The following is a 115,272-nucleotide window of genomic DNA, read 5'->3' as shown; positions in this document are numbered from 1 at the left end:
TAATTCAAGGACGATTAGTTGTAAGTGTATGCATTAATATATGGATTCAATTGAAAGTTATCTTGACACTCTAATAATCATTCAATTCTCAAGTAGAGAAGGATGGGGTATATGATGAGAGGAACATGAGGTCCTAGTCTACAAACTTTACTTTGACCAAAGACGTTTATAGACCAACGGTTCAAATACAAATATAATCGGATCCTTTTACCGGCCAATTGGCGGTAACGGATTTTCAAACGACCTTCAAGCGGGAGAAATGTACTCAGCTTTCTGCGTTTTGCATACGCTATGCTTAGCTGTGTACACTTAATTAAATTAAATGTAATTAAATATTTATATAGTACACAAGATAAATGTAATTGATAATTGAGAAGATGGATTTTTGTTCTGACATAACACTGGTCAGGAAAAAATATCCAAATAACATATTGTTCTTATAGTTATCTGCATAACAGTTTTTTATTCATATAAGAATTAATTTTCGAAAACCGAATTCTTATATTTGTTTTGTCATGTCCTTATCTGAAAATAGTTAAAATTCGATTTTTAGAATCCGAATTCTAACCGAGCGGAATAAAACGATTTATATAAGCCAATAATTTTAATTGAATAATCTTTAACAACAAATTTTTCACTTAATTATTTATTTCTTTATTTTTAAACTATAATACGTCAGATGTAATTTTGCTAATTCTAAATAACACTATAAATCATCAATTGTTAATTTATAACTTTAACAACACAATAATATAAATTAATTTATTTAACCAAATAACTATACATTTTTCAATATTATTATCTCAAAGATTACAACCACTACTATAATTTATTGTAGTTTTTACGTATAATACCTTTGTTCCTTCTCTTTTACACTAGTTTTATTTGATTTTCAAAATCGAATTTTCACTGATTTTTCAAACAAGTGTTGGAAAAAATTGCATTTTACCAAATAATCATCTAATAACATAACAAATTTGGAGAAAAAATCATGATTGTTGACAACTAGAAAGAATCACTATGTGCAAATTTTGATAATACGTATAAAATGTTCTCAACCCTTTGACTTTAAGTACACACACTATCCACATCAAGAATTTAACTATGTTTCACAACACTTTACTTAAAAATATAAGAAAAGTTAAACACTAACTCAAAGTAAAGTATCTTTGACTTTCGACAACTAAAACCATGAATATAGAACCCAATATATAACCATAACATCCCACTCCCTTACCTATCTTTGGAGCGGGATTTTTACAAGATGCATATTTTCATTACTTAACAAACTCCACCACGGTATAAATAGACGCATCTCCATTGCCTATATCAGCAATCATACCCACAATAAAGAGTATATTCACTTGAATTAAATCATCCAAAATTTCATACCCTACACGTTAACCAAAGCCTGGGCATAACATCATACACCCGCATCAATGTTAACCAATGTCCGTGTAAAGTTAACCCTTGAAAATAGGCATCTGGCGCTTAGTGCCATTTGCCTCATAAAACTAGCGTTCAACACTAGATGGCACTGCTCAACGTCTTTGAGCTAAATGCCCTAGACCTGCAGGGCCCCCTAGCACTTAGCGTCAATTGGGTAGCGCTCAGCACCATCGATCCACATTTTTATGCTCAGCTATGAAAGCTACAACTCAACGTCATATAGATATCAACACTTTCAATTTTAGATTTTTGAGCAATTTAGACTTGTTTCATAGTTCAAATTGGTACTTCTACTTTAGCATATCACAAGCATACATAACAACAAAATCTATCATAACAACACAATTTACTCATCAAATTCAAATCAACCACACATGCAACATCAAACCCACTCACACTAAAATTACTAACTTCCCTTACTTGGACAGCTCAAACCCAAAATATTAAAACAACAACCACTTTTCAACTCACATGATGTTTTATCTACACATAAAACATCACAAGAACCACCATAACGTACCATTATAATCACTAATCAATAGAGACTCATTGATGACTAAAATGAGGCATGTAAATGAAAAAAAGCTCACATGCAATAATAAACATAAAGAGACAAAAAAGGGTTGAAACTCAACTTATGTGAATGGAAAAATTGATAAAGGTTCAAATTGAAAAGCTCACCGCGATGATCACTCTTTATAGTCTCAAATCTTTAATTGGACAAACAGAGAGAAAGAATCCTTAAATAGAAGTTAGAGAACTTCTATAAAAGTGATTTATAGAGAAATAATGTGTTTTAGAATAATGAATGTTTTAGAGATTGATATGAAGATTTTAAACTAGTAGTGCTATTAATAACCAAAGATTTTGAAGAATAACATAACATATTTTCATTTTTGTTGTAGGTTAAAGCCAAATCAGATAGATAAAGAGTAAAATAACTTTCTCTTTAAAGATACATAAAAATAAATATGGATAAAAAAATTGAAATAGTAAAAACTAAATTAAGTTGAAAAATATTTTTGCTTTGGGACAAATCAATTTAAAAAAATTTGAATAAAATAGTAAAATAACTCTTTTTATATACATGTGATACCAAAATAAATATAAATAAAAAATAAATTAACAATATAAAAAACTAAAAACCTAACTTTTGGTAAACTTGTTAATAAAATAAATATGAATAATATAGTAACTTTCAAAATATGTTATTTTCTTATATTGTAATATATAATAGTTACTTAAAAGGTCAAATACGAGTGTACATTAAAAATAATATTTTATTTTTCAATAACTAAATTTTAGGTTTAATAATTCTCGGGGTCTTTACTTTTGTCCAAAATTATCAAATTAGTAATCTATATTTTTTTAGTTTTAATTTTTAAATTTTGAAAAATTAATGTAATTCAATATTTTTTGATAAATTTATTGAAATTGATTAAAGATTGAGGAAGGTCACAAAATGCACATTGGCCATATGTCTTACAAAGTTTGGTATTTTTCAGTTTATTTTCAATAATTTTTTTCTCTTTTTTGTTTTTGATTTGTTTATATTATTTTCTGTCAGTGCGTTAGTTCGTTTGGTATGTTTCATCAAACAGGTTAAGAGTGGGACGGATCAGTCCATTGGTCAATTTAAAAAAAATAAAGAATAACTTAAAACATTAAAATTTATATATTATATTATTTAAAACATTAATTCTTACCGTGGACTATGTCAAATATTTAATTTTTTTTTGTTAATTGTATCATACACATGTAAAATGTCGTATTTTAGTTGATGTAAATTTTTTAACACATTTCTTCAATTTTTTATCATAATATATAGTCGGTAGTATGTGTCATATACTAAAAATAATTATGCAAACGTATATAAACCACAACTCTCTAAACCATACTTTAATATAATTTAAGTAGATTATATTATATTTTACTCAACCTTGTAAAATTATTTTAAAAAATAGATTTGTACATCACTTATCATTTTAATCAAGGCAGAATTTAAAACTTTGTAAACATTTTTTATCATGTTTTATCTAAACCTTAGTTTGTCTTTATCATCAAGTAACTTTTTATTTTCTATTTTATTAATGTTTTTATTTTATCTAAAATTCATCTGGATCAATATTAATGTTAAAACAAATACATTAGCATAAAAATTCACATTTGGAATATTTAATATTCTGCCCAAAATATATGTTTAAAATTTAACATGTGTGCGTGCGTGTAAAATTTAGTTTACGCATCTCTCCTAATCGAATAAGACGAGAGAAAACATTTTTGTATAACGGTAAAAGATAACTTAAAAAAATAAAAAATAATATTTTCAAACAATAAATAATTAAAAAAACATCTTATTTATAATCTATAATAATTGATAAACCAATATATTCTTTATTATTTAATGTATGATAATTGATTTTTATTATAATAAATATTATCTATATATAATATTGTATTTTTAGTTGTTTAACCGGTACTCGTGGTATTCTTTGTCCCATCTATCTTTTTAAAACCATTTATTAGTAATCATGGAAAATAGTTTTTTCATGTAATTATAAAATTAATAAAATATTACATTTTAAAACGACTTTTTATTTATTTTGTTATGATTTTTAATGTTTATGAGAATTATTTTTAATTGTAAGAAAAAAATTACTTTCATTTTTTAATGTTTATTATCATAAAAAAATATAAAAAAACATTGTTTTTTATAACTACTTTTTATATATTTAGTTACAATTTTTAAGTTAATGTTTGATAATTATTTTTAATCGTAAGAAAAGGTTTACTTTGTTGTAATGTAAATAGTTGAAAATTTTCTAATATGTTATATATGAGATTATATAAGATATTCTCATTATCAATTATTTTTATTTTTATTGATGTAGTACACTTGTCAAACAATTTTATGATTGTTGCAATAATGTAATGTCATCTAATTATCAATAATTTATTATGACAATTACTCTGAGATGAACAATGAACTCTATAAATTTCACATGTGTTATGCGCTTTGGATCATCAAATATTCTTTCTTTTACTGTATATTATGTATATTAGTTTAGAGAGTAAGTGTATGAAACGAAAAAACACATTAAAGGATTCTCATGACAATGACGATTAGTCCTTAATCATTTGTTCGCATTAGTTTTACATTTGGTATCAGAAAGTTGCCTTGTTTTTGGAATCTGTCGGTTATCCTTTTGGATTCTTTATTTGTGTTTTTCCTATGATTGATATCGAACATAATATTATTGGCGTTAGATGCGTCGCTATTGATGAGATGACGCTAACCCAAGTTGGACTTTGCAGTTATGGATACAAAAGATATCGAAACATCCACATTGCAGCCCTTTGAGATTTTGTCGAAATTGCTCTAGGAATTTGATATTTGTTTTGTGTTCTCATGTAATGCAAAACATTGTCACTTATTTATGGTAATCGACATATTTTTTGGACGATGGGTGTGCGAATTATTTTGAGGTTGAAGATGAATTAAAAATGCACTTTTTATTTTCTTAAAATATATGAGAGTATATAACTTTATTTTATATCTATATTTTAACGTGAAATATTTTATGTTGTGATGTTAAGTAATGTCTTCGATTCGAATTATTGTATAAGTTCATCAAGGATTGACATATGATTGTTCCTTCTAAATATTTGATAAAAGAACTCCTTCATATAAATATGAAGAAATATGAAGAAAATTGTACTATAAGTTGTTGCACGTACCATAAGGTTTTCTACGTACTATAAATTTTTGTACGTAATATATGTTTTTGTACGTACCGTAAGGTTTTCTACGTATTATAATCACTGAAATGTGGAAGGTGTGACTATTGCCACATGACACTTGATCCACCAAATAAGGATATATATATATATATATATATATATATATATATATATATATATATATATATATATATATATATATATATATATATATATATATATATATATATATATATATATATATATATATATATATATATATATATAGAAAGAATTCAGCACATGTCATAAACTTAGTCTAACTGAATTATTCCTTTTCCTTATGCTATATAAGAGAGCTCTTATACATTGTGTAAATGTTACTCTTAATTTGAATGGTAAAAGCCTTGATGTTGAGGCATTCCACACATTTGCCTTATTGAGAGTCATGAGAGCTAGGAATCTCCTTAGATCTCCTATAGCGTCCTTCCTCTAGGATAGCTTCTCATTCCTAGAACTTCATCTTCACCACACCATTCCAGTGCTCAAAGGCCTTGCTACGATTCCATTTCCACTGCATCAAGGAGTTTCTCCCCTCCAAAAACTGTGCAAGGAGCTCCATCAAGTGGTATTATAGTCAGGTTTTCTACGTATTATATGTTTTTGTAACTACTGTAAGGTTTTCTACGTGATATGAGTACATAATATGATATTGATTTTCCATGTACTATACAATTTTGTATGTAAAATATGTTTTTGTATGTACTATAAAGTTTCCTGTGTAATATATATTTTTGTTCGTATTATATAAAGTGTTTTCTACGTATTGTAAGTTTTTATACGTAATATAAGTTTTTGTACGTAATATATGTTTTTGTACTATAAGGTTTTCTACTTATATTATACACTACAAAAAAAAAGTGAATTACCTACAAATAATTACACAAGGATTTTGGTCCATAGGTAAATTAATTGGTACATATAGATTTTACATACGAATTTGGGAAATCGGTTTCCAATAAACTTTTCTGTACGTAACGCAACAAATATTTCCTACCAATTTTTTGCATGTAAAATTCTCATGTAATTTTGACGCGTTAGAGTGAGAATTTTTGCGAAAGATATTATTCGTAGGCAATGATATAATATTTGTAAGTAAATGAAAAACCTTTTACCTACTAATTTTACACACGGATCTAAAATAATTAATTATTAAAATTAAAACCCAATTACCCTTACTCACTCGCGCTCACCATTGTTCATCTTTGTTCTTCGTTCATTTGTTATTTAAACAGGAAGATTTTCAAATCATATTTTCTCAAGCATTATTTGAGATTGCTTCTGTTGGTGTCTCACAGTGCAGCCCCTGGACTCTGCTGAGGAGGAGAGACTAAGGAACAAACGTTGGTTAGATGCGGCAAGTGGAAGGTACAAATGATGAGTATATGGGATTGGACATGTTGATACCTGTGAGGATTGTGTTGATAGTTACTTACAACAAACACAAGCATTTTGTAGTTAGCAAGTAAATCTAGAGGAGTTTATTCAGCTTCAGACGTGACCAACAAATAGTGAGGAGTGAATTCGACAAATGAATTCCCAATTTCAAAGTAAATTTGACACATTACAAATTTGATTGGTGCGATCATCTTGTACCTTCCGCCTTCAATGATAGTGACTGCACAAAAATATTTGTCAACAACCAAATATTGAACAAGGAAATCAGGTGCAAAATAATCAAGTGGAACAAGAAGATGAAGAACCCCAAATTCGTGTCATCCTTATCGTGATTAATAGTATTAGACAGCTCTAGACTTTATTATTATGCTTGGATTTTTTGGGTTGCACATGACTTGATGTGTATTTAGATCATCTTGTTAGTCACATGACTTGATATGTATTTAAATAATTGTATTTTTATAATGTTTGGACTTTTGAACTTGTAAAACTTATATAATAATATTGCATGTTCACATTATTTGCTTAATGACTATCAAAGTCTGATGTAGTATCTATTTTCCAAGTTTGATAATTGTTAAACAATACAAATAAAAATTCTATATTGTAATATGTACGAAAATGTCCAAAATTGCTTTCACGTGTATGCAGTTACATGCAGATTCTTTAGTAGGTAATTAACATACGAATTCATTTGTAGGTAATCTTACATATTAATTTGTTTGTAATGTTTATTACAACTACTTTACCTACGAATTTTTGTCGGTAAATAATCTGTAAATAAAACTGCATTTCTTACGATTTTTTTGGGTTACATACAGATTTTTGTTGTTGGTAATGAACATTTGTTTTGTAGTGATACATTTTGGTACATAATATTTATGTTTGGGTATGAAACCAAAAATAGATATAAAACCATATGATTTGATACAATTATTTTGTGAAACTTTAGGCTTGTTTAATTACTGCACCATAAGAGGAGGATAATATAAATTATATGTTGTATGATAAATCTCTTATCAGCACTATTATCATGTATTTTTCATCCTTAAAGCTCATTGGGATTAAGGAAGCGCATGATCAATCATGTGTATAAGGGACATTGTGACTCAACTAAAGGCCTTAGAGGTTACCATGTATGATTTCCTTCTAGTACATTATATTTTGTATATTTTTCCTCATCAATATGCTCCTTTTAAAATTTCTTATAACACACGTAAGCATAAGTGGTATATTAATGAATTAGTGACCATATGTGTTAAAAAATAGGAAAGGTTACTAATGGAGGAAGGTCAAACGGTGAACTTGACTACTTCTCTTAAGAATAAGAAAAATCAAGTTAATCATAACGGAAAAATTTCTACTAAGCTAAATATAAATAAAAAGTCCAAGTGTTTATTTTGTAAAAGAAGTGACACATGAAGAAGAATTGCAAGCAAAGTTTAAGAATGGACCAGTGAAGAAAGCTAATTATTTTGCTTTTGTTTTTTATGAATCTAATATGACTAGTATTAATCATCACACATGATGAATTGAAATTGGAACTACAATTCATGTTTGTAATACCATATAGGGTATGTAAAGCCTAACGAGACCAATGGGAAGTAAACATTGAACTATTCAAGAAGCAAGATGAGTTCACATGTAGAGGCCATTGTGGCATGCAATTTGTTTTAAGTAGGGATGTCAACAGAGCGGGTAGGGTACGAGTAGTAGCTCCCCTGTAGCCTACTCGCTGGATAAATATTTGTTTTGTACTCGTACCCGCATAATACCCATATTCGTGCGAGTATCCGTTATGCGGGTACCTGCATATTTTTTTAATATTCACGGATATCCACGAGTAGCCACGGGTATTTACAAAAGAAAAATTTAATATTTAATAATATATTTTAACAATAAATTCAAATAAAAATACAATGCATAACATTTATGAATTTCAAGCAAAGTGCAAATAACCCATTTAAATAGTATTGAATGACAATTTACAAAGAAATGGAGATTTTTTAAAACCAATTGATAAAAAACAACTTATTCAATTTTAATGTGTTAATGTTTTAATCATGTTTTTTTAAATTTTTTTTAATTTAAATTAAAATATAACGAGTAAGGATATCCATGGGACGGATAATATGATCTCGTACCCATCCCGTTAACATGCAGGTATAAAAAATATGTGTACGGGTATCCATTTACAATATTCATTTCTTACCCATTACGGGTTTTATCTGCAGATACCCATTGGTACGATTTTTTTTGACATCCCTAGTTTTGAGTAGTTTAATTTTTGTTTAGAAAAGGTCTTTTGTGTTCATAGTTTTGATAAAAACTTAATTTCTATTTTGCAATTTGCACCTTTGGATGTTTCTTTTAATTTTATTGAATATGGTTTTACTTTGTTGAATAAATCAGAAGTTGTTGGTTTTTGTGAACTATGTTATGATTTTACTCCATTAAATTACAAATTACATTGCTTATAGTTCAATGCATGTTTCTGCTGGGTTAAACAATATGTTGCCAATGAGAATTCCTCTATGTTATGGCACTGAAGATTGAAATATATCTCAATTAAGAGAATCAAGCAATTAATAAATGATGAAGTACTTAGTACTTTATATTTTGCTGATTTTGAAACTTGGGTAGATTGCATCAAGGGTAAGCAAACTAACAAGTCCAAAAGAGGTGCTAAAAGGAGTTCAAGCTTACGAGAAATTATTCATACAAATATTTGTTGTCCAAATATGGATGCAAGTAGTCTGATATATTTCATCACCTTTATAGACTATTACTCACAATACATGTATCTTTACTTACTTCATTCTAAGGATGAAGCTTTAAATGTCTTTAATGTTTTTAAGGCGAAAGTAGAGTTACAATGTAGAAAGCAAATTAAGGTTGTGAGATCAGATAGATGTGGAGAATATTATGGTAGATACACTATGAGTGGACAAACACCTAGTTCATTTGTGAAATTTCTTTGAGAACATGGGATTGTTGCCTAATACATTATGTTTGGTTCTTCGGATCAGAATGGTATGACAAAAGGAAGAAATCAAACTTTAATAGATACAGTGAGAAGCATGAGGAGTCATGTAAAACTTCCTAAATTCTTGTGGATTGAAGCACTTAAGACGACTATGTATATAATGAATCAAGTTCTAACCAAGGTTGTTTTAAGAACACCTTTTGAGTTATTCAAAGGTTGGAAACTCAATTTACGACACATGTGCCTTTGGAAATGGCCATCTAATGTGACATTTTATAACCCACAATAGAAGAAACTAGAACCTAAGACTATTAGTTGGTATTTCATTGGATATGTTGAAAAAGTACAAAGGTTGTAGTATTTTATTGTCCATCTCATAACACTAGAATTGTGGAATTAAAGAATGTAAAGTTTATTGTAAATGACTTGATTAGTGGGAGTGATTTAATTCAAAATAATCATAATGAAGTACAACTCTTTAAATCAAATGACAGACTAGTAGTCATTCGTGCCCATTTGGTTCAAAAGCGTATTATACAACTAGTTATTCGAGTTCCACAAATTGTTGGGGGTAGATCAAGTTGTTGAGGAACCAATTGAACAACAAGTTTATCATCAAGGTAGTAAAGTAACATTAAGAAGACCTACAAAGATCAAAGGGTCAATCAACAATTTATAGTGATTATGAAGTGTATTTACAATAATTAGATTACAATATTGGAGCCAAAAATGATATTGAATGGGAACATATGAAGAATGTTTCATATGCCTCAACAATTGGAAATCTAATGTATGCTCAAGTTTGCCCTATATCTGACATTTCACAGTTGAAATTTTGGAAAGATATCAGAATAATCCAGGTATTGACTACTAGAAAGCTACAAAGAAGGTAATCAAATATCTTTAAGGGTTAAAGGATTTCATGCTCATATATAGACAAACTGATAGTTTGGAGGTGATATGCTACTTTTATTTAGATTTTGTTGGTTGCATTAATACCAAAAAAATCACCATTTGGTTATGTTTTTATGCTAACTAGCAGAGCTATATTTTGAAGCAACAAAAAGTAGACCTTGAATGCTACTTTTAGTATGAAGGTTGAGTTTATTTCTTATTTTAAGGCTACCTCAATGTTATATAGTTGAAGATTTTTATATTTGGGTTTAAAGTTGTGAATTCAATTGTTAGGCCATTTAAGTTATATTGTGATAACTCTGTTGCATTATTTATGGCTAAGAATAATAGAAGTGGAAGTCAAATTAAGCACATTGACACTAAATATAATCTAACCATAAGAAAACGTGTTCAGTGGTCATTGAGCACGTTAGCACTGAGTTGATGTTTGTCGATGATCCTTTGAATAAAGACATGCCATCAAAGAATTTTAAAGATCATTTAGCGCAAATGAGAATTGATTCCATGTTGCGGCAATCATTATTTTTACTTTGATAAAACACTTATTCAGTTTTTCTCATTTTGTTGTGCACATATTTATTTATTTTGAGAAATTTCGTTTGACCTAGGATAAACATATGGTTTATTCATTATAGTCAGGAGTTATTGATGAGAGACTTATATATCGTGATACGTGGATAATACTCACTTTTGGAGGACCTGTCGCCATGATCCTTGTATTTAGTTTCTTGTATCGATTGATAATGGAATAAATGGACCAAATGGGTGAATGTTAAAAATCTCTTAAATATGTGATATGTGGATCATATGATAGTTAATTATTTATATTGATGTGTTCCATTTGTTAATCAATTCTATAATTGTTGCATGTATTTTGATAATATAATCTCATATAACAACAATTTATTATGGCAAGTTTTGTGATGCAAAAACACATTTTTAATGACAATGATTAAATGTAGTCTTAATTCTTTTTCGCATTAGTTTTACGTAAATATGAAAATAATATCTTCTATTTATAATTATTATTTTTAAATTTGTTAGTCTTTTTGAATGATTGAAAAAAATGGAAAATGACAAAATACGTGTTTTCACCTGATAATAATGTTCCCAATTTAAGTTAAACGATTTTTTTAAAAAGATTTATTATAAGAATCCAATAAGATAAAAGGTAGATTTTGCGTTGAAAGGAAACCTAAAAGACCAGAAAACTAAAAACGTGGGCGTTTAAAGAGTCTAGTAGTTGCAGTTTGATGAAGCGGTCCACGTCAGCATTCTGAGATGGAGGTGGTGGAGCAGAGTAGGGGCCCACTGTGGAAATATATAACGGGAGAGGGGAAGAGATTAACGGGTCCCGCTCCCGTGTTACGGTTTCTGATTGCGACGTGGTAAGTGTAATGTTATTACGCGGAGGACAATCTTGTCATTTCCTCTCTCACTTCCTAACAGACACACAGCTCCTACTGTGAAGAGGGGAAGAAAGAAAAACAGAAACAAACTCCCATCCCATCATCATTCACTTCTTTCGGTTGTTGTTGTTCTTCGGTTTGGTCTCAACTCAACCGAATCACCTAACACCCACTCCTGGATGCATTAGACAACAATGGAGGATTCCGAGGTAGACCTTTCCCTTCCGTTGCTCCGCTCCACTCTTTTCAACTGCTTCTCCCGCCGCCTACCGCGGTTTTGTCTTCTTCTGTTTTTTATTTTGTTTCATACGAGGAAAATCGGTTCGGTTTTATTGTTCTCTGGGTTCATGGGAATGGGGACGGTCGTTTGTGATTTATGGTGCGTTTGGTGTTTTGGGTTTTCATTGGGTGTTTTGTGTTTTTGATCAGAAATTGACGGCGTTGAAGAAGGCTTACGCCGATATCATCCTCAACACGGCGAAGGAGGCCGCGGCGCGTATCATGGTGTCGGAGCGGAAAGCCTCGCGCTTTCAGCAGGAACTTGTTTCTACCAAGGAAGAAGCACTTCAAATGCTGCTTAGGCTCAAACAAATGTTCGATTCTAAGGTCTGACAATCACGCTCTTGCAAAGGGGTCTCCTTTTATAAAAAGATTCTTTCTTTGCCCTTTTACGCTTCGCTTTTGCTTTTATTGAAATTGGTGTGTTTGATTTGGAGTTTGTTACCCTACTCATGCTTCGTGATTCTGGTTTTGTGTGTATTGCTTTGTTCTCGATTAGTAATGTTTCGAGATTCTCGTTTCACTGTGTTTGCTTGCGTCGGTTTGATGAGTTTAATTTAAAATTTCTTAGCATGTGGGTGGGAGAAGAAAGGAAATTCTTGATAATGGAAACGCGTTACTTCTTCGTGAGGTTCTTGAAAAATCTTCAAGTGCTTAAATGTGGGTTGCTTTGAAATGGTTATGCTTGAATGACTGTATTGTTTCAGTTCATCATGTGATATCATTGATATGGTCAGTGTTAGGCATTTTAAATCTGGGGTAAGAGTTCTTCAGAATTTTCACATCACATTGTTGTTGTTTTTTAAGATTCAGATCATTGAATCTTGCTCTATTTTCATCTTTGAAACACAGGGTTGTTTGTTGGAAAATTCTTGCTAAAAATAAAAGGGGTTCACTATTTTTTTTGTTATGTGGCATCTTTTCCTGGTCATTAAAGGAATGCAATCAATAAACATTTTATAAAGTATGTGATATAATCGTGACTTGGTGTCAGAGGGATCCACTGGTACTTCTGTAATTGCCTAACTCTCCATCAATTTACTACATCATGTTAGAGGATGAAGCGGACTTGATTGTGAATGTAGGGACAAGACTATTACTGGATACTTTTGAATGCTAAACTTGTTCTATTACTGGGGAATCATATAAAGAAATATACATTGTATTATTGTTTCAAATTTTGAAAGTAAATTTAACTCATAGCAAATGCAGTGATTTTTCAACAGTGAGAGATTACTACCATCATAATATAACTCATGCTAAATGCTAACCTAAGAGATTCATGGGGCTCACAATTGGTGCCATGCTGGAAGAGATTCAGAGTCTATACAGGCAGCACCACCAACCATGCTTTCTTTATCTCTCCAGTGAAGTTATAAAGGTATTCATATGTTTCTATGCCACTGGCCGCACCTAATAACCAAGTATTGCCAAAAGTAATATGGTTTAGCTCAATTGTCGTGCGTGTTAGTATTTTGTTGCGTTATATATGAACGAGTCTGCATACAAAAAATGCTATTAGAAATATATTTTGACTTTAAACGAAGATTCATGGGTGATTATCTGTTGCTGACCTGGGTGTGGTGTGGCCAAGCTGGAAAATACCAAAGAAGGATAGGTGATGTTGGTATTAGAAATACATCTCGACTTTACAGAAAGATCTTTTTTATCCTGGGTGAATGAGTGCATGGTTATCAGTCCCTGACCAGGGTGTGGTGTGGCGAAGCTGGAAAATACCATGGCAGGATAGTGAATGTTGGTATGGTCGCAACACTGATGTTTTCTAATAGATGATCAATACTTTATTCTATGGACATTGATACTCAAATAAAAACAAATTGAAATAGTAGTGTAAAGACAGAGCAAAGAAGCTGGGGCAAAACCAGACCTATTAAGAAAAAATATAGACTGAGTGTGAAGGAAGAACATGGTACGTAGACAACATAACAGTCCAAACAGCTGTACTATGATACGTGTGAACATATGGGTGATCAGAAGTGCTTTTAACTTATTCCCCCAGTTTCTTTTTCTACTTATATATTATGAAGAAAAACGAACTTTACCTATTTCGATGTGCCCTTCTACGTTTATATTCTTTCTTATTTGTGGTCCTTGCTTCCTCAACTAATTTACTCCCCTGGATTTTTCCTGATAAAATGACTTATTCTATGAAAAGATTGGTAGATATAACCTAATTATCCCATCATCAACTATAGGTTGTACAAAATCCTTCCTCTTCATGGTGTGGTCAATGAACTAGTTTGCCATAACTTTGGTGGTTGGTGTCTTGCATTTCAGATATTTGGTTCTGATCCATCTTGTGCTGACTACCTGAAAAGTTTGATTGAGGCGCTTTTTCAACATACAACACGTCTTCTCACAAATATTCAGGTGATTTAAGCGACTTTTCTGTATAACTTTATTTCAAATCTCTTGATAGTTTTATAATGTCTGATTTGTATTTTTTGCTGCAGGAATTCACAGCCCGTCCTGATATAGCCGATGATTGTTTCTTGTTGGCATCAAGGTGTATTCGCTACTGTCCTCAACTGTTTATTCCCTCATCTGTTTTTCCTTCTTTAGTTGATTGCTCTATGATTGGCATCACAGTACAGCATAGGTACAGTCTCTCTCTCACTAAAAAAACTTGAAAGCATCATCCATTCTTGGGAAAGTGTGTTGTGTGTATTCATGATCCTTTTGTATATAATTTAATGTTGAGAGGCAAAAAAATCCTGTTGTAGCTAATTTTCACTCTGCTCAATGGCTCCCTTTTATTTACTGTGATTGTTTACCCTCTTTTGCTGTTTCCCTCTGTAGGGAGGCTTCTAATTCCATATTGCATTTCTTGGCTGATATTTTTGATCTTGCAAATTCCTCTGTGGGGGAGCAATTTATTCCAATAAGAGACGGTGTAATTATTCCTCGAGGTGCCAGCATCACCAGAATTTTGGTTGCTTCATTAACGGGAGCACTTCCAAAATCTCGAGTGGACGTGGTAATTTCTCTTTTTCTCATGCAACGTCGACCGTCTATATTTGCATATGTTAACTTTTGACGGGATTTAGTTTCGATATTTTTTTTAACTTTTGTACACCTGCTCCTTCCCCAGGTATCTTATACGCTACTGGCCTTAACTCGATCATATGGGATGCAAGCGCTGGAATGGGCTAAAAAGAGTGTTTTATTAATTCCGTCGACAGCTGTTACAGACGTGGAGCGATCAAGATTCCTAAAAGCTCTTTCTGATGCAGCATCCGGAGGTGATACTAATGGGCTTACCGTTCCTGTTGAAGAGCTCTCAGATGTTTGCCGACGTAACAGATCAGTTCAGGAAATAGTTCAAGAAGCTTTGAGACCGCTTGAGTTGAACATGGTGAATGTATCATAGACGATTGGTAATGCCTGTGATAGGGAGGGCCATTTTGTTTAGGTCCTGTCTGTTAGCTAGGCTAGTTGGTTGTGTATTATCTATCTGTTATATTCTTTTCTTTTTTTATCTATTATCATTCTCCAATTTTTCAGGAGAATTTGCCCCTGCATGATCTGTTGTGTTGGCCGGAAGAAATTAAAATGGGTGTTGTATCTTTTATTTGTCTTGAGATGTGGGATTGGTGAGTGATGTTTGTCCCGGTTGTCATTTTTGGGGGGAGGGAGGTTACATGGTATACAATTGTAATTTAATGGAAACAGAAAAAGTGGGGGGAAATAGAGAACATTGATAAGTTGTTTCAATTTTTTAAGTTTGGAATGAATATGGAATTTGGAATCTGTGCACTGGTTGTGTTAGGTTCGTCTCACTCATCTGTTAAAATGAACGAAGAGGGATGTCAGGATCCAGATATGTCACACATTGGATCATAGAATGAATGACTTTGACCAACTTGATAGCGATGTCAAGAAAGTGTAAATCAGCTCTTCTGGATGCATGTGGCGCTCACCTGACAAAATTTTAGATTGGATAAACTCCTGATAGGATTTGTTTATACAAGTTCTTATTAATGAAAATTACATTTAATATTGATTTCATAGTTCAAAGGTTCTTAAAATTGTAGTAATTATTTATATAAATACTATTTTTCAACTTTTGAATAAATATATTTTAACCGGATTTTGTTTTACAGGGAAAACTTGAATACATTGTTAAAGCAAGGATGGCATAGTGCGTGGGGGGCACTTGGCTATATAACATGTTTTGATGCAAGGCTCCAATCTCATCTATTTGAGCGACACTTTCCTTGTTTGAGCGTTTTATCAGCAACCATATTTTGTCATCGCGTATAATGGTGTAATCATGTGTTTAAATTGGGAGAATTTTTGTCACCTTCTCCTTCGGATTAAGAGAAGCCAAACGCAGGTTTGTTATTGCGGAATTGACGAGGAACACTTGTCTCCAATCTCGAACGACAACAGTGACTGATACAATGCAGATTGTTTGACTCGTGCAAATGTTGTCAACAGAACAGAAGCGGCAAAGACCTTAGTTTTTATATCAGTTGAGCATAAATAAGTCCAGAAAATGGATATTCAGTTATGGATTATTATAGATAAAATCAAAACCAACTGAACCTCAAATGGAAATTCATCAAATAAAATTTTAATATCAGTCTCAAAATATTTTATTAATGTTTTTTTTCTCTTATTTGTTAATCTTTTTAGATTTAGTTCTTTTTTATTAAAATTATTCCCTCATGTTCCTAGTCGGCACCCTCACTCATTGTCAACTACCTTTCTCCCGGCACAAGAAAGAACTGGATGCAAGTCGTTGAAACAGAATTCAAACATGCGTTGACTTGAATCTATGGATTGAATCTAAAATTTCAATCACTTAATTCAAGTCTTGATTCAATTGCATAAAGTGGAAATCGAAAAAAGAAGGGGAGAAATTTGTAGTTAGCTGTATATTATAATTTAGTTATATTCCTAATTAATACAGATTCTTCAACAATTTTTTTAGCTGCTTTTCTTTTATCCAAACCTGCAAGTGAAGTCCATTCATTGAATTTTGATTGAAGTAGTGAATGAATAGCTTGATTTTGCAGTTGAATTATTGTATGGTGCTTTAGGATAATAAAATAAGCGAAACAACTTCTCAGAATCTAAAGAAAAATATTTTTATATTTTTACCAATAAAAATTCAATTAGGAAACTATCAAAATTTACTTTAAATCTTAAAATAAGATCTATCATCAAAAAAACAATTAGATAAGATATTATATTTTATCGATAAGAATAATGGTAAGAAAATTAATATATAGAATGAATCAATAAAAGAAGATTTAGATAAGTTTTGAACTTTTTTTGTAAATTTAAATATTTTTTATTAAATCTTTATTAAATTTTTCTGTAATCAAAGTTTTTTACATATTTCAATTTAATTCTTAAGTAATGTAAAAAAATAATTTTTATTAAAAACATTTTAAGTAATAAGAAATAACATAAAATCATCGATTGCATAATGATTACAGTCTTTTCGTCGATGTAAATAATAATATAAAAATTATCATTCAAAAAATAAACTTATTACCTTACATTAACTATAATACTATATTATATTAAATACAAAAATTTTATTTTTTTTTAATTTTTAGCATACTAAATTAATAAATAAATAAAATAGTAGTTTTGAAAATACAAACTTAATCAAACCTAAAAAAATTGACAACAAGAACATCCTTAGTTTAGATTTATTTATTTGAAAACCATTTATTATTGAAGCATGATGGGAGGAGCATGAACAGCGCGTGGACCCATCCTCTGAAGTCCCTGTTCCTAGTTCCACTTTAGCTGGACTAATCGAATCAATCTCATTCACATTCACCAATTGGATTCAGTGAATGCAAAGTGCAATGTAATCTCTTCTCTTTCTCTCCCTCCAACAAAAAATGGTGTCAACAAATGAGAAGAAGACCAACCTCGCCAAACTCATCATCCCTTCTTCTTCATCTTCTCCCTCCCCATCCCCATCCATCACAAGCCCACACGTCATTCACAGTAGGTCCCACTCCTTTGTGGGTCCCTCCCCCCGCATCGATCCCTCCTCAACCCCTCTCTTCTTCCTCCAAGAGGTCGACGACGACGACGACGAAGACGAAGACGAAGAAAAGGAACCTCTTTCTTCTGACCCTGTTAAGATTGGACCTTCCGATTTTCATATTCTTCGTGTTGTAGGGCAGGGTGCCTTTGGCAAGGTCTTTCTCGTCAGAAAAAAAGGAAATGGCTTCGATGGTGATGCTGATGCTGATGGCGATGGGGTCTTCGCCATGAAGGTCATGAGAAAGGACATCATCATAAAGAAAAACCACGTTGATTACATGAAAGCGGAGAGGGATATTCTCACTAAAGTCCTTCACCCTTTCATTGTTCAGCTACGTTACTCTTTTCAGGTCTCTCTCTCTCTCTCTCTCTCTCTCTCTCTCTCACTCTCTCACTTCCTATTTCACTTCAATTCATTCACACAATCATTTACTCAGCATGTGTTATGTGCAGACCAAATCTAAGTTATATTTGGTGTTGGATTTTGTAAACGGAGGGCATCTCTTCTTTCATCTGTATCGCCAGGGTATCTTCAGGTTTTTTTCTTCTTCTTCATCTTATGTGTTGCAATACACTTTTGGAAGTTCATTGAATTTTAATTATCCGTTTGTTTTGGTGTATGTGGTGAGTAGTGAGGATCAGGCAAGGCTTTACACTGCTGAGATAGTGTCTGCAGTTTCACATCTTCACAGCAAAGGCATCGTGCATCGGGATCTTAAGCCTGAAAACATTCTAATGGACTCTCATGGGCATGTAATAATAATGCCAATGCTACTCACCTCCTATGCCTTGTTTTCTTGCATCAACTTTGCTTTTTCTACTTTGACTTTTGATAGTCTATTGTTTTCTGTTTTCTGTTTTCTGTCTCACCTTGTGGGGTTGTGCTCCTTATTCTGATGTATTAAGTTTGCTAAGTTCACTGTACAATATCTTAGATGGCTGAGTTGTATAGTTCTTCTTTGCTGTTTTTGCTCTGCCCGTGTGTAGGTCATGCTCACTGATTTTGGAATGTCAAAAGAGATTGATGAATTGGGAAGATCCAACTCTCTTTGTGGGACCGTGGAATATATGGCTCCTGAAATTCTTCAGGCTAAAGGCCATAACAAGGATGCGGATTGGTGGAGTGTTGGTATCCTGTTGTATGAAATGCTAACAGGGAAGGTAATGCCCATCTGCACCAAAAATGCTAACAACACATTTTCTAACACTTATCATTATCTTAAAACCTAAAATTTACTTGAAATTACAATTTTTTGTGGGTCTCATATCTCATTTAGATCACAAAAGTTTGTGGGTATCAAGACTTTGTTGGTTTCAGTGAATTTTAATCAGTAATAAAGAGCATGTTGGGGGTATTTTCTTGTATGTATCTATGAGTAGGTTGTGGGTGAAGGTACCTAAAGTTGAATACTTGGAATTATATGTGGACCATAGCAATTTGCACGGTTAGAAATTACAATTCATGAAGTATTTGGCCTTGAATAGAGAACGTTATTAATCAAGATGTGTATGTCTTGGATTAGGCTTAGTGTACATCAAAATTGATGTCTGAATGAAATTGTTTATTTGCTGTTTATGATAGGAACCTTTTCTATTTCATTTATTTTCCATGTAAGAACACAAGGGGAAGCATTAACTTGTCATGGTTTATGATTCGATTTGGCAGGCACCGTTCACACACACTAACAGAAAGAAACTTCAGGAGAAAATTATTAAAGAGAAAGTTAAACTTCCACCATTCCTTACCAGTGAAGCTCACTCATTACTCAAAGGAGTAAGTAGACGACAGTATATATGGTTTTCTTCCATTTTGTTTCTCTATCGTCTTCTTTCACAGTGCACCTACAAGTATAATATGCCTGTTACCTGAACGTAAAATGTTTATGTTGTAGATTTCTGAACCCACTGCATTAATATTTCGCTGGTTTCCTTTTCTCATGCCTATTTCCTATTTTTGTGTGTGTGAAATCAAATGTCAGGAGGTTCTACTTCCAAAAGTGATCCTTACCTAACGTATTTTTTATAAATTTTCCTTACCTAATGGCAATTTCTGGAGAAATAAAAACTTTGACGACCACATTTATGTACATGCTATTTTGCTACTAAGCATGAATATTCAAAGGATAGCTTAGAGAGATAATAGGAGAACGCAGGGATACAAGAAAAGTTCTTACTCTGGGACGTGATGTTTCAAAATATTGTGTTTTGAGATTAAAAGATTAAACTTTGTATGGAAAGAGATAGAGGGATCCAGTTCCAAAATCCGTTCATTCTGTTTACTTGTTACAGTTGCTGCAAAAGGATCCAACAACAAGGTTAGGACACGGGCCAAATGGAGATGAGCAGATCAAAAGTCATAAATGGTTTAGGTCAATCAATTGGAAAAAATTGGAGGCAAGAGAAGTGGAACCAAAGTTTAAACCAGATGTGTCTGGGAAAGATTGTACAGCTAATTTTGACAAATGTTGGACAGCAATGCCCCCTAATGACTCACCAGCAACCACACCTACAGCAGGTGACCATTTCCAGGGCTATACTTATGTGGCACCCAACCCTTGGCTTTCTTCTCGTTCACTACAATGAACAAGGAAATCTGTACATGGATCAATGTTTCAAAATAAGACCTCAATAAGACATGTAACCAAAGTCTTCTCTCACCATGTAACCCATTTGTAATGGCCCATTGCAGAGAGTACAGAATGTTTAGGGGCTCTGATATGACCCGTTATGTTTGTGCAGCTTGGTTTAGTTCTTGTTTTAAATTAAGGTCAACATTAACATTAACATATTTGTACAGCCAGGTCCCTAAAGAGGGTGAGGGTGTATAACATATTTGACTTATTCATCAGAAGAATTTGCATGTATGAAATTGTATTGTCTTATCTTTTGCAGCAACACAACTTTAAGGTTGATGCATTTCATCATTGCTCATTCTTATGCATATGTCACAACGAGCTATTGAACACGTAGCTATCAACTGTTCTGCTTATAAGATCTAGAAAGTTTGATACTTGTTGCCACCAATGTCTTTGGTTCCATTTCCTTCCCCTTCAAACGCGCACGTTTTTTATTTTGGTTAGGAATAATAAAAACTTTTGTCTAATCTATCAAGGTCAAATCTTTGGGCGTTTCCATCACTGCATGCTGGAGTAGTAGAGTTAGATACACTGGATGAGACGATTCCAAGCGTCATTTGTAAGGTGAGAGCTAAGATATGATAATCGTTATTTAAAATGTAAAGACAACCATTAAGAAACAGTAACATTCTGAAAAACACAAATAAGAGATTAGCAGTATGAAAGAATCTTATACCTTCACGACTTTTAAGACTTTGCGTAACCCAAACATAATTAAATATCAAGCCTCCGTAACATGTGAACTACGTGAATGATATAAGATCAGTGTAAATTCTTCGCCACATCTCCCCAATCTCTGGCCATACGCACCAGTCACTAAAATCTACTTTTTTCCCCGTTTATAGTTTTATAAAGCCTAGAATCTTAATGGTTTCAACAAATGGATCAAACCAATTATTAATGTTATGTGTCCTTACTACATGTTTTCATTCGACATACAAGACAACAAAAGCAACAAGATTCCATCTATATTACGTGGGCTCTACTCTTTGCAGAAGAACCTTCATATAACTGAATGAGCAAGGGATCCACCCACTAAAGAAACTGAGATTAGGAGAAAGAACCCAAAAAGACCAATTCACCCACCCCCATCTACACCCTATGCTTATAAATAGACCTTGCTTAAAAATGTTGCAATAACCACCATCTCTTGAAACACCAAGTTCTGGTTAAGCCAAAAAATCATGGATAGAATCAAATCCAAGAATGAGAAGTCTCTTTGTGAGAAGTCGATGAAGGTGGTAGTAAATATCATTAAGCTGTCTTCTTTCTCTATTGCACAGAAGAGTCTTGGTGGCACGAGTAAAAAGAGTGGTCCAGAGTCTGATATGGACTCTGATGAGGAAGCACCGGTTCCTGATCAATTTCCTACAACAAGAAGATCGCAACAGCCACAGAGCCGTGCAAACCCCACTTACGTGATCAAGTCATGTGGGAGCAACGGATCAACAGAACATTTGATTTATCAAGAAAGAGTCCCCACTGATGTTAACCCAAATAAAGAACAGTGTGTTGATGGATTGGCTTCTGACTATATCAGTAAGATACGCAACAAGCTTGGGCGTGGTGTATAATATTGCCTTCACAGCTTTTTGTGTGCTCCATGTATCATATACTACTTAGATATTCATCCCTTTTGGTTCAAATTAACATGATGTAATAAACTTAGTTGTTGGGGTTTCTAGCTACAACAGAAGTAGTTGTTTTGTTTCTGATGAAACCCGATTCAACTTTTTCCTTGATGCTTTATTTAATATTCTTTGCTGGATGGACAAGTATTACATGTAGACTAGTTTATATAGATGATGTTCTGAACACACGAGTTTGCATGAATTATGTTATTAATGATTTCATTTGGTTTTAAGTTGATATTTTGGATCCAAATAATGTGTTTAGTAAATCTCTCTTCAGGGCAAAAGATACTAATAATTCCAAGTATTTGAGTGTTGCAGTCATAGTGGTGGTTCAAGATATATGTGAGGATAAAAAATAAAGTACACGAAATCGTGAACAAGTGGCTCAAGAATATGATTGCTAAACATCCTGATGATGGAAGGTACCCCAACATTTTAGCTTCTAATTTTTTATTAATTCCAATTTTAAGCTCCAAATGTGTGTGTATATATATAGAGAGAGAGAAACAGAAAGCCTGAGATGGAATATCTTTTAATGACCTTATTTGTGCTTATAAAAATACCTTGATAAATTCTTTATCTTAACTGAGTTCTTATTTTGAACTTGCTAAAACAAATTCTATTTAACTTATTTCAATAATCTTTAAAAGTTAACATATGCAGTATTTATGAGTAAAACTGGGTGAGCATAACCCAAATAGCAGCAAAGAGATGTCCACTTTATGTGTCTTATACTTCACCAGCCAACCAATATGCTTTTTACCCAGTAGCTTTCAGCATCTTTTCTTGTTCTTTTGGCATTCTCATTATGTTATAAAAATAATTTTACTTCTCTTGCGTATTAAGCCATCCATGTGCCCTCAAATTCTACACAAACAATTGTCTCATGTTAAAACTATACAAATATATTTTTGAGAAACATTGGTTGATACAAGTAGCACCATCTTACATTTCTTGACCAAGTATTAAAGATTTGAATTTTAAGGATGTCTGAAATAAACCATATTATTACTCACATTGTGTGTACTTTAATTTTGGTATCAATACTATAGTTACAAAAAGGAGTTATAAGGTGGTGTTGGGTTTATGTATATATTTCATATGTTTTGGTAAATTGTGATTATATATGAAATTGGTCTTACACATATAAGATATTTGACACCACTTTTATATTAAAATCTTAAAATAATGGTGTTATGGACCTTTATTCTTATATAGTGTTTAATTTTGTTTATTCTATCCAATATAGAACTTTGACTCATACTTAGACTATTCCCAACAAGTGAATTGGTGTTAAAAGTTAGAAAGGAGGATAAGAGAGTTTTTGAGTTCAACTCCCCTATTAACACTTGAAATGTATAAAATTGATCAGGAGAAATTGTGGATTTAACTTCTCCATTAATAAAATACTAATAATTAACATTTATCGATATTATAAGAGAAAAATATACAAATAGTTTCATGACAGTATAGACCAGCAAATAGCATGTACAAGTTAAGTCTTGAATTAAAATTGTGTATTGATGGTAGGGACAAACATTTGTACAGAAGGAACTTATGCCTTTGAAGGGAATGGCTGTAGCTAATTGGGAATCGAAGTGAACCAAATGTTCAAGAATGTTGGACCAGCAGTGTGAACAAAACATTACATCAGCATATGATGATTATGATGATCATGTCAATTCCTCTTCAACTATGTGCTCTGGTCGTTTGCTTCTTCTATCTAATCACTTCAGGCTTCATTTTCTTCTTTCATAATTCGTGTTAATCGTGCCTTCTTTTTGTTCAATAAATAAGCAAAGCAAATCTAATCTACACCTTTGTTGTTTGGAGAGAATTGGTGGGAATAAGTAAGCAATTTTTTCTACTCTTCACACCCATTTCTGGGCCACTCAGACACTATAATGTGCTCAAAAGTGTAATTCCGTTCACCTCTGCAAGACAATTCTCGTTTTTCAACTAATCATAAACACCTCATTAAATAGTTAATAACCCTTGACTTATGAAAAACTAGACCACTAATTTAAGTTACGATTAAAAATGTTTGTATAATTTAGGGGATTAAAAGTGTTTTCAAATATATTTTGATCTTTCAAATTTAATTTGATAGAACATGTTAAACACAATAAACAGTCCAAACGTTAATCTAAAAATGCAGTTGGAAATTGGTAAATAGACTAATATCAAACGGGTAGTATAAAAAAATAAAAAAATTAATATAAATAAAAAATAACTTTTAATAACATCAATAAGAAAACTCTTGTTGATATTTGCCTATAAAAAATTCTAGTTAATAAAGTTGATGATGCTGAAACTAAAATTAAATTAAGAAAATATATAAACTTAAGAATATGAAAATTTTCAAATTTTTATCTATTAGATAACTTGTGATATTCTCTAATTAAATAATCAAATTTTCTTTCATGAGATTTCAGAAATTTATTTTATTTTAACGTTTCTTATCTAAATAACATAATTATAAATCATTTTAAATTCTCTGTGTTCACTGTTATCCACGGTATAATCAGGAATACAATATAATAGAATAGTGAAGAACATTTTACACGGGATTAAAACTATAATTTTATAAAATTATTGCTTGGAACATAATTGAATATACTTAAAATGTGTAAGAATAGCTCCGAATTTAATAAATTCTACTAAACAAAATACCACTATCTATAGCATTTAATAAGTTTCTCTTGTAAATATCTATTTTCAGAGTGAGCTTTGATATAGATGCTTAATAAAAGCCTAGTACTCCCCGAAACATAATTCTAAGTAAGAGCAAATGTGCAGAGTGGGCCATTTCGTATTTTGGGCCTCATTTTTCATATAAACCCAACCAAATTGCACATAGCTACTTTTTGTAGGACTAACCAATTTTTAAGTAGATAAAAAAGGTCAATTAATAGCATTTAATTTTATTAATTACATTTGAATAATCTTTTGTATTTTTTAGTTGAAAACTAATACTAGGAATAAGAAAAAGTCAACAAAGTTAATCCTTAATTAATTGAAGTATATTTTTAAAGAATAAATATGAACTAAACAAAAAGTAAGAATTTAGACTTTCTACTTTTAATTTTTCCGGTGTGCCTCTAGTCTTCAAGTCAAGTTCATTTTGATATTTTATAATAATAAAAACTTAGAAAAAAATCAGTATATTTTAAAAACATATAAATAACATTAAAAAATTAATATAATTGTGTTTGAAATGAAATTGTTTGAACCAGAAAACTGCGCCGGCCAAGAGAAACAGGAATAGAACATAATCTTTTGGTGGGTCCCAGAAGAAGGAAAAAGATTCGTCCTTATTCCATAATTTCTTTTATTTTTGTTGGTTTGTTATACATAATTTCACCCGATAATATCGGACACTGTCCTTCGAGATAATACAATCATGTACTAAATTTGATGGTCAAACACAGAAAGTATTGTTGTCTAGCTACCCATTACAATTATTACAATGCCCTTCAAAGTAACAAAGGCTCACTCTTAAACAGGGTTCACAAAATAAAACTTATGGAACAAACTACCATATATTTAATGTGAATTTGGACTCATTGTTGATTTGGATAGCTTCAACGAGTAAAATTTGGTACATAGGATTGGTAAATGAGATAAATAATAGTTGGATTTGGATGCTAGATTACAAATTTGCAGATATCTGATTTGGTCTGAGTAAAGTTTTAATATTTATAAGGTTAAATATGTTTTTGTCATTTAATTTTTAGTAAATTTTGGAATTAGTCCATTTTAAAATTTTGGATCAATTTAGTTCTCCGTCTTTCAGAATACGTGAATTTAGTCATTTTAATCAAATTTTGTTATATTTATTTGATGTTTCATATGCATTTCAAGATTGTATTTGAGTTGTTCATATTGTTTGACGCATTTTTGTTTTAATGTTAAATCAAATATTATTGTAAAACGCGAATGAAATGTTAAATAAATTTAATAAAATTTGATTAAAATGACTAAATCCACATATTTCAAGATATAAATGACTAAATTGGTTTAAAATTTTTAAATAAACTAATTCCAAAATTCACTGAAAATTAAAGGATAAAAACATATTTAACCCATATTTATAAATTCATGTAAATATTTTAACTTTTAAAATTGACTTCAAATATAATATTATTTATTAAAATTTTAGAGTAAATTGTACAAAATTTTGGTTTATCACAAAAATAATTATCAAAATTACACATGAATAGTCAAAATAGATTTTTTTAAAACAAGTAATATAAATTTTTAACTTAAATATTTCGTTTGAATTAAACCGCAAGTCGAATCCGACTAGTCTAATAAATTAAATTATCAAATACAAAATTTAAAATATAAATCATACTAAATAGGTAAGTTGAATAATCATACCATATTTAAAATTAAAGATGATAAAAATATTTATGTTTGTTTGTATTGATGAATAAATTTCACAATGGATTATTGGTACCGTGAATATTTATTATCCGCATATAATAGTTAGCGAATATTTTAAAACATGTTTATAAAAAAGTTGGGTGCAAGTATCATATTATTTGTACTCTTAGATATGTATTTGTTATCCGAAAAAATTAAAATTAAAATTAAAATTTGTTAAATAAAATTTAATTTATATTTGATTAAATGAAATTTAAATTTAATTTATATATTATTTTATATTTTTTGTAATTTTAGTTAAATTTAATTTAAAAAATATTTTTAAATATTTGTGGATATCCCACGGGTTAATCGCTTTAAACGGGTATTATGTAAATTTTTTCGTAGTAGACTAGATTGCGGTAAACATTATACGTGTCCAACCCAACTTGTTGTCATCATTATTCAAAATATTACACTCCCTCGCAACAAAATATGAGCATATCAAAATGATAAAAGAAAATCCTTCTATTTCAATATTTTATCATTTGTAGTTGTAATTTTAATGTATTTTCTCTAGAAAATATTTATATTTGAAAAATCAGATGAACTCAATTAAATAAAAATAAATATAAAAACCAAAATAAATATTAAAAAAGTAATTTCAATTTAAATTAAAAAAATTGGTTGGTTTGATTTTATTAACTCTCAAGCTTGTAATTAAAGAGAAACGTGTTTTAGAAAATAGAAAAGCTTCTACAACACCATTTTAAATAATATTTATAAATTTACAGTGAATTTCAGCGTTAAATTAGTCGAATTAGATTAACTTTTGTACTTAAAATCAACATAATCCTTGGTTCCCCTGCCAAACACGTCAAAATAGCACTTATAGTAAATTATTTTATTGTTAATAAACAAAATTTTGGTGAGAGGAGGAGGCACTACTTAATGGAGTAAACTAGAAATTAAATTATGAGTGGGAATGGGAATGGACATAAAATGACTGGTTAGGATACGAGTGCTTCACACTCTTCACGCAAATATCTCATCCTAATCTTAGGTTAAAATAATGAAACAATAATAGAAAAAAAAAACTAAACTATTAAATCTATAATCAAAATTTTAAAGGATTTTGTTCTAGAAACGTGGTTATCATTTGTCTATCTATGCTATGCTATGCAATGTACTAGAATTTTAGAACCTTTGGTTTTTAAGACGAATGCGCTAAGCCACCACTAACGGACACAAATTCTACCATCTCCACTAAAATTCATATACTACCTCACTAAAACAGTGTTGCTCACTAAATAAAACTTCAAACATATTTTTTATTCAATAAAGGTTAAAATCAACTTCATCTATTAAAAGTTTTATTACCAACAGTTTTACTTTTGTACGATGTCTGTATAAAATTTACGCTATTAATAGATCAGAAAATACTCTAAATAGTTTTTTTGATATAGTTATTACGGAACTGGTGATTTTATCTTTTTTTTTATTATAAATATGGGCATTTAAAAATTGCTGATTTTATTAACTACATTGAAGTATTGACAACATAATAACTATTTTTATGGGATCTTAATCCAATATAAAAAATAAAAATTGCCAGCATAAGAGAAGTCCTTGTCCACAAGGTCTAGGTTAACTTCCAAAACATTTTACGGTAAGTAAGAAATGTAATATTAAAGGTTTAAATACATTATTTGGTTTTTATTTTTCTCCAATTTAGTTTTCATCTTTATTTTTTGTTTTGTATTTAATTAAGTTCTTATTTTTGTTAAATTTTGGTTAATTTGATCTTTTTACGTACGATTTTAAGTAATTAACTTTTTTTAAAACGTACATGTCAACTCTTGATTTTTAAAATTTTTAAAAATTTTTATTTTTAATTTTTAAAATTTGTTCACATGTTAAATCATAATTGTGTCATGTGTCGATTTGTGATTGTGTTATTTTTTTGTTCAATTTAGTTTTTATAGTTGTTATTTTTGTTCAATTTAGTGTCTATATTTGTTATTTTTTAATTTCATCTAAATTTTGGTTAAAATTAATCATTTTTATCCCTTTCAAATTGACACCAAATTTAAAATCTTTTATATAATGTTTTCTTTTAATATTTATATTCTAAAATATTGATACCTTTAAAATTGATATTTAAAAATATTAGAAATATTTTAGAAAAGTAAATTAGTATTTATAAAATTAACATTTAAATATAAAACATTTTGGATTTTAATATTTAAAATGAAACAAAAATATTAAATATTTTATATTATTTTAGATTTAAATGTCATTTTTACAAATGTTAATATATATTTTTAAAATATTTAATAATTATATTTTAATAATATTTTAAATAATTATATTCTATTTAACAATTGATCTAAGAATTATATTTAATTAATTATTAAATATAATAATTTATAATTGACTTTCAAAAATAATTAATAATAGTGTCAATTTTAAAAATAAATATGATATTTATAAAAAAATAAATTTTGTCTCAATTTGGAAAGGAAAAAATTGCTCTAATTTAACAAAAAATGAGACTAGATTGAACAAAAATAACGAATATAGTGATTAAATTGAACAAATAATGAATATCAGGACTAAATTAAACAAAAAATAATACAATCACAAACTGACATGTGGCACTAATATTGACACGTGATACAATTATAACTTGACACGTGGATAAATTTTTGAGATTAAAAATTTTAAAAATAAAAATAAAAATTAAAAGAATAAAAAAATTTAAAAAGTTAAGAAAACGCTAACATATGGTATGTAATGTTCAAAAAGCATTAACTATTTAAACACCGTAGTAAAAAGGATCAAATTGATCCAAATTTGACAAAAATAAGTACTTAATCGAACACAAAAAAAAAGAAAAAATAGAACTGTTAATTTTGATGTACCAATATTTCACAACCAATATTATTTTTTCTTATGAAAATCATAAAAAACATTACAGATACACTTAATCAGCTACAAGAACCAAATTGAACAAATACAACAAAATAAGGATCAAATGTATATTTAAACTAATATTAAAATATAAACTTGGCCGCTAGTCAGAAGCTAAAATTATATCTACTAAAATAGGGTCAAGTATTCGAAAAATTGTTTAAAAGATAAAATCAAGTCATTTGAATTTTTTAACTTTAATAATTGCAAATATGTATATTAAATTTACACAATCTTCTTTAAAAAAAAAAAAAAAACTTAAATTCGCCTTAGCAATTATATTGAGATATATAGCGGTGTGGGTGGGGGGGATTGGTGGGGTTGCGAAGGAGGATATGCGGTTTTCGGACAAAACAAATAAATACAAAGATACTTAGTGGCTGGTATTTTTTTATTTTATTTATAAAAAGGAAAAATTATACTTAAGTTAAATATCACTATCTTCATCGTTTTAAAATAGAAAGTTATCTTTATCAAATTCTTAAAAAAATAAAAAAACACCAACTTCTTTCATATGGTAGGGGGATTGGTGGGGTTGCGAAGGAGGATATGCAGTTTTCGGACAAAACAAATAAACACAAAAATACTTAGTGGCTGGTTTTTTTTAATTTAATTTATAAAAAGGAAAAATTATACTTAAGTTAAATCACTATCTTTATAGTTTTAAACTAGAAATTTATCTTTATCAAATTCTTAAAACAATATAAAAAACACCAACTTCCTTCATATTGTTAATGAAATGGAACCTATTTTTCCTATGTTAATAAAACGATACTTAGTATTTTATTTTATTTAAAATAAAATATTGACAAAAGCTTAGATAAAAAAATTATGAAAATCTTTTATTTATAAAAAACTTTACTTCTAACTTTTTATAATTTATAATTAAATTTGAATACAGCATTATTATTTTCTAAATAGAGAAGTGAGTAGTTTGGACAAAAAGGATGAGGCATAACGGAAGTAGGCGTAAGTACGCAAATTGGTGATAAGAAAAACGTGCCCAAACTGCTATAACACCTAACAGGAATGACACACGCTACCAACCTTCAAAGTTCAGACCCAACTTGATAATATTATCCCAAAAGAGCCATAAACCACTCGTCTGTGCGGTCCATATCTAACTATTAATGCATTATCAGTAAAGAACAGAGAGGATTTTGTTATTTCCAGTTACTTCAACTACAAACATAAATGACCAAATAAACCAGAATCTAAAGTCATACATTAATTAACATAAGCAAACAAGAAGAAGAAACAGGACAGGACCTTTCCCGGGTCTGTACAAGGAACAGAAGGATCAAATTCAGTCACTTAAAACTTGCCTTCTCAAATCCATCGCCCTTTCCTTCAACATCTCTCACTTTTTCACCTACCAAAAGGACAGGAGACCAGAGATGAACATATCAGATTAACCTGTGAATCCAAGATACTCTAGACAAGGACCTTGACACAATCACAGTCGTCTTCCTTAAGCAACACTAATGATGCTATCTCCATTGCTGAAACATGGCATGGCATGTAAACCAGAATGTCTTGATGATGTTTGCCTTTGGTCAGAAGAGAAGGATAGCCCCAAGGACAGTGTGGGTGGGTCAACAGCAGAGCTAGAACTTGGGGTGATGATATCAGACACTGTGGAGGCTTTAGGATCTGCGACAACAGGAATTGAATGGACCAGATTGATCGGCACATTGTGTTCTATGTTTCCTTGTCCTAGTGTGAGCTCTTCTAATGGTTTTCCACCTTGGACTGCAATCACCCCAGAACCAACCCCAAATTGATAAACTGGCATCATAGGAAATCCACTTTTGTTAGTTTCAGGAACTGCTGGGCACACAGGTTGCGAATGAGACAGGGTGTCTTGATTCTGGACCTGTTCTTCCTCCATTGGAATTGCAGAGACCTGGCACAAAAATTGATAAAATCATGAATATTTTGTCACTCCAAATTCCAATCCAGGTTTGAAAAGGTTTTAGCTCCAGTCAGATCAACTATTACACAGGAGACAAAATCCCTAAATCCATTTTTATAACCACTCATGCAAACATTCATTTCCACAACCAAAGGAATTTCATAACAAGATACACAAGATCGCGGCAGCTTCTTTGCTTCTCTCTCAAATCCCTAAAATGGAAGGAGTAATAATATTCAACACACACTATTGCCTAGAACTTTAAGAAATACCTGAGAAATATGTCATTTTGTAAGATCATAATGCTCTGTTGATTAGGAGTATAACTAATTGAACATGAATAACACCAAAAGCATCTCAGTATTTTTTTATGTAGGGAGACTGATTAAGAAATTAATTTGAAGCAATTATTTTAAGAAATGCGGTGACGAAATTATTACAGTGTCGGTGGTGATGTCAAATAGGCTAGATCTACGGCGACGGCGATTCAGGTTGCTTCTTCGGAGGAAGTACTTCTGAGCATGGCTCGCAACCTGCGTCGGAGTTCGCGTTTTCACGTAGTTTTTGGAGATTCCTCTCCAATCACCTTTCCCTACCTTCTGCAATCCAACCAAAAACAGTTTGTGTTCTTCCTCCGTCCACGGAACTCCTACTCATCAACACAATCTCAATTAATCCATCCGAATCACCGGTTATGCGATCAAACAAACTAGAGAAATTATATTAAAATTGAAAAAATGACACAATCGATCAAATAAACAGATCGAACCTCGCTTCCGCTCGCGCTCGCGCTGACGGCCGGTGTTATGAGGAACAGCGTCATCGGCTGAGGCATAATCAGCAGCTGCGAGAACATCCTTTTTGTTATTGTTACTGTTGCTGCTGTTGTTAGAATCATGTGGATGCTCGTACTGTGAGAGGTTGTTCATACTGACGCTCTTCCTCATGGAATCGACGACGACTCGAACCCCGAACAGCATGATCTCGCCGGAGGCGACGGAGTCTGTAGCGGCACAGGCCCGAGACATGATCGGATCGGAAGGTGATTATGGTTAGTGTGAGTCAGATAGAATCGGGTCCGTACAACGGGAGTCTGTGAGTCGCTAAAAGGAAGAGAGGAGAGGAAGGATATGAAGGAGAGAGAAGTTGGGATCGAAGGTGAGAAGGTGAGTGCGTGGTGTTTAATACAACAGAGTTTCAGACGGCAATGAGGTGGCAACCATGTGGAGCATATTTTTTTAAAAATTAAATTAAATATTTATTTTTAAAAACTTAATTGAAACATTTATAGACACATAGATAAGTTATTTTTTTATATTTTTATTTTTTTTCTTTAATAATTCTGAATTAAATTTTAGGCTATTATTTATCCACGCATTGGAAAGTAACTTTTGTACATTTAAGGTAAAATTATGAATTATTTTACAACAACATTGCACCTCAACATGTTAGCTTCACTCATTAAATTCATTTCTATTTTTCTATTTAGTAACATGTCAACTGGTAATATATTATTACCCAAAAAGTTAAAGTTACAGAATAACTATACAGGAAATTAATTTTTAATATTACGACAACCATGCAAATAAAATCAGATTCACAGTCATTTTGATTCTCAAAAGGTTAATTCATTATCACTTGGGTCTCGTAAGGTATTAAAAAAATAAGTTTAATAGTATTTTGACTCAATGTTCTTATATTTTTCAAAAAAAGTTAGTGTGGTCTTTTTTTTTGTTAGCATTAGTGTGCTTAGAAGATGCTGAGTTGACATATATGATAGTACAATTATTTTTTTTTATATGAGTTTATTCTTCAATCCCATAACGAACTAGTGAAAGAACGTTAACATTGATTATCAAATCTATATAAAAAATATAAGAATCATATTAAATAAAAAAAACACATTAACTCATTACTACAAATATAAAAAAAAAAACTTATTAGAAGAACTTTTCTTTATCAATTTTATATACGTACATATTTTTTTCAGTTTAAATCTAACTAGTTTTATTGATTCATTTATACAAACAAATAATTCATAATTTATACAAGTTACACAATTAATAATGTGATTTTTTTTTATCAATTTGTTTATGTGTATGTTCTTCTTTTACTGCTTTTATCCTTATAAATACAATCAAATTTTATTGATTAAGATGATAGCTAATATTATGTAATTATAACATTATAGAAATTAATAAAAAAATTATTTTTATAATTATTTTTTCCTTTTATGTACGCATTTTTTATAATTTCAACGTGAATTGTAGTACTCAACCGATTTAAAAATTTTAATCGAATTTTTACTGTTAATTATTTTTTTTAATTTAATAACGTTGTTTTATATAATTGACGTTATTATTTTGTCATATTATATTATTAAATCTTTTATTAAATATAATTTTATAGTTTTATAGTTTTATATTTTTATAATTTTATAATTAATTTTTATGATTTATTATCATAAAAAAGTGAAAAACTAATCTTTTCATCAATTCTTCTAAAGTTAATAAATTTATCATATATGACAACGACTGAAAGAATATATAAAGATTGTTGGGAAGAACTATGGGGTATAAAATTGAAACGTAAGATAAGCATCTTGTACAAATATATGTTTGATGAAATACAAGAAAGATATAGAAAATAAAGTAACCCTTGGGTTGGTTTACTGTGTTCATTTATCTTACATGGTAATACATTGATTTTAATCACAGGTGTGATATTAAAAAATATATAATATAACATAATAAAAGATTGTTTATTAGTATTTAGTGTACAATGTTGATAATGAAATTTTTAATGTTATAGAAATCAAAGATTAGAGTACACTTTACAGCCAATCCCGGCCTGTTAATAGCATCGATTCTATGAAAAGAGTCGACAATGTAAATTGTGTGTTCGATTCCCAACCACACATGTCGCAAACTAATTGGATTTTAAGATAGTAAAAGTCGTAGTAACATGAACAAGAAAAAAAAAATGTTGTTACAAAGATCCACAAGTTATGCTATAACCTAGGATCAGGAACTTTGTATTTTAAGGATGATGAATTAAAAAGGCTGCACGTTACCATAAAGTATAATATGATATAACTATGATAGAATATATTTGTAATTTCTATTTTGAATTTTGACATAGTTTAGATTTTAAAAGTAAATAAAATATGTTATTTTTATTTGATTGTTTGTTAGCATTCCGAAATCGGATGAAACAAGATGTCCAAAAAAAATTGTTAGGATAGACTCTAATTGATATCATGTTAGGAGTGAGTTTTAAGTCTAACTCAACCCCACAAAATCAACTTATAAAGTGAAGTCTGCATTCCATTTATATATTGTGAATTAGTCTTATCTCTAGTCGATGTAAGACTTTCAACAAACACATTTTAAATTAGATGTTAGTTTAAAATATTGTTTAACATATAAAATAATTGATATAGTTGGATTAAGTAAATTAAATTTATTCATTTTTTAAATTTTAAAATTAAAATATATTAAAATTTGAAAAGAAAAATAGTTCAAATTTCACATTTAAATTTAAAAATTATAAAGCATGTATATTTGACAAAGGAGGAGATGAAAATGTGAATAGAATCTAAAGAGTAAAGAAGAAGAGATATTATCCAAAATAGAGTGTGGAAGTAGGTGACAAATTCACAGCAGAAGCATTTTGTAATATGCAGTGATGGAAGTGGGACACATGGGCTTTATATATCTTTATATCTTGTACAATATTTAATAGAAGCCACATGCATCTATTCAACAAAACTAAATCACAAATCTTCATCCATCAGATCAATGGTCAACCTTACACTATTCTCCGCAACTTACCTATTATTTTAATTAACACTATATATTAAGTGGATATTAAACTAAACCCACCTGATACCCACCTCAAGAGTTGGGTAGTGATGGCAAATGCATTATATCAATTATTATAACGTTTTTCAAAGATATATAATTCTGAATATTAATTAATTTATGGAAGATTTTTTGTTATGTGTGGACGCAGGTGTATATAATAAAAGATATTATTATGATATGGTGGTGGGGTGCAAGGAGGAATGGAGGATAAGAGAGGGATAAGGCTTTGTGGGGTTCCATTATCTCTTTCGATCACATTTTGTCCTTTTTTTTCTTTTTTCTTTTTCCTTCTCTTCCCTTCCCACCCACAATTCTTGACTCTATGTGTATTTTCAGTAACATCACAACTTTATTCAAAATAAAAAACATTCTTCTAATTTTCTTTTAACTTCTCTTTCCCTCAGAAAAATCTAGAACACATGCTCTATTTATATCGAGTCCACATCTTTCCTTGTCTTTTTTCTTCTATACTCCTCTAAAATAATATTTTTAAGCAGGAAATTTTAATTTAACACAATTATTATAAATGAATTTTGTATCACTTTTATAATATTATAATAAAAATACAAATGCATGTCTGTTCATTTAACTTATCTGTGAAGTTTTTGGCATAAAGTATTAAATTCAATATAATTTGAAGGTGCACTTAAAAAGTACTAAAAAAGGAATAAATTGTCTAAATTAGTATATTTGATGCAAACACAAAGCTTAGTATAGTGTAACTTTTAAACTACGTGATAACATATGTATATAAAATTTTTGAATTTGAAGTGATATACGTACTTACCACTGAGGACAAGAGACTGTCATGTCCATCTGTAATATAAATATATATATATATATATATATATATATATATATATATATATATATATATTTTAAATTATGGATGTTTTAAGAATATAGTCATAGTCAATAATAGATTATTGAGTTTGTTTGTATCTAGATTCAATTACTCACTTCTGTTTTCATTATAAAATATAATTTTATCATATTTATATTATTTTATATGATGATAATTGTTTTAATAAACTCCTGTAATTAAAATTTAAAATTTATTATCTTAATGAAAGTTATGATAATGATGCATACATATTTTATAATTTTTTACTAAATTATTTTTTATAAGGTGTGATGGTATTATTTAAATACACATAGAGATATAATTTATATTTTTACTTACATTATATTTATGGTTCAAATAATTGTTGTATGAGAAAAAAGTTCCTAGTTCTTTTAATGTAAATTGTTTTTTATTAGAAAACATTATAGTAAGAATATTACAGTTTTATAGTTATACTGGAGTTGATTTCTTTATTAAAGAAAGGAAAACATTCAAAAGTACAATTTATTATTTAATTTTAAATTTTGCCTTTATATTAAGTTATAGGGGAAATAAGCATATCTATGTGGTTTGCCCTACTTCTTGAAACTGATTTTTGATGCAATTTTACATAATTAAACATACTTTACTAAAGGTGATCAGGACTGGATCATATCACATGTTTTAAAATGTGTATATAATTAATATGTAATTGATCATAATGTTAAATGACCGTAGATCTGTCATTTTGTTCCATCAATTAATCATATGCTATTATTTCATAACCGATTATTTTTTAGTTAAATATATTTTTTAATTTTTAATTTTTAGTGAAAATTAGAATATTTTTTTTAAAATTTTAATTTAATTTAGTTCTTAAACTTTAAATTTATATGAATTTAAAATTTGATCATTTTAACATAATTTTTTTAAATATTTTATATTTTAAATATGTTTTAAGATAATATTTAAATTATTTATGACGTTTCATATATTTCTTGTTTAATATTAAATAAGAAATACATTTAAAACGTTAATAAAATTTAAATATTTAACAAAAATTTACTTAAAAAGATTAATAATTTATGTAATTTTAAAGTTAAAAAACTAAATTACACTAAAATTTATAAAAGAGACTAATTTAAATTTTATCTAAAAATTGAAGAAAAAAAATATATTTAACTCATTATTTTTTATCATTTAAAACATTAAACACTCACGAGTGAGTGGTAGATTGAACCGAAAATTTATTGAAAACATGCACTAAGGATATATAGATGTTGGAAATAAGACAATAATACATTTTAGTAAAGATCAGTGGAAGAATTTTGAGAAAAAAAAAAGAGAGGATGTGTTTGCAATCAAACAAAATTTATTAAAAAATTGTTTTAATTTATATTAAGGACATACTGACTAATGCACTTTCAATTTTAACTTTATATTAAGATCAACTTGCATATGAAGCATGTCAAACAAATAAGAAATACTATAACGAATCAATTGTCAAGATTGAGTGCGACACTAGTTTTTTTTTATGTATTTTATTTTTAAAATAATTTTGAAAAATTAGCTTTTGTTAGTTTATTCTAGAAATAGTTATAAGGTGAAAAAACAAATATTTTTATATGTAATTTTTTAGTTAATCCGAGATTTTTTTTAACAAATTCATGGATATATATAAATTTTAGCTTACTAGAGCATTTAAATTTTTGTAGTCCTATTTTTCTGTAAGATTGTTCTCTTTATTTATATAAAAATGGAATAACAAATACATTTGTTTGAAAAAAAATAATATTCAATTCAAAATTAAAATATAATTACCCCTTTTAATTCAAAATTTTAAAATATGTTATTTTATAAGTATTCATAAGCTCTTTTATGAAATTTATTGACTTTATTTGTATATAAATTTACATATTTGAGTATATAATGAAATGCGTTATGTTATAGACATGATAGGATGAATGTAGAAGGTTTCTTAGATACAAAGAAAATGAGCGAAACCAGCGAAACTGGTCTATGCTCGCACATAGAATAAACATTTCAATTTGCAACTTCTTTATTTCACTTTTTTTTTTTTCTTTTTTCTTTTCTCTTTTAGGCTGAGTTTGTTATAGCATGGGATGAGGGAGAAGATATCATGGAAGATAGAGGAATCAACTATGGTGGTTTCATTGAAAAATAAAAGAAATAAAAAGAAACCACCATAGTTGTTTGCGGTAATATACACTGTAAAAGAAACCACCCAATAATACCATGTATTATTACTGTAACGCAAAAAATGTTGTAAGAAGGTAATATACACCAGTGGAAAAGGTAGATGATGCCTTTATATTAAAAAAAAAAAAAACATAATACATAACAACATTACATGAGTAATGGGTGTTAGTTTTAGTATATAAATAATTTGGATTTACACTTTTTATAATTTTAAAATACAAAAGATATGTTATAAATTAATGATTGTCCATTGATTGTTAATGTGTGAATCCAAATTTTCTAATTAGAGACCAATTATTATGGTAGCCAAAACCTGGTAACTAGTTAGTGACAAATTTAAAAATCAATTCATAATTGAAACTATTTTAATTATCAATTTAGAAACCAATTATATATATACACTACACTTCCGTAACTTTATACAAACTTGTACGAGACCCTTGAGTAGACAGACAGACCCTTTTCGTCAGTTTTGATTTGTTGTCATCTTTTCCATTACTTTTTTATGTTTTTTATTTTTCACATTCTAATAATGATAAATAAATAAAAACAATTAAAAATATTATTTTAATAAAATGATAATATTTATAATATAATGTTTGTGGTATTATTGGGTATTTGGGACGACTATAGGATTGCTCAGACCGGTCTGGAAAAACATAATTATGCAAAATTAGATTCTGCAAAATTATACATACTTGTTGGTCAAGTTGGTGCTCGTTGAGCGAATGTAAAGTCAGGGGAGTTTCTAACTTGGTAGTCACTGAGCAAGAATACACTCGCTAAGGAAATTCAACCTAAGGACTTACTGATTTGGGAGTCGCTGGTCAAGTATCTGCTCGCTGAGCGAATACAAAGTCAAGAGCTTACTGACTTGGGAGTTACTGATTGAGTATCTACTCGCTGAGCGAATCCAAAGTCAGAGAGGTTACTGACTTTATAGTCGCTGGTTGAGAACGCCTTTGTAGAACGAATTTTGGAGGAATTTACCTCTGTGAGTTCCAATGATTCACTCGCTAAGCGAGCAATTTGATCGTTGGATGAGTTGGTATTTGTGCACTTTTGGCCTAGCGAGTGGATGGTTACGCTGAGCGAATGTATCAGAGTCTAGTCATTATTATATGCTCAATTTTGATGTCTTATGGCTAATGTGAATTACTACTTATGAAATAATTGGTATATGAGATTAAATTGAGAATGGTTGATACTAATTCAAGGACGATTAGTTGTAAGTGTATGCATTAATATATGGATTCAATTGAAAGTTATCTTGACACTCTAATAATCATTCAATTCTCAAGTAGAGAAGGATGGGGTATATGATGAGAGGAACATGAGGTCCTAGTCTACAAACTTTACTTTGACCAAAGACGTTTATAGACTAACCTTATGTGTGGTAGAGTGAAACTTATTGACAATGACTCTGTAGAGTAATATAGGCCACTATAAATACATAATTTGCTAGAATTCGATACCAATGCATGTATCTAGATAATTGAGCCATGTATGAGTATTTGTATAGAATAGGATAGTGTTCGTTCATGATTGTTATGTTTGGCTATGTATTATTAAATAATTGTATTCTTTAAATGGTTAAACCTTTTGTTTATTAACTTACTATTTTTCTCTATGTATTTTTGTTTTGTCTTGTGTTCTTATCTACAATGATCACATGATTAGTGAGTAGGTGAAGATGTAGTTAGATCACTCAAAGAGAAAGAAGATGCAACTTTCTTTTAGTATTTAGAATCCTTTGTACATATATATTTTGAAAACTCTAATTCTGTAGTTTGATCAAGTATAAACTTACATTTGTGTTACAATTTTTCTTATTCCTCATTTATTTTTTTTTAAGAATAGTGAACAATTCACTAACTTTAATTTCCTCCATTTTCTTTGTTAGGAAGAATTTGTTAACACTCCATTTTTTAGTAATTTTCTTTTCTAAAAGTTTTCTTTTAATTTAAATAAATGTATTTTTGTCTCTATTTAATTAATTTTTGTTGAATGTTTAGAAAAATAGAATTTTGGTAAAGTTATGTTAAAAAAAAAATTAAGAGGATTTTAACGCATTTAGTTTATACTTTTTATATCTCCTTTTTTAATAAAGCTTTGTTTGCCAAATATGAATTAACAAGACAACGGTTAAATGAAATTTTAAATATAAACTAAAAAAGATTTTTGTGTGTAAAAATATTGATCTACAAATATTTCAAATTGTAATAATATTGACCCAAAAATCTGTGCTCAAGAATAGAGTTATCTGATAATCAAAGATTTTGCTCATAAACAGAGTTATATGATAATCTGGTGTGAATCTTAATAGGAATAATAGACTAGTTTCAATCCTATGTGTGAATCTTAATAGGAATAATAGACTAGTTTCAATCCTATGTTAAATATACACTTTTGACATTTTTCTTTTTTGAGAATAGAGACACAAATCAGTATTATTTTAAAAAAATATAGTTTTTTTTAATCTTTTATTTATATGTAATGTGTTAAAAAGAAAAATTCGTCTATACAATTTTAAAATGTGTGTGAAAAAAGAATTATAATTACTCTATATAAATAGTAAGTATCAAATCTAAATTTAATTTAAAAATATTAGTTCTTTAAAAGTATTAGTTAATTAATATCCATTCATATCACTAACACCAGTATAACGTGAGTTCACTTTTTATTTTATAGTAATATAAAATAATAAAACCATAATTACAAAAAACAATGTTTACTTAATTTGTAAATAATTTTTTATTTAAAAAATATATAATTTTAAAGAAAAAAAATTCAAATAAAAAAAATAATTCCTTGAACAATAAATTTAATAAATTAATTATTTTAATTAAAAAATGATCGAGTTAAAGATAAAACTAGAGAACTGAACCAAAGAATAAATTTCTTTTATATAATATTTATATAATAGTATTGATATTGATTTATAATAGTGCTATATATAGAAAGAAAATCCAAAAATTTAATTAATGTTACAATTATATGTTATATGTTAGTATATGTTTAAATCAATAATTATATTATGAAATGACTAAATCCTAAACTAATTAAAACATATTTATTACTGTGCCAAGTTGATCAAAGTGCCTTTACATATGTATTCTCTCACTAATTCAACAAAGACGACTATTTAGCTACTGAAAACTAAGGACATGAGGAAGATGAAAAGAAAAAAAAATGAAAGAAGAATGATTTTGAAAAAATCATCTTAATTTTATAAAAATAACATTAAATATAGAGAAATGTCAAATAAAAAAATTTAGCATCAAACCAAAATTTCCTATCAAATTTACTGTTTTTTTTATTTCAAAAAACCTATCTGTTCTATGTAAATTCTTAATTTAATTAATTATTATTGACATTGTCACACAAAAATTTGTGATATTATAATAATTACGATAATAAAACAGTGAAAATGATATTTTGACACCGAAAAAGTAGTTACGTTCATCTGATACTTTTTAAGTAAAAATATATTATTACTTTATAATCTTTCTTTTTTACATGAAAATACTAAATTGAACCAATTAATAATAAAAAATTAAATTAAATTAAACTAAAAAATTAAAAGAATTAAAGAACTAATAATTATACTTAAAAGAAAAAGATAAAGAGAAAATGTACTAAGATGGGTGTCAAGTAGCCTTAATCACTTTGTTTCCCTTTTGAGTTTGAACTAAAGTTGCTGAAGAAAAGATATAAAGCAGGTCAATGACAGCTACAATCTCAGATCCTCACTGTTCAAACAATTGTGTATAAACCCTCCTGCACGATCATCACCGTAGATTTACTCTACAATTTCATTTATTGTCTAAACAACTAATGCTACTTTTGGTTGGGTAAAAACTAAAAAAAAGGAAAATGTAGATGCTTTTTATTAGATTAAAAAAATACATTTCAGTTGTTTTTTTTTTCTGAGAGTATATAAATAAAGTGATTTTAATAATATATAAAAATGAGTTGTGCTTTAGGTAGTTTATTAAAGATATAGATTGATTTTTTCTTAGTGACTAATATAAAAAAAAAACATTTTACTTTAAGAATAAGCTATGATTTGATTTTGGCGAGAAACTACTTAAAAAAAGTCTTAAAAAATAAAATGTTTTCAATTCTGATTTTACAAATCAAACAAACCTCAATGTTATTTTCCCTCGAAAAAAAAAAAGGTTAAAAGCAAAATGGGTAGTTCAGTTAAGTACTTAAAGAATCTTGAAGATTTATTAAAAAAAAAAAAAACTCTATTTATTCCCTACTTGTTTTTGTGTATGCAAATAATATATTTTTGGGGTAATCATCTTATCTTTTTTATCCTTATTTTAGTCCTAATTAAAGGAAGTGTAAAGGTCTCTATCAGCACAAGGAATCCAAATTTAAAATGAATGGAGGAAATTTCACATGGCTCTCATCACACATCATGTAAGAGATTACAACAATATATGTAGCTAAATAAATACTGAAAGGCTATATTGTGAAAGATTTGGTTTTTAAAAGAAAATGATGTACTTAGAAATTAAGCGACGGACCAAGTTAAAAGTCTACTGTGGGCCATCCACTCCGATCCTACTTTAACACAACACATTGTATTGTGCCACAATTCTACGTGTCACTTATTCTCAGGGTTTTCTCATTCACTGAACTCAAACATCTTCTTTCATACAACCCTAAATCTCATACCAGATCAAAAAATATATTTTCTTAAGTACTCAATTTCATTCTCATGTCAGATCTTTCTGCCGGGGTAAACATGAATGAAACATACGTAAGAGAGAGAAACGGGAAATGTAAACTCCATAGTTTTATCTGCAAGATTATGGCAAGGTTTGAAAATTTTATTTAAAACCGATTTTTGACTAAGAAGAAAAGATTTAATTATGTACAATTTTAATTATTTGAGTAATTTTTTATTTTATTTATTAAAATAAATACTTTGTAGTTATAATTTTTAATTGTAACTTAAATAATTATACAGAGTCATCGGGCAGACTCTGGTTGTTGAAATGCATTTAAAATGCGCCTGTTGTGAGTCTAAAGCATATAGTTATGTGTTGGATGTGACACACAAAGTCATGAGAATAATTACCTTCGTTGATCATGCTGGCCGAAAGTAGCGTCACAAAAATTTCAGGCTCAAGAGTTGTTGATTGTTGGTGACCGAATGAGTTTTTTGGTGGTCTAGTTTCAAATCAATGTTATCACTGGTGTGATTTCCCCCATCCTAATATTGAAATCGTGAAAACTATTTACAACTACGAACAAAAATTGTAAAATATTATATGCTTTCTTAATATCAAAATGTACATTGACATGACTGTCAAATAAATCAGACATCGTTTGTCACATACGAATTTAGGAGCAAATAAAATTATCCAAAAGAAAACTTTTTTTTCCTGCTCCTAAGCAGAATCGAGAAATCAGATACAGTGAACTAAGCTATAACTGATCAGATATAATAGATTTTTCTATATTTAACAAAATCATCTAAAAATTTATAGGTGTTTATTTGCTAAGATGACAAAATAGGTCAACAGCAGAATAAATACACTATGCAAAAGCTTTATAATTTTCTTAACTTTTATTTTATATACATAATAAAAATGTATTTAATCGTGTAAGCATTTTTATAACGTATAATTAACTAACTAATATCTCATCAAATAAATTTAAAAGTAATTATTTTTCTACATCAAATTCTTACTTTATAACTAATAGCAAAAAATTAATTCACAATATTTATATTCTTAAGATGACATAACATATTGAAGAAAAAAAAATCAATCTTCTAAAATAATTTTTATTTTTAACTGAAAAAAAAGGGTCAGCGGCCACTCCATCTTTGACTCCCAGGTTGTCAGTACAGACCAAAGCAGAGTAAAAAATGTGAACCCAACCTGCGGATGGATGGCCTTTAATTTTTGCATTCTGTAAAAGAACATGGTGGAGAAAGACAAGTACTGAGATGAATACCTGGAGATATATATATATACCAAAATTTTGGGGACCTGAAAGCCGACCACTTGGGCATATATAGTGCAACTGAAACAAATACGTGCCCCAATCTATCTTAATTTCAAATCGACCTAAACAGGGCATGGGAATGTGATGAATGGAAAATCTGTATTCTCTAATCTAAACTGCACTGGTTAGAAGCTCGGTTCTCGTACTATCGGTTCTAGAATCAACATCGTTAGCTTTACCATCAGGTTTGGATGCTACAGCACCAGCAGTAGTCAATGGGGTATTACTCAAAGATATTAATTTATCCATTTTTTTCTTACTAGAAGATGATTCAGTGCCAGTCAGAATTTGTCTTAGTTGTGACTGCTGACAAACAATGCGACCTTTGTTCCATTCAGGGAAAGTAAACGATGATGATGGGACATTATCCTGTAAGAATGACATGGCAGCCTTTGCTACAGGGAAATCTTGGGCATCTGTGGTTTTCTCCATCTCACCCCGACTGAAAAAATGGAAAAAAAAATATATATCAACGTTAGAAGAGCTAACCGTTAATCTAAACTCCAGGTACCGGATATAGAACCTTTTTTTCTGATAAAAAAAAGCTTAACTCGTGTGCGGTGTAGATAATAAGTTATTAGAGACGAGCAACTTACACAACAACAACAGTTGCAATCACAGGAAGATCCTCGCTATTCAAGAACATTTCCTGCATATTGTTCAGCCAAACTGATAGTGCTGTTAATGCAGCACCTTCTGACATTCTGCAAGAAAATGAAGTCTTAGATTTTACACAATCCGTTGAATATAAAAATGCATAAAACCTCAATTTTGGAGGCTAAAAAAATGGAGTTCTTAACTTTCAATTTCAGTTACTCTCTGTCCCTGGAAAATTGAGAAAGGCTTCAATGGTTACATTTACCTATCCTGTTATCGTTTCAACTGCATTATAGTTCTCACGCTTAAATTCCATAAACTAACAATTTGTCCGTTGGTGATTTAGAAAAATCATAATTAAGTACTGAAATCTCCAAAAGTTAACAATTATACGTGAACATAAATTAGCAATGGAGACCTCAGAAACTAAAATTGCTAATTGCAGAATCACTTGAATTGAAAGCTGAGGGCAAATGCCTCAACACTGGGGGGTTTTGTATGTTTTCATTTATTAAATAACAAACGTTTAAAAAGAAGAAATTATTGCCACTATACCTGTGTACGTCCACAGACCATACAAGTTTACTTCTACGAAAAAGTTCAGGGAACAGCCCTCGCTTTGATGCTTCATTGAGCACTCTAGCGGCCCTTTCTCGCTGGAACATCCACCAAAGAGCTTCTAACAGTGCATTGTAGAACCTCACCCCCAACCCACACCCTTCGGAACTGAGCTTGTCAAAGACGTATTCCACAATCTGCCAATTAGACTCATCGTCAAAATCTCCCTTGATCATCTGTCCAATTACTTGATGAATATCCGACACCCTTATTTTGATCATCTCATCAATTAAATTATAGGCATCATTTAATCTGAGTCCAAAAAATTAAAAAGGTAAGCTAAAATATAATTAGAAGTAAAATGCAATTAATAGGTGATAAAAGTCAAATCAAAGCTTTAGAGTTTGGAGTTTACTTGATACAAGAAGAGATAGAAAACTGCAAAATCAAATAAATAAAAAAGAATTTCTCCCATTTAACATAAAGTGAGAAAGAAGACTATCTAATCAACACAAAAATGTCCTGGAAGTTTTTCAGAGTTCCATCATATCATTTATGTTTAGTTGGACTTGGAAATATGATTGACATCCATATTTAATTTTACTTCCCTATTTATTTGTTTTGGTTACTTACTAGGGTAGCCTGTGACCTAGGATGGAGACGGAAATTATAGCCTGATGTGGGTAAAATGGCTCGGCTAGGATTCATCCCATGATCAAGTTGTCCTCAAAAGTAATTTGGTGCCACTGTGTAAGGCTCTTAGGCAATTTTATATTTTAAATTGCCAAAACAAATTCTTGCGAACTTACTCACATTACTAGGACAACATTACTCACAAAGGGTATGCTTGAAAGTAGTTTTACCAAGCTTATCTTACGCATAATCACTTTGTAGGCTTTTGGTTAAGCTTATAAAAAGTGCTTAAAACTCCCATAAGTTCCTTTTATTCATTTCAATACTCTTTACCCTGAAGGTGTGAAGTCTAGTAAATAAGTGCCTAATTGAGTTTTTTACTAAAGATACCCTAAGACGAGTTCAGTAATGCAAACACAGTGGTATAACATGTATCACTTGAAAGGTTGAATTCAAAACCATATTTTTCCGTGAAGTTCTCCCGGATCATCATTTTAAGGGGACCAGCTGCCACAATGTAATTTCAAAATTGCCTATTGGGAAGTCACATCATCTATATGAAGCAAAATAAATTGATACAAATAACACCCGATTGACAGAACAATGCGTGAAAATTCCCTACCAAAAAGGCATAAAATATAGAGATGACAAGCAATATATTTTATTGATTTATAACAATCTGACAAAGACAGTTAGAATTGTCTAGCCGTGACACTTATAACTGTCCAACCACCGGTTATAACTTGACTGAAAAATGTGGATAACTAATGAACCAGTAGATACAGTTATTAAAAGAGTTATTCACTCAAATGGGGTCAAGGAGATTTAATTTAAAAGGGTTAGGGGTTTAATTATTAATCAATCATCATTGATAGAATAGCCACAATATTTGGGCTCTTCCTGGAGCCCGGACAGAGGTGGATCATCAACAATGGCTAAATTATGGAACTTCTTGATTAAGCTTGCGCCCACCAGAACCATCATACCTTGGTGCTCAGATGGTGGCATATTATATGTTGGAGTTAGAGGCATGAATGAAAATCAGTATTGTTCCTGAATTCCAGAACTGCAAGAAGCCTTGGCAAAAGTCAAGGTGTAGAGGTGACGTGGGACTACTGGACACAACACAAATGTAGATCAGGCTAACTGCCAAAGGAAAGGGAGGCCAAGGTCTGAATCTTCAAATTGGAAACATTGCAGGTGAGAAGAAAGGGCTATTCAATTTGTTTACCTAATGGATCAGTCCAAGAATGCTAAAGCAAATTCTCCCCCCTAACTGATGGAACAGGCCCACTGAGAAGAGACAGGAAATGGGTCTTAGAGATGGAGGCAAAGAGAAATTGGTAAAGGCTAATTTTTCTTATCAAACAATTCTAACCCACCAAAAGAGAGGGGATGACAGCAAAGTTTCAGAAACATTAACACTAGGTTAGCAGAAGCCAGAGTACCTGGAGAGAACCGGCACACTTACAAATTAGTGTTTGACCCTGGAGACCCTGGAGAAATAGACTCATTTTTAGTATTTTGGAACCACAATGATTGAATGAACACAATTGCGTATTTGTGTTTGATGATCAAAGTTATGTTAGGACTACAGAATTGGGGTTGGCATGGTCATCAAGCTTCCGATGGCTGATAGCGACTTTAGGCGGGGGTGAGCAGAGTATTCACAAGTAATCCCCATAGTTAATAAGTGGAATAATTGGTTAGCTAGTTGGATTGGGGGACAGGTTAATTAGAGAAGTAAGGAAAGTTGTTTACAAATAAGTAAAGGTGTCGAGAGGGAGATTTTATCATATGATTTGATAGAGAAAATTCAGATTACTATGGGAGAGTCCGAGCCTCTCGAATGTCCTGGAATAATCTTTACTATGGAAACTTTCCTCTTATAATGCTGGTCAAGTATGGAAGTTTCTATCAGAAGAGATGCAAACTGTAGCCAAAAATCTAAAAAGATTGTGGGAAAATAAATTAATCATGTTAGAAAATTGTATGGAACAGAACCTCAAGACTTATTCATAATTTAGTGAAGGTTAATACTATCCAACTGTGTGATTCCGTGTTAGTTGCATTTGGTATTGGTCTCATGGGCTTATTTAATATTCCTATATTCAAAAAAAGAGACAGAGGAGTCACGCCTTAATGATCTGATAATGAGCCAAAAACCCTTGCTCTGTAATTTGTTGGTTTTTAGTCCAATTCCACAAACAAATAACAATTTACTGGAATTGGAGTCATCATAACTTAAATGTTATTTTGTCCAAAATATTGAATTCAATTATTTACACAATCCTATCAGTGTAACATGCTTGAGATCATCGATTGTTATTTGTAACCACCAAATCATTGCAACTTCAACCTCAGATCAGAAAGTAGCACAGCTAAAATAATAGAAAAAAACACTGCAATATTATAAAAAAAGAGCTGACCTGTCATTCTTTGCATAAAGAGCTAGCATCATGCAGTAGCTCATGACACTAGGCAGTAGTCCTGAAGCTTTGATTTCTTGGAACTGCTCCTCACTCTCGTCAACAAGCCCAGCAGTGCAGTATACACTCAACACAGCTTCAAGTGTCAGCTCATTAGGTTCACAATTTGCTTTTTCCATTTCAACGTGAGCTTTTACAGCCTCTTCATACTGACCAGCTTGCCTAAAAGCTTCAATCAGGCCGTTGAATGAATGCACATCCCGTTTTAAACCTGATTCATTCATCCTGGATAAAATTGCTTCCGCTTCTTTGTACAATCCCCCCTTGCATATGCATGAACAAACGAATTATAGGTCTCAAGGGTTGGGTTGCTTCCAACTTCTTTCATAGTGTTAAATGCAACAAGAGACTCTTCATACAGTGCAGCCTGCCCAAATGCTTCAATCACCCCAGTGTAAGCCTTGGAAGTCGGCACTATTCCTTTCTCATTCATATGCAGTAAAATTTTCTTGGCATCTTCATAAAGCCCACCCTTCCCACAAGCAAATATCAAGCCCTCGTAAGTCTCCATGTTGGGCTCAATATTTTCCTCCACCATGTCATGAAACAAAGTGACCACCTCCTTGAAGTACCCTCCCTCCCCAAAGACCTGTATGAGAATGTTATAGGTACCAACATCAGGATCCGTGTTACTTACTTTCATCTCAAGAAAAAGTTCACGGACATCATCATACCTCCCATGCTTCCCATACAAATTCAATAATATACTATACGTGGCCGCATTCGCCACACACCCTGCAGCCTGCATCTGCCTAAACACGCCCATCGCCTCTTTGATAGATCCTAATTCAGCATAAGCCTCTAATAACACATTATAAGAAGTAATATCCGGCAAATTACCCCCAGATTCCATCTCCCTAAGAAGATCCGAAACCTTCTCTAACCTATTCAACTTCCCAAACGTCTGAACAAGATAACTATAAGTATTAATATCAGGAACTATTCCACTTTCATTCATGGTCCTAAACACCATTTCAGCCTCATCACCCAACCCTCTATTAGCACAAGCACAAAGCAAAGTATTATAAGTGATAACATCAGGTTGAATCCCTTCATGTCTCATTTCAGCAAACAATCCTAACAACCCCTCCCAATCCAGCCCACCCCTAGCACAGGCATTAATCACAGTGTTGTAAGTTAAAATACTCGGCGAAACCCTCTCCTGCTTCATTGTATCGAGGAGTTCAAGCGAGGCCTGGAACTGGCCGTTACGGCCATAGGCGTTGATGATGGCGGTATAAGCGTAGACGGTGCGAGCGACGCCATTGCTTGGCATTTCGTCGAACACCTCGCGACACTTGTCTAGCAAGCTTTCGCGGCCCAAGAGCGTTATCATGATGGTGTATATGTGCTCGTTGGGCTTGCACCACAACTGGCGCTGCATGTACTTGAAGAGACGCAGCGAGCGCTGCCAATCTCCGCGCTGCGCGAACTCCTTGAACACGAGGGCGAAGTCATTGAGGGAGAGCTTGTTTTTGAAGGGGTCAAGGCACCGCGCGATGCTCCCACGAGGCGGCAGCGCGGTGAGGCGGTTGATTAGGGTTTCCACATCGTAGCTGTACTTTCCCTTCTCCACCGTCAAGGAGGGATTTATGGGAATGAGCTCCTTAAACTTGGTGGCGCGTGATTGGAACTGGAAAAAGCGTTTGGGGGAGGTTGCGAAGAAGAGTTGGCGGAGGGTGGTGGTTGGGTTGAGGAGCGTGGGGGAGAAAGGTGAAGGGTTGGACACAGAGAAAGGAGGCGAAAGGGAAAGGGTCATTTTCTGCGACGCGGTCGTTTTAGCGAATTTAGTTGAGAAAACAGTTACGTAGTGGCGTGTTCATGTCGACAAGAGCGGTGGCAGAGTGAAAGGAAAATGGAGGAGGAAGTAGTTGGTGTAAGGAGAGTGAGGTTGGGGATGGTAACAGAATTGAGGAATCGCCACGTGTTGTTCTTTGTGGATAACGGTCGGAAGATGGTAAAAATGGGGAAGTGATCGGGTTATTTGACCCGATAAGCCCAATTGTATTTTGGCGGTGGAGCCCCTAGACAACGGTTCAAATACAAATATAATCGGATCCTTTTACCCGGCCAATTGGCGGTAACGGATTTTCAAACGACCTTCAAGCGGGAGAAATGTACTCAAGCTTTCTGCGTTTTGCATACGCTATGCTTAGCTGTGTACACTTAATTAAATTAAATGTAATTAATATTTATATAGTACACAAGATAAATGTAATTGAATAATTGAGAAGATGGATTTTTTGTTCTGACATAACACTGGTCAGGAAAAAAAATATCCAAATAACATATTGTTCTTTATAGTTATCTGCATAACAGTTTTTTATTCATATAAGAATTTAATTTTCGAAAAACCGAATTCTTATATTTGTTTTGTCATGTCCTTATCTGAAAATAAGTTAAAATTCGATTTTTAGAAATCCGAATTCTAAACCGAGCGGAATAAAACGATGTTTATATAAGCCAATAATTTTAATTGAATAATTTTTTTCTTTAACAACAAATTTTCACTTAATTATTTATTTCTTTATTTTTAAACTATAAATACGTCAGATGTAATTTTGCTAATTCTAAATAACACTATAAATCATCAATTGTTAATTTATAAACTTTAACAACACAATAATAATAAAATTAATTTATTTAACCAAATAACTATACATTTTTCAATATTATTATCTCAAAGAATTACAACCACTACTAAATTAATTTATTGTAGTTTTTACGTATAATTTTTTTTTACCTTTGTTCCTTCTCTTTTAAAAAAAATAAAAACACTAGTTTATAATTTGATTTTCAAAAATCGAATTTTCACTGATTTTCAAACAAGTGTTGGAAAAAGATTGCATTTTACCCATAATAATCATCTAATAACATAAGCAAATTTGGAGAAAAAATCATGATTGTTGACAACTAGGAAAGAATCACTATGTGCAAATTTTGATAATACGTATAAAATGTTCTCAACCCTTTGACTTTAAGTACACCACACTATCCACATCAAGAATTTAACTATGTTTCACAACACTTTACTTACAAAAATATAAGAAAAGTTAAACACTAACTCAAAGTAAAGTATCTTTGACTTTCGACAACTAAAACCATGAATATAGAACCCAATATATAACCATCAACATCCCACTCCCTTACCTATCTTTGGAGCGGGATTTTACAAGATGCATATTTTCATCATACTTAACAAACTCCACCACGGTATAAATAGACGCATCTCCATTGCCTATATCAGCAATCATACCCCACAATAAAGAGTATATTCACTTGAATTAAATCATCCCAAAAATTTCATACACCCTACACGTTAACCAAAGCCTGGGCATAAACATCATACACCCGGCATCAATGTTAACCAATGTCCGTGTAAAGTTAACCCTTGAAAAATAGGGCATCTGGCGCTTAGTGCCATTTGCCTCATAAAAACTAGCGTTCAACACTAGATGGCACTGCTCAACGTCTTTGAGCTAAAATGCCCCTAGACCTGCAGGGCCCCCTAGCACTTAGCGTCAATTGGGTAGCGCTCAGCACCCATCGATCCACATTTTTTTATGCTCAGCTATGAAAGCTACAACTCAACGTCATATAAGATATCAACACTTTCAATTTTAGATTTTTGAGCAATTTAGACTTGTTTCATAGTTCAAATTGGTACTTCTACTTTAGCATATCACAAGCATACATAACAACAAAATCTATCATAACAACACAATTTACTCATCAAATTCAAAATCAACCACACATGCAACATCAAACCCACTCACACTAAAATTACTAACTTCCCTTACTTGGACAGCTCAAACCCAAAATATTAAAACAACAACCACTTTTCAACTCACATGATGTTTTATCTACACATAAAAACATCACAAGAACCACCATAACGTACCATTATAATCACTAATCAATAGAGACTCATTGATGACTAAAATGAGGCATGTAAATGAAAAAAAAGCTCACATGCAATAATAAACATAAAGAGACAAAAAAAGGGTTGAAACTCAACTTATGTGAATGGAAAAATTGATAAAGGTTCAAATTGAAAAGCTCACCGCGATGATCACTCTTTATAGTCTCAAATCTTTAATTGGACAAACAGAGAGAAAGAATCCTTAAATAGAAGTTAGAGAACTTCTATAAAAGTGATTTATAGAGAAATAATGTGTTTTAGAATAATGAATGTTTTAGAGATTGATATGAAGATTTTAAACTAGTAGTGCTATTAATAACCAAAAGATTTTGAAGAATAACATAACATATTTTCATTTTTGTTGTAGGTTAAAGCCAAATCAGATAGATAAAGAGTAAAATAACTTTCTCTTTAAAGATACATAAAAATAAATATGGATAAAAAAAATTGAAATAGTAAAAAACTAAATTAAGTTGAAAAATATTTTTGCTTTGGGACAAATCAATTTAAAAAAATTTGAATAAAATAGTAAAATAACTCTTTTTATATACATGTGATACCAAAATAAATATAAATAAAAAATAAATTAACAATATAAAAAAACTAAAAACCTAACTTTTGGTAAACTTGTTAATAAAATAAATATGAATAATATAGTAACTTTCAAAATATGTTATTTTCTTATATTGTAATATATAATAGTTACTTAAAAGGTCAAATACGAGTGTACATTAAAAATAATATTTTATTTTTCAATAACTAAATTTTAGGTTTAATAATTCTCGGGGTCTTTACTTTTGTCCAAAATTATCAAATTAGTAATCTATATTTTTTTAGTTTTAATTTTTAAATTTTGAAAAATTAATGTAATTCAATATTTTTTGATAAATTTATTGAAATTGATTAAAGATTGAGGAAGGTCACAAAATGCACATTGGCCATATGTCTTACAAAGTTTGGTATTTTTCAGTTTATTTTCAATAATTTTTTTCTCTTTTTTGTTTTTGATTTGTTTATATTATTTTCTGTCAGTGCGTTAGTTCGTTTGGTATGTTTCATCAAACAGGTTAAGAGTGGGACGGATCAGTCCATTGGTCAATTTAAAAAAAATAAAGAATAACTTAAAACATTAAAATTTATATATTATATTATTTAAAACATTAATTCTTACCGTGGACTATGTCAAATATTTAATTTTTTTTTTGTTAATTGTATCATACACATGTAAAATGTCGTATTTTAGTTGATGTAAATTTTTTAACACATTTCTTCAATTTTTTATCATAATATATAGTCGGTAGTATGTGTCATATACTAAAAATAATTATGCAAACGTATATAAACCACAACTCTCTAAACCATACTTTAATATAATTTAAGTAGATTATATTATATTTTACTCAACCTTGTAAAATTATTTTAAAAAATAGATTTGTACATCACTTATCATTTTAATCAAGGCAGAATTTAAAACTTTGTAAACATTTTTTATCATGTTTTATCTAAACCTTAGTTTGTCTTTATCATCAAGTAACTTTTTATTTTCTATTTTATTAATGTTTTTATTTTATCTAAAATTCATCTGGATCAATATTAATGTTAAAACAAATACATTAGCATAAAAATTCACATTTGGAATATTTAATATTCTGCCCAAAATATATGTTTAAAATTTAACATGTGTGCGTGCGTGTAAAATTTAGTTTACGCATCTCTCCTAATCGAATAAGACGAGAGAAAACATTTTTGTATAACGGTAAAAGATAACTTAAAAAAATAAAAAATAATATTTTCAAACAATAAATAATTAAAAAAACATCTTATTTATAATCTATAATAATTGATAAACCAATATATTCTTTATTATTTAATGTATGATAATTGATTTTTATTATAATAAATATTATCTATATATAATATTGTATTTTTAGTTGTTTAACCGGTACTCGTGGTATTCTTTGTCCCATCTATCTTTTTAAAACCATTTATTAGTAATCATGGAAAATAGTTTTTTCATGTAATTATAAAATTAATAAAATATTACATTTTAAAACGACTTTTTATTTATTTTGTTATGATTTTTAATGTTTATGAGAATTATTTTTAATTGTAAGAAAAAAATTACTTTCATTTTTTAATGTTTATTATCATAAAAAAATATAAAAAAACATTGTTTTTTATAACTACTTTTTATATATTTAGTTACAATTTTTAAGTTAATGTTTGATAATTATTTTTAATCGTAAGAAAAGGTTTACTTTGTTGTAATGTAAATAGTTGAAAATTTTCTAATATGTTATATATGAGATTATATAAGATATTCTCATTATCAATTATTTTTATTTTTATTGATGTAGTACACTTGTCAAACAATTTTATGATTGTTGCAATAATGTAATGTCATCTAATTATCAATAATTTATTATGACAATTACTCTGAGATGAACAATGAACTCTATAAATTTCACATGTGTTATGCGCTTTGGATCATCAAATATTCTTTCTTTTACTGTATATTATGTATATTAGTTTAGAGAGTAAGTGTATGAAACGAAAAAACACATTAAAGGATTCTCATGACAATGACGATTAGTCCTTAATCATTTGTTCGCATTAGTTTTACATTTGGTATCAGAAAGTTGCCTTGTTTTTGGAATCTGTCGGTTATCCTTTTGGATTCTTTATTTGTGTTTTTCCTATGATTGATATCGAACATAATATTATTGGCGTTAGATGCGTCGCTATTGATGAGATGACGCTAACCCAAGTTGGACTTTGCAGTTATGGATACAAAAGATATCGAAACATCCACATTGCAGCCCTTTGAGATTTTGTCGAAATTGCTCTAGGAATTTGATATTTGTTTTGTGTTCTCATGTAATGCAAAACATTGTCACTTATTTATGGTAATCGACATATTTTTTGGACGATGGGTGTGCGAATTATTTTGAGGTTGAAGATGAATTAAAAATGCACTTTTTATTTTCTTAAAATATATGAGAGTATATAACTTTATTTTATATCTATATTTTAACGTGAAATATTTTATGTTGTGATGTTAAGTAATGTCTTCGATTCGAATTATTGTATAAGTTCATCAAGGATTGACATATGATTGTTCCTTCTAAATATTTGATAAAAGAACTCCTTCATATAAATATGAAGAAATATGAAGAAAATTGTACTATAAGTTGTTGCACGTACCATAAGGTTTTCTACGTACTATAAATTTTTGTACGTAATATATGTTTTTGTACGTACCGTAAGGTTTTCTACGTATTATAATCACTGAAATGTGGAAGGTGTGACTATTGCCACATGACACTTGATCCACCAAATAAGGATATATATATATATATATATATATATATATATATATATATATATATATATATATATATATATATATATATATATATATATAGAAAGAATTCAGCACATGTCATAAACTTAGTCTAACTGAATTATTCCTTTTCCTTATGCTATATAAGAGAGCTCTTATACATTGTGTAAATGTTACTCTTAATTTGAATGGTAAAAGCCTTGATGTTGAGGCATTCCACACATTTGCCTTATTGAGAGTCATGAGAGCTAGGAATCTCCTTAGATCTCCTATAGCGTCCTTCCTCTAGGATAGCTTCTCATTCCTAGAACTTCATCTTCACCACACCATTCCAGTGCTCAAAGGCCTTGCTACGATTCCATTTCCACTGCATCAAGGAGTTTCTCCCCTCCAAAAACTGTGCAAGGAGCTCCATCAAGTGGTATTATAGTCAGGTTTTCTACGTATTATATGTTTTTGTAACTACTGTAAGGTTTTCTACGTGATATGAGTACATAATATGATATTGATTTTCCATGTACTATACAATTTTGTATGTAAAATATGTTTTTGTATGTACTATAAAGTTTCCTGTGTAATATATATTTTTGTTCGTATTATATAAAGTGTTTTCTACGTATTGTAAGTTTTTATACGTAATATAAGTTTTTGTACGTAATATATGTTTTTGTACTATAAGGTTTTCTACTTATATTATACACTACAAAAAAAAAAAAGTGAATTACCTACAAATAATTACACAAGGATTTTGGTCCATAGGTAAATTAATTGGTACATATAGATTTTACATACGAATTTGGGAAATCGGTTTCCAATAAACTTTTCTGTACGTAACGCAACAAATATTTCCTACCAATTTTTTGCATGTAAAATTCTCATGTAATTTTGACGCGTTAGAGTGAGAATTTTTGCGAAAGATATTATTCGTAGGCAATGATATAATATTTGTAAGTAAATGAAAAACCTTTTACCTACTAATTTTACACACGGATCTAAAATAATTAATTATTAAAATTAAAACCCAATTACCCTTACTCACTCGCGCTCACCATTGTTCATCTTTGTTCTTCGTTCATTTGTTATTTAAACAGGAAGATTTTCAAATCATATTTTCTCAAGCATTATTTGAGATTGCTTCTGTTGGTGTCTCACAGTGCAGCCCCTGGACTCTGCTGAGGAGGAGAGACTAAGGAACAAACGTTGGTTAGATGCGGCAAGTGGAAGGTACAAATGATGAGTATATGGGATTGGACATGTTGATACCTGTGAGGATTGTGTTGATAGTTACTTACAACAAACACAAGCATTTTGTAGTTAGCAAGTAAATCTAGAGGAGTTTATTCAGCTTCAGACGTGACCAACAAATAGTGAGGAGTGAATTCGACAAATGAATTCCCAATTTCAAAGTAAATTTGACACATTACAAATTTGATTGGTGCGATCATCTTGTACCTTCCGCCTTCAATGATAGTGACTGCACAAAAATATTTGTCAACAACCAAATATTGAACAAGGAAATCAGGTGCAAAATAATCAAGTGGAACAAGAAGATGAAGAACCCCAAATTCGTGTCATCCTTATCGTGATTAATAGTATTAGACAGCTCTAGACTTTATTATTATGCTTGGATTTTTTGGGTTGCACATGACTTGATGTGTATTTAGATCATCTTGTTAGTCACATGACTTGATATGTATTTAAATAATTGTATTTTTATAATGTTTGGACTTTTGAACTTGTAAAACTTATATAATAATATTGCATGTTCACATTATTTGCTTAATGACTATCAAAGTCTGATGTAGTATCTATTTTCCAAGTTTGATAATTGTTAAACAATACAAATAAAAATTCTATATTGTAATATGTACGAAAATGTCCAAAATTGCTTTCACGTGTATGCAGTTACATGCAGATTCTTTAGTAGGTAATTAACATACGAATTCATTTGTAGGTAATCTTACATATTAATTTGTTTGTAATGTTTATTACAACTACTTTACCTACGAATTTTTGTCGGTAAATAATCTGTAAATAAAACTGCATTTCTTACGATTTTTTTGGGTTACATACAGATTTTTGTTGTTGGTAATGAACATTTGTTTTGTAGTGATACATTTTGGTACATAATATTTATGTTTGGGTATGAAACCAAAAATAGATATAAAACCATATGATTTGATACAATTATTTTGTGAAACTTTAGGCTTGTTTAATTACTGCACCATAAGAGGAGGATAATATAAATTATATGTTGTATGATAAATCTCTTATCAGCACTATTATCATGTATTTTTCATCCTTAAAGCTCATTGGGATTAAGGAAGCGCATGATCAATCATGTGTATAAGGGACATTGTGACTCAACTAAAGGCCTTAGAGGTTACCATGTATGATTTCCTTCTAGTACATTATATTTTGTATATTTTTCCTCATCAATATGCTCCTTTTAAAATTTCTTATAACACACGTAAGCATAAGTGGTATATTAATGAATTAGTGACCATATGTGTTAAAAAATAGGAAAGGTTACTAATGGAGGAAGGTCAAACGGTGAACTTGACTACTTCTCTTAAGAATAAGAAAAATCAAGTTAATCATAACGGAAAAATTTCTACTAAGCTAAATATAAATAAAAAGTCCAAGTGTTTATTTTGTAAAAGAAGTGACACATGAAGAAGAATTGCAAGCAAAGTTTAAGAATGGACCAGTGAAGAAAGCTAATTATTTTGCTTTTGTTTTTTATGAATCTAATATGACTAGTATTAATCATCACACATGATGAATTGAAATTGGAACTACAATTCATGTTTGTAATACCATATAGGGTATGTAAAGCCTAACGAGACCAATGGGAAGTAAACATTGAACTATTCAAGAAGCAAGATGAGTTCACATGTAGAGGCCATTGTGGCATGCAATTTGTTTTAAGTAGGGATGTCAACAGAGCGGGTAGGGTACGAGTAGTAGCTCCCCTGTAGCCTACTCGCTGGATAAATATTTGTTTTGTACTCGTACCCGCATAATACCCATATTCGTGCGAGTATCCGTTATGCGGGTACCTGCATATTTTTTAATATTCACGGATATCCACGAGTAGCCACGGGTATTTACAAAAGAAAAATTTAATATTTAATAATATATTTTAACAATAAATTCAAATAAAAATACAATGCATAACATTTATGAATTTCAAGCAAAGTGCAAATAACCCATTTAAATAGTATTGAATGACAATTTACAAAGAAATGGAGATTTTTTAAAACCAATTGATAAAAAACAACTTATTCAATTTTAATGTGTTAATGTTTTAATCATGTTTTTTTAAATTTTTTTAATTTAAATTAAAATATAACGAGTAAGGATATCCATGGGACGGATAATATGATCTCGTACCCATCCCGTTAACATGCAGGTATAAAAAATATGTGTACGGGTATCCATTTACAATATTCATTTCTTACCCATTACGGGTTTTATCTGCAGATACCCATTGGTACGATTTTTTTTGACATCCCTAGTTTTGAGTAGTTTAATTTTTGTTTAGAAAAGGTCTTTTGTGTTCATAGTTTTGATAAAAACTTAATTTCTATTTTGCAATTTGCACCTTTGGATGTTTCTTTTAATTTTATTGAATATGGTTTTACTTTGTTGAATAAATCAGAAGTTGTTGGTTTTTGTGAACTATGTTATGATTTTACTCCATTAAATTACAAATTACATTGCTTATAGTTCAATGCATGTTTCTGCTGGGTTAAACAATATGTTGCCAATGAGAATTCCTCTATGTTATGGCACTGAAGATTGAAATATATCTCAATTAAGAGAATCAAGCAATTAATAAATGATGAAGTACTTAGTACTTTATATTTTGCTGATTTTGAAACTTGGGTAGATTGCATCAAGGGTAAGCAAACTAACAAGTCCAAAAGAGGTGCTAAAAGGAGTTCAAGCTTACGAGAAATTATTCATACAAATATTTGTTGTCCAAATATGGATGCAAGTAGTCTGATATATTTCATCACCTTTATAGACTATTACTCACAATACATGTATCTTTACTTACTTCATTCTAAGGATGAAGCTTTAAATGTCTTTAATGTTTTTAAGGCGAAAGTAGAGTTACAATGTAGAAAGCAAATTAAGGTTGTGAGATCAGATAGATGTGGAGAATATTATGGTAGATACACTATGAGTGGACAAACACCTAGTTCATTTGTGAAATTTCTTTGAGAACATGGGATTGTTGCCTAATACATTATGTTTGGTTCTTCGGATCAGAATGGTATGACAAAAGGAAGAAATCAAACTTTAATAGATACAGTGAGAAGCATGAGGAGTCATGTAAAACTTCCTAAATTCTTGTGGATTGAAGCACTTAAGACGACTATGTATATAATGAATCAAGTTCTAACCAAGGTTGTTTTAAGAACACCTTTTGAGTTATTCAAAGGTTGGAAACTCAATTTACGACACATGTGCCTTTGGAAATGGCCATCTAATGTGACATTTTATAACCCACAATAGAAGAAACTAGAACCTAAGACTATTAGTTGGTATTTCATTGGATATGTTGAAAAAGTACAAAGGTTGTAGTATTTTATTGTCCATCTCATAACACTAGAATTGTGGAATTAAAGAATGTAAAGTTTATTGTAAATGACTTGATTAGTGGGAGTGATTTAATTCAAAATAATCATAATGAAGTACAACTCTTTAAATCAAATGACAGACTAGTAGTCATTCGTGCCCATTTGGTTCAAAAGCGTATTATACAACTAGTTATTCGAGTTCCACAAATTGTTGGGGGTAGATCAAGTTGTTGAGGAACCAATTGAACAACAAGTTTATCATCAAGGTAGTAAAGTAACATTAAGAAGACCTACAAAGATCAAAGGGTCAATCAACAATTTATAGTGATTATGAAGTGTATTTACAATAATTAGATTACAATATTGGAGCCAAAAATGATATTGAATGGGAACATATGAAGAATGTTTCATATGCCTCAACAATTGGAAATCTAATGTATGCTCAAGTTTGCCCTATATCTGACATTTCACAGTTGAAATTTTGGAAAGATATCAGAATAATCCAGGTATTGACTACTAGAAAGCTACAAAGAAGGTAATCAAATATCTTTAAGGGTTAAAGGATTTCATGCTCATATATAGACAAACTGATAGTTTGGAGGTGATATGCTACTTTTATTTAGATTTTGTTGGTTGCATTAATACCAAAAAAATCACCATTTGGTTATGTTTTTATGCTAACTAGCAGAGCTATATTTTGAAGCAACAAAAAGTAGACCTTGAATGCTACTTTTAGTATGAAGGTTGAGTTTATTTCTTATTTTAAGGCTACCTCAATGTTATATAGTTGAAGATTTTTATATTTGGGTTTAAAGTTGTGAATTCAATTGTTAGGCCATTTAAGTTATATTGTGATAACTCTGTTGCATTATTTATGGCTAAGAATAATAGAAGTGGAAGTCAAATTAAGCACATTGACACTAAATATAATCTAACCATAAGAAAACGTGTTCAGTGGTCATTGAGCACGTTAGCACTGAGTTGATGTTTGTCGATGATCCTTTGAATAAAGACATGCCATCAAAGAATTTTAAAGATCATTTAGCGCAAATGAGAATTGATTCCATGTTGCGGCAATCATTATTTTTACTTTGATAAAACACTTATTCAGTTTTTCTCATTTTGTTGTGCACATATTTATTTATTTTGAGAAATTTCGTTTGACCTAGGATAAACATATGGTTTATTCATTATAGTCAGGAGTTATTGATGAGAGACTTATATATCGTGATACGTGGATAATACTCACTTTTGGAGGACCTGTCGCCATGATCCTTGTATTTAGTTTCTTGTATCGATTGATAATGGAATAAATGGACCAAATGGGTGAATGTTAAAAATCTCTTAAATATGTGATATGTGGATCATATGATAGTTAATTATTTATATTGATGTGTTCCATTTGTTAATCAATTCTATAATTGTTGCATGTATTTTGATAATATAATCTCATATAACAACAATTTATTATGGCAAGTTTTGTGATGCAAAAACACATTTTTAATGACAATGATTAAATGTAGTCTTAATTCTTTTTCGCATTAGTTTTACGTAAATATGAAAATAATATCTTCTATTTATAATTATTATTTTTAAATTTGTTAGTCTTTTTGAATGATTGAAAAAAATGGAAAATGACAAAATACGTGTTTTCACCTGATAATAATGTTCCCAATTTAAGTTAAACGATTTTTTTAAAAAGATTTATTATAAGAATCCAATAAGATAAAAGGTAGATTTTGCGTTGAAAGGAAACCTAAAAGACCAGAAAACTAAAAACGTGGGCGTTTAAAGAGTCTAGTAGTTGCAGTTTGATGAAGCGGTCCACGTCAGCATTCTGAGATGGAGGTGGTGGAGCAGAGTAGGGGCCCACTGTGGAAATATATAACGGGAGAGGGGAAGAGATTAACGGGTCCCGCTCCCGTGTTACGGTTTCTGATTGCGACGTGGTAAGTGTAATGTTATTACGCGGAGGACAATCTTGTCATTTCCTCTCTCACTTCCTAACAGACACACAGCTCCTACTGTGAAGAGGGGAAGAAAGAAAAACAGAAACAAACTCCCATCCCATCATCATTCACTTCTTTCGGTTGTTGTTGTTCTTCGGTTTGGTCTCAACTCAACCGAATCACCTAACACCCACTCCTGGATGCATTAGACAACAATGGAGGATTCCGAGGTAGACCTTTCCCTTCCGTTGCTCCGCTCCACTCTTTTCAACTGCTTCTCCCGCCGCCTACCGCGGTTTTGTCTTCTTCTGTTTTTTATTTTGTTTCATACGAGGAAAATCGGTTCGGTTTTATTGTTCTCTGGGTTCATGGGAATGGGGACGGTCGTTTGTGATTTATGGTGCGTTTGGTGTTTTGGGTTTTCATTGGGTGTTTTGTGTTTTTGATCAGAAATTGACGGCGTTGAAGAAGGCTTACGCCGATATCATCCTCAACACGGCGAAGGAGGCCGCGGCGCGTATCATGGTGTCGGAGCGGAAAGCCTCGCGCTTTCAGCAGGAACTTGTTTCTACCAAGGAAGAAGCACTTCAAATGCTGCTTAGGCTCAAACAAATGTTCGATTCTAAGGTCTGACAATCACGCTCTTGCAAAGGGGTCTCCTTTTATAAAAAGATTCTTTCTTTGCCCTTTTACGCTTCGCTTTTGCTTTTATTGAAATTGGTGTGTTTGATTTGGAGTTTGTTACCCTACTCATGCTTCGTGATTCTGGTTTTGTGTGTATTGCTTTGTTCTCGATTAGTAATGTTTCGAGATTCTCGTTTCACTGTGTTTGCTTGCGTCGGTTTGATGAGTTTAATTTAAAATTTCTTAGCATGTGGGTGGGAGAAGAAAGGAAATTCTTGATAATGGAAACGCGTTACTTCTTCGTGAGGTTCTTGAAAAATCTTCAAGTGCTTAAATGTGGGTTGCTTTGAAATGGTTATGCTTGAATGACTGTATTGTTTCAGTTCATCATGTGATATCATTGATATGGTCAGTGTTAGGCATTTTAAATCTGGGGTAAGAGTTCTTCAGAATTTTCACATCACATTGTTGTTGTTTTTTAAGATTCAGATCATTGAATCTTGCTCTATTTTCATCTTTGAAACACAGGGTTGTTTGTTGGAAAATTCTTGCTAAAAATAAAAGGGGTTCACTATTTTTTTTGTTATGTGGCATCTTTTCCTGGTCATTAAAGGAATGCAATCAATAAACATTTTATAAAGTATGTGATATAATCGTGACTTGGTGTCAGAGGGATCCACTGGTACTTCTGTAATTGCCTAACTCTCCATCAATTTACTACATCATGTTAGAGGATGAAGCGGACTTGATTGTGAATGTAGGGACAAGACTATTACTGGATACTTTTGAATGCTAAACTTGTTCTATTACTGGGGAATCATATAAAGAAATATACATTGTATTATTGTTTCAAATTTTGAAAGTAAATTTAACTCATAGCAAATGCAGTGATTTTTCAACAGTGAGAGATTACTACCATCATAATATAACTCATGCTAAATGCTAACCTAAGAGTAATTTAATATTCTATCCTAGCTGCTAATACAGCTGAAGCCTACCAATCTGTGTGGTCTCATCTTCTCTCGTGTCTAATGAATGACAACTTTGCAGGTCAGTGAAGCAGAGCTGATGTCATTGAATCAGCAGAACAAAATTGAGGAGCTTGAAGCTCAGCTCCAGGAAGCCGAGGAAATAGTTAGAGACTTAAGAGCAGAGTTGAGAGAAACCCAGGCTGAGCTGGAGACTATGATGAAACACCAAATGCAACCCCCTGTGGAGAAAAACAAAGAAGATGAAATTTTAGCTCAGGAAAATTTTCTGCAAGAGAACAGACTTGATCATGATGGATCTATTTATTCTGCACCTGGTTTACAGTTTGAATCAGTCTCTATTTCTCAAACCCGAAATCCAACTATAAATGGATCCCTTGATAGCAGTAAGTTCTGTGGGTCACATGATCATACAAACAACTGCTACATTCATAACCCAGACTTTGCATCCATAGTCATTAGGAGGAAAGAGCCGAAGCTCTACAGAAATGGATGCACTCAGAGAATACATGCATTTGAAAGGAGCCTTTTTGATGCCAACGTGTCTGTTTCAGGAAACCTAGATAATGTACAAGATGAAACTTTAGTGAGTGTGCATGAAGAAGGTAAATCAATGAGCGTATCAACTAATGCCAACGATGATGTTATTTGTGAAAAGGAGAAACCAGATGAAGTTAAAGTGGTGAAAGCAGATGCTGACCTTGTCAAAGCTCCAGTTCATAGAAAAAAGAGAAGATTTGGGAAAAGGAAGGCTACTAAATCAGGATTACATTCTAACCAGGTTAAGGAAACAAAGAAAGAATCAGGTCTGTCTTGTGCAAAACATTCTCCACTTGTATTGGATAACGATGACCCCTCAAAGGTGAGTTCTTCAATGGCATGTGAAAATGAAACTCTGAAGGATATAATGTCTACTGTTGTCGATGTACCCACAGACACAACTGCAATGAATGAGCAATCAAGATCTCATAGCAATACTGAAAATGGGGAAGTATTACTTGAAGCTTGTAGCACTCGGAGCAAAATTAAAGCTGACAAGGAACCGATGGATAAATCAGATTTAACAAGACAAGACAGTTTGTCTGCTGAAAGTGTGGAGGTTCCAGCTTGTAAAAGTATTGAAGCATCTAATGAGTCACTGGATAAAATGGACCCAAAAGTGTCTGATGTAGATGCAAAGGTTTCTAATCGGCCTACAAGTGATAGGTTTCTTAAGTACACATTCTGTAGAAAGCGTAAGAAGGAGGCTGTTAGCTGTGATGAAGATTGCTCTCGAGATAATACCGATTCAAAGAAAAGGTGTGCAGAGAAGCAAGATGATCATGTGGATCCTCAGAAATCTTGCACAATGACTGAATCATCTCGGGACAGCCGACGACTAGCACAGGTTGCTCGCCAGGTTGGTAGTTTGTGAATGTTTGTTTCCATCTTTCACAATTTTTTCAAACAAGGTCATAGCATTATAGTAGTTACGTTGCTAGCTGGTGACAACAGTTCACTTTGGCTAATATTTAGCAAATTTCAAACTTACCTAATTAGAAATGGACAAATTGTTCTACTAAGTGGTAATTTTGTTATACTCTTATCATACTTGCTTGGAGAAGAAAAACTATAGAGCTGATAATTGATGATCTTCATTTTATTCAAGTTCTTATTAAACTTTTTTTTTTTTAAAATCCTCAACTATTCCTCAAGTCCTTCACATCCCCCCTTTTCACTAGCCACTGATCTTATTTTTCACAATTAGTGTGGCATTCTAGTGAACAGTCAAGGAGTCTTCTTATTAAAAACCTGTACTTTGTTATAGCATGTATAATTATGAGTGCTTACGAAATTTGGCCATTGAATCATTTGAACCTGCCTGTAGACAAATATCATACAGAGATTCTTTCTTGACTCCAGGGTTATGGTCTGGTAATAGAGACAGCCAAAATCATTTGTCTCCCTTTGGTTTGAGGTTCAAAAGCTGTCCAGTGTCCAATCAAATCCCTTTTACCAGAGCAATTTTTCTAGCCAAGCTTGTCTACATTATGAGTCTTTAATCCTCCGTTTTTTGTGTTGTCTACTTCACACTTCACAGCTCAATTTTTTTTCTGTTATAAGATATTACTATTTTTCTATTGATTTCGTAGCACCATCTTCCTTTTGTTTTGACTTCTTTCCTTTGTTACCGTTGCTCTTTCTCAGCCATGGCATCATCTTGGAGATGATGATTCCAATTAAGGTAAGCCTATTGAAAAGTTGAGTTACTTTAAGCTCTAGAGGTTTGTGTAGGACTCGGTTCCTTTTTTTACTTTATGTTCCTTGAGTTACTGTCTTGTAAACTATGCCTTAGATTGGTGGTGGTGATTGCGTGTCTATAGTTTCTCTATACTATGGCCTTTAATCATTAATAGTGGATGTCTTTACTTTTTTTGTATGTACTTGTAAGGAATTTTGTTGTACCCATATTGAAAACACTTCCTCTTTATGGGAATCCAGTTCTCTGGACTATGATTATTTACTCTGGTGATGTTTCGTCTAATTGTATTTACTTCTATATATGCTACTTACTATGTTTTGCAATGTATAACTGTCTTGTGTGTCTATTTCACATTGGCCCATTATGTACACCCCTAGTGTTATTGATCCTAGAATGGATAACTTTCGGCTATTAGTAGCACACTTTACCCATCAGGCATTTTGGTTCACTTATTCTGCGCAGGTAATTATCACAGTTGAAAACATAAGTTTGACACAGTAAACCTAATATTTTTGTCTCGAAATATGACCCATTGCTAACTGATGCTTACCCATAAACATCAATCTCTGATAAATAACTTAGTAGTTATGTGTTTCTCCTTTCAAAGAATTTTAACTTGTCAAATGCAAGTTGACTTTTTCTGTTTGGTTCTTGATTTCTCGCTATTCTTAAATATTCCGTTTCCTTAGTTTTGTATTAGTCTGTAACGTTGAAAAACTGCTAGCTCTTTCTCGATTCTATGAATTGGGCAATTTTTCTTTTTGTTTTTCACCATTTTTATTTCTAACGGAGTAAAAGATAAGATATTTTTCTTTGGCACCTTGATCTTCATTATCTGTAAGTGAAGAGTGGGTTTCCCCAAGTTTCTCCAGTATTTCTTTGTTAATTCCGATTGAGATGCTAAAAAGGCTTTTGCTTTATTCTCTATTTGTAGTTGTTTGGAGCATATAGTTAGAAAGAAATGCTTCTGTAGTCATCTATAGTATTCCCGTTCGAGTTAATTTCAGATTGAGTAGTTCACTTAATTCTTTGTGTTGTTCTGTTAGTGACCTTTTTAGCTGTCTTCTCTGGTAGATCTTACAGAGATGAGGGTGTTGTTACATTACATGTATAACATGTTCTTTATCCTTTTGTTTTACCCCTTCCATTCTTTGATTAATTTTTGAGGATTTCTTATCCTCTACCATTTGTATCTCTCCTTTGTTAATGAATTCTTTGTTTATTACAAAAAAAAAAACAAAACACACTGTCCCCTTTTTGCTTTAAATTTCCAGCACTGTTTGAATGAAATGCTAGCAATGATTTGGGTTCATTCTATGTTTCTACTTTCTAGCATGTCTTCTTTTTTTTAATATTACTTTTGTGTGTGAAGTATGGAACTCAAGATGCACTAGCCATCTTTATAGTTAAAGTGGTAGGCTTTTGAAATCTTTACATTACGTATTATGCATTTTCTTCCCCAAAAAGACCTTGACACTTGAGTCTTCATTATATTCCCGTATTGTTGCAATTAAAAATAAAACCCCCTTTTTCAGGTTAGATATTGTCATTGCATGTGTTATTCATTCTACTTGCAAAGTTTCATTTTTTCTTAGTAGTTATGGAAAAACTCATCTCATCTTTTCTCATTATTCTTCTGGAAATGCTTATGACCCTTTGTAAACAAACGGAACAGCAAATGAGGATATATATGAATTGTGTATCACTTTTTATAAAAAATGCATTTGTTTTGAGGTTTAGATGTCATCATCACAAGGTTTACTTGGTAGTAGTAAAAGGATGCTTGTCACATAAAAAGTAAAGGGATGAAGCTAACACATTTCTTGGATTTGGTTTGCAGCTTATATCTTTGTCCGAGAAGAAATGGTGGTAGTAGATCTATCTATTTATGATGAGTTGGTTTGATGGGTGGGAAGAGACTCAAAGCACAGTCCAATGCGCAATTGTTTCCGAAGGTGGCGTTTTGAGGGACGATTTACCTTGAAAGAGCTGTGGAATGTGTTAATATTATATATTATGTTATAACCATATATCGACTATTACTCTTTCATCCTTAGCTTAGAAATCTCAAGCATATTATATAAAACATAAAGTTATAATTGCTACCCTTTTGTAGGGGTTTCTGTTTGCAATACAAATTTTGGTGATGATATATTTGCGTCAGGGATGCATGTTTTACATTATTTGGGTTGAACATGTATTTAGTTACTAAAATTGGATGAAATTAGAATTTATTTATGTTCTATATTTTGATATATTTTAATTTTTAAAAATTTATAAATGAGTAAATATAATTTTTTTAATTTAAATACATTAATTTTTACTAATACATTATGGTTTGATACAATTTAGTTTAAATGTATGAAATGTTGTCTGACAATTAAAATTAAAATTAATATGGTTATTTAAAAAAATTATATTCATTCAAATTTAAATTTAAAAATATAAATGTATTAAAAATTTGATATAGATAAATTTTAATTTTACATCTAAATTTAAAAATCAAAAACATATTTTAATCCTAGAGTAGGTAGTGTTTGGATTTCCTTCTATGTTTGTTTTACCGCATGAAAAGAATTGTGCGACTCTTCTCAGGTGGTGTGACTCTTGCATGTTAGTTTGAGCATTTAAATACTAAGTTGGTTTCTATTTTTGTTGAGTTTGATTAATTAATTTTTTTTCAATTTAGTTTTTATTTTTGACAATTTAGTAAATTTAATTGATTCTGTATAAATAATTAACAGATAATAAACATAATATGTCATGATCAATTCATAAATTTTTGTTTTTTTTTTATATTTAAAAAAAATTAACTTATAAAGAAAATGTTTATGTGTCAAGTTACTATTGCTTCAGTATAGTGTTATTATCAGTGTCTTATATTCAATTTGATATTGCTATTTGTTATTTTTATTCAGTTCGGTCCTATTTTTATAAATAGAATCATTTTGTCCTTTTCTAAATTGAAACAAATTTAATTTTATATAAATATTATACTAATATTTTTATTAAAATTCACATTCTTATTAAATATTTCTAATTTAGGCTTAGAGTTGGTTTGAAATAAATTTTTATTAAAATTAAAAATCGATTAATTTTTTTTATAAAAAATTATACTCAAATAACGAATATAGGGATCACACCGAATATAAAACATACACACCCTGACACTACACTGACACCTGAACATTTTTTTAATTAAAAATCATAATTAAATTAAATTAAATTAAACAAAAAAATAATGAACTGATAGGTGATGCACACTTTTCAAAGTTTGTTAATTATTTAGACGACATTAGTATAAAGGACTAAATTGATGAAAATTTAGACCGGATTGGATATATATATATATATATATATATATATATCAAAATTAGTTCAAATGGAAGAAAAAAATCTGTTGATAAATGAATTCCAATATGTTGACTAGTATTTATCAAATCTTGCTCTAAAATCTGATTGGGTCTTGTCGTCCAAATAATAATTCTGTACCATGATGTCTCTATAATATTAGTTATTTGTGAAAGAAAGATACTGGTACAAACCATCAAAGTAAGTCCATCCCCAATGGTCCAAACACAAAAATTTTGGTAATAGTCTGAACCATTCATAAACATCACAACAAATATTATATATATATATATATATATATATATATATATATATATAAACATTACGATAATTTTGTAATATAATTCCAAATTAAATTCGTTAATACTGATTTCATGAAAAAATAAAAATTGTAGAAAATATTTATTAAAATAAAATTATAGCTATAAAAACAAATATAAATTTACAATTTTATTATAGATAAATTTTAGTTATTTTATATGTAATTTTTTATTGATTAAAAATATAAATATTTTTTCGTATTTATTTATATTTTTTATTAATTCAAGTACAATTTTATTTTGGTTTTAATATAAAATTTATTTAATAAATATAGTAATATTTGTAGATCATACTTTTAGATAACTTTATTAATTATTAAAATAATACTTATTTAATAAATAACAATATTTAGAAATCAAATTCCTTGTATTTTTTTTAATTAAAATAACTTGTTATTTTTACGTTAAAATAATATTCTTGAATAAATATAATAATAATTTTATATTATCCTGTTGGATATTTTTAACTATAAAAATTGTTAATTTTGATAAAATATCATTATACCATTTATATAAATAATAACTTTGGTTCCAATTTGAGAACAATCCTATCCTATTTAAAGTTTAATTTGAAATTAAATTGAATAAAAAAATAAATTTTGGGATTGACAAATTGAATTTATAACAATATTTCCAATTTTACTAAGGATGGGCAAAAAAAATTGTTTTGCCTTATCCGATCCAGTTTTGATCTGGTCTCATATGCAAAAAAAAAAAACTATTATTTTAAAATATAGATTTTAATTTTGATCTATATTTCCTCATTTTTTAAATTACATTTTTTGTTTTACTTTTATAGATTCTAACATTTGGATAGTCTAAACTTTTTTTTATTTGGATCCAAACAAATCTAAGCCAAATTTGAACTGCATTATTTACCACTTAAAACCTGAAAACCCCTCTCCTATTCCAAAATTTCAATCCACTAAACTCTAAATCCCAAATTTTTTATGGAACACGTTGAAGAACCATAGAATCCTAAATCATTTTTTCTCTTCTTCCTTTAGGTAACACGATATCTTTGTTTCTTGTTCTTATTACTCCTTGTTGTTTCTCCTTCTTGTTGCTTCTTGTTGTTTCTCCTTCTGTCCCTCTTTCATTCCTTTTTTTCTATTGATTCTGATTTTATATTTCGTTTTAGAAAATGCAAGAAAAATTCAAAGTGGTTATGTGACAGTGCACTTAATAGATTTTGCTCGAGATTAAGGTCGAGGTCGAGGCACGTGCGTTTTCAGAAGATGGTTTTAAAGTATGTAACCCTTCATCTTAGGGTTTGTAAACCTACTTTCATCTTTCGCATTCCTTGTTCTTAAAATTTCTTTTCGCTTTTGTTAATTTTTGGAGTCTTATTTTTGTGCGGGTGTGCTTATGATTGTACATTATGGGTGTGTTTATTTTTGTTTAGCTTTGATAGGAGATATTTGCTATAATTATATGGTGATTGGGGTTGATCATTGTATGGAGTTATATTTGATTTTGATGTGTGCGCTTGGTTAGATTGGGTTTGCCAAACAACATATTACCAGGTCTTTTGTTGTTTGCTCATTATTTCCCGAAAGAAAATCATATCATCAGTAAACTAAGAAGTTCAACTTCCACACGTCCATCACAAACCCTGTAAACACTAAAGAGACTTTTACCTATAAATTCTAAGATGAAACCACTCAAATGTTTTACCACAAAGTGAGTAAAATTATAGAGTATAAATACATAGCATGATCCAACACAACACTTTCATAATATGCAAAGATACCTACTTATAAATATGATCCGTATGGTTGGAACAAATTTTTGCAAACAACAGGATTAACCTCTTCGAACAAATCTAAGTTTCAAAAGTATTTAGAGGAAGAGCTTGGTACAAGAGCTTGATACAAGTGAAAATTTGAACATTCTCGATTGGTGAAAAATTAATTCATATAGATTTCCAATCCTTTCAAACATGGCACGAGAGTTATTAGCTATGCCTATTTCTATAGTAGCATCTGAGTCTGCATTTAGCACAGGAGGAAGAGTGCTTGATCCATATCATAGTTCTTTATCACATCAAAAGGTGGAGGTACTTATATGTACACATGATTGGTTGAAGAGCTTGAATGTGTTGACCAAGATATGTTGATGTTTCAATTATGTAATAATATTACAGTTAAATATGTATTAAGAAATGATAATTTTTTCATTTGTTATAGAGTTGCTTTCTCAACAAAATGTTAACCACAACATGATTTCTTTGAGTTAAAGCTCAATCCTCATGTGGAAGGTAATGTCTTTTATACATTCAATCATTGATTTAAGTAACTTGATGTTATAATGATACCTTCAATGATCAAATTTTTACTTACATGTACATTTATGGTGAATGGACTTTTTGTATGGAGATGGATAGTGATAGTATGACTAATAATTCTCCATGTTTCCCCTTGCTATGACATTTTATTTTAAGTTTTGATGTTTATTGGAAATTCTAGTTACTACATTTATGGTGAATAGACTTTTGGTATGGAGATGTTTATTTTAAATTTTGATGTTTATTGAAAATTTTAGTTACTACATTTGTGGTGAATAGACTTTTGGTATGGAGATGTTTATTTTAAGTTTTGATGTTTATTGAAAACTTTAGTTACTACATTTGTGGTGAATAGATTTTTGGTATGGAGATGTTTATTTTAAGTTTTGATGTTTATTGGAAATTCTGGTTACTACATTTATGGTGAAGGGACTTTTGGTATGAAGATGTTTATTTTAAGTTTTGATCTTTATTGGATTTGGAAATTGTAGTTGTTGATTTAAATGTGAACAATTTTAAGTAGTAAGATCAAGTAGAATAGTTTTTCTATGTATATGAGGTTGTAAATATTTGACTAATCACAGACATCAAGTTTTACATATTAAAATCCACAATGAATAAGTTGAAGCAATGAATTTTTTAGTTTTTTTAATATTAAGAATTTATCTATATATTATGATTATTTTTTAATATTTATTATATTTTATATATTGTTTAACCTTTTATATATTTATGTATTAAATGAAATAGTTATTTTATTTTTAAAAATATAGATTTAAAATTAAAATTAGATTTATAAAAAAATAATTTTTAGTAAAAATATGGATTTAGAAATGAATATGGATTTAAAAGTGATCCAAATATTTAGATATAAACTTAGAACTTGATCTAAATATTTGGACGTAGATTTTTTTATTTGGATCTAAAATCTAGTTCAATTTTTTTAGATATGGATTGGATATAGATTGGATCATAAAAAATTTAATCCATGATGTCCACAATTATATTCTCAATTTTCCCTTTAATAAATAACAATTTTTTTAAATTAAAATTATTGTTTTACCATTTTTTACCTTTTAAGTAACTGCTTTATTAAATCTAATTATTTCTTTCAATTTTTTTAATTAATATTTTTAAACTTAAATAAATATATTTAATAAAAAAACTATCTACAAAATAAATAAGAAAAAAATTATAATAAAATTTAAAAATTTATTTATACTTATTTTATAAAATTATAAAAAGTGAACAAACATGCTCATAGTATTAGTAATGAAAATTGTGATCTATTTTTTTTAAGTTGTACAAAAACATTTTGTTATCTTGTAATAGTGATGCATTGTATTTTATCTGAATTTGTGATTAAAATATTTTGGTAAATATTTATAGAATTTATTTTGTAAATACCGACGAATACATACGAATATTAAAAAAATATGTAGATACTCACAGATATATGTGACAGGTACAAGATGAATATTGATCCAGATAATGTACGAGGAAGCCACTGTCATATCGCATTAACAATGTTATGTGACATGACATTCACGGGACGAGACAACAAAAAAACTTAAAAAGATAAAATGAAATAAAAAAACAAGAGAACTACATAAAAAAAACTACTTAATTTATTAAACAAAAATTAAGACTAAAAAGACTAATTTAACCTTAAAAAGTAACACTTCGTCGGAACTTATAAAAAGAAGTTAGGCTTAATTAGTGATTTAGTCATTTCATTTGCTACTTTGATTTATTTTGGTCCTCTTATTATTATTTTTTAGTTCAGTTTAGTCCTTCAACCTTTTAAAAATGTTCAATTTGATCCCTTATTATTTTTTATTCAATTTAATCATTATTTCTTTTTAAACGTTTCTTTTGAAACGATCCAATTTTATTCTCTCCAATTTGAAATCAAATTAGTAATGAAGTTCAATTACAACTTATATGTACATGTTAAAATAATTTTTTTATAATTTATACATCAAATCACTTCACCTAAATATTTAAATTATTTAATTTTTTACATCTATCTAAGTACTCAAATTTGTTACATTTAGGTGAAGTGATTTGAAGTATAAATTATAAAAAATTACTTTAATATAAATTATAATTAAACTTAATTACTAATTTGGTTTCAGGTGAGAGAGGACAAAATTATATTATTTAAAAAAATGATTAAATTGAATAAAAAATAAAGATTAAAATGAATATTTTACAAAATTAGAAATCTAAGTTGAATAAAAAATAATAAAATGATAAAAATAAATCAAAACAAAAACAAGAAATTAAAAAACTAAATATTATATTTAAAAACAAAAAAGAAAAAGGTATAAAAATAGAAGAAGAAGTTATTAGTGCGGGAAGTGAGTAAACCCTAGTTAGTCGAAGTGGGTGAGAATGGGAATAGCAGGTAAGGTTGGGGATTATGCTTTCAAGGCCTTCACCGCCACTCTCGGATTCACCACCATTTACCTCACCGCAACCTTTTCCGTCAACGTTTACAGAGGCCTCTCTTGGCACAATGCTCAAACCGTACTCATCTCTCTCTCTCACTCTCATATTTTTTCTCTCTGTTACTTTGTTTATTTAGAATCGGTATTTTGCATTACTTGCTTCGATCCATCTAGGTTTTATGAGTTGTGACTTTGGATCGTGTCCGATCAATTAACCTTTCGTGCTTTAATCCTCTGCTGCCTGTAATCTACCTTAGTCTCGTGTTGGCTTTTCCTTGATCGTTCCTGTTTCGTGCAATTCTCGTTTATTCGAATTCTGAGACGTATTTTGTAGCTTTTTGAGGATAGGGAGGAATTTATTTTGTTGCGTCATATTATCTGATGATGTTGTCTGTTCTGATTATTTGATCTTCTACATTTGTCTGTGCAATGCAATGCGTAATGATTATTTTGGTTGAAATCTTGAATTCCGTGTCACTGAATATGCTGGAAAAATGCAGTTCTAATTTTAATTTCTGTGTTGGATTGGTATTATGGATTTTGTTGCGATGCGATGGTTTTATAGTCAAATTGCACTCAAGCAGATATATCTTTTACGACTTTGCCTAATGTTGGTCACTTGGTGCTTTTCTGCAGAAACTTGTCAAAGAAGATGCTGATGAGCAGACACCGTGATTTGATCTCATAAGCCCACCTTCTTGAATTTCAAATCATGTTGTGTAGAAATGTAATGTGAGTTTCTTTCTTATATTTTTTCAGTTAATTGGCCAATAATTGAATGGCAAATGTTGAGTAATAACCCGTTTAATTAACAAAGATAGATAGTCCTTTTTGGTAGATTGTGCTCATACATAATTATTTGTTCACGTGTTCTATGTGTCTGAAGAATCGCTGGAATTACTTCTGGTCATATACGACGACATTAGATGGTGGATAATGGAGATATATTGAGTAGAGGTGTGAATCACCTTAGATGTTGGTGAATAATTTGAGTTCATCTCATTAAATACTCATTATGAACAAATAAATGAAAACATATAGTCAGGCTTGATAGTTTAAATGAGTCTCATCTAAACTTTGTAGGTTTTATATTTGTATGTTAGAGAATACGTTATATTATATAGAAAGAGAAACGTATCACATACATATGTTAGAAGTACAATTATAGTCAATTACATTTATTAGGTCATACTTGAATGGTCAAGATTCAGAGAAAAATATAGAGAATTTTTAATTGATTATTTAATTACTAACTAATTTGTAATATTGGTAATTTATATATCTTTGTATGTCTTATATATATACTTTTCATTTCATACACTAATAATGGTTCTCACTTAATACGATTTGAAAGTATATAATGTGACTTAGATAGTTGTATTTTTATTCATTATTTTTATTTGAAACATTATTTGATGTATATATCTTTTTATTAATATTGATTTTTAAGAGTTGTATTCTAAAGAATCTGTTTACATTTTGTTCAAAGAAGTCCCCTCTTTACATAAAGAAAGATTTCTTCTCCAATCTCAAGCTATTTTAATAAATTAACTTTATATTTTATTATAGTTTCACTTTACTTTTTATCGTTAAGATATCTGTCAAATAAAAAAAATTATTTACCATTAAAAAGTAGTAAAAAAATAAAAATAAAGTCATAAACAAGTTAGAAATCAGTACAGTACATGTCAGTTGTTTGATTAAATAGTCGAGAGTTTAATTTATTTATTTTATTTTAGAAACAACTTTAGTTTTAAATACTTGTATGATTGACATTTACACATTATTTTTATTCAAAATTCTGGTGCTTTTATTCAATGATGGTTATTTATTATTGAATAAAAAAGAGTCTATATATCACTATTTGAACGGGAATTTGATAGTTAGGGTACAATGAACTTGATTTAAGTTTTGTTCAAACGTTTTTCCTATCAAGTTGAAGTTTTATTATTACATATTTTAGGTGTTTCTGGTACGGCCTTCTATCACTGTTTAAGTAGTCTGCCTGTAATAGCTGGCAGCATTTAGAATTCAATTATTTTTTTATACATTTTGTTGAACATAAGAGTTGTGCAAATCTGTTATAGCTTATAATTGATCTGAATGGTAAGAACTCTCGGTTTTTTTAGTTTCTTCAATTTGATATTAACCGACATTTATTCGGTTTTTTTAGTTTCTTCAATTTGATATTAACCAACATTTATTCTATTTTTCTATCAAGTTTGAGAATTAAAGCAAATGTGTTACTTATTTCAATATTTCAATTTCAATGTCAAATTTATACGTTATGAATAAAAGTAATATGAAGTAAATAATGTCTCTGGATGCACAAGGAGCGGTTTAAAATTATATAAGTTTAGTAAAATATTAGTAGTTAAGAATGTGATCATTTCATAATTATATTTACATATATTAATAATTTTTAACATTTGATTATTCATTGAAATTATAACTTGTTATCTTATAATATACTTATAATATACGTAATTTATTTATATGGTGGTAGTAGTTACTGAATGGACGGAAGAGAAAAGAGCGCGACTTAAGTTATCGAGTATATTGGCGTATTGGGCCTTTATTGAACTATCCCCAAACCAAAACCTAAGATGATAATAAGCCAGTTTAGCTAGTGAAGAAGCTGATTAATACTTGATATTCACACAAGTATGACTTCGAATTAACAATTTCTACTATTGTCATATTTAGGGCTCTTTACTAGTCAGTCTTGTATTTTGAAATCCTCAATGTTGTAATTTTGACGTTTCAATCAAATAGTAATGGTTTAGACGGTTTTTGTTTTGCACAGAGCACACTCCATATAAACTTGTTAGAATTTCCAACATGACATATAAAATTCAAGTTTACGTGAAGGGAGAATTCCCTAATACGATTGAAAGAATCCAGAACCCTAGATTACATCTTTTAAGTGGTTATTTCTCTTAGGGACTCAAGCTAAAAGTTGCAGTCAGAATAACTAAAGCAATCTAATGAGTATTAAATGGTTTAGGTTAGAGTAGAGGAAACAAACTTCAACATTCGCATATTATCACTTGTTCCTGCTTTGATATGCAGTTCCACCGAAGTCTAAGTAAGGATATTGTACATGGTAATCCATCATGGAAGCAATACCGTCATCATCTTCTAATTGAAGAATTGGCATTCTAATACACACTTGCTTGACACATTTTCTTGGAGTTTGGTTGCAAATTAATTTTTCTTTTTCATAAAAGCATGAAATTTGTAAGAACGTTTTAGTTATTATTGGATTGGGATTGGTTGTGATCTCCTTGCCCTCCATGAAATAGTTGTCATAGAAGTTGAAGGTACTGTATTAATTAGATATATAAATTAACAAAATTTAAATTAGGAAGGTTTACTAAGTATATCATGTTACTTGTTAAACCACAACTATTTAATTACACAGTTAACTTCAAATAGAGTATAAAATTTGGTATCAATATCCATTTACTGATTTTGTAGTATTTAAGTTGAACTAAACTTTTTACAAAACATGATTGAAGCATTATCTATTTTAACATTCATATCTATTTATAAATCTAAGTAATTTGTTTCATATTTAGGAAATTATATTCTAAGAGACATTTTGTCATAAACATGAAGTACCTGCATTAATCCTTAGGTTATACATGTTTTATATTTATACATGTCATAAATATGAAATAATTGCAGTAACTTAAAAATCTTTTTCATATATAAATTCATTTCTAATCTGTTCTTTACAAACTCGTTAGGTTGTGCATGTTAACAGTAATTTTAACTATTATTTAGGAACATTTGTGTATTATTAATATTTCCTTTTAAAAAATACCTAACTGTGTCAGATCACTAATCATTTGAATAATAGGATATCCAAGGGACAACCTAGAAAGCGCTGGGGATGAGCATTTTTGCACATAAGAATCTTATTGTTGGATCCTTTCCAATAAGGTGCTAAACAAAAATGGATAGTAGAGGTCACACATGAAGTATAAGAGACAAGAAACAATGTTCTCCAATGATGAGATGCCGATAGTGCATGCCATTATAGAGAACCTTTTAACATAACTCGAAGACATTATGCAACACAATGCTTAATCATAAAATAAAAAAAAAAATAAAAAAAAAGCAGCCTATCACTTCTCTGTACATATACAAAATCACTCTTATTTAAAAAAGTGTGGTATTTAGTCGCGAGATATGCAAATGAAATTCTGCCCTGCGACGTAGAATATATGTAGAATATATGGTCTAGCCCGCTCAAGCCTTCTTCACCTGGAACAAGACTAATGGAATTCGAGTGGCACAAATTTAGATATTCTGATTGAATTGTAATTCCGATCAAGGGGGTCCTTCCATATTGAGAGAGAATCAAAAGATCAAACTTGCATTCTAGATTGTGCAGTCATCTGCAAGTAAATAAGAAATATGGGTATTAGGAAAAAAGAATAAACGAGTAATCTAACATTGCATGGAGAATGTTGACAGTGGCAGCGACAAAGTTGCATGCCTTGTTTAGAGGCATTTAGAAAGCTAACTTACTTTTAAACCAGCTCTGATGTAGCAAAATTTCTCGAATCTGCATGAATCTCTGCCAGTGGATTAGTGATGAAGCCTCCATCAAGCCTAAATCTATGGTTTGTCAACTTGGTTTCACCATTCTTGTCGGCTTGGTAGTTCGAGGCAGCAAGTGATGAAGTGATGCCACCTGATCTAGAGAACCGCGGGATTGAATGCCGGTCATGTGTTTTCCTCCAAAATTTAGAGCTCAAAAATTCTGCTCCAGGTAGCATGCAACATGTGTTGCCATGAACATCAGATTTAGTCATCCTTCCACTTGATATAGCCAAATCATAAGAGATCTCATCCAATGCCAACTCAAGACCATGCACACGAGTCTCTAAAGAACGCATTCCATTTTGTGAGCTCCCCATAAATTTCTGTGACAATATGGAGAAGCATGTTGGAGATGTTTGTCATTATAGAATTGGTACAATGCTACATGTGCATAAAAGGAGAGAAAAGGATGAAGTTTGAACACAATAACAGTATAACCGGCCTTCCAGCAATTTGAAAAATTAAGCAGCACAGATAAAAGAATTTATTGGGGGAACTTGATGCTAAGCATTAGGAACAAACCTGCAGAAGATCGAGTAGACTTGACTGCTGCTTCTCAATCTGATGTAGCTGATCACGGATCAGCGATAAATCTTCACTCTCTTTGTCATTCCTATGGAGATCTTTAGAGACATCACTGACAGGAACCGAGTCTTGACTTTCTTCATGATATGGAACCACTCGAGATCCAGCTTTGGACCCACCATACTTGTGTATTCTATCATCAGAACCTCTATATAGCAGTGCCCTTTTCATTTCTGGCTTTGAAAATCTGCTTTTATCCATTTTGTTACTTTCCAAAACAATTCCATCCATCTCCTGCAGATCTCCCTGATCAACCACAGCAACTTGAGTATCCCAATTCTTATTATTTAGTTTTCGGGAAACAATCGAACTCGTTCTCTTGTTGTTGCCACTTGAAGCACTCCTATTCTTGGCACTGCTAGGAGAAGAACTATCTGCTGGACTGAATCTGCTAAAAGGTGTAGTTTTCTTCCGCAGATTGGCCATCACTGAACGAGGACTACATGAATTTTGAGAGACAGCAGGATAGCGTCCATCACTTGAATTCTCTGAATCAATAATGAGACATGAAAGAAAACAGGTATGAAAAACACTCAAAGACAATGCAACATAACAAATTAATCGTACAACCAAAGGAGCAAGTTGCCAAATGGCGACGCTAATTATAGCACGTTTGGTTCCAGTCCCAACTGTGATTTCTCACATTCACATAGAAGCTAATGGTCCTCGCTTCGACATGGTTTCTTATTTTATAATGAGTTCCCAAATATGAACTAAATAATAGCAGGCAAAAATTCCGAGAGTTTATCTAAAGATCGAACAACCGTATATTGATCATCACCTTTTCCCCTTACCCGTACGTTTATCTAATTATGTTTTCTATTTAAACCCACAACAGCGAAGCGAACATAACATGATCAATTATTTCGTTACTGACACTCACCTATCACGGCTTCTCCAATTAACACTAAAAATCCAAAACTTCAAAATCAAATTACCTTTAGAAGAAGGTTGCGATTTAGGAGGTGGCGTAACTTCATCGGAAACATCAGGAATCTGCTTCCACGCTTCCAACATCTGATTCATAACTTCCCGAACTAACTTTACCTGAACAAAACACCACGCACTCTCAATTCACTTTCAAATTACCATAAGTGAACATCAACGAAAAAATAATATATATAAAATCCCTTTACAATTTACACAAACCTTATCAAACCGTCGATTTTCAAAAACTCTCACACAGTCGGCCTTGAACTCCGACAAGAAATCCCTCTCTACGTTGGCAACCACCACGAGAGTCTCCGCCGCAGCCTTCCGCGTGGCCCAATCGTCGCTGCCCAACGCTTCTACCAGGCACGGAACCAAACTCTTCAAGGGCGCGTGACCGGACGCGCCGCCGGAAGCGACGACGCTTCCCACTAGCGTCAACAGCCCGGGCTTCGCCTTGAACCCGTCGCGCTTCAGAAGCTTTTCAAACCGCGGCAGTAGCTTCGCCAGCCTGGCCGGGTCCGGATCCGGAGCTCCATCGATCGCGGCGGCGAGACACAGCGCGGCTCCAACCTGCGCGTTCTGGTCCTGCTCCGTGAACAGCGCCTCCGCCAACGGCTTCACGAACGAATGCAACGGCTGCCTGTTGACGTGCCGCGACAATGCCGCAACCGAACTCACGCACGCGGATCGCACCGACGAGTCCGCGTCGCGGAGGCGCCGCACAACACTGCCGATAATTTTAGACAGGTACGGCGCGAGCATGTTGCCATGCGTCTCGGCCAGGAACCCTAGCAGCTGCACACATTGCTTGCGGACCGGTGGCTTGTCGGACGGGTCAGTGGAGTACATGCACGATAGGAAAGCCGGCACGGTGGCCGCATCGAGACACCGAGCGATGGACTCGAGTTCTGCAGTGGCGAGAGACTGCGTGTCGCGGTCAGAGAGTTTGGTCAGGCATGCGAAGACTCTTTGCTTTACGCTCTGCGGTGACGACGACATTCTGATTACAGTGACGATCCCAACGAATGATCGACTAACTTTCCGGTGGTGGCGCCGGTTGAATTCCCGGTACCATCGCAGGTGAGTTTTATTTGGTTTTGCGAGGGAATGGCATGGTAGGAACGGTTTTATTGATGTGCAGTTGCGGAGAGTGAAGGTGAAGGTGAAGACATAAACCGCGTGTCGTTTTCTGGTTACTTAAGCGAGAACAGCTGCTGAACTACGGTGTCGTTTTGTTGATGGAGACCGCGTTTGGTTTGCCATTTTTTTTTTGTTTTTTTCTTTTATTATGTTCTCCTTTTTTTCACTCTACTCAAAGGCTGGTCGGGTTTGTTTGTTTCCATGGTGCTGACTTCTTATTTCCAAATACGTTGATGAATGCCACATTACTGGGAATTCCTAATTTGTTGCTTAAGCCATTATATTATTAAAATTAGTATCCTAATCCTTGGTTGCATGTGGGAATGGTTATTTTATATCATCACATCATAAAGTCTACGAATAATCTCACGTTTTCCCTCAGAACGTGCTTTTTTTCAACTTTTAAGGTTAAATTCATTTATTTTTCTTTCATTAACATTTTAACAAATTAAGTCATCGTTTTAAGTTTGCATCTTTGACTTTTAAATCGCAGGAAGTTTGGTTAATGATATCGAAAGTATCGACCTTCTTAAATAATAGTGCTTTTTTACAAACTCTAATCTATAACATCAAAAATTCTTGCTTTAACTAGTTTGAACTTTCTTACAAGTTAACTCTTAAACCGTTTATGTCATACTCTTGTGTGAACAATTTTACTGTGTATTTAAATGGAAATAAATAATATGTTATTATTTTTTATTTTAATTTTTTTATAAAGAAAAAAATCTAAGGAATTAAAACTGTAATTTAAGGAAATGTTTGTCTGCACCTATCTATCTATCTATTACTATTATTTATCACTTTAACATAAATATCTAATAGAAGTTGTTTTCTAACATTGTAATGTCCATTAATTTTTTTTAATAAATTATTTCCTCCTTCGGAATTAATGATTTCATTTTTCAATTTGTTTAATGATGTTGCCGAAATTTAAGTATGACAATATCACGGTTAAAAAGTGTTTAAAAACTCAATAAATCATATAATAATATCAGGAATTCAAGGAAAAAAATAGATATTTTCATTGATTAATAGGAATATATATTAATAACAGTAACTTTGAAATTAATGGCAAAAAACAATAGCCCAAAAATATAATTTAGATATAGAAAATTTATTAGAAAATTGAAGAAAAAATTATATCGTTATCATTATTGAGATTGAAAAAAAAAAGTGAAAATGAACAAGAAAAACGTCATACATGTTTAAGTGAAATTATTTTATGAAAATGATATTTATTCATATAAATAAAAAGTTACACAAAATTTATTAAAATTCATCAAAGAAACAATTCAATAAAATTTGTATAATTTAAATATAAAATGGGTCTTTTTCATCTTTCAAAATCTTAATTAAACATGATCATATTTAAGTACGATCTAGAAAACTCCGATAGTTTTAATTGAATAGCATGAGATATTTTTTAAATATTTTTTAAATGTCAAACACTCTTAAAAATTTTCAAAATCTTCATGGATGTCGATACACCTGTTTAATGAATACAAAAATTCAATTTATTATAAGTATTTTTCACAAATACATATGTCGTAGTGGAAGAAATAAAAAAAAAAAAAGTGGCTTGCGCTGTCATAATTAAAATGTGCTTGGTAGCTAATGTAGTGTTAAAGACATCCGAATTTTACTCAACCATTGAAGAAGGCCCTTGTTAAAGGCCTCCACGTGTAGATACAAAATGTTGGAACAATGATTATAGCGACCTAACACCACACACACAATAAAATGGAGTCACAGAAAATGTCAATGGCGTAAAGAGAGTGTGGTAATAAGGATTGTGTATTGCCACAGAAAAGTCACACTCCAAACATGAATAGATCAATTATGTGTTAAAGGGAATAATCAATCATGGCTGATCAGTGATGACGTTCAGCTCCAACATTGTTATTAAGGTGTGTCAGATTCTCATATCATGGTGCTAGGCCATTATCATTCAGCAAAAAATTTTACTCGTTTATTATTTATACATATATGACAATGAGTTATAGTTCGTAATAATAATCTGATAGGATTATAGCATCTTAATTAGTTTAAGCATCATTAATCAAGCATGAAATTTGCAAGGTGTATCTTACTATGTACATACATGTATGACAATTAAAAGTAAGAGGTTTAGATAGTTATGATGGTCATGCACATTACCTGTTTGGTTGAAGGTGTGTGAGAAGTTGCAGTAGGTAGGACCATGTTCTTTATTTGTCATAAGTAGTTCCTGATATAACCATATCCAATTTAATCATAATTATATAATGAAAGTATAATGCTATAGCTTGTACTGAATTAAGCATTACATTGTTATTATCAAGGTGCAAAGATGATTCAATGTCGAACCTACTAGCAGTGTGGGTCTCAACCTCCACACCTACCTTTCTTCTTTTTACATACAAGAGTAATAAATAACTTAGCCTTTTTGTGCACAGTATTCTAAGAGCTTGAAGAAGGTAAAATATATAAAAGACTACTAATTTCACATTGTTTAGTCTACACTGTTAAAGGGTTTATATATAAAACCAGGATGTGAAGCCAAATTTTGGAATTGGGAATGGAATAATGTAGCATGAATCAATATAATGAGGTTCCATAATGATTGACCAGAATGAGATTGTAGCAGTTTTATAAAGGCCTATAATTAGCAAAACATGGAAGTCTTAGACCTACTTCACATGCATGTGTATGAGAGAAACTTCACTTATTATTATGAGTCTACTAAAATACTTACTAACTTGAGTATTTGCATCAACACCTTTTCCAACCACTTGAAATACCATCAACTTCTCACCAAGCACTTCATTACACACAATCAAGCCCTTCTCACCAAGCCCAGTGACCGGAATCAAGTTGGTGATGAAGTATTCAAAATTAGTGTCTTAGTTTTAGTTTAGGTTCGTTGATCAAACACGTAGGATTCAATGATCAGTGACAGTGATAATATGGTACTTGGGAATATATTTAGTGGCGTAAAAACTCAACTTGATAATCATCAGAACAAAGCTTGTGAGTTTCAAAGCATTTGATAATTTTGTTCTGTTCCTGAAAGCTGTGTTGTACCGTATGATGGATACGCATCTCTAACTTTCAAACCAAAGAACGTATTGGCGCCAAAGATGTTCTTAAGCAGTGATGTTATTCAAAATCATGCATAAAACATTGACGGAAAAGGACTGGTCTCCCTTGAATTGGTGAGAAGTCATCTTTGCATTATTGTCTGTTCAGATACTTATGTAAATAAATTATATTCTCGTTCACTTATATTTAATTAAGAAACACCACAGAAATTATTTTGTCCTTTATAATTGTACCTATGAGTATTTCTTATGCATAATTGAGCCTATGATTTATCTTTACTTAACACATATATAGCTTTTGTGTTCCTTAACCACCGGGAAAACGAGTCTCGACACTCTTAATAACAATTATGTATGTAGTACATACACTTTGGATCACTTGTATGTGGATTTTGACGAAATACACTTGGTAATAAAAAAAAGTCCATATAATAATTGAAAAAAGTTAACCATTGCTAATATTATACTTTTGAGCCAGATTCATTTATTCATATTGTGGATTTCGTTGCCTTAAGAAATTGCATTTATTCATATTGTTTTCGTACATTTTATATAGGTTACAAATTAAAGTTAAAGATAATTTAAAACACTCTCTTCCTTTAATATACGACACTTTTTAAAAGTAAATTTGTAACCCAAATTCTAAGGACAAAACGCGATTATCTTAATAGTATTTGTAAACTAAAAATGGAACTTTTACTTTTGTCCATTCTTTTTTGACTTAATAGCTTTTTTTAATTAAATTTAATAGTACTCCTTAAGTTTAATTTAATGTTGCGAAATCGATTATAAAAGTGACATTTTGTATACTCATATATTTTAAACTCGTCTTATTTTTAGTGAATATGAAATTTCTAAAACACATCTTACATTAAAACATATATATTTCGAGTATGAAATTAAATATTAATGAATGATCTCACAACAGTGATACAATAAATCCAACTAACATTAAATCTTGTTAGAATGGATTTTTTATCATTAACATCATTAAAATTATGTAAATCATCATTCCAGCATTCTCAAAATGTAGGATGTAGGATGTTGAATAAGGCAGTTCCAAGAAGACAAAAGAGTGGGCACACATATATTTTAAAATGATACTAACATGTAGTTCTTCCAAAATGATTGATCTCAAAGGAAAACAAAATTGTCCCACTCACATGGGAATGAAATAAAGGACTCAGAATTTAAAGCAAAAAAACAAAGAATGAAGAAACAAACAAAAAACTGATAAACCCCTATCTGTCTATTTTCATCCCCCTTTCAAAAGTCATGGTTCTGATAAAAAAATAATATCACCCATGTTGTTCCAAATTTGAACCCATCAAGGCACGTGCAGTTTTCGAAGAAGCAAGAAGACATGTAACATGAAGTGGGAGCCAAAATCTGCACAATTCTCTACTTCAGATAGACATTCTTCACTTCACTCATCAATTTGTCTCTAACTATAAAATATTGTTTACCTCTAACTACAAAACATAAACTAGAAAAATCGAATGAGATACTTTTTCTAGTTTATTTCACTGATTTCCAGATTCTTAACTTTTACGATTCATACCTTGTTTTATGTAAATTTGATGTACAAAATTCTCATTATACCATGATCGTAAATTTGAGATTGTTGCGAAAGTCAATTATTTTATGACAGATATATTAAATCATGATCATTTTTTGTTGTTTGAACAGTTGTATTTTGTTCTTAATAAAAGAAAGTTGAGTTTCAATTATAAAGTGTTGCTTTTTTTTAATTGGGTGGACAATGAAGCTGATGATTTTGTTTTCATAACCGTCCACATAAAGACAAACCTAATCGATTTAGTAGATTCAAAGGGCAATTAAGATTACCATTAAGATACTCGTAATTAGAAAACAGAAGAATGTAGTACCGTGGAACGAACTCCTACTTGAAGAGGATATTTTTAAGCATCATAAGAAAAATTCATAACTTTAAGTTGAAAATGAACCCGAAAACTTATAACTTAATGTTGGAAATGGGGTTGTAGTTTATCAATTAAATTCCTTTAAATTTAGAGTTAAGTACGGCAGGTTAAGTATGGTTTTACTTGTCTTTAATGCAGCAAAGGTCATAGTTAATAATAGTGTTAAATATGTTTTTAGTTCCTAAAATTTGATCCAAAATTAGAATTCGTTAATATTCATAATTTTGATATATTTTGGTTCTTAAACTTTAAATATAGTCCTTTTAAATTAATTATGTTAATTTTTTTATGTGTCAAGTTTTCTAATGGATATTAAAGCAGAAATATATCAAACAGTATAAACAACTCAAATGCTAATATGAAACACATTTTGATACGTCAAAAAAATTTAACGTAATTGGATTAAAAAAATTATATTCATTCATTTTCAAAGTTTGAGAACAAAAATGTATTAAAGTTTCAGACATGAACAAATTTCAATTTTTCTTCAAAGTTCATTGACTAAAAACATATTTCATCTTTAAGGTAGTGTTTGGATTGAGGAGATGATTTGAGATAGAGTGGATGAATGGATTTGAGGAGATGAAGAGTGGATTGTGGATTGTGGAGTTGTTTAAATAAAGAGATTTGAAGGAATAGACGAAGGGATATGAAAGAAAAATTTGTAAGAATTTATGAATGATTTTATGGATGTGATAGATTAAAAAAATATTTTAATTGGTAAAAATAGACAATTATTGATTTATCCTTGTAAAAACAATGTGAAATAAATTAAAATGTAAGTAATTGAAATTAAAACAAAATTGAATTTTTTTATTTATAATGAAAAATAAAATTTAATTGAATTTATTGTTATAATTATTATAAATATTTTTTTATATTAATTTTGGATATATGGATATACTAATTATTATTGTTGTTATTATTAGTGTTATTAATATTAGTGATGTTAGTTTAGTGAAAATTGTATAATTAAGTTGGAGAAAACAAATCAAAATTAGTTCACATACAAGTGAAGGCATCAGGAAATTTACTGTTTGCAGACAGAAAAAACAACATTTTTTCGAATTAAAACGAAGGCATTTTTGTTATTTTGCATAAAATGAACAAGAAACACTATTGAATCTTTGGCATAATAAACGGATGCATCCATCTTCCTCTCACGAAAATCTGCACTCTCAAATCTTTTCACAATCATAGATTCAAACGCAAACATTAATTGCAAATTATCCTTCCACAGTAGCAAAAACAGTATCATGACTAGAAAAGAAACATACTCTAATAGTATTTCCAACATCTAGAGATAGCAAATAAACTCGTTCTCGTGGGTATTGTCCGAACCCGTTCCCGGGAAATCCCCGCATTGATCGGGTATAGGTATGGGGAATCTCCGACTTTTTCAATTGGGTATGGGGATGGGTATGGGAATGTACATATCCCCGCCATAATACTTGTCCCCGTTTAAATTATTAAAATATTCTCAATTAATTAAGTAACCATATATATATATATATATATATATATATATATATATTATTTTTTATTTATTCTAATTATTTGGTTTGTCATGAAACTTTTTCGTATCTTAATTATATTTTTCATCTTATCATAACCTTTATGTAATATGTAATTATGTTAAAAAGATGTATGTCAATTAAATTTTTTATGTCTCGCATTGAATATTTCTATTATTTTTTAATATTTTTATTTATTGTATATTTTTCTTTTACATGATAATGTTTAATACTCTCAATTTAAGACATTTAATAGCACAAACCTTTCGTTTACTATGTAATATTAAAAAAAAAATCCTTTACTTATTATTATTATTATTAGTTGTTGTTTCATTTGAACAACTCTTTTGTTTCACTAAAACAATTTTTGTTATTTCTCAACCACTGAGTATATATGTTGACATTTGAAAAGTTTTCTTAGATCTCTAAGATATTTTTCAACTTATCATACCCTTAATTATACATTCTTTTCCCTTGTGCGATTTCTTTCAATACTCTTTCAACTTGTTTGTAAACATTTGTTAATTTTTTAATATTTTTATTTCTTGTTTATTTTCATTATGTAAAATACTATTTCGATATATTTTATTTAATTATTTTTTATTTTCTAACTCATTATCAATCATACTATAATTTTTTCACTATAATTGTATAAATAAATTTTATTTACTACCATGTAAAAATTTAATGTAATTATCATGAATATTTTTTTATCACCATCAAACATAATTGAAGTTCAAAAGATACAATATCTATGTTAAAATTTTATTATTATGATTATTATTTGTTCTTTGTATCATTTTGATCAAATAATGTATTATAACTTTTATTAGTGTATAAAAAAAATCATTGGAATTTAAAATATTGAAATAAAAAAACATTTAAAATATATTTTAATTTGAATATTTGTTTTCCTTTTATATTTTTTAAAAATATTTTTAAATTTTATCAACTAGGTTTCATTAATATTTGCAAATTTAATAAATATGTTGGTTCCCATGAAATTTTATTTGGTATTATAATCTAAAATGTAAACAATTATAATTTATTTTAAAATTTTATTATGATTATTATTTGTTCTTTGTATCATTTTGATCAAATGATGTATTATAACTTTTATTAGTGTATAAAAAAAGATTCATTAGAATTTAAAAGATTGAAGTAAACAAACATTTAAAATATATTTTAATTTGAATATTTGTTTTCCTTTTATATTTTAAAAAAAATATTTTTAAATTTTATCAACTAGGTTTCATTAATGTTTGTAAATTTAATAAATGTGTTAGTTCTTATGAAATTTTATTTGGTATTATAATCTAAAATATAAACAATTATAATTTATTTTAAACTTTTATTATGATTATTATTTGTTCTTTGTATCATTTTGTTCAAATGATGTATTATAACTTTTATTAGTGTATAATAAAGAGATTTATTAGAATTTATAATATTGAAGTAAACAAACATTTAAAATATATTTTAATTTGAATATTTGTTTTTATTTTATATTTTTTATAAAATATTTTTAAATTTTATCAACTATGTTTCATTAATATTTGCAAATTTAATAATTGTTATGGTTCTCATGAAATTTTATTTGGTATTATAATCTAAAATGTAAACAATTATAATTTATTTTAAAGTATTTGATATCGAAGAAACAATCATCCTTCTACTATTGAATATTTGATAATATTATGTTTCCTTTATCATAATTTTTTTTATTTTATAAAAATTAATTAAAATTAATATTGAAGTAGTAAGAAAATGGGTATGGGTATGGGTACGAGATTATACCCGTTACCCGGTGGGGATGGGACAAAAGTTTGATACTCGTTGGGTTTGGGTATGGGGATGGGATAAACATTTTTTACGGGGATGGGTATGGGATAGAGAAACCCGTGTCCGCCCCGCCCCGCCCCATTGCCATCCTTACATCTCCTTCAACGTTATAAATTATTTATTGCATTGAACAGTGTTAAAACATGATTATTTTAATTTAGGGTTAAATATGTTTTTGTCCCTCAAGTTTCAGTGAATTTTAGAATTAGTCCCTCTTCGAAACTTGATACCAATTTAGTCATTCATCTTTAGAAATGTGTGGATTTAGTCCTTCTTACCAAATTTTGTTAAGTTTATTTGACATTTTAAATGCATTTTATGATAATATTTAAGTTAATATTGAAGCGAAAGTGTGTCAAACGGTGTAAACATTTTAAATACTATTATGAAATGCACTTGAAACGTTAGATAAACTTAACAAAATTTGGTAAAAAAGACTAAATCCATACATTTCTAAAGATGAAGAACTAAATTGGTATCAAGTTTCGAAGAGGAACTAATTCCAAAATTCACTGAAACTTGAGGGACCAAAAACATATTTAACCCTTTAATTTATAGTATGTTTTGTTATAAATAATGTTGCTTCTTCCGTCCACCAGCTTGTATATACGAGTTTTCTTTTTCTCCTTTTTTTTTATGTTATGATACTTTAATATTGTCAAATAATTACAAATTATTTTGAATGTAATTTTTATAATATATATATATATATATATATATATATATATATATATATATATATATATAACAATTACACCTCATAATCTAAAAAAATAAGATTAACATTTATATAAAAGCACTCTACCCATTATACTTCATAATTTAAAATCTAACAAAAAAAAATTCTGTAAATCATAATGTTTAACTTTCATATTTGTTTATTTTCATTGAAAAATACTTCTTCTAATTCTTGTTCATCAAGAGATAGGTTAGTAATATAAAGAATTTACTATCTTTCGATGAAAAGTCATTTCCTGCAATATCTCACAATTTAATTATCTCTTCTTTGTACTTTGAGAAATTTGTGAGAGAAGGTGAAGATTATACTATAAAATACTAAATTTTTTGTCTCTTAGATGTCATTTTATTTCTTTTCAAATAATGTATAAAATAATATGTACTTCAATTCCTTTAAAACCAAGAAGAAGAACACATTTATCTTAAGAATTATCTTTTGAAGAGTTGGTGCCTCAAATCCATGAACAATCCACCATGATTTAATATCCATTTTACTTCAATCACTTATCGAGTCGGCATTGCAAAATCTTTCCTTGCATCTAGAAAGTTTGTAAACTCTATATTTACTTATCTCCTTAGGTCCACATCATCATTTCATAAAACATTTCTTCCTTATTCAATAAAACACTATTATGTTTGATTAAAATTTCGCATAATTAAATTTGTTCTTTAAAAATACACATGATTATAATTATTCATGTGAAATTATGGTTAGTTATTTTTGTTATAAATATATTATTCACTTTAAGTCCATTTAACTAAAGACACTTCTACTAGATTGAACTTTTGAAAAGTAAATATACAAATTCGTTTAAATTAAATTGTAGAACGTTGTTATTTGATTTTTTGGGTAGCGAATGGGCTAAAACTATTTTGGGCTCCAGTCAATAATGATGAAACTTTAGGACTTACACAGCATGACTATTAGCACCCCTTCAAATGACTATTAAGATCTCCCACTAAAAAAATGTTATTTTTAATGGAAATAGCTCTGATATCCCATAACATAATACAAATTTATATTCACTACACAAGTTGTTAATATATATTTGCATTTTGGTCATTCCAAAATTAATTAAATTTTATTTATATGTGTTTGTATTTTAATACTCTTTACTGTATTTGAAGAATAGAGAAAGAGAAAAACCTTTTATTTTGTTGAAAATGATATAATTCAACAACTACGAGAAAAGTCTTGATTAGAAAGTGAGCTTATTAAACGAATTATTTATAATACAAATTACCTTTTTTTTAGTCAAATTAATTACAAATCAATGAACTTAAATTTTTAATAATTTCATACTTATTTAAATGCATATCATTGATTATGAATCAATCAAGGTAGTGATAAAATTGAAAATATTTTATTACGAATCAATTAGGGTAGAAAAAAAGAATTATTTGTTATAATTTTATCACCTTGCTAGTAGTATCATAGTTAAATGGGTCAAAGTTATTATTTTGTATTTATTTTGATGTATTATCTCATAATCAACTTCATTCACTCCTAAATTTTAATAGTAACTTTCCTTCGAAACTAAAACTTCTAAGGGTAAATATTTTTCTAAATGTGTTAATAAATTAATTTACACAAAAGAAACGAATATAAATTGTTATTGGGTATTTCAACTGAATAAACAACTATTGGTTTTTTGATCCCAGAAACCACAACAACATACACTTAATTTTGTTGTGTTAGTTCTTTTGAAAATGTCAACAAGTTCCATCACATTTTTTTTTTCGCAGAAAAATCAATGCAACCAAAATTTATATACAAGAGAAACAAGTGCCGAAGGTCAGAATATTTTAGCCGAACCAAAAAGAGGTGGAAATACTCACATGGGGTGCTGATAGCAATTCCCCCGATTGATTATATTGGGTCATCAATCTCGTATACCCCATTCAGCCCAAAGTATGTTTCCACTTGTACCGACTTAATAATATATTTCTATTTGAAATGTTGACATAAAAGTTAGGTTTTTCTTTCTGCAGTTTCACAGTTTTTAAATAAGTATTTTACTTTTTGCAAAAGTCGCTTCTGAATGAATTATCTATTTTTTAAATCCTTTAGAACAAGTTATTTAGAATATCCAGAACATAATTCTGAAATAGGATTCTTAGAACTTCTGAAATATATTTTTTTTAAACATATGAAATATATTTTGAAATAATTTTTTAAACAAAATTTTCAGAATAATTTTTTTAGAATATTTATGATACCTTTCGATATGAGCTTTCTTGAAACAACTTTTCAGAATGAGAGTATTCTAATTTTCTTATGACAATATCGGGATGCAATAAGTAATCATGGGGTGCAGGAAGAAAAAGGCCATAAAAAATTTAGGTAGTAATTTTTCTGTTGGGTTTTGAGTTTACTTTTTTTTCAAGAAAACTTCGTTTCCATAATGTTTAGAGAATATAAACATGAAAATTTAAATTTAGAAATGTCTTTTTTGTCATAAATACTCCATTTTTGTTATTAATTTACTCATTTAAATAGATAACATTTTTATGGAAACGAGATCTAGGTCCACAACTCAATAATAAATAAGTGGTTATTCTAACACGAGGATATTTTTATTTATTTATTATAAAGTTATTTATCAAAAAACGACTTATATAGTTTTATAATTTTTTAAATAATTTTTTAAATTGATACATTAAAAAAAGTAAATTATGTTAATAAAAGAACTTCTACAATGTTGTATAAAGTATGCCAACTATCCTATTGTTTCCATTTAATGGTTTTCCAATTTTGATCCAACCAGTTGCATTGTGAAAAGTCAAAACTGTGCTATTATTGTGATAGAGACTTCAAGAGAAGTGTATCTTGCTTTGTTATTAAAACTCTTAATGTCGTAATAAATTTATTTGGGTTGAAAACATACAAACAAGATATAAGATTTAATTACTTTTATGAAAAAAGAGAATATAAAAAAATAAAATATTTTTTGAGTTAAACTTAATTGATGCATAATTTTGTTTAAAAAAAAGTTGTATTTGATTTTTTAAAATGAAACTGTTACATATAAATTTTATAAAAAAAAATATATTTCACGCTTTTTTTATTTTTGTTGGAAAAAATTTACTCAAAAGAAACCCTTACCTTATATGCATGTGGTTGAGTCAGGTTGACTCTTGAAGTTATAAATACTCCTCCCAAATATTAGGTCTCGCAAGTACTTTTGATTTTTATTATTTTTTGACTCAAAATTCTGAAAAGAAAATAGGAAGATTGTCATGAATCTCTTAACTTTATGCTCTAATATTATTGAAAGATTCTTTTTTTAAGAAAAATCATTAATTTTTTTTAACAATAATTAAATTTTATTACATTTAATTTAAAATCTTAAAATAATAAATTCATTAGTTTTTTTTTTATGTATTGTTTAGGCTTTTATAATTTATGTAGATGTTAAACTTCCATTTGAATTTATAATAGATTCAAGTCTAATACACATGCATTAATGAAAGAAATTATTCTCTTTTTCTTTTTTCTTTTGCAAAATACTGACACCTTTTGCACGAATTAATTTGAAAAGAAAAATATAAATTATTATGATTACGCTATGAGTTGACTAGTAATTTTCTATTAAATTCATTCTCCTACTTGTGCGTTTTTTTTTTATCCGTGATAATCCAGCTGAGCTTAGGATCTTACAATAATTGTTAATAAGTTTTCAATATAAATCTAAGTTAAGTCATGATTAAACAGTTAAAAAAATTAGATCTTCAAATGAATGGATTCAAATTCAACTAGTCCATCATGTACTTTCTGAAATAAGGGGCGTAGATGTTTCGTATAATTTAACAACATATTCATAAACATAAAGAGATTAATGGTTGAGAGTGGTCTTTTAACAACCTAACAAATAATAATAAAATGGTCCAAATTTATAATATTGGTAGCTTCCCTCCTTTTCCTTAAAATAAATTATTTATTTTTTCTCTTTCCCTTCTTTATTTTTATAAGACAGTAATTTATCATCTTCTTTTTCTTTCTCGCTCTTCTCATATTTATTGTATTCAATTTTATTATAAAAGGTTTCTGTTGTGCAATGTTCCAAAATACGTAATATAAATGTGTTTTCATATTATATCAATATTTTTATCTCATACAAAAATAATTATTTGTTATGTATCTTTGTTTATGATGAACATTAAACCCTAATGCTTAGACAACACTTTAAGAGTTGCGCAGTGTTTAAACAATATTTTTTAAATGTTGTCGTGTATTTAAGTTAGGTTTCTTTAAACAATGTCACCTTTGAGATAATATTTTGTTGTTGTGGCAAGAACAATTAAATATTATGCAACAGTTTGCAAATTGTTGTTATGTTTAAGTTGTGCAGGACTATCACCCCTTGAACAAAATTTTTAAATGTGAGCAAATATAATATAAACAATTTTGTTTCATTTAGATAATTGGTTTACAGTGATTATATACATTTAGATCACACTATTAAATGGTTTTAAAATGTAACTTGTTTTTTCTTTTACTAGTTATCCCCGTGTTTAACAATTTCATGACGTTGCTCCTAATAAATCAACTTCTTACATGGTAAACACATGATTAGGTGCATTTTGGCACAATATTTTTTATATGAGTGTTATATATTCGTGTAAATATAATAAATACAAAAAAACATTATTATTTTAGCGTAACGACAAAAAAATATGTGGTAACAAATATTTTGATCTCAAATTCATTAACAATTAATTTAAAAGTTGGTTACTAAAAAGTCATCAAAAATTTGATTTTTAATTTGTTGTTAAAATGATTGGTCACCTTCTACTATGAAAAATCAATTAAGCCACCTAAATTTAGTCAAAAAAAAAAAAATTGTGATTCTTTCATTGGTCCCTAACGTAGTACATGATTAAATTTAAAAAACATTTTGTTCTTAATTCAGTCACAAATGTAATAATATATGAACATTTATTTTTCGACCGCTAAAAAGTTATTTTTTTATTTTAATTAAAATATTTTTGGTATCTAAATCAATGACAAAACAATAGAAATATTTAGTCACCAATATATTTTGGTAGCTAAATCAGTAACAAAAAAAATAAAAATCAATTTATTTTGGTGACTACTTTTATGTATGTAATTACCTACTTATGTACAATATTTTGACATGTTTGTAAATAATTTTTTAACCTGTTTATAAATTATATAAATTTAATTACGCTAAATAACCATCACCTCAAATATATAATGTAGTAAAGACTAGTATAAAATATTAAAAGTGTACATATATAGTGATCGACATATGAAAGCATGTAGAAGTTGATGTAAAAAGCATTCATAAGTTTTACTTGGTATAAATTGAGCTAAAGGGTATTGGTTTTGATAAATCTGATCCACAAATAAGAGATGGTGGGTTATTAGAATATGCAATAGTATATAAAAATATCAGCAAAACAACCATCCTACGTGAGTTTTTGTCGATGGATTTTATGATGGGTTTGTTATACTCTTTCTCCTTCAGTTTCTTTCCACCAATGCTAATTCCATATGGGTTGTCGATAATAATGTCCCTTAAACCAATTATTACCATGATAAATCAATCCAAATTAACCAATACAAATCTTTTAATAAGAATTTGTAACAAGTGGCATAGGGTTTAGATGTATTTTACATTAGAGAGAGAACATACATAAATTTGTTAATGGAATACAATACAAACTATAGGCACATTAAAAATCAATTATTATTATGATAAACCAATCCAAATTAAGTAATACAAATAAAATAAATACTTTGAATAAGTATTTGTAACAACTATGATGTTATTCATTACCTCATTGAATTTCTTTTCACAGGGAAGATAAATCTGTCGTAGATAAGAATAGTTGCGAATGCTGAAAAAGTAATAAAGCTACTTGAACCAATGATTATCTTGGTGTCATTTAAGCTACAACGAACAAAGTAAAGCAAGGAATTCTAATAGTTCGTCATCTTTATTAACATACGAGAAAGCAAGTAATTCCTAATTATAATTATTTTGTCATAAACGTCTAAAAAAATATACAATCATTTTCGCTCGTTGATTTGGTGGCTAAAACATTACATTTAGTGGCCAAACCTTTTCGATCGTTGATTCGGAGGCTAAAACATTACATTTAACGTTAAACAAAATTTCATCGTCAATGACTATATTAAATATATTTTAGTGACCAACAAATTTTTGATGGGTAATACAATATTTAATTTGGTGGCCAAAACATTACATTTAGTGACCAAACATTTTTTATTGCCAGTTACCATATTAACATATTTTAACGACCAACAAATTTTCGATGACTAATACACTATTTTTTCTATTGCTAATTTGGTGACTAAAACATTACATTTAGCAACCAAACATTTATAGTCACTATACAAATAAATATTATTATACACTAATTTAATCGTTACTGTAGCCATTAATTTACAAGGATAATTATTTCAGTTACTTTGCGGCTAAATTTTTTCTATTCACTCAATTGCTAAGGTACATTTTTTTTTAGTGAAAAGGATGTGTCTTGCATACATATATGGAAATCATCATATTTACCATTGCACACAAACTCTCATTGAACTAATTATTTTTTACGAAATATTATGAAAGTTCAATTTCCACACAAATTAATGTGAATTTTTTATATTTTACCTTCAAGTATTTTCCTTTAATCTTGATAGGTCTTCCAACAACAAGATGTAATCAAATTATAATGTAAGAGATGAATTTAAAATCCCAAATTTAATTCAACCATAAAAAAATTATCAACATCCAAAAATGGCAACCTCTTCTAACCATCTTCATAATTTTTTAAGCTATTGTTCATAATATTGAAACCAATAGATGCTCGATTATATTTACCAATAGCTCTGTAACAAGTGTCATTTCATTCCATAAATTATATAGATCCTAAAACCTCTTTCAACCAATAAGATTTTATTGTTTTTCCATATTCAATATATAATAACTTTTAACTTTGTTTTTGATAAGTATTTATATTATTGATTCTCTATTATTTTTATAAAAAAAACATTGATATTGTATTTAACGTGATGACTAATTGTTAAATACAATGACTTTTCTAATAATATTGATAATAGGTGGTTTGAAATAAAGAATGTTTTTCTTGTTTAATTTATATACACTAATTGCAGTATGCATTGAACAAACTAAAATGTTAGTGTATGAACTTATCTTTAAGTATATATATTTTTTATATATGTAAACATTATTCTTGTATGATAATAAAAGTCAAACATAAGTTCTTGTACATGTTACTCAAACATCCAACTTTCCTCCGGGGTTTATGTATACATAAATTTATTTCATAATTTAAAGATATATCATAGTTTTAAAATATGAAATTTTTATTTTCTTCATTTTCTCTATTAATCCATTATACTTTTAATATTTTTTACATTGTAATTTTAATTCGTCTTAATTTCGTGATTTTGGTGAATTTCTTTTTTTTCCCATAATTCTAGTTTCCAAATTTTAGAAAGTCCACAAAAACTGTACAATTCTCAAATTTGCGTCCTTTCTTAACAAATTCTAAATCTCAAACTCATTAGATTAAAATTAAATTAAAATAATACAATCAATTAAAATAGGAAGAATGAAATATGCAAAAGTGAAAATTAAATCATACTTATGAGTTTTCTATAATCTAAATACTAAAATCAAGAAAAATAATAATGATACCAATGCCATAACTTAAATAGAGGATTGAAACTAGAATTAAATTTATATTGTTCTACTTAGACGAGTATTTTAACGACGAAAAGTACTCTTTCTTAATTATTACAAACTATACTTTTTATCCTTATCTGTGAATTGATTTAATATTTTTTTAAATATGATTTATATTATAATTAACTTATCCATTATAAAGGTAAATTAGTTTTAAAAAATAAAATTATATATATATATATATTATTTTCCAAGGAACAATGAAGTGGGAATTATTGTTGTAATTAATTAAAGAGACGGTTTATTTTAATAACAAATATCGGGTAAATTTATGCTTACGTAGGAAGTATATCAACGACGTCGTGTTGCATCGCACATATTGATTGTTACATATATAACCTTGTTTGTCTTAAAATCTCTACAAAAATTGTCACTCGCAGTTGTTAGAATTTAATAAATAATGAGGGGTAGTGATGTAATTAAACATGCTATAAAGATTCAAACCTGGACCTCTTCTGTTGCAAAAAAGGGCAAGAGGATCAGAGGAGTTACCGTGATCCATTGTTGTTCTCTATCTTAAGTTTTTATTTCTCTCTCTAGAATTTTCTATCTGCTCGTCCTTCCTCACAAATTAGGGTTTTTGCGAATCTCTTGTTAGTCTGTAATCGAATCAAAGCCATGGTTTCCGATTCAATCTCTGCCGTGCCGATTCCCTCCGCCGCAAACACTAAGAACCCCGGGAAGAAGAAGAGGGTTCGATTTATTTTTGTTTTTAAATTTTGTAATGATACATGCATTAGGTTTTTCATTCTCATCAATCTCATCGATTATAATTGCCTGTGTGTTCCAGACTAACAGGTCTGCAAAATTGAAGCAGTATAAAATCGATGCGCGCCGCGAACAGTGGTTATCGCAAGGTACGTTACGGGTGCACGTGCGCACTTTTGTCTCCATTGATCCATTCACTCTTTGATTCTGGTATGTATTTTCGATTTGTATCCGAGAGTTTCAGGTGTGGTGAAGAGTAAGGGATGCAAGGACGGTGTGGACGATGACGTCGTTCACGCGCCGCCGCCGTCGGTAAATCACGGCAAGCACTCCTTGGAGCCTCTTAACACGAGGCGCGAAGGCGAAGAAGACGACGGATTGATTCATCATGACAGCGATTCCGAGTCTCCTACCAACTGTCCTGCCGGCGTATTGTGCGGCAATGATTCGGGAACAAATTTCACCGGAAGCAGTAGTGGTGGGAGCAGCAGCAGCAGCAGCAGTTCAAGCAGCGGCGGGTGCTGTTCCGGGAACATTACCGAGGAGGAGGGGGAGGAGGAGGAAGAAGAAGGTGAGGACGATGATGACGGTTGCTTGGATGATTGGGAGGCCATGGCAGATGCTTTAGCCGCCGATGACAAGCACGAAAATCCTTGTTCTGATTCACCCCCTGTGGTTTTGCCTCGTGAAGGATCCAATTTAGAGTCTCCGAATTCAAAACCCGAGAGTAGTAGATTGGTTCCTTGGGGCTCTGGTAGTAGCCGAGCGTGGAGGGCCGATGACGCCTTTCGCCCTCAGAGTTTGCCAAATTTGTCTAAGCAGCACAGTATGCCGAACCCTGATCGCCGCTGCGTAGGAGGGGTCCCCTGGGCTCGTGTCTCCACACCTTCCTCGTGTCCTATTTGCTGTGAGGATCTGGATTTGACGGACACGAGTTTCTTGCCTTGTTTCTGTGGGTTTCGGCTTTGCCTCTTTTGCCACAAGAGGATTCTGGAGGAGGATGGGCGTTGCCCCGGGTGTAGGAAGCCTTATGAGTGTGAACCTGTTGAGACAGAGGCGAGTGTGCATGGAGGCAGCCTCACTCTTCGGTTGGCACGTTCCTGCAGCATGATCGAGAGGTCTTAAGCCCGCGGTCTGTCCTTTTCTGTTTTTTTTTGTTGCATCATCGTCTGTATTTTAGGGGATATCTAATTTTCATAGATCTAGTTGGCCTAGTGTTATGAGTTTTTGAGCACCTTGAAATCAAGTTGTTTCTCGTTTGATCTTATGGTGCATGTGGTAATGTAGAGTACTCATGTTGGTATGTGAATACATAAGGTGGTATAGAAATTCAATACATTGAAAATGGTGAAATCATGCGGGTTATTTCCTTTATGCTTCTATTTGTTTTATTCATGTTTTGTGTACAGTTTCCCTTCTCTAAAGTCTATTACCTCTATATTTGAAACATCCTGTTTAATTGAAAAAGTTAAATTTCTGATAATGTTAACTTTTTGGTGGTGTTGGAATGTGTAATGTTTATATTTTCTCTCTTCCTTTCTCTCTCTTACATAATTGCATTTGTATTTGTTGTACTCTGAGATACTTACAATGCTGTCATCTTCCTTTAAGATATTTGTTGCTATTTATTAATTAGTTGAAGTTATATGCTAATAATCATCATTAGCCAAGTCATAATCTGTATGGTTTTCCTATAGTTTTTATCGTCTTTGAATGATATTTTGATTTGTAAGTGGGAAGGGAGGGGCGACGACGAAAGGGAAAGAAGGGGGAAGCAAGGGATAATAAAATCCACCAAATATTGCAGGGCATTTGAAGGTGATATGTTGGCCCTCTCATTTTCCTTTCCTCCATTCCTCACCAACCAATATTAATCTTACGTTGTCTCTGCTTATAAGTCACTAAAGTTTTTCAAAAGCTAATTTTAATCATTTAACTGGTTTGTGAATTGTTTCCGTCCATGAAGGATGGCACAGAAGTGCTTGTAGTTTATATTGTTTGCTACTTTGTTTCTAGCCTTTCACTACATATGACAAGTCTTTTATGCAAAATTAGAATTTGTTTAATATGGCTGCAACATTTTGTTACTGGACCATCTTGCATAAATAAGATGTATGCCATTGTTATAGCTTGGTTCTTCTTTTTCCTATAACCAGTTCTATCCTCACATGAAAGGGATTTTGGAAATCCATTTTTTATGAGTTAAAATTGTAAATACAGCTTTTTTCATGACATTTAAACGTTTATTTTTGTTGTCTCCCATTGATTCTCTTTTAGGAACCGACAATATACTGGTGTTAAATGTAAGTATGAAGACAGGTCAATAGTGTTTTCAAGTTTTTCAAGGTATGCGAATATGTTTACATGTTTACCGCATTGTTGTGCATTAATCTTATAGGTTTGATTCAGTTTCGGTCAAAGAATAATCTGTCCTTCCTGCTTCCTTGTGGTTCAAATAAATGGTACATGACTGGTCTACATTGATTTCAATCAACTACCATCCGATCATCATCCTGACTCCTTGTAATCTTTCAAAATTGGTACTTAATTTAATTTTTGTTTGTACTAGTAATTTGTGCAAAACAACCATTTACTGTGTATACAACAATTTCTGAGTCATTCTGCATTGATATTGTTCCTTTTATATTCTGCCCGTTCCTTCTCGTTCCACCTATGATCAAGAGAACCCACAGAATAAGCTAGCACAGTTTTAATATCTACATGAAGCAAAGAAACTGGATTATTTGTATGACTATGTAAATATTTATAGAATTGACTTGTCGAAAATTCTTTCTACATGACTAGTTGATTCTATAATGTGAGTAGTGAGTTAGTTATTTAGAACAATAACTTTTGAAAGATCAGCAGGCTACTTATATGAAAATGAATGACATTCGGGAAGATGGAGTGTAAGAAAGATGGAAATTTGTGAACGAAAATTATTCGTTTGGTTGGTATGATATAAGTATGAGAAATCAGGAGATTTAATTGGCTGACAGTTGCATATTTTTTGCTTCTCTCTTGTCATAATATTCTCATCTGTCGTCTCTTTTTATACTTGGTAGCATGCTTTTCACAACCAATTTCTCTGTCTCTCCTGCAGTTACTGGTTTGAGGTTTGTTGTAGTGTAGACAATGGAACTGATCACGTGAAAGGTACTAATAAATATTTGTCGATGCCTTGTGTGCTCTGGTTATACAGTCTGTACTTGTGTTATGTTAAATGCTTCATTTGGGAAGAGTTGATCTTATGAGAAATATGAACCTTTTTTCTTATTATTTTCTTTGATTCATGGGCTAGACTCGTATACTTGCCGGTTGTCTTTTTTCAACAAATTTGATCCCAAACAGATGTCACCATTCTTCGAGTATTTGAGAAATAGAACTATGATGAGACATACGAATACATAGAGATAATCAGGCTGCTCTGCTAGTGGTAGGTCTATCTTTTTTTTTTTTTGTTTGACGATGTTCTTAAATAAGCTAAAGAATAGGAATCGAGTCCAGCTTTTTTACTGGTTATGTTGTGTTGTTTTTCTGATATGTATTTACACTAATTTTAATATTTTAAAATACATTAAAAAATTTTGAAAATATCAAAATTGGTTTAACTTGGAGGCAAAACAGGAAGATAACACAAAACAATAAAAAACCATGGAAAAGCTAAATTCGAAAGATTCCCTTGGAAATTAAGATAAAATTTTAGTGAGTTGAACTTCTGATGATTATTTAACCGGTGTGATAAAAAGTAAAAGCAGTTGCTGGAATGTCGCTTTGCAAACAGAAGACGTTTGGGCCATTGAGAGTGGAAACATGCACATGAAAAACTACTCTTGTAAATGTAATTGAACATGCTGTACATGTGAGTAAATTAGATTTGGGAAGTACCCCTATAACTTTCTGGTTGCCTAGCCTGGTTGTTCTGTATTGGTAAAGTTGTTGATGTGTAAGGAAATCACGAGACCTTTTATCTCAAAAGTCTGCATGTTGTACACACTAAGAACCAAATGTAATGTACCCCTTTATTGTTTTAGATATTAGTTATTGCGGTAAGTTTGCTCAGTTTTATAAATAGGAAGGTGGGTAAGAGTTGATGATGCTGTATCTGGTTTTCTGCGGCTAGGAAGCGTATGCTTATGGCAAAAGATAGGTTTTTAAATTGAAGATTGTAATGGACGGCCAACTAATATCTTGAATGATAATTTTATGCTGTTCTTAGCCATATGCTTTTCCTGTAGTAGTGTTTCGTTTGCAGTTCGTAAACTAGTGGTTGGCACATTATTAACTTAATTGTTTTTACGCTTCTATTTCAATCAACGATTTGGATAGAACTCGTGTGATTTTTCAAACAAGTTACTTGTGGATAGAATTCTGTTTACATTCTCCAAAACCATAAGCCGAACATGCATTTAATATTTGAACGAGTTCTGTGCTTTTAGTTCCCTTAATCTAACTTATCTCTGCATTTATCGTTATTTGTGTTTTTAATATTCTGGATTGCTCTTTTTCTGGGTCAAAATAATGTGCTTTGCCTGCTTTCTGTATTGACGACCAATTGGTTGTTGATTTGGTTTGCCGCAATCGTCGAGCTTGCATACTGCAATTTGTATGATAAAAAATAGTTTCAATTCCGCCAGCCTTTCGTTAACAGTATGTTCTTTATTTGGCCCTATGTTTCTTTTAGCACGAGTCAAGTGTAGCAAAAAAACTGGACTTTTACTTCCTGTACCTCCATTAAATGCACCTCAATAACTTTAAAAATGTTCATCATAACCTTGTTCGAGGTTCCGTAACACACCTTCTGAAAGATATTTATTGGAAAAGGATCCTTCCTGATTAGAATATGCAGAACGTTAGTTTTGATTTCTGAAAGCGAAACTGTAATATGAATATTTCGAAATAACTGGAAAACTTTCAGAGAGCAGCTTTTCCGGAATACATGCTTCAGAACGACGATTCTGGAAAACATATTCGGATAAAAAAAATTTTCAGAAGTCCCTGCAAAAAGCAATCCGGAATGTTATCGAATAGCAATTGTGTAGAAGGCCTCGAATCTAAGTTCCAATACACAGTTGAATTCACTGCAAGAACAATAAATAAAAATGCAGAGTGAAATCCACTCTGCGTAACCCTCTAAAATTCATAGTTTCGCCTCAATTAACCACGACGAAAGAGCAGAACTGCAAGTGGATTTCAACTAATGAGTGTACTTGCCTCGACAGCGCCTCAGCCGCATCACCCTTGTTCCTCGTCGAATCGATTCAAAGACCTCCTAAACTTAATTCACCACTTGTGATGTAGCCGTCATGCCCCGGAATAGTCATTCCGGAACACTGTTCTGAAAGGCTTTTTCTGAAATTCCAAAATAATGTTCCAATATTCCTGTTAGGAAGGAATGCTTTTCCCATAAATATCTTCCGGAAGGTGTGTTTTGGAAACCTCTTTGGAGGACTGTTTTAAATAGAATTTGCTCTAATATATTGGATTTATAGTTTCCAACTGTTTGCGACAAAGTGACAGCATGTAGAAATACCCTTGGTGTGAGTATCTGTCAAATTCTTTTATTTTTAATTAATTATTTTAATTATTTTTATTTATTTTGATTTTTTATAATTATATGATGTAATAATTTAAAAATATTGAAATGATAAATTAAAAATGAGTTGAAAATAATGGATGAGAATATCATTATCCAAAAATGATAATAATATTTCGTTATCAAAATTAGATTAGCTTCCAACAATACGTTAGGTTTGACTGATAATTTAAAAAAAAAAAAAACTAAAAATGTTAAATGGTACTTAGTCAAAGCGATATAGATACTACATTGATTGATATGGTACGATAGAAAGGGAAAGATAATTTAGAAAAAAATAATAATAATAAATAAACCATCAATTTCATTTTTAGATATCACTTTTCTCCATATTTTGTCTGCCCAGAATCATCGATTTTTGAAGATACTAATCATATTTTTCTTAGAGATTACATCATAAGCATGTAAGATCACATTTCTTCATTTGTATAAGATATAACGGATAATAATCCTAACCGAGTAGTACAAACAAGAACGAAATTAAGAAGAAAAAAAAAAGATAGAAGGTTGCCAAAACATACAGTTGTTTTAAGTTCATTCACTTTTAACACATATATCAACAATTTTAGTATCAAACAACAACGCTCTAAAAATCAGGGAACATTTTTATTAATTTTGAAACATGAAAATCCAGGTAAAGAAAGAGAGATCGATGCAACGAGAACCGTAAGTGATTTGGAATAAATTAGAAGCAAGAAAATGACATGGCTACTTACTCACCCTGAATTGATGCGTTTATTGAGGAAGTTGATTCATCCTTTGACCATTTCTCGGAGTCCTCGTTGATCATAAGCACCAGTCTTATCAGTTTCTTGACCGCCACAAGAAAGAAAGAAAGAAAATGATGGGAAATGGGTCACAATGGAGGAGGATCTGGCAACTGCAGATCCCACATCGGTGCAAGATCTTTCTATGGCTGGCATTGAACGAGAGGCTCCCTACATCAGTTCCTCACATCGCAGATTTTGCATTTTCCCCGTGCCCCTTCTGCCACGGCCACGAAACTCTCCTTCACGTGCTGCGTGATTGCCCTCGAGCCACCACCGTGTGGGTTGGTCTTGTTGCCCCTCAACACCAACGTGCCTTCTTCTCCTCCTCCCTGTGGAACTGGATCTTCACCCATCTTCACCACCCTTGGTCCATAGCTGAATCTGATGATAAGGATGATGTTGTATTATTCACTGCCACTGTTTGGTTACTGTGGAAGGATAGAAAAAGTTGGGTGTGTGATGGACGTAGTTTTTCGTCGGAAAGAGTGGTTCACCGTGTGGCTACTCTTGCCGATGATTATGGGCGAGTTGTTGAAGTGGAACACTCTTCTCCTACCGCTCTTGTACGCTATGTTTCATGGTGTTTCTACTGGAACCAACCCCCAAAGCAGCTTCACTTGCGATCCATCGCACACACTTCTCCTAAGTTGTAGATTTTCTCTCTCATCTTCTTTAAATACATCTTCTTCTTCTGTATTTTCACCTTACCCTAGAACAAATTATAATTCCCATCCCTAAAATATATGTGGGTGTTGTCTCATTAGTCCTTATAAAATTATCTAATTGGTTTCATTTCCTAATATTGTCTTCTCTTAAATAATTAATCACTCTGTTGATAACTTTATTCCATTTACATTTAAAAATTATAAGTTAAACTGTCATGCCAATAACACTTCAATTAATCTTAACCATAAGAAAAACATATTTTAATCTATTCAGATATTTCTTTTATCTATTATTTATAAAATCGTTTACAAACTTTTTCTTGCAATATCTTCCATCTCTCCGTGGTTTCAAACAAATAATACTACATTTTACTTTTAATTCCATCAAATTTATTCATTCACACATTCTTGTATCATTTCTTGAGGATACTGATATTTTAACAAATTTTTAACTCATTATTTTAATTATTTTTCAATTATTTATTATTTATTTTTTAATAATATGATATGATAATTTAAGAATAATTAAAGTAATAAATTAAAAGTGTATCAAAATATATTATTCCACGAACCTAAAAGTGACATATGAAATATAATATTTTACGTTTTTTTGATAATTCACTACAAAACATTCGGAGAAATATTTTTACTTATAACATAATTACAATGCATTATCTCACACAAAATATAATAATAAGAAATTATAATTATCTCATTTTTATATTTTTTTTTCTTCAAAATAATGCTAGGTGATAGGTGATAGGTGGAAAATTCATTTATAATCAACGGTGAGTTTTTAGAAAATATTTTGGAGTGTTAAAATTAAATATGACAAATACATCCATCCTTGTGGGTATTGTCCGAACACATTCACATCTTGACGAAAAATTCTCTCATTGACTAAGTATGGGTAAGGAAAATACTCGACTTTTTTAATTGGGTATGAGGATAGGTATGGAGATATACATATTTGTCTCATTCCCGTCCACATACTCGTCATAATATCTATCCCCGTCATATCCCCGTCCCCGTTTAAATCATTAAAATATTCATGGTCAGTTAAGTAAACTTATATATATATATATATATATATATATATATATATATATATATATATATATATTGCTACACATTTTCTATTTTTGGTTTGTCATCAAATTCATTTACATATTCAATATATTTTTCATCTTATCATAAACTTTATGCAATTATGTTTAAATGATGTATATTAATTAAGTATTTTTTATGTCTCACATTTGGATATTTCTTTTTATTTTTTAATATTTTTATTTGTTGTATATTTTCCTTTCATATGAGAATGTTTAACTTTCTCAATTTAAGTGTTTAATAGCTTAAACCTTTTATTTACTAGGTAATATAAAAAAAATATTCTACTATTATTTTTTTTTCATTTGAAAAATGATTTTGTTTTGCTAAAATAATTTTCGTTATTTCTCAACTATTGATTATGTTGATATTTGATAAGTTTTCTTACATCTTTAACATATTTTTCCATCTTATCACACCTTTACTTATACATTTGTTTACCTTTGTGTGATTTCATTCAATAGTCTCTCAAATTATTTTTAAGAGACACATTTGATAATTTTTTTAATATTTTCATTTGTTGTTTATTTTTATCACGTAGAATACTATTTTTATATATTTTATATGATTATTTTTTATTTGATAACTCATTATCATATTGTAATTTTGTCACTATAATTGTATAAATAAATTTTATTTAATATAATATAAAAAATTATTGTAATTGCCATAAATTTCTTTTTATCACCATCCAACATATACTGAAGTTCAAAAGATATAAAATCTATGTTAAAATTTTATTATTATTAGTTTAATATTTGTTCTTTGCGTGATTTTGATCAAGTGATGTATTATAACTTTTATTAGCATATAAAAAAGAGATTCATTATAATTGTATAAATAAATTTTATCTATTAAAATATAAAAATTTAATGTAATTGTCATTAATTTTTTTTTATCACCATCCAACATATATTGAAGTTCAAAAGATATAAGATATATGTTAAAATTTTATTATTATTAGTTTAATCTTTGTTCTTTGCGTGATTTTAATCAGATGTATTATAGTTTTTATTAGTGTATAAAAAAAGATTCATTATAATTTAAAAAATTGAAGTAAACAAACCTTTAAAATATATTTTAATTTGAATATTTGTTTTCCTTTTATATTTTTTTAAAATATTTTTAAATTTTATCAATTAGATTTCATTAATGTTTGCAAATTTCATAAATGTTTTTATTCTCATGAAATTTTATTTTGTATTCTAAGTTTAAATGTATATAATTATAATTTATTTCAAAATATTTGATATCGAATAAACAATCATCCTCTTAATATTGAATATTTGATAATATTATGTTTTCTTTACCATAATTTGTATTATTTCATAAAAATTAATTCATTAATATTGAAACAATCAGAAAGCAGTATGAGTACAAGTATATATCCGTTACCCGGTAGAGATGGGGATGAGACAAAAGTTTGATATCCTTTGGGTTTGAATATAGAGATGTAGATGAATTTTTTTGATGGGGATGAATACGGGATAGCGAAACTCGTTCCCACCTGTTGTGATCGCTAGTTAAAATTGATGTACAATTTTTTTTCCGAGTATCAAATATATACAAATTAAAATAAATTATTTCTATTTACATAGTATTTTATATATTATAAATAAATTGGGAGGCCAATAACTATTTCAAACATAATAAAGCTCTCTCATTTGTGTGTTTGGATAAGAGGGTAGATTTTAAAAAATGAAAAAGAAAAAAAATGAAGGAAAAAATAATGATCTGTAAGTTATTTGAATTAAGAGAAAAAAAAAATAAAAGTGAAAAGAAAGTTTATGAAAATTTTGAAATTAATTTAAAATTGTTTAAATTAGTTTTATACAAATGTTAAACTTTGTTTAAAAATATCAATTTTATAAACTCAACTATGAAATTTTAAAACAATTTTTAGCAAGTTAAAATAAATATATTTAAAATTTGAAAATAAAATTTAAACAAAGTTTAATGTAAAATATAAATTTAAATAAACTTAATATTGTTAAAAATATGTAATGGAAATATCATTTATAATAAATATATCATTATAATATTTATATAAAAGTTAAATTTGGTCTTAATTTAGAAGGGATGAAATTAAAAATTTTAAAAAAAGTTGGGACAGAGATGAAATCAAAATAACAAATATATAGACCATATTGAAATCCAAACAATGACTTCACGCATGTCACCATACTAAATTGACATGTGAAACGATATTGATGTACACATGACATAAATAATAAAAATAAAAATAAGTTAAAAAAAAGAAAAAAATGACACATATTTAACGTTGTTAATACTCTACTAACGAAAATGACATAATTGTTACATATCTTAAAAAATATGAACCTAATTGAGACTACAAAAATCTGGGGATCTATTTAAGATTTTGGTATAAAAACGTAAACCAACAAATATTTTAACCAAATTTTAATAGAATAACTTTTCATAACCTTTTTTTAAAGTTAAAAACCAGAAAGAGAAATGAAGATAGAACAAGACCGGTGATTAAATATTGTCTCTTAAGAACGAAATTATTACTTTTATAAATTTTATATTGATACTTTTATTATAAATGATGGTTCAAAATATTATATTATTAACCTGTTTTGTTAATAATTTCTTTCACCATTAAAATTTGTTTTAAAAATTACTAGTTAATTTTATAACATATTTATATTTAATTAGTTTTAATCTTATAAAAATATATTAAAAAAATATTTTAATTATTAAACAATTATTACAAAATTGAATTAAAAATATATATATTTATTACTAAATTGAATAAAAAGACCTATAAAAGACTAAATTAAAATAAAGACAACGAGGTTGACACCGACTCATGTCTTACCACGTGACAACAAAATTTTTTATAAAAAAAAATAAAAAAGTACGTAAAATAAAATATAAACAAAATAATAAAAAATTACATAATGTTTGGTACACTGTTAATGCTATTAGTATTTTTTTTTTTTTTAAACAAACCTAAGACACAATTGAAAATTTTTTAAAAACTCGATATATTTCTACCAAAGCATAGATTATATGAGTAATTAACCCAACTATAAAGTTAGTGGAGAATGACACTTAAACAAGAAAATGAAAATCATAAAATATACTAATAACACCCATTAGTTCGGTTCCTTTTTACTATAAAGAACAAATACCTTAAAATCTTTAACAATTTAACTAAAACATAGCTATCCTATTAATTCTGAAGTTAAAACTAACTTTATATATATATATTAACTGCAAACCAAGTTATATGTCCAAATTTGACTTTTTCTATGAATTGAGAAGAAATTAATATATTTCATATGAATACGTCTTTTTTTATATGACGTAATGTTTTCGAACAATATTATTATTTGGATAATTTTTTAAATACGTTGATTCTTGCAGTTTCGTTAAAATTATGATTGATGCTCAAAACCTTAGAAGTTCCATAAAAAAAACACATCAATTGATTTTTAACGTTTTAAAAATGTTTAATTATATTTTATCTACAAAAATTGAATGTACCTCAAAGATTTAGAACAAATACCTAGACACCTCAAATCTGAACTCTGTCAAAATAAATATCTTGAAAATAAAATAAAAAGGGATCGGAATAAGAAAAATGTAAAATAAATACAGTAGTTATTCATGCAATTATATAAAAATCTTAAAATTTCCTTCATTGTATTCTATTTAGTTTATACATCTCCCACATTTTCCAGAAAGGGATTGGTACTTTGTGAAGGTGTGGGATGAAGAACGAGAAATGATGAGTAGAGAGAATAGAGAATAGAGATGGAAGAAGAAAAAGCAGCGGCTTACTACGACGAGTTGACCCGGAAGGGCGAGGGGGCCGCAAGATTTAAACAAGGTCTCGGCTTTTCCTCTTCCGCATCAAACGACGACGTTCCCAAACCCGGCTCCGCCCTCGCCTCCTCCTCCTCCTTTCTCTCCAAATTCGTCAAAGCCTCCTCCACCCCCTCCCACTCCGACAAGCAACCGCAAGTTAATGCCACCTCCGCTCCTTCTGAGTCGGAGAAGCAAGCGCAACTGCAATCCATTCACGACAAGCTCAAGAAAAAGCCATCTTCCGAGCCTAGGGTTTCCAGCAGGGATAGGAGTAGAAGACGAAGCAGGAGCAGAGACAGATACAGGGAATCGCGGAGGCGAAGCAGGAGTAGAGACAGATATAGGTATAGGGATTCCGAAGGGGACAGGAATAGGGAGAGAGGGAGGCGTAGAAGTAGAAGCAGAAGCGTTTCTCCTCGCAGACAGCGTAGGTCGGAGAAGGAGGCGAATGATACAGGGAAAGTCAGTGAAGCGAGAAAGGGAAAGAATGTTGGGACTGATTATTCCAACCTAATTCAAGGTTATGACCGTATGGTACGTTCCATTTTTTTTTTCTCTCGCCTTGGCCTGGTGAAGATGTTGCTTTCGTGTCTGGACACTCTTTTTATAAATTCTGTCTACTATTGCCTCGATTTTGTTTGTCATGATTCGTGGACATCTTTTGTTGCTATTGTCTACAGTCATCTGCTGAAAGAGTTAAAGCCAAGATGAAGCTTCAGCTCTCAGAAACTGGTAAGCCAATAGATCTCCCAAGGCAGAAATTATCGGTAGTTCTTAATGCATTTTCACCATATGTTTTGAAATGAATTATTTTTGTTGATGTATCGAATTCTGATGTTAGATGCACTGATATTGAATGTTCTGGAAATCTTTGCTGTAGTGGACTAGTTTGAGAATGAAATGGTTATGCTAATCTTACACGGAAAACTTAGTTTTTGCCTCGAATAGTATCCTTGCCTTCTCTGGTCTTCTTGTAGTTATGATCATTTGCGGTTAGAAACTACTAGTTAGTTAAGGTTGCTACTATCTACTCATATATATCTATAGAGCTAGCTATTACAAACCAAAATTTTAATGTTGATATAAATTATAAATATTTGCTCTCTAGCTTACAAAATGAGATGGTTTGTCCGTACTCCGTATGGTATTGAATTCTTTTCTAATATACTTGATACTTTTAAATGTAGCTGCACATGATTCAGAAAAGGGCGTGGGCTGGGAGCGATTTGAGTTTAACAAGGATGCCCCTCTTGATGATGAAGAAGTTGAAGGTCAGACTTGTTTCTTAATATATTTGTGAGCTTTCTATTTGTTGTGTTCCTATGAATTATTCAATTTAATCCTTTGTTTTTAATTCCTTTTTGGAGCTGTACAATTTGCTTTGACTGCTAGTTGTTCCCCGTTCTTGGTAAAAGTCACTAAAACTAGAAGATTTTTACATTGTTCATTTCTATGTAGACATTTCTTGGGTCTCCCTGTGCTTCTCCTGTTAATCTAGTTAACATTTTCTGTATCTTGTTATTGGAAATTAAAAGAACACCTTTCTCAGTATTGTTGAGTAATTAATTGTATGTTTGTCTGTTATTTATATGTTTTTGTTAAGACTTCCTACTTTTCCATTGTTGAATGATGGTGTTTTCAGGTATATATGCTTGTAATGACAGTTAGTAGTGATGGATTTTTTTGAACATAATCGAACTGATTGTACACGCCTTCCATCTGCAGTTGCTGAAGATGATGCATCCTTAGTCAAACACATCGGTCAAAGTTTCAGATTTTCTGCAGTTCAGGTATCTTTGAATAGTAGTTTGGTTCCTCTTTGATGGACATGTCTGATCATTGTTTGGAAAACTGAATTTCATATTGTTACGTAGGCTAGGAGGGAGGAACAAGTACAAGCTGCTCATGAAGAAGCAATGTTTGGTACTCCGGCGCTTCCACCTCCCACTAGTACAGATAGTGAACCTGAAAGGGAGAACGAGAAGGAGATTGATAAAAAAAATCTGGTTACAAGCCTGTTAAGTGAAACTGTAAGCATTTTTCTATACAACAGAGGATATGGTATGGATGAGTATAACAAATAATGCAAGTAACCCTGTTATATTTGATTTCAGTTGCTGGCCAAGCAAAAGGGATCTTGGCGAGATCGGGTTCGCCAGGCTTAGAATTTTCCTCTTAAAGTTGATATGATGACAGAAAAGATGGCCAAAATGTCACATGGATTTGGCTTCTACCATGTCTACATATATTTCAATTTTGCACTTTGTAAAATTATTTTTGGAGGTGGCTTTAAGCAATCATACCGTGCAACTGTCATCATTTTCAAGCGGGGTGTGTAATGTTTTTTGTAGTGAGTTTCGTAATGAAATTTTTAGAGGGAGAGATTGCAGATGGAACAATGTTAATACAGAGACTTTACCTCTTATGTGCAGTGTTCACCATCTGGGGTTGTATTTGGTGCCGACTCACTTTATGTACATTTTTAGCAATGACACCTTAGATAGAACAGCGATGATGCAACTTCATTGGATTTGTAATAAGCCTTATTTATGTTTCAAATTTCGAAGTGTCTTATTGGGCTATTGCAGATGATCATGTACGGGATGAAATTCACAAGACATAAAATATATAGGTTGAAAAGTTTATTGAATTTACCTTTCGAGTGTTTCGTTGGTTTTGGAACAAAAGAAGGATTTTTATTTAACTGTAAAAATAAAAAAATGGATAGATGTATGGTTGAGTATAATAAGTAATTAATATTTAGTTTTTAACCTAATAAGAAAAAAATCTACAGTCTTATTATATTAATTGTAATTTTATTAGTTTACTTTAATTCTGTTAGTTTATTTGAATTCAGTTAATGTTTTATATTATGTGTGCTTATTAAATAAAAAATTAATGTAAATATGTGATTATTCTTGAAATAATTGTCAAATAAATATCTTAATTTTTTTTAAATCTAAAATTGTTATAATTTAATTTTGTTTAGAAATATTTCGAAAATTTTTATATAAATCAATAGCCTAAATTAACTATTTTTAATTGAATAATTATAAATAAAAATTTTGTACTTAATATTTATTATTATATTAATTTAAATTTGTAAATTTTTCATATCATCTTAATGAATGGTATTTTTAATACTCATTTTAAATATTAACTTGAAATATTTCAATGTCAAGACATAACTATTAGTACATTAAAATAAATAAAAAAATATTTACAATATTAAGTTGAATTATTAATTTAAAATATAATTTTAAATTTAAATTTTTGTTATTTTTCTCACTATTAAGCAATTTAAAATGTTCTTGATTTTAAATTACAAAACTTCAATACGCAAAAATTAATATTTTTCAACAATACTATTTTATTAACAA

At 30.0% G+C, this 115,272-nt stretch overlaps 7 protein-coding genes, 1 long non-coding RNA gene and 1 pseudogene across 11 annotated transcripts; 6 read left to right on the top strand and 3 right to left on the bottom strand.

Moving 5' to 3' along the window:
- The first annotated feature begins 11,875 nt into the window (after nt 1-11,875).
- Nucleotides 11,876-15,987, top strand: LOC114175130 (transportin MOS14-like). 2 transcript variants are annotated; one of them, XM_028059897.1, is made up of 6 exons: nt 11,876-12,146; nt 12,367-12,543; nt 14,515-14,607; nt 14,691-14,836; nt 15,037-15,214; nt 15,329-15,987. In XM_028059897.1, the coding sequence occupies exons 1-6, from the start codon at nt 12,132-12,134 to the stop codon at nt 15,605-15,607; spliced, it is 888 nt and encodes a 295-aa protein (XP_027915698.1). In that variant the 5' UTR covers nt 11,876-12,131; the 3' UTR covers nt 15,608-15,987. The 2 variants fall into 2 exon arrangements, with proteins under 2 accessions (XP_027915698.1, XP_027915699.1); XM_028059898.1 differs by lacking the exon at nt 11,876-12,146 and adding an exon at nt 13,429-13,597.
- A 1,966-nt stretch (nt 15,988-17,953) lies between these two features.
- LOC114177833 (serine/threonine-protein kinase AtPK2/AtPK19-like) lies at nt 17,954-21,147 on the top strand. The gene is made up of 6 exons (XM_028063407.1): nt 17,954-18,602; nt 18,706-18,788; nt 18,885-19,005; nt 19,240-19,413; nt 19,919-20,026; nt 20,542-21,147. Exons 1-6 carry the CDS (start codon nt 18,102-18,104, stop codon nt 20,833-20,835), a joined length of 1,281 nt encoding a protein of 426 aa, XP_027919208.1. The 5' UTR covers nt 17,954-18,101; the 3' UTR covers nt 20,836-21,147.
- Nucleotides 21,148-30,973: 9,826 nt separating this feature from the next.
- LOC114178256 (transcription factor MYB1R1-like) lies at nt 30,974-32,949 on the bottom strand. Its single transcript, XM_028064064.1, has 3 exons — nt 32,548-32,949; nt 32,219-32,427; nt 30,974-31,769 (listed from the first exon to the last, which is right to left on the bottom strand). The coding sequence occupies exons 1-3, from the start codon at nt 32,804-32,806 to the stop codon at nt 31,335-31,337; spliced, it is 903 nt and encodes a 300-aa protein (XP_027919865.1). The 5' UTR covers nt 32,807-32,949; the 3' UTR covers nt 30,974-31,334.
- An 11,444-nt stretch (nt 32,950-44,393) lies between these two features.
- LOC114178311 lies at nt 44,394-50,935 on the bottom strand (annotated as a pseudogene). Its single transcript, XR_003603313.1, has 4 exons — nt 48,935-50,935; nt 45,870-46,184; nt 45,314-45,421; nt 44,394-45,159 (listed from the first exon to the last, which is right to left on the bottom strand). The product of XR_003603313.1 is annotated as a pentatricopeptide repeat-containing protein At1g74850, chloroplastic-like (transcript).
- Nucleotides 50,936-62,767: 11,832 nt separating this feature from the next.
- Nucleotides 62,768-68,900, top strand: LOC114178892. Of its 2 annotated transcripts, XM_028065034.1 has the most exons (5): nt 62,768-63,030; nt 63,251-63,427; nt 64,475-65,812; nt 66,601-66,637; nt 68,496-68,838. In XM_028065034.1, the coding sequence occupies exons 1-4, from the start codon at nt 63,016-63,018 to the stop codon at nt 66,634-66,636; spliced, it is 1,566 nt and encodes a 521-aa protein (XP_027920835.1). In that variant the 5' UTR covers nt 62,768-63,015; the 3' UTR covers nt 66,637; nt 68,496-68,838. The 2 variants fall into 2 exon arrangements, with proteins under 2 accessions (XP_027920835.1, XP_027920836.1); XM_028065035.1 differs by lacking the exon at nt 66,601-66,637 and having other exon boundaries at nt 68,496-68,900.
- A 6,086-nt stretch (nt 68,901-74,986) lies between these two features.
- On the top strand, nt 74,987-78,350 carry LOC114178317. Its single transcript, XR_003603315.1, has 3 exons — nt 74,987-75,145; nt 75,703-75,798; nt 78,139-78,350. It is a non-coding gene; the product is annotated as an uncharacterized LOC114178317 (long non-coding RNA).
- A 621-nt stretch (nt 78,351-78,971) lies between these two features.
- LOC114178316 (TORTIFOLIA1-like protein 3) lies at nt 78,972-82,542 on the bottom strand. Its single transcript, XM_028064148.1, has 5 exons — nt 81,415-82,542; nt 81,204-81,312; nt 80,203-80,753; nt 79,606-80,003; nt 78,972-79,472 (listed from the first exon to the last, which is right to left on the bottom strand). Exons 1-4 carry the CDS (start codon nt 82,195-82,197, stop codon nt 79,608-79,610), a joined length of 1,839 nt encoding a protein of 612 aa, XP_027919949.1. The 5' UTR covers nt 82,198-82,542; the 3' UTR covers nt 78,972-79,472; nt 79,606-79,607.
- A 17,128-nt stretch (nt 82,543-99,670) lies between these two features.
- On the top strand, nt 99,671-101,291 carry LOC114178184 (histone-lysine N-methyltransferase SETD1A). Its single transcript, XM_028063943.1, has 3 exons — nt 99,671-99,902; nt 100,000-100,066; nt 100,162-101,291. Exons 1-3 carry the CDS (start codon nt 99,828-99,830, stop codon nt 101,040-101,042), a joined length of 1,023 nt encoding a protein of 340 aa, XP_027919744.1. The 5' UTR covers nt 99,671-99,827; the 3' UTR covers nt 101,043-101,291.
- A 10,440-nt stretch (nt 101,292-111,731) lies between these two features.
- Nucleotides 111,732-114,466, top strand: LOC114175196 (serine/threonine-protein kinase fray2). The gene is made up of 6 exons (XM_028059960.1): nt 111,732-112,426; nt 112,573-112,624; nt 113,080-113,163; nt 113,618-113,682; nt 113,767-113,922; nt 114,007-114,466. Exons 1-6 carry the CDS (start codon nt 111,839-111,841, stop codon nt 114,055-114,057), a joined length of 996 nt encoding a protein of 331 aa, XP_027915761.1. The 5' UTR covers nt 111,732-111,838; the 3' UTR covers nt 114,058-114,466.
- Nucleotides 114,467-115,272: the final 806 nt, after the last annotated feature.

The sequence above is a fragment of the Vigna unguiculata genome, chromosome 3 (genome assembly GCF_004118075.2).
Source record: "Vigna unguiculata cultivar IT97K-499-35 chromosome 3, ASM411807v1, whole genome shotgun sequence".
NCBI classification, from domain to species: Eukaryota; Viridiplantae; Streptophyta; class Magnoliopsida; order Fabales; family Fabaceae; genus Vigna; species Vigna unguiculata.
The sequence above is the reverse complement of the archived record's forward strand: the minus strand, read 5'-3'. Positions and strand labels throughout refer to the sequence as shown.

What these genes read in the sequence shown, in the direction of transcription:
- LOC114175196 (XM_028059960.1), top strand. Translation starts at nt 111,839, where the DNA reads ATGGAAGAAGAAAAAGCAGCGGCTTACTACGACGAGTTGACCCGGAAG. An exon ending in TTCAAGGTTATGACCGTATG is followed by an intron (nt 112,427 to 112,572) that starts GTACGTTCCATT and finishes TATTGTCTACAG; the next exon opens with TCATCTGCTGAAAGAGTTAA. An exon ending in TGATGATGAAGAAGTTGAAG is followed by an intron (nt 113,164 to 113,617) that starts GTCAGACTTGTT and finishes TTCCATCTGCAG; the next exon opens with TTGCTGAAGATGATGCATCC.
- LOC114177833 (XM_028063407.1), top strand. Translation starts at nt 18,102, where the DNA reads ATGGTGTCAACAAATGAGAAGAAGACCAACCTCGCCAAACTCATCATC. An exon ending in TATCGCCAGGGTATCTTCAG is followed by an intron (nt 18,789 to 18,884) that starts GTTTTTTTCTTC and finishes TGTGGTGAGTAG; the next exon opens with TGAGGATCAGGCAAGGCTTT. An exon ending in TAATGGACTCTCATGGGCAT is followed by an intron (nt 19,006 to 19,239) that starts GTAATAATAATG and finishes GCCCGTGTGTAG; the next exon opens with GTCATGCTCACTGATTTTGG.
- LOC114178184 (XM_028063943.1), top strand. Translation starts at nt 99,828, where the DNA reads ATGGTTTCCGATTCAATCTCTGCCGTGCCGATTCCCTCCGCCGCAAAC. An exon ending in ACCCCGGGAAGAAGAAGAGG is followed by an intron (nt 99,903 to 99,999) that starts GTTCGATTTATT and finishes TGTGTGTTCCAG; the next exon opens with ACTAACAGGTCTGCAAAATT. An exon ending in CGAACAGTGGTTATCGCAAG is followed by an intron (nt 100,067 to 100,161) that starts GTACGTTACGGG and finishes CGAGAGTTTCAG; the next exon opens with GTGTGGTGAAGAGTAAGGGA.
- LOC114178256 (XM_028064064.1), bottom strand. Translation starts at nt 32,806, where the DNA reads ATGTCTCGGGCCTGTGCCGCTACAGACTCCGTCGCCTCCGGCGAGATC. An exon ending in CGAGCGCGAGCGGAAGCGAG is followed by an intron (nt 32,428 to 32,547) that starts GTTCGATCTGTT and finishes GTTGATGAGTAG; the next exon opens with GAGTTCCGTGGACGGAGGAA. An exon ending in TTGACATCACCACCGACACT is followed by an intron (nt 31,770 to 32,218) that starts GTAATAATTTCG and finishes TTTTTGTGCCAG; the next exon opens with GTCTCTGCAATTCCAATGGA.
- LOC114178316 (XM_028064148.1), bottom strand. Translation starts at nt 82,197, where the DNA reads ATGTCGTCGTCACCGCAGAGCGTAAAGCAAAGAGTCTTCGCATGCCTG. An exon ending in AAAATCGACGGTTTGATAAG is followed by an intron (nt 81,313 to 81,414) that starts GTTTGTGTAAAT and finishes TGTTTTGTTCAG; the next exon opens with GTAAAGTTAGTTCGGGAAGT. An exon ending in ATCGCAACCTTCTTCTAAAG is followed by an intron (nt 80,754 to 81,203) that starts GTAATTTGATTT and finishes TTATTGATTCAG; the next exon opens with AGAATTCAAGTGATGGACGC.
- LOC114178892 (XM_028065034.1), top strand. An exon ending in AACAAATGTTCGATTCTAAG is followed by an intron (nt 63,428 to 64,474) that starts GTCTGACAATCA and finishes ACAACTTTGCAG; the next exon opens with GTCAGTGAAGCAGAGCTGAT. An exon ending in TAGCACAGGTTGCTCGCCAG is followed by an intron (nt 65,813 to 66,600) that starts GTTGGTAGTTTG and finishes GCTCTTTCTCAG; the next exon opens with CCATGGCATCATCTTGGAGA.
- LOC114175130 (XM_028059897.1), top strand. An exon ending in AACAAATGTTCGATTCTAAG is followed by an intron (nt 12,544 to 14,514) that starts GTCTGACAATCA and finishes CTTGCATTTCAG; the next exon opens with ATATTTGGTTCTGATCCATC. An exon ending in CAAAATCTCGAGTGGACGTG is followed by an intron (nt 15,215 to 15,328) that starts GTAATTTCTCTT and finishes CTCCTTCCCCAG; the next exon opens with GTATCTTATACGCTACTGGC.